General features: G+C 40.0%; 3 protein-coding genes and 1 long non-coding RNA gene across 6 annotated transcripts; 1 reads left to right on the plus strand and 3 right to left on the minus strand.

The window, feature by feature from the left end:
- Positions 1 to 1,356: 1,356 nt before the first annotated feature.
- Positions 1,357 to 13,196, minus strand: si:zfos-323e3.4 (volume-regulated anion channel subunit LRRC8C). The gene is made up of 3 exons (XM_061909941.1): positions 12,978 to 13,196; positions 7,613 to 7,771; positions 1,357 to 5,006 (listed from the first exon to the last, which is right to left on the minus strand). Exons 2-3 carry the CDS (start codon positions 7,751 to 7,753, stop codon positions 2,745 to 2,747), a joined length of 2,403 nt encoding a protein of 800 aa, XP_061765925.1. The 5' UTR covers positions 7,754 to 7,771; positions 12,978 to 13,196; the 3' UTR covers positions 1,357 to 2,744.
- Positions 13,197 to 16,164: 2,968 nt separating this feature from the next.
- Positions 16,165 to 44,488, minus strand: keap1b (kelch-like ECH-associated protein 1b). Of its 3 annotated transcripts, none has more exons than XM_061909945.1 (8): positions 44,384 to 44,488; positions 32,231 to 32,406; positions 31,500 to 32,094; positions 27,238 to 27,483; positions 22,552 to 23,228; positions 22,253 to 22,458; positions 22,007 to 22,183; positions 16,165 to 17,564 (listed from the first exon to the last, which is right to left on the minus strand). In XM_061909945.1, exons 3-8 carry the CDS (start codon positions 31,803 to 31,805, stop codon positions 17,350 to 17,352), a joined length of 1,827 nt encoding a protein of 608 aa, XP_061765929.1. In that variant the 5' UTR covers positions 31,806 to 32,094; positions 32,231 to 32,406; positions 44,384 to 44,488; the 3' UTR covers positions 16,165 to 17,349. The 3 variants fall into 3 exon arrangements, with proteins under 3 accessions (XP_061765929.1, XP_061765935.1, XP_061765939.1); XM_061909951.1 differs by having other exon boundaries at positions 44,380 to 44,459; XM_061909955.1 differs by having other exon boundaries at positions 31,500 to 32,406.
- A 4,911-nt stretch (positions 44,489 to 49,399) lies between these two features.
- On the minus strand, positions 49,400 to 53,303 carry s1pr5b (sphingosine-1-phosphate receptor 5b). Its single transcript, XM_061909957.1, has 2 exons — positions 53,146 to 53,303; positions 49,400 to 51,921 (listed from the first exon to the last, which is right to left on the minus strand). Exon 2 carries the CDS (start codon positions 51,795 to 51,797, stop codon positions 50,574 to 50,576), a length of 1,224 nt encoding a protein of 407 aa, XP_061765941.1. The 5' UTR covers positions 51,798 to 51,921; positions 53,146 to 53,303; the 3' UTR covers positions 49,400 to 50,573.
- A 62,586-nt stretch (positions 53,304 to 115,889) lies between these two features.
- Positions 115,890 to 118,133, plus strand: LOC133538671 (uncharacterized). The gene is made up of 3 exons (XR_009803081.1): positions 115,890 to 115,950; positions 116,966 to 117,165; positions 117,293 to 118,133. It is a non-coding gene; the product is annotated as an uncharacterized LOC133538671 (long non-coding RNA).
- The last annotated feature ends 26,046 nt before the right edge of the window (positions 118,134 to 144,179 follow it).

Genomic DNA, 144,179 nt, shown 5'->3' on the forward strand with positions numbered 1-144,179 from the left:
CTTAAAATGATGACAGAGGTCTGTAATTTCCATCATAGGTACACTTCAACTGTGAGAGACAGAATGTGAAAAAAAATCCAGGAATTCACAAAGTAGGAATTTTAAAGAATTTATTTGTAAATTATGGTGGAAAATAAGTATTTGCTCAACCATTTAAAGCTCTCACTGATCGAATGAGGTTTTGGCTCAAAATCTCACGATACATGGCCCCATTCATTCTTTCCTTAACACGGATCAATCGTCCTCTCCCCTTAGCAGAAAAAACAGCCCCAAAGCATGATGTTTCCACCTCCATGCTTCACAGTAGGTGTGGTGTTCCTGGGATGCAACTCAGTATTATTCTTCCTCCAAACACGACGAGTTGAGTTTATACCAAAATGGATACATGGATGATACAGCAGAGGATTGGGAGAATGTCATGTGGTCAGATGAAACCAAAATAGAACTTTTTGGTATAAACTCAACTCGTCGTGTTTGGAGGAAGAAGAATACAGAGTAGCATCCCAAGAACACCACACCTACTGTGAAGCATGAGGGTGGAAACATCATGCTTTGGGGCTGTTTTTCTGCTAAGGGGACAGGACGATTGATCCGTGTTAAGGAAAGAATGAATGGGGCCATGTATCATGAGATTTTGAGCCAAAACCTCCTTCCATCAATGACAGCTTTGAATGGTTGACCAAATACTGATTTTTCACCATAATTTAGAAATAAATTCTTTAAAATTCCTACAATGTGAATTCCTGGATTTTTGTTCACATTCTGTCTCTCACAGTTGAAGTGTACCTATGATGAAAATTACAGACCTCTGTCATCTTTTTAAGTGGGAGAACTTGCACAATCGGTGGCTGACTAAATACTTTTTTGCCCCACTGTACATTATATTGACTGAAACAAGCGAGGGCAGCCATATCTGGGTTGTGGCCCTCAATGAAAACAACTTTGACATTCCTGATACATAGTAAGCACAGGTTGTCGGTCCGTTTGGTTTTCAGGTTCCATTTTTCTTCTTAGTTTTTTTTGGTATGTAATGTTTTAATCTGTATTGTGTTTATTTGACCTTTAGAATTTGTTGTGGGACAATAAAAAAAAAGTTGTGGGTCCCAAATGGCCCCCAGGCCACAATTGGGACACCTCTGTATTACACCAAGGTGTTCATGTTATTGACTACTTCTCACCTCATGCCTAGTCCTGAACTTAAAACCTTAGACCCAACCGTGAATCCTAATCCAGCCATGAAGCCAGAATTTAACCCTTGAACCACAACCTGAAGCCAAAACCCGACCCTCCCGGCTAACCGCAGTACTCAGCAGTCCTAACCAGACTCAACAATGAATCATAGACAGCACAACCATGTTGCAGTAAATCCTTTTACGATTTATTCAATTTGTGCTCTTGAATTTGCAAAGATGTTGCTTCATAAAACAAACGGCAGGTTTGAACACCGTTGTAACACGCAGAAGAAGAACATCCCCTAACGAGGGAAACGTTTCAAATCAGTCTCTTCTTCCACCTCTGAATTGAACACTGGAATCCACGAGGAAAAGAAACATGTCTGAGAATTAAACATCAAACGTCTCAAGCTTTTTATTCATGCACAGACAAAGAAAGCGGCATGTTTAGGGCATTAGTGCAGGTGTGTTTCTGCACGGCCATGTTGAGGTATGTCTGGCAGGTCGGAACACGACTTGGCTGACAACCGCAGTCCCTCTCTGAGACCAAAACCTGCTCAGAAAGAGCAGGAAGCGATAAGCCGTCAACTTTTTTTTTTTTTTTAATTGCTAAATGTGCCTTTTCAAAATAAGACCAAGATACGTAAGGACAATGACTTCTTTGTTTGAGTGAACGCAGCTGAGGTAGTAACAGACCTAAGAAGAAGTCAGTAAGAGAAGTGTTCATGTGTGTGCCAATTCAGTCTTCTCTCAGTGGGACTGAGCATGTCCACTAAGGACATCATTTACTCTAGAACACACAAAAAAGCAAAAACTACTATCTGCTGCTGGATTAATGCCTTTGGTTTTTGCCCTCAAACTCCAGGGAATTATGCAGAGTATGTGTACATTAACAAAAACAACAAAAAAATAGTATGAGAAAATGAAAATATTGATCTGATTACTGGTACTACCCTTAATATTGTCAACACCAATTTATGGATTGTATATATGCATTTTATATATTATCCTCTGTAGTCTTGTTTTGATCTACATGGTAATATCCACTTACTTGATGTGGTTCCATCTACACTTCTTAAACTTTATTAAGCACTTATTTGTTTTGTTGTTTCAAGCTAGGTTAGCTTAACTATTAGCATGCCTGCTCCTGGCGTTCAGTCAGTGTGTAACATGTTTGGCATGTTTACTGAGCTATTAAGCAATGCAGTTTACTTGCCATAAAGGAAGGGATTACTATTCACTCCGGGGAGTGGCTCCACAATGTTTATCAAAAAAACCTAACAGAATTAGTTGCTAGCCACTTGCCAGCCAGAGGGGGTCAGAGGATTTTTGATCCACATTGAAAGCCATTAATCGGCAATGGCCGATCACATACTTTTCCCAAAATTGGTGGCTAATCGATTGGCACATCCCTAGTTAATTCGCTTCCTTTATACATTTATAGTTTGTGCATTATTTCCTATGGACAAAAACAGTTTGTATTGAATTGAGTTCCACTTTGCAAACTGTAGTTGTAAACAGACCAAAAATCAGGTCTAGACAAATCAATGAAGATTTTTAAAAGGGGCCAAGTCAGCTACTACTCAGACTTCTGTGCATCTCGACAGGCAACACCTGCAGCAGGTTGTCCTCCGCGACAATCCCATTAGAAGTCAACAAGGGGCAGTTTGCTATCTCCACAGGCAGAGCATCTAGGCGGTTTCCTTTAATCTCCAGTCGGACCAGTTGGAGCAGATTTGCGACCTTGGAGCTCAAGAAGAGCAGGGAGTTGTTCCCAAGAGCCAGAGTATGTAGTCTTTTACAAGAGTACAGCTCCTCAGGTAGCATCTCTATCGAGTTGAAAGCAGCAGAGAAGAACTGCAGGCCCTGCAGGATGCCCACCTCAAGCGGGATGGAGGTGATCTGGTTGTGGGAGACATCCAGGTGCCTGAGCTTGGTGCAGTAGAACAACCGGCTGGGGAGCCTTTTGAGTTTATTCCAACTGATGTCCAGAGTCTCCAAGGTGTTTAACTTACTGATGTGATCTGGAATGTAGGTGATCTTGTTGTGCCACAGCCTCAGCGTTACCAGTCGATGGCAGTGCTGCAGACTCAGAATCTCCTCTACTGTGGTCAGCTTGTTTTCTTTGAGGTCCAACTCCTGCAGATTGCTCAGGCTAAAGACGGCGCTTGGAATGCGCTCCAGCTCGCAGCCCACCAACTCCAGGGACACCAAGTTGGTGAGTTTCTTCAGGCTGCTGAAGGCTTGGAGTTTGTTCCCTTCATTGTGGATGCTCAAATGCTGCAGGTTCAGGGCGACATCATAAATGCTGGCTGGGATCTTTGTAAGATTGGAGTTCATGGTAAGGACACTCAGGGCCGTAAGATTTCGAAGGGAGTCCAGGGTGGCTACTGGGCCATTCAGATGCAACTCCTCAAGTCTTTGCAGATGGTACATCCACTCGGGTACCTCATCTAAACCTTCAAACCATAGTCGTAGGACCTTCAGTTGATCTTTGAGATGTTTCAAGGCGGGCAGCTGGAGCTTCGCCTGGCAGTAAACCAGCGACAAATCCCGAAGTTTCTCTAGTTTAGCCACATTGGGTGAGATCATAATGTTTTTAACTTGCTCCAATTTGAGAGACTGTATTTCCATGAGCTCGTAGACCGTGTCGGGAAGTCCCGGCAACATTAACAGGTGGAGCTCCAGATGGTCATTGGCGTTTTTAGCGAGACGGGCTCGTAGCTTTTTAGTGGTCCATTCATGGTTGAGGTTGAGCTGATGGAGGCGACTCTCACTGACCTCAGACAGAAAAAAAGCAAATCTTTTAGCATATAGGTCATCGTATTGGTCCACCAGGTGAAGAAGAAAGGCAAAGTCATTCTTTACATCCGGTATGTCGTTGATGCCCGTCTCTAGCCTGACATGTTCGAAGGAATACACCCTCAGGGGGCGGTGGAACTGCCAGTAGAGCGTATAGATGCACAAGATGCCATAGACGCACACAAAGCAGATGTAGCAATAGGCCAGTTTCGAGAAAAGATGAGCTTTGTTGTGGTTACAACAATAAATGTCAAAACCTGTCAGCTCAGGGGGAACCAAGCAGCGAACCACAATCTCAATGTTTGGAGACAGTGCTGCTGTGTAAATGATGATCAAAAGGAACTTGAAAACCTTGAGCGATGTTTGCAGCACATACATGATGTACAAGATGTCTGCCTCTTCCACATGAGTTCTAAGCTTTTTCACCTTCTCAAACAGAGCTTTGGCTTGCTCTCCTTCCTTCTTATCTAGCACCGATGGAGTAGATTGAGAATCCGGACTTTTTTTTTCTGGATTAGATTTGGAAGGGCCAACCAGAGGAAGCAAGGTGGTCTCCTCCTCGTCCGTCCGTTTGTCAGATGGATCTTTGGACATGGTCGTCCTCCTCAAAATTACCAGTTTTTCCTCGCCTCGTTCCTCGCAAACTTCGCTCAAGGCCCTTGTGGTCCAGGGGGAGTCGAAGCACTTACCCAGGATGGTGACAAAGAGGTCGAGTTTAGAGGAAGTCCCGGGAAACTTGAACCAAAAGCTGCTAGCTACCATGAACATCATTGTGTGGATCACCACCAGGTACGGGAAGTACTTTGCATACCAGTGCACAAACCTCTCGTAGCAATAGTGGTTGATGAAGACGTACTGGTGGATGTCCAGGTTGTTCTTGCGGCCAAGCACCTCCCGTATGACAGGATTGGTAGGTTTTAAACTCATCCACGTCTCATTGTCTGCGTAGTTCCGGATGTAGCTGCAGTCAATGGCACTGGGTGTTGGACTGGTGAAGGGACTTGGCAGGCAGGCAATCTTATCTTGGGTGAGCTGAGGAGAAAATAAGGAAGGATTATTGGGTGAAGAAGGAGAACCGACCTGTCATGGCCACCAAGTTGTGAAGAATCTTATATCCGGGTCAATACGCTCAATCATATAAAACTAGAAATGTCCGGATCCAGATTACGGGATTGGATTGGGGGTCGATATCTGCCTGTGTTAACTGATCCGATGGTGATCTTTACCGCAGCGGTGTTCCTGTGTTTACATGGTTAAAGATTGTACTCACGTGAACGATTCCTTCAAAATGGATGGCTGTTTAGGGATACATGACTACATTTCCGTATCACACATGCAGGAGTTGCATGAATACCACAAGGGGGTCGAGCCAAAACACCAGCTGGAACTTGAGAGTAAGCTGCAACGTGCAGAGCCGCTTCTAAGATACTAATTCTCACCACTTTGAATGGAAATTGATAGAATTTTTCCAGTTCCGATTCCACTTTTGATTCTGATTAACGATTCAGTTCCTTAACAATTTTCTCATCGAAAAAAAAAAAGTGTAGTAACATCAAGTTTGCTCAGTTTAGAGGTAACAGGGTCCTGTTCCATAGCCTACAGTGAGGTCTTAAGAGGCACATACATAGTAGAGGAAAAAAACATATTTTAAAAATAAATATAAGAAATTAATATTCTTTTGTAGAACTTAACAAAATACAAACCCTGTTTCCATATGAGTTGGGAAATTGTGTTAGATGTAAATATAAACAGAATACAATGATTTGCAAATCATTATCAACCCATATTCAGTTGAATATGCTACAAAGACAACATATCTAATGTTCACACTGATAAACCTTTTTTTTTTTTTTGCAAATAATTATTAACTTTAGAATTTGATGCCAGCAACACGTGACAACAAAGTTGGGAATGGTGGCAATAAATACTGATAAAGTTGAGGAATGCTCATCAAACACTTATTTGGAACATCCCACAGGTGTGCAAGCTAATTGGGAACAGGTGGGTGCCATGATTGGGTATGAAAACAGCTTCCCAAAAAATGCTTAGTCTTTCACAAGAAAGGATGGGGCGAGGTACACCCCCTTTGTCCACAACTGTGAGAGCAAATAGTCAAACAGTTTAAGAACAACGTTTCTCAAAGTGCAATTGAAAGAAATTTAGGGATTTCAACATCTAAAGTCCATAATATCATCATAAGATTCAGAGAATCTGGAGAAATCACTCCACGTAAGCGGCATGGCCGGAAACCAACATTGAATGACCGTGACCTTCGATCCCTCAGACAGCACTGTATCAAAAACCAACATCAATCTCTAAAGGATATCACCACATGGGCTCAGGAACACTTCAGAAAACCACTCTCACTAAATACAGTTCGTAGCTACATCTGTAAGTGCAAGTTAAAGCTCTACTATGCAAAGCGAAAGCCATTTATCAACAACATCCAGAAACGCTGCCTGTTTCTCTGGGCCCGAGATCATCTAAGATGGACTGATGCAGAGTGGAAAAGTGTTCTGTGGTCTGACGAGTCCACATTTCAAATTGTTTTTGGAAATATTCGACATCGTGTCATCCGGACCAAAGGGGAAGCGAACCATCCAGACTGTTATCGATGCAAAATTCAAAAGCCAGCATCTGTGATGGTATGGGGGTGCATTAGTGCCCAGGGCATCGGTAACTTGCACATTTGTGAAGGCACCATTAATGCTGAAAGGTACATACAGGTTTTGGAACAACATATGCCATCTAAGCGCCGTCTTTTTCATGGACACCCCTGCTTATTTCAGCAAGACAATGCCAAGCCACATTCAGCACGTGTTACAACAGCGTGGTTTTGTAAAAAAAGAGTGCGAGTACTTTCCTGGCCCGCCTGCAGTCCAGACCTGTCTCCCATCGAAAATGTGTGGCGCATTATGAAGCGTAAAATACGACAGCGGAGACCCCGGACTGTTGAACCACTGAAGCTCTACATAAAACAATAATTGGAAAGAATTCCACTTTCAAAGCTTCAACAATTAGTTTAATGAGTGTTGTTAAAAGAAAAGGTGATGTAACACAGTGGTGAACACGCTCTTTCCCAACTACTTTGGGACGTGTTGCAGCCATGAAGTTCTAAGTTAATTATTATTTGCAAAAAAAAAAAAGTTTATGAGTGAACATCAAATATCTTGTGTTTGTAGTGCATTCAATTGAATATGGGTTGAAAGGGATTTGCAAATCATTGTTTTACGTTTAAATTGACATCTAACACAATTTCCCAACTCATATCAAAACGGGGTTTGTATAACATAAGACAGTTTTGAAAGACTGATTGGTCTCATGGTTCAAAACAAAGGTAGAAAGTGTGCAACCATACTATCCATCCATCCATCTTCTACCCGCTTATCCGAGGTCGGGTCGCGGGGGCAGCAGCCTAAGCAGGGAAGCCCAGACTTCCCTCTCCCCAGCCACTCCGTCCAGCTCTTCCCGGGGGATCCCGAGGCGTTCCCAAGCCAGCCGGGAGACATAGTCTTCCCAACGTGTCCTGGGTCTTCCCCGTGGCCTCCTACCGGTTGGACGTGCCCTAAACACCTCCCTAGGGAGGCATTCGGGTGCAACCATACTATGGATAATATTCATTAATGATGTGTCCATACCTGCAAGGTGCACCCAAAGACGCCAATCATGAGCATGGCGACGCACAGGTACTCGGAGAAAACATCCCACCACGGTTTGAGCACCCGGTACTTGGAGTTCTGCTCGATGCCGATGTTCCGGAATTCTCCCACTGGGATCATCCTGGCTGCTGGTCCACACTGTGAGAGTAAATGTGAGTAAGACAAGGTGGTGTAACATCATGTTAGGTCGCAAATACAGATTATGTTTCTTTTTTGACTAAATGAGGGATAGGCGATACGGCTTTAATATATTTTGCAGCCTCTTGCGATAATATATAACATAGTATATTCATTGGTACATAAATGATAATAGAAGCATTTCAAAATGGGTTACAGTACAGAGACCCCTAATGTAGCTGGTGACATGTGGAGTAACATATTGTGTAATTTCTGGCTGTATTATTTTCTCAGAACTATTATTATGTGAAGTGAATTACATTTACAGTATATACTCAAAGCGCTCTACATATTGTAACCCATTATCTACATCTTTAAGTTACATTTCCACCAGTGTAGGTGGCACAGGGAGCAGGTGGGTAAAGTGTCTTGCCTGAGGACACAACGGCAGTGACTAGGATGGCAGAAGAGGGGATCGAACCTGGAACCCTCAAGTTGCTAGCACGGCAGCTCTACCCACCGGCCCTACTTGCTAATTTACTGTTAATACCTGGTTACTTTCTGTTGTAAGATGTTCTATGTGCACTTCTGATAAAATATAATAAACACTTATTCTTCTGTTGTTTGGATATTAGTTGTTTGGATAGTTACAGTTTCGCCAATACCAATGCTAATACTTCAAATGTTCAAGATCACTGAATGATAGAATGTTTAATCACAATTATAATTAGAAAAAACACAGGATGGTGGGGTGACAATTTCAATTAAATATCTAAATGATTTCCTTATTAGCAAAAACTACTACTGGCTCTGATTTACATCCTTTGTTTTTTGCCCTCAAGAGGCCTCCTGTGTCCAGGGACTTATTTCCTGAGAGTGTAATCAATAACTAAATTGACAAGAAACTAATTTGCGATAATAAAAAATATCGATCGAATCACTATAGTATTGCCCATATACTGATAATTTACCTGGCATCATTACTGTCGATATATGTAACTATCAGCCCACCCCTGTTTACATTCAAAATTGCTCGAATAGCAGTTAACTGTTTTTTTTTGTATTTTCCTATGGTGTGTAGTGTAGCAAAGTGATTCTCAAACTGTGGTACGTGTACCACTACTGGTATGGGGACTCCATGAAGTGGTACGCCAAACAATCACTTGATTAAAGTACAGTATTATATTTTCCTATATTCAAACAGTGTTACTGTTCCAACTATTTGTAATGTTACCACAGTTAAAACTGTTGTACTTGCTTAATGAAACCTCTACCTTGTTTTTAATGAATGCTTATCGCTACAACGCTACTGTATTTTAATGTTGGTTGTTATGGTGGTACTTGGCGAGCCAAATGTTTTCTAAGGTGGCACTTGGTGTAGCATGTTTAGCTATTCTTTGTCCTCCAATGATAAAATTACTTGGAAGAAACTTACTTTACTTGCTGCCATGGACGCAAGCATTAGTGACCTAGATACTTTTGAGTTCTGTGGCAGAACGATCGCCACCAGCTGGCTACACAGGACGCTAAATTGTGTTAAGGACGCGGTTGTTTGTGGGACAAAGGTAGAATGTGTCATCAACATGCATTATCATAATAAAACAATAACATTAGAAGCTTTATCGTCCGCCAAATTGATATCATTTAGATGAAGTGTCCTTGGATGCACCAAATATGTCTTGATCGGACGCCAAATGTCCCTCAAGTAATTTTCAAATTTGGCCTTGGTTTTCTAGCGCAATGGTTGTCAATGTTTTCGAGGCCAAAGACCCCCAAATTGATGAAGAGACCCCCTACTTATACATCCTGTACAAAGTTGTGATTGAGTTTTAAATTAAACTTGTCCGAAAAAGTATATTCAACTTCCTTAAATGCACAAACCATCAAAAGTAGTGTATTTAAATTAATAAATGGTATTGTACTATTCTATTATCTATTAGTATTTATGTTTAATCTATGTGTAATACTATGCTTGTTATGAAGAATGAATGTGTTAAATGTTACTCAAAATATTGCTTTAATGGTAATGTAGATAGATAGATGGATAGATAGATAGATAGATAGATAGATAGATAGATAGATAGATAGATAGATAGATAGATAGATAGATAGATAGATAGATAGATAGATAGACAGTACTTTATTGATTCCTTCAGGAGAGTTCCTTGAGGAGAATTAAGTAGGTTTTATGTAGGTTTTATGATGGTGACAAGTGAGAGTACAAATGCTTCGTTTTACTTCCTTTTCGGACATATTGAATGACTTATCTGTCAAACTGAAATGTAGTCCATTGTAACCCTTGATGCATTTTGTAAGTAAACTAATAAACCCTGGAACGGGGGGAAAAAAAACTCTGCAGAAATATGAACACATTGGAAGTTCTTCAATCTGGCTGGTCTATATGGTTATAGCAAAAATAACAGTAAAAAAAATAGTGGTAATTTTAGCGTTGTTATAAAAAGACTCATCTCCTACCGGGCTTAACTTATTTTTACACTTGTATGCAATGTAAAGAAGCTAAATTTACTTAAACTGGTGCCTGTCTAGGTAATAAATAACATCTAAATCAGTGGTTCTTAACCAGGGTTCGATCAAACCCTAGGGGTTCGGTGAGTCGGGCTCAGGAGTTCGGCGGAGGTCAAAGCACACCGACTCATCGTGTAAAAAAAAACTTCTCCAGATCGGCGTATTACGGATATGGCAACAGCAGAAGTCACACTGATTTGCAGGTGTGTCATTTGTTGTGGGTTTAGACACTGTGTTGGTTTTGTTCGTTGAACAAGGTGATGTTCATGCACGGTCCATTTTGTGCACCAGAAAAAAAACATGCTAACACTTTATACGGGGAACACATTCACCATTAATTTATTAATTGCTTATTAACATGCAAATGAGTAACATATTGGCTCTTAACTAGTAATTATTAAAGGCCTACTGAAATGAGATTTTCTTATTTAAACGGGGATAGCAGGTCCATTCTATGTGTCATACTTGATCATTTCGCGATATTGCCATATTTCTGCTGAAAGGATTTAGTAGAGAACATCCACGATAAAGTTTGCAACTTTCGGGGCTAAGACACAAGCCCTGACTCTACCGGAAGTCGCAGACGATGACGTCACAAGTGGGGGGGCTCCTCACATATTCACATAGTTTATAATGGGAGCCTCCAACAAAAAGTGCTATTCGGACCGAGAAAACGACAATTTCCCCATTAATTTAAGCGAGGATGAAAGATTCGTGGATGATGGTATTGATAGCGAAGGACGAGAAAATAATAATAATAATACAATAAAATAAAAAGCAACGGCTCCGGGCGGCGGCAGTGTGAGCGGTTCAGATGTAATTAGACACATTTACTAGGATAATTCTGGAAGATCCCTTATCTGCTTATTGTTTTAATAGTGTTTTAGTGAGATTGTAAAGTCATACCTCGAGGTCGGATGGCTGCGGTGAACACGCAGTGTCTCAGAGAGAAGCCAAGCTCACAGCTGCCTTTTAAACAGCTACTGCAGGAGGACGAATAATCCAATGATGTCTCCGGTAAGATATATATATCACAATTTTCCCATCCAAAAACATGCTGGTTGATGTAGAGAAACATGTTCGCTTGACCGTATTAAAAAGAAAGAAACACCGGCTGTGTCTCGGTGCTAAAGACAGCTGCAATCCACCGCTTTCCACCAATGGCATTGTTCTTTATAGTCTCCATTATTAATTGAACAAATTGCAAAAGATTCAGCAACACAGATGTCCAAATTACTGTGTAATTATGCGATGAAAAGAGACGACTTTTAGCCGTAAATGGTGCTGAGCTAATATTTCCTGACAGTCCGTGACGTCACGCGCACGCGTCATCATTCCGCGACGTTTTCAACAGGAAACTCCGCGGGAAATTTAAAATTGCAATTTAGTCAACTAAACCGGCCGTATTGGCATGTGTTGCAATGTTAATATTTCATTATTGATATATAAACTATCTGACTGCGTGGTGGGTAGTAGTGGGTTTCAGTAGGCCTTTAAGTACTTATTAAAGCCTTATTCGGCTTTGTATATTGTATATAACCCTGACCCTAACCCTAACCCTAACCAAATAACTCTAAATTAAGTCTTTGATACTTAGAAAATGTTCCCCTAGTGTCCAAAAACCTCTAAATTAAGTCTTTGTTACTTAGAATATGTTCCCCAAAACAAAGTGTTACCAAACACACATAACTTTGTCTTGAATTTGACAAAAAACAACATTTAATTTTTCACAAAAGAATGCTTTGGTGAATGCGCATAAGACACTGGTGGGGTTCGGTACCTTTAACAAGGTTAAGAACCACTGATCTAAATAATGTGGACAAAACCCAGATTTTTTTTTAATTTCACATGGGGAAAAAAAACATGTGAATGTTGTCTGTCTATCCGTGTTGGCCCTGCGATGAGATAGCGACTTGTCCAGGGTGTACCCCGCCTTCCGCCTGATTGTAGCTGAGATAGGCGCCAGCACCCCCTGTGACCCCAAAAGGAATAAGCGGTAGGAAATGGATGGATGGATGGATGGAAGGAAAAAAACCCATTCGAATTTACAAGTTGTTTTTTTTAAAAACAAACCTTTGCTATAATGTATTTTCTCACTTGCGACCCAAACTAACCTTTCCAAACTACAAATGTGTTGTTTTAATTCAACATTGAAATGTGGTGTGAATTGCACGTGTTTAGTTAGACATGAACACACACAACCGCCCACTGAGTGAGTGAGTGTGTGTGTGTGTGTGTGTGTGTGTGTGTGTGTGTGTGTGTGTGTGTGTGTGTTGCAGTATCAGGTGTGTTACAAGTGGGTGTATCCCAAGTGGATCAACAAGTTTGGCAACAATGTCGGCCACCGACTCAGTTCCACTCTCTTTATACACATCCATCACTTTAAAAACCCCCACAACTTGTGTTATTCCTGAAGTATTGACTTAAAACTTGTGGAACAACATTACTAAAGGCATTTCCGATACATCAACATAGCGATTAGGGGTCAAATTAAAAAGTGTTGAGTCATCATCGCAGGTGTCCGACTATACAAAGAAAATAAAACACCCCAAAAAATCATTTTGTGTTACATTTCCTTGACGTCTTTTAACTTGAAAGCTTCTAGGTTTTATGTACCAGGCGTCGAAACTATCACCGTTTAAAAAAAGAATACTGATAAATATGTATAAAAACAAGCTTTATCCATGAATATTTCACTTACCTGCTGCCGGCCGTGTCAGGTAGGTCTTGAGAGTCTGTTTTCATGCTTAAAAAAAAAACAGCGCACCGGTGTCAAGCACACTCAACAAAAAGCAGAGCACATCCGGAAAAGAACTTCAGAATAAGCCATGGGAGATAAAATAAATAGTCGAAAAACTGCACATCCGGCAAGAAACTTTTAAACTGCTCAGGAAGCAACTATAGACTTGAGTATGTTTGTCCATTTTTCAAACTGTAACGTTTAAATACTTGCATTGCTGTGGGATATTCAGAGGCGGTTCAGGTGAGAACCAGGCTCTCTTTAGCTCCCTCTAGTGTTAATTGTAAGCCAGTAATTCTATAACCCCAAAAAACATCACATTACTCCAGGAGTGTCCAAAGTGCGGCCCGGGGACCATTTGCGGCCTGCAGCGAATCGTTTACCAGCCCGCCACACATTCTGCAAAGATTGCAAAATTGATAGTATTGCAAACTTTAAAAAAAGTGGAATGAGGTGAAATCTAATGACAAAAAGTGGCAATGTTGACACAAAGCTGCCATGCAGGCAGTTTTTTGGTTCCTTTTGTCTTTATTTTTTCCATTGTTATAATGAATAGTTACTGAAAAATTATCACTTTAAAATGTTTTATGTGAAAACAATATTGCATATTTTGTGTGGTTGCCATATAAAAACATCAAAGTTTTGACAAAAGAGCATAAAACAAACAACATAATAGTTCAAACTTAAAATCAACAGATATATCGGAAGTTGGTCTTGATATTTAAGTGTTAAAAGTACCAAAAAAAACTAATAAAAATGTATCACTTTATGAGTGGGGAACCTTTCGGATCTCAAATATATTTAGTAGGATTTTATTTAACTTTTCACTGTGATTACTCAAAAATATTCAATAATTAAAATCAATGGTGTCCTGCATCTTTGAGGGCTTTAATTGCTAAATAAAGAAACTCTCCTGAAGGTATCAATAAAGTACTATCTAAATACTGCATATTTCAGTTCTACTATAAAAAACAAAGTTGTCTTTGACAGAAAAGGCATACAACCATATTTGTTTTACTTTATATCAACCTCAAGTTGATATAGAGATTTACTGTAAGCATTAAATTAAAAAAATAATAATAATTTGACATATTTTTAACATTTTAGTGACTGAGACCCTCTATGCTCCCGAGGAGCCCCAAGGATTAAAAAAAAAATCCATATATTTTGTTATGGTTTGAAAATGAAAAATATCAAAATGGCCCCCGCATGCTTAAATTTTTCCGTGTGCGGCCCTCTGTGGAAAAAGTTTGGACACCCCTGCATTAGGCACACTGACACCTTGTAACAACACTGAATAAATTGAAAACATAATAAATGCAATTAAAATGTTAAATACAGTACCTTCCAAATGAATAAAGGCTGCAAATTGCATAGCAACGCAGCCCATCTTAATATTGTATTGTATTTATTAATATTTAGGCTATGCCACATCATGCAGACATATTGCTAACTTTGCTCAATAGCTACATTAGCCTCGCTCGCATGCTTGCTGTTAGAGATTATTTTCATTTGGTTTATAGTCAGGGAAAGACAAATTCAATAACAATTAGGACTGTATGTACAGTATATAATAGTACTATCTTGCTAGGTTCTTGCATTAGCTGTTCTAAATATCACATTTAAACACTTTAACTCTTATTATTGATGCCAATGCTATTCTCATGTTGACACATGGGTTGCTGGAATGGTGGCATTTAGCGTAATAGCTGTTAACATCATTACATTTTATTGAGATGCTCGTAAACGTCCCTTTAGCAATTATGAGTTTATGTAAACTGGAAACTATGTAACTTTCTGCTAATAAAGCAAGATGTGCTCTCAGCGGTTAGCAACAGGTCGCAAGCCCATTTCAAATTTCCACAGTAATTCTTACAATTATATTTAAAAAGGAATAGTTTGTGTATACAGCTATAAAATTGAGTCTCATTAGGGTCCGAAAACACCACATAAATCCAGAAAGTATTCACAGCGCCTCACTTTTTTCCACATTTTGTAATTTTACAGCCTGATTCCATAATGGAATAAATACATTTTTGTCCACAAAATTCCATGGACAATACCCTGTAATGACAACATGGAATAGTAGTTTTGTTTGCAAATTTATTAAAACCAAAAAAATTAATAAATCACATGTCCATAAGTAGTCACAGCATTTACTCAATACTGTTGATGCACCTTTGGCAGCAATTACAGCCAAGTTTTGCACACCCATCTTTGAGAAGTTGAGCCCATTCCTCTTTGCAGCACCTCTCAAGCTCAATCGGGTTGGATGGGAAGCGTAGGTTTTCATCCAGCATGTCTCTGTACATTGCTGCTTTCATCTTTCCCTCTATCCTGACAAGTCTCCCAGTTACTGTGACTGAAAAACATCCCCACAGCATGATGATGCCATGACCATGCTTCACTGTAGGGATGGTCTTTGTTTTTTTTTATCCCTGAATAAATTAGCAATATGTATTAAAAAAAAAAAAACTCACATTGTCATTACGGGGTATGTATGTAGATTTCTGAGTACAAAAATAATTAATTTAGGTTTGGAATAAAGACTGTAACATAACAAAATGTGGGAAAAGTTAAAGCGCTGTGAATACTTTTCATCACCAAAATCAAATCACTTGTTCTATTTCTGAAATTTCCTGAAGGTTTACGCAAAATCCACCAATATTTTTTTTTGTTATGTTGCTAACTGCGCTTCACGGTGGAAGAGGGGTTAGTGCGTCTGCCTCACAATACGAAGTTCCTGCAGTCCTGGGTTCAAATCCAAGCTCGGGATCTTTCTGTGTGGAGTTTGCATGTTCTCCCCGTGAATGCGTGGGTTCCCTACGGGTACCCCGGCTTCCTCCCACTTCCAAAGACATGCACCTGGGGATAGGTTGATTGGCAAGTGAGTGTGAATGTTGTCTGTCTATCTGTGTTGGCCCTGTGATGAGGTGGCGACTTGTCCAGGGTGTACCCCGCCTTCCGCCCGATTGTAGCTGAGATAGGCCCCAGCACCCCCCGCGACCCCGAAAGGGAATCAGCGGTCGAAAATGGATGGATGGATGGATGGATGTTGCTAACTAACAGGCGGACAAACTCCAGCGAATACACAAGAGATAATTATGTGCAGGTTTTCGCACATTAAAACACAAAAGCAAAACACACATACAATAAACATATTTGTCTTTACTATCAATTATTGTACAGGATTTTGTTGGAAAAATGTACAAAGCCGATTTGAAATACTCTTAAATGCCCACCCCAACTATAGATGGCCAAGAAAAGAAAAGAAAAGAAAAAAAAAATCCCTTACAAAGTGAAACAAATTCTTTACAAACATGCATTCTTACCCAGCTAAAACACATGCTTGTTTTGGAAAAACAGAACAAAAAAAACCACAGAACACCAGAGTCCATTTCAATACAAAGCTTTTGTCAGTTAAGAGGAACAAGAATAAATTAAGAATTTAAATTTCTGTTTGAATATCAGTGTACAAAACATCACTTACAAACAATTGTAGCTTAAACGGCTGTTACAAATACGTCATTAGTGTTTAACAGATGAACACTTCAGACGAACATGGTCACTTTTTGAAGTTTGGTGGAAGAGAAAACCAGGTGAACTATCCAGATGTCTTTGATTTTTTTATAAAAAAGAAAATCCGCAAGAAACTACAGTATTATTTGTCACTCATTGAAGTCACCATCAGGATTCTTAGCGTTACATAAAAGACAGGTTTTACCTGTTGGACTGCTTCTCTTGCAAAAGAATGTCATTTTGAAGCCATGTGACATTAACCACTTGTTGAATATGCATTGTGGAAAGTAGAAGCATCAAAACTATGTTAAAACGGCAAAATGTATGAGTGATAATTAAATTAGGACTTGCAACCTAATAGAAGGATGTTTCCAAGGTGATTTTAGAGCTTCCAATCAAATTTAAGTGGGTTCGTGCTGGGATTTGGGATGAGAAAAGTGGATATGAGTGTGTGGAGATGCAGAGTGATGGCACTTAAAACACCCCAAAGTAACAACAAACAGCCACTTTTTACTAAACGAGATGATGTGCAAAATGTGTGTAATTTAAAATCAAGTGTATGCAGCCCTTTTTAGTCTAGGTCAAATCTGGGATGCGCAGTTCTGCTGGAGGACTCCAAATACCAGATGTAAGCACACAGACAGACTGAGGTTTGCCAGAAGACAGAGCTTGTTCAGGATTGATTATACCGACGCTGATCTTTTAATATAATACTGACTTGGTGTTCCGGAATCGATAAGGCAGCATTCAGATGTTTTAACTTCAGCTAAGTTGCGTGTGTGTGTGTGTGTGTGTGTAGGGAGCGATATGGGGTTTACAGTGTACTGTGTCGCTGTATGTGTTGCACGACTCCACCATTCTCACGCTCGGGTGTAGGACTTCGAGGTAGGACATTCTGGCACGGCTCCATGGTAACGGCCACGCCAACACCGCTACGTCCTGATGTCATGCACGTCACTTCTGTCCAAGTGTCCTCTTCGGGGTCGTAGCACTCCACGCTGTCCAAGAACGTGCTGCCGTCGTAACCGCCTGTCAACGCAAACAAGGTTTAGTATGTTAAGCGCTTGAACATAAAACAATATGTTGGGGTTTAGAAAAATCTATTATATTTGACTAGCCTGACCTGTATTGCTGTCTTGGGCTATGTTCGTCAGTTAAATTAACAATTATTAATGGGTGTTTGTATACAAAGACTGCACTAAAATGGCAAAACATTTTTAAATTAATAGTTCATCAACAGATTAAAAAGACAACTTAAATGTAGATATGTTTTATCTAGGGGTGTAACGGTACGTGTATTTGTATTGAACCGTTTCGGTATGGGGGTTTCGGTTCGGCACGCGGGCGTATCGAACGAGTTTGTAAGAATAAGTCTTCACAAGCTGCTCTGCTTTCTGCCTCTGTCTGAGCAGCAAGCATTGTCCCGCCCACACAACCATCTGATTGGTTACATACAAAGCCAATCAGCAGTGCGTATTCAGAGCGATGTAACAGCCGATCAGCAGTGCATATTCAGAGCGATGTAACAGCCAATCAGCAGGGCGTATTCAGAGCGATGTAACAGCCGATCAGCAGGGCGTATTCAGAGCGATGTAGTCAATGCTTCAGCATCGAGCGGATATCCGTTTAGCGGGGGAGAGCAGCGGACAGCGGACACCCCCAAATCATAAAAAACACTTCCCAGTCACAACTGTTACAAACATCACTATGAGCCTGTTGACCTTCTAGAAACTTAAACTGCAGCTCTGCTCGCCCGCAGTTCTGGCTTGAGGTGAAGGCTAATTGGCGTTTAGCGTAACGTTAACTCATTTTGCGGTGCGTGTGTGTGCGAGTGTGTGCGCGCGTGTGTGTGCAGCTCAGCTCGCTCGCAGTTCTGGCTTGAGGTGAAGGCTAATTGGCGTTTAGCGGAACGTTAACTCATTTTGCGGTGCGTGTGTGCGCGCGTGTGTGTGTTAGGGGCAGCAAAGCCCTGTCTGTTATTTCATTGAACTCCATTGTGTTGCTATATGACAATTTTTTCAGCTATAGTAACATGAATCATTAGTAATGTAGCAGCCCAGTTGTGAATGGCAGGGTCCCTGCTATCACATGTTGATACAAATATAACATTTACATAATAAAAGTAAACTACAGGCCTCCCAAATGCTGTAATAAATTAAGCATGATGAGTTGACTTGAAACTGTTTAATGTTGCACTTTTTACATGTAGAAGAAAGGTTTTGTCATTTTATTTAATCAAAGCAACAACTTGAGGCAGTTTAATGTGGATTAACGTGGGCAGAATTATTATAGTGTTCCCAATGTTAAAAGGATAAAGCCATTGTTTACAAATTTGGTAAATAAATAACCAAAAAATGTACATTTTGTTGTTTTCTTACTGTACCGAAAATGAACCGAACCGTGAACTCTAAACCGAGGTACGTACCGAACTGAAATTTTTGTATACCGTTACACCCCTAGTTTTATCCCAACAGTTTTCCTGTGTCTTTTAAAAAAAAAGGATCCTTCCAAAAAGAAGAACTGCAAGTTCCTTCCTATAGGATGTATTAATATTATCATTAATATTATTATTAATATTATGCACAGGGTACCAAGCATCTCTGGATATAAGGATATGAACATTTCCTGTCATTGTTAATGTGACCAAAACTATTACGTAGTTATTATTATTGCGATATTGTTGAATGTGTTCCAAAAATACTTACACCCACACTTTTTAAATACCTAAAATAAATAGAGCCACGTTTAGTTTTTTTTATGATTCACTGATATCTTAGTTGTTCTGACAGCAATGTCTTCGTATGAGTTTAGATTGGGCAAGAGGTTAATGTCTCTTGTAGGGCTGGGCGATATATCGATATATACGATATATCGCGGGTTTGTCTCTGTGCGATATAGAAAATGACCATATCGTAATATTCAAGTATATGTTCTCACGCAGTTGCTTTTAGCTGCGGGCACAACACTTCAGGCTCTTCTCACTCTTTCCTATCTTTCCTTCTCACAGACAAGCCGGCGCACATTCTTACATACGTCACGTACTGTCACGTCATACGTCACATATGTATACGCCCTCGCAGAGCAGAGAGGGAGCAGACTGAGCTACGTTAGCTGCTAACGTAGCTGTACGAGAGAAAGAAGGTGCTGATCTGGTAACAAATGAAGGAAGACTTAATTCCCAATAAAAACAGCAGGGTTTCCATTGTCTGGCGGTGGTTCGGCTTCAAGTGGGGATATGTCGAATAAACAACTCTAATTTGTCAAGTGTGGGGCATAAGTGTTGTTACCAAAAGTAGCATTACTGCTAATATGTAGCATCATTTGAAAAATCACTCGCTAGAGAATGAAGAGAATTTCATAACCGTAGTAACATACCACATAGTGTAGGACGAATACTATTTGATTTCCTATTATGCAGCTAATTTTTATTTGACACTTAAAATATCTCTGACAATCTTGCACTTTCTGTTTTGGAAATGACATGAATGTTTGTGCCATTGCTTAATAACTTTAATAAATACACTTTTGGTCAATTGACTTAGTTGTGATTTCCATCTCTGCATGGAAGTTTAAAAGAAGGATATATGAATGCAGTATGAAGAAGAATGTTTTAATGTATACACATATAATCATCATACTGCTGTGATTATATGCATTAAGTGTTCATTCAAGCCCAAGCTAAAATATCGTAATATAGATCGTATATCGCGATATGGCCTAAAAATATCGCGATATTAAAAAAAGGCAATATCGCCCAGCCCTAGTCTCTTGTATTCTTCTAAGCGTTTAAACTAGCGTCTGTGATTTTATCAAAAGTCAATCATGTTTTTCTGTTAATTTAAATTTATACCGGTAATACTAACAGTTCAGAGTTTTACCACGGTTATCATAATTATTATCTACCATCATTTCCAGACTACAAGCTGTTAATTTTTACCTCGCACTTTACACAGACCAATGAAATTGCTGAACAGGTCACGGTGGACCAATCAAATTGTTCAGTTTAAATCAAACATACAGTTATACAATCATTCAGTCATGGCTTTATGGACTCACCCTCATTATAGAGAAGAAACACCGAAATGCACACAACGCAGCCCCAAACCCGAAGACGATCGACCCGGCCATCAAAAAGGGAATCTGCCATCCCACAGAAAGTAAATCCACCAAGACTAACGGGCTGGGAAAGGCCGAAAAGCCGTGCGCTGAAGAAGACGAATTCAATGTTTTTTGCGTGCACGTGGAGAAAGACAAAGACCCTGCTCAATGACCTCTGCGGTGGGCTACTGTATGCCCTGTTACAGGCACAGTCTTTTGTTACATTTGTGAATCAGCACAAGCGCTTGTATAAATATTTCATGTTTCAATGCGGCTTGTAGAGTTCTGTGGCCAATATATGTGAAAAATAAATTTTGTCCAAAAATTAGCTTGGTGCACTTTTAGCCCAGAAATGTTAGTATTAGCGAAGAGCAACACATACAAGTTTAATATATCATGTATTTCTTTATCACTTTCTCCCAAAAAGATGAGGGTCCTTGCATACCTTTCTCATTAAATGCCTCTCTAAGCTAGTAGAAGACCGGATGTTTTGGGGTGGATATTACGGCGTTCACTGTGGCATTAGCTACACTTTTGCACAGCTTGGAGGCCTGTAACTTAAATTACGCTTGTAATTTAAAGCGTTACAAAAAACAGAGAAACACCTCATCTGTCAAAATACGCAAAAGTTAAGGAAGGTACTTGAACTGTAATTTGGGTTACCACTGTACCTCGCTACAAATTAGTAGGGCCAGAATGTTGACTGTAGAAGCTTCCTTTTACTCCAAACATTGAATCTGGAAAGTATTCACAGGGCTTCACTATTTCAAAATGTTCTTATGTTACAGCCTTATTTTAAAATGGAATACATCATTTTTTTCCCTCCAAATTATACACGCAATACTCCATAATGACAATGTGAAAACATTTTAATTTTTTTTAGAAATAATTGAAAATGTATTAAAAAAACAATTGCCATGAATCTCAAAAGGGAAATCAGGGGCATCTTTTTGTAAGAAATTAATTTACTCCATTTAAAAATTTGGCTCTAACATAACAAAATGTGGAAAAAGTGAAGCTCTTTGAATACTTTCCAGACGCACTGTACATGTCGGCCGTATTATTATGGTTTATATGTTATATTATTCTTCTTTATCAAGTATTTATGAATTATTACTGACTTAGGATGCATGATGTGTTTTTTATGTGAGAAAAAAAACTACCTATTTTCAGAGGAAAAAATATTTTGGCTAAAAATATTTTAATTTGCAGGGGGCACAAATGCGGAATTGTGATTATGTGAGGATCCACTGTGATTAAAATGAAGCCAAGAGTGCAACCCAGTTTCCCTCCTGGCGAGCCCAGGTCAAACTCATTTGATGAGCAAATAAATCCACAGGAGACAGTATGTACATGCTCACAGTTCTCCTCACCCAACACGAAGATGCGTCCATGTAACGCAGTGACTCCCAGAGCGCTGCGTTGGTGCCTCATAGAGGCAGCGCAGCTCCATGTATCCGTTTCTACATTGTAGCGTTCCACGGTGTTCAGCTGGTTAGTGCCATCGTAGCCACCCATCACGAAAATTTGATTCCCCAGCGCGCATACACCTACGGGCGAAATAAATGTCAATCAGTTCTTCTTTTAGAGAAACAATCAATGTTGTGTTTTGTGCTCACCCGCTCCAGAGCGTGTGGTGTTCATGGAGGCCATGGTCTTCCACTCGTCCTTCTCTGGGTTGTAGCACTCGCACGAGCTGAGTCGACTGACCCCGTCAAAGCCGCCCACAGCAAAGAGCAACCGGTTGATGACCGCCACGCCCACACCGATGCGCCGCGTCAACATAGGGGCTACCAGCTGCCATTGGTCCCTTTCTGGATCGTACCTTTTAGAGCAGCAACAAATGACCCTCTCAAGATAGCCGCCAGTCCAGAGTTGTAGATATCTAATTAGAATTATAGCCGTTGAAAGCACTTACCTCTCCACGCTATTATGGTGAATACACCCATGCGATCCGCCCACTGCATAAATCATGCAGTCGATGACACCTACTCCTATTCGGTTCCTGGGCACGCTCATGGGTGCACAGGGCAACCAGCAGTTGTTCATTGGGTTGTAGCAATCCAGCGCATTTGAGTCCATGTTGCCATCAGGGGCGTTGTTCCTCCCGCCCACAGCGTAAAAAAGCCCACTGATGACACAGGCGGCCAGGCCACTGCGAGGTACCTGCAGGTCAGCTAGCCTTAGCCAGTCCTGCGTACAAGGATTATACGCTTCTAGGTAGCTGAGGGACTGCTTGAAGTAGCCGCCGGCCGTGTAGATGAGTTGCGGCACCTTGGGGGTTCGGCAAGAATTGACCTTGGTGGGTTTGTGCAGGGTTAGGTCCTGGAAGATCTGGGCAAGGTAGTCTTTACACTGGGGGTCCCAGTCCAGAGACTGGAGCTGAGCTTGTAGGAAGTTGGGAGTCAAAGAATGGCAGCGGACAGCGTGGAGTAAGGCCTGGACGTATGGCCGCCGGTTCTCTCGATCGTAACGCACCCAGGCCTCACATGCCTGGAAGACTTCAGACTCACAGCGGACATTGAGCTCATCACGGCTAATGAGGGTCACGAGCTGGCAGTGAGTCAAGTTAAAGAACTCCTCCTGGGTCGCCACCTGGAAAACAAATGTTGGAGTAAAATAAGTGTCTCAATTGTATCTATTTACAACATTTGGCGACAACAGTCTGCTTCTTTATATACTTTACGTGACTATAAAAAGTAGGCAGGACAAGTTTATTTATAGAGCACAATTCATACACAAGGCAATTGAAAGTGCGGAGTACATTATAGAAATAGGTATTAAGACTGTCAAAAATAAACTTAGGCAACAATTTTTATTTTATATAATAATGTTACATTTTCGATGTCATTAACTCATACTATCGTGACAAGCTACATCTCTCAGTTATGGCCTAAAAGGAGGCATATACAAGTAATATGAGCCTGCTGGTTTTACGGATAGATTTTACTTTAAAAAGGACAATGATGGAAAAGGTAAACAAAAACTAATTTACAAAAAGTAATTGCATTTTCAGCTGTAGGTGCCATGCCAAAGAGTGTCAAAGTTTTTGTTTTCCCAGTATGTGATAAAGTCTTCACAGGTGTAGTCTAAAAAGAGTTGTTATTGCAACACAGGGTAAACTCAGTATGGGTAACAAGGTTTCAAAAGTAAAGAAGGGAGGTTGGCAAAGAAGCACAGTTAGTGCCTTGCGGAAATACGCCAAAGGAATGTGTACATTTGTACAATCGGGCGTCAAATGTATGGATATTCTCCTTCATCTCAGGGAATTCAATCGATCATAAAAGGACTGTTCAGTTTGCCTTAAGGCTGGTAAACACATGAAGATTTTCTTAATCTTAGGATATTCTATTTTATCTGGTACAGAATAGAGTCCACACAAAGACTAAAAATCCAGCAGTGAGCAGTTTTGATCTTTATATGCGTGTGGTGTACTACAATATCAACACAGACCATCACGCACATGACGATTCTGTCTCACCACAGACCAGACTTTAGTTCTCCAAGCCCGAAATCTGGCGTGAACAAACATTATCTAAAGAGGTGGGCGTATTGATCTACATATAAATAACATCGATACCAATGAGTCTATTGGTATTGGATCGATATTAGTGTTTTGAGCTCAAGGTCAAGGTTTTTTTATAGCATAATTTTAAAACAGTCATGACTGCCCTAATGTGTTGTACAGTTTAAAATCAGAAAGGTAAAATGTTTTTAAAATCCTAATAAGTACAGATTATCGTATATATAAAACACAGTTAAAAAAAAAAATCAATAAAATGTTAAAAAGGATACTTTCCTTATTGTGTCACAATTCACAGAGCAATGACTCAGTGTTCCTCACAGACATGAAGTAAAGATTGAACACTTTTATTACGAACGGTTATCGGACTTAACCTATTTGGTGCCAATTATTGGGACACATTCACTCTTAACACTGTTAAGACCACAAGACAATCTTATAAGTTATAAGCTAATCGGGCATTTGCCGTCTTTGGTCGGAAGGGAGAAAATCAGGACAATCTTCACTGACTGAGAAGATCTAGCCCGAGAGTTGGTGCCAAGGCCCAAACACTTATGCTCTAACAAATGCCCTGACTAAAATGGTTTCACTCTATTGTGGTGTAAAAAAACAGCTGTAAAGATGAAAAGGTGTGAATCCTCTGTCAATGCCAACAGCAGTCATTAGAATGGAATTCCCGCTCGTTACCGTTGAGGTATTGTGTGGCAAAACAATCGATAGAAAACAACCTTTACCAACACAAAATCAGTCTTTAGAATGGAATCACATGTTCAGTTGCAATATTGGCATAAAGGGAGCACCTAAATCCAGGTTTTGGGATGGTAGAAATTATTGTTTTGCCACACAATACTTAAACGGCAACAAGCGGGTATCCATTCTAATGACTGAGGTGTCGCGCCTTTATACCGTAGAGCGAAACCATTCTTAGCTGGGTGAGGAGGAGGGTTGGGCATCGTTTGAATTTGGACGCATTCGATTACGATTGCAGTTTCGCTTCTGATTCCAATCGAGTATCGATTCCAATTATTTTAAAAAGCTCGGTAAAAAAAATGTACTACTCTCAAGCGGCTATTTCTTATAAGTATATAAATATCTATCCTATGAACTTGAATATAAATGTACACTTTCACAAAACTTTCACTCTATCTTCGAAAACCCCAAAAAACAAAAAACAAACATTCTGTTGTTTATGTTCCGATCAGGGTTTTATGCTGCAGATTTCGACCACCCGTTTGTGTGCATTAACCGTAATTTTTAAAAATGTATTAACGGTGACTGCTACTGACAGTAAGGCTGGGCAATAAAACAATATTAATGTATACCACAATAGACACATAATATAAAACAAAGAGATATTTAGGTTGATACATATTTTTTATTTTATGTCGAAGAAACCGCAAGTTGCAAAGCAAGAATAAAGGCAGACCCCTCTCTCGTAATCCAACAACACAGGAAGTGATCACTGATTAGTGAGAGTGACACAGTAACAGCCAATTAGGTAACAGTATCAACTATTAAGTTTGGTTGTGCCACCTTGTTGTCTCGCGTTCGATTCTTTGCATGGAGTGAGAAGAGTGCTGCATAAAACGAAGAAATTGTCGATTAAACAAAAAAGTCACCTCTGCAGTATGTCAATTTTTTGGATTTAAAAAAAAAAAACAGACCATAGTCAGATCAATGTGGACCACCTTCGCTTCACTCACCCGAGCAGAGTCGTGACTCCCTGGCACCGAGTTTGGAAACAATTGTTCTTTTCAGGTTTCTCTATATTTAGATTTTTACACTTTGCACTATTTTGTAACACTTTATTAGACATTTCTTATATACTCCTTATTTTTGCAACTTAATTTAAAAGATTTTTAAGTCTTGAATGTGATTTTAGAATTTAGTTTACATTAATTGGTATTTTCCATGGTTGTGTTGACATTGTCGTTCCTAGCTAAGGAGATTATAATCAAAGGAAGGTTATATTTTAAATAAAAATGTTTACATTTAATATATTGTTCTACTGGTCCTTATTTTAAGTAAAAAAAAACATTAATAATTATTGATTTTGAAAGATATTAAACACTTATATTGTGATACAGTTTTCAGCCATATGCCCCGGCCTAATTGACAATGTAGCAATATCAACAGAATAGTATAACTAGCTCCTTATTTTATTTTATTACATACAATTGTTTGACCAAAATAAAGTCTATAGTACACATATAAACAAAACTAAAAAGTTATTTATATTACTCACTAAAATCATTTGGTTATTGTCCTCAAATTTCTCCTTTTTCTAGGGCCCTATTCCCAGAGTTTGTAAACATTAAAAAAAATAAAAATAACTAAATAAATAAGAGGGAAAATAAATTACATTACAATTAGTCTCCATCATATACTTATATAACCCTTGGTATCAATGCTGTTGATTTATGGATCAGTCAGTCTTCCTCCTATGTGGGTCGCAAAACAGCAACCAAACAGCCCAACAGTTGTTAATTTCCTGTTAATAACCTGCTCACTTTCTGCTGTAAAAGAGAGCACTTATTTTTTGTGCTTTTTCAAGCTAGTTTAGCAGATAGCTTAGCTATTACTGTACCTTTCCCTACTTGCTCTTCCACTGTGTGTACTATGTTCAGCCTATTCCTCCTTTCAGTGATAATAAAACTTAAGAACTGCAGTTTATTAGCTGAGATTGAGGAGTTTTGACTTGGAGGAGTGGCTTCATATGGATAGTTAGCTGCTTAGGAGTTGGCAATTCAAAAAAGTGGACGATTCCAGGAGATTTTAAATAGAAGACCCGGTTCCCACCGGTGCCTAAACTTTGTTAGGAGTATAAACTGCTTGAGCTTTGGCACCAGCTCTTAGACTAGACCTGACCAATCTTACTCTATGAGCAAGAACTGATGACGCCTGCTCAAGTGAGAGAGCAAAACATCTTCTAAGACAAACTGAACAATCCAGTTGTGATCGATTAAATGAGAATGTGGCAGCAAGCACGAAAAAAAACCCTACAAGGATGGAAAGGTTAGAGTCCGAACGATCCAAAATAGCAGCGATAACGTAATCCAAAACACAGAAAACTCATGTTACCTGGCTGAAGTTCATATAGATGTATTCCCGGGCCTTCTGGTGCAGCTCTAAGCAGCCAATTTGCTCTGCAAAACTGGCAATGCCAATGGCGTTGCTAGGGTCCAGCTGTTGGACCAGGAAGTCACAGCAGGCCTTCACAACGCTATCTATCTGGTACATGACGGCGCCGTTCATCACGTGGATCACGCACTTCTCTCCGACTGAAATGCTGGCTGTATAGGCAAACTCTATCAGTCGGTCCATGACCTGAATGGGTCAGAAGAGCAGAACGTGGGGTTAGGGTTAATCAGTGCATCGCTCTTTAGTTATTAGTTTAATGTGACTGTTGATGCAAGTTGTGTTTTACGTCAGCACAAACAAAAGCTTTTATCAAATACTTTACCTGTAGAACTATAATGATGACCAGTTTTGAGTGACAAAGAAGTATTTATTTAACAATATGTCCAAAGACATGCACCTGGGGATAGGTTGATTGGCAAATTGGCCCTAGTGTGTGAATGTGAGTGTTACATTTCCATCTGTGTTGGCCCTGCGATGAAGTGGCGACTTGTCCATGGTGTACCCCGCCTTCCGCCCGAATACAGCTGAGATAGGTTTCAGCACCCCCCGCCACCGCAAAAGGGGCAAGCGGTAGAAAATGGATGGATGGATGGATGTTTATTCCATCCATCCATCCATTTCTTACCGCTTGTCCCGTTCGGGGTCGCGGGTGGATGTTTATTAGTATTCCATATAAATATATATAGTGTACTATAGCGCAGAGGTCTTTAACAGGGGGTTCGTGATTCCCAGAGGGCCTGCGAAGGTACTGTTGTAAAATATCAAGTTGATTGGGTTGAGTTTTCTCCTGCCTTAATGTGGGAACTGAGCCGATGTTGTGGCTTGTGCAGCCCTTTGAGACATTTGTGATTAAGGGCTATATAAGTAAACTTTGATTGATTCATTGAACTTTTTCATATATTATTTTTCGACATATTAAAATGTTTTAAATACACATTAACATTGATCCAACATATTGTATTATTTATAAATGCCATTGGCATGGACATCCTACTCACTGTACTTTGCAGTTTTAAAATAAAAACATAAACCAACCATATAATTGTATTCATGTTAGCATTTAGGATGTCTAGCGATGAGCACTCTAGTTGCCAGCTAGCGATTTACAGACTAGTTGCCAGCTAGCGATTATCACTTTCGTTACAAGCAAGCGATTAGTGCTGTAGTTACCAGCTAGAGATTTGCGCACTAATTCCCAGCCATCATTAGCGGTCTAGTTGCTTGCTAGCAATTAGTGCACTAGCTGCAGCTAGCAATTAGTGCTCTAGTTGTTAGTTAGCAATTAGTGCACCAATTGCCAGCTAGCGATAAGTGTGCCAGTTGCCAGAGAGTGATCAGCACACTATTTCCCAGCTAGGTATTAGCTGCACTAGTGCTATCAAATGAACATTTTAATAATCGCAAAATAACAACGTATCTTTATGACCAGTTTAATATAAAACAATGTTTTTGCGAGATAGGCAGGGGGGTCTCCGGTTCATCAGTTTGGGGGTCTTTGGCCTGAAGACTTCTGCTAAAGCGATGTTTCTAATATATTAGAAACCGTCGTTTATGGACGAACTCATCAAGGCCGAGTCTATCGCGTTTTTCTTATTACTAGTGTCTGCTTAAGTCATGGTGCATGGTTGACTGCTTTTGTTGACAGAATTTAAAGCCACTGTGTTCATTTATATAAAAAATAGGTCTGTTTGTCAACATGTTTTGTAGTATTGTCAACTTTCTCACAATCACTAAGCAGCATCAAAAGGATCCCACAGTAACTTCCTGTTATGTGCGTGTACACTTCAAAACAAAAGTATTGCAGTATTTACCTGGATTCTGCCACACAATTTGAAAGGGATTTTGTTATTGTAGTCTAGAGACGGAACAAACTTACAGCAGCAGCTGTTAGATAAAATACAAGAAAGCTCAAGAATACAATTAAAAATATGAACAATGTGAGCAAACTGCTGTAGGATCAAAATGTGTCATCGCTCATTCTTCGTATTTCTCTGGTCAGTTACAATAAATGTGCCAGCAATGGTTAGTTTCTGTTTCGATTTAACATCAGCCAGCCAGTCGCGGTATTTATATAAAAGGACTCCATCCAGGAGGTTGCTTATTTTCATTTAACATTGTTACTTCACCTTTGAAATTATCAAACATTAAATTGAATAAATTGCAGAAGAGTATAAACGATCTACAATTTTGTTCAAAGAATAAGGTCAGCTTTCTAGACCATGTGCAGGGATGTGGGTACACTTTGAAGAAAAAAAAAAGGAAAATAGAGAGACAAAAACGAAGAACATTTCTATCAGCAGTAAGTGCTGACACGCAAAGCCCGAAAGAAAATTTTGAAAATCCAAACTTCATTTCCTGCAATTGGCTGCATTTCTAAACTACATTTAAAGGCCTACTGAAATGAGATTTTCTCATTTAAATGGGGATAGCAGGTCCATTCTATGTGTCATACTTGATCATTTCGTGATATTGCCATATTTTTGCTGAAAGGATTTAGTAGAAAACATCCACGATAAAGTTCGCAACTGGAGAAAAACCCTGCCTCTACCGGAAGTCGCAGAAGATGACGTCACATGTTGATGGCTCCGAGTCCTCATATATCCACATTGATTTTAATGGGAGCGTCCAACAAAAACAGCTATTCGGACCGAGAAAACGACAATTTCCCCATTAATTTGAGCGAAGATGAAAGATTCGTGTTTGAGGATATTGATAGCGACAGACTAGAAAAAAAAACACACCAAAAAACGCGATTGCAATCGCGTTGCATTGAGACTGATTCATATGTTTTTAGAGACATTTACTAGGATAATTCTGACAAATCCCTTATCTTTCTATTGTGTTGCTAGTGTTTTAGTGAGTTTAACAGAACCCGATAGTCGGAAGTGTACGTCCACGGCCGAGTGTACACGCGCAGTGTCTCGGGGAAGTCGACGGCAGCTGTACGGGAGGCGCAAGCTCTGCTGATATCCGGTAAGTGGCGACTTTTTAACCACAATTTTCTCACCGAAACCTGCTGGTTGACAAGTGGTCGGGATCCAAGTCCGCTCTGATCCATAGTAAAGTTTCAACTCCGTGAATTTTAAACAAGGAATGACAGTGTGTTTGTGTGGCTAAAGGCTAAAGCTTCCCAATTCCATTGTTCTACTTTGACTTCTCCAACATTAATTGAACAAATTGCAAAGGATTCAGCAACACAGATCTCCAAGATACTGTGTAATTATGCCGTTAAAGCAGACGACTTTAAGCTGTGTGTGTGCGCAGCGCTCATATTCATAACAGCCAGTGACGTCACGCGTACACGTCATCATTAAGCGACGTTTTCAAGAAAAAAGTCCCAGGAAATTTAAAATTGCAATTTAGTCAACTAAAAAGGCCGTATTGGCATGTGTTGCAATGTTAATATTTCATCATTGATATATAAACTATCAGACCTTTAACCTTTAGCTATATTCTCATCTACCTATCTATTTTGGCTCTCTTTTTGACACTTACATGTCCCATGTAATGTACCACAGAAATGTCTTTTTTTTCTAGTAGATAATTTACTAAAACTAACATCATTGAAAATGTAGGGTAAAATTATATAACATGCATGCAAAGAACTGAGAAAATGTTTACTATTTGGCAACTATACTGTAGCCACGCCTCTTCGGGTAATATACTTCTGATGTTGTGACATAAGTGTACATCCGTCACGTCAAAATACACCTTTTCGTTGGCTACTAATAAATATTCAAGAACTACAACTGGTTTGTAATTAATAGTGTTCAGATTGTAATTATCCAAATATGTTGAGCCAAGTGGACAGCCGTCAACGTTGTGGCTCGTAGAGCGAACGGATGCGACAAGTAAGCTGGCTAGATGTTAGCTAACTAGCGAGCTTGTTTTGGTGCTTCTGATAATCTCTCTTTCCTGCGGCGTTTAGGCAAGAGGAACAGCGAGTAGCTTCGGCTTATGCGAGCGTCCAACACGTTTTGTTTGATTATATTTTTATTGATATTTCATTTAAAAAAGCGAAAGTGATGTTTTGATGCGAAAGTGAATGTTTAAAAACGCGACTTTCCGCATTTTCACAGAAATTTCACATGCCTCTGCATATGATGGAAATTATACAATCCAATGACTGCAATGTCAAATGGTACATGGAATCTACTTCTTCATACCTGAAATTAATTAGTGGAGTTCAGGATGTGACTCACCCTTGGGTGGATGCCCTCGATGGGCACCTGCTCCATGCCGCACTCCTTTAGGCCGTTGGTGAACATGGCCCTGAAGACGGGCGACGACGAGGCGAGCACCACCTTGTGAGCCACAAAATCCACAGCCTCCAGATCCTTGTAGCGCACACGGAGCGTCACGTCGCAGAGCTGGCGATCCAGACGCAGCTCGTTCATGATGGCAAAGGCGGCGGCCGTGTGGCTCTTGAGCGTGTAGCTGAGGACGCGGTGGCCGTTGCGCGTGGATGGAGTTACCAGCGCTTTGCATTCTGTCAGGCACTCTGACATTTCCTACCTTAGCTCCACCTCCTTATTCTCTCGCACAGAAAGCGTTAGAGGGTACCATCGCACCGCAGGGAAGCATGGGTGAAATCAGGAACTTGGGGTTGGAGATGGATCCAGGTGTGTGGAGCTATGGACTGCTATCCAAATTCACGCACAAGCAAATGACTCCTTAGATGAGTTCAGTACCTGTGTCAAGCTGTGCGACTCATTATGGAGTTACTGGAGACCGCATGGCTGGATAGACTGTTCCATGACTTCGCACCGACATTGTAAATCTTGAACATTCCTCTGGCTACCAAGGAAAAAAGAAACAAAGAAAGAGAACCAATTCAGGCTATTTGTCCCATTCAAGGATCAGCCTTTAAAAACACGCTCCTTAAAAATGTAGTCCAACAAAAGTTCAGGAAAGAAGAGTAAAATAAACTCACAGCATCATTTGGATAGTCATGGAGGCGGGAAGTTTTTTTTTTTTAAACCTGGGAGTTGTGTGTCAAAAGTGTATTAAGAATAGCTTTCGAAAGGGAAGCCTGGGAGAAGGTTTTAGATAGCTTTCGTAGTAGACGCACCCTTACATTTACTAGGAAGCAGTCAGCTCATCAAACACCTAGAAAAAAAGAGAGAAAGTGACATCAGACACTAGATGCAATAAATAAGATGCCAAAACAAACAAGACTCAGCACCAGTGTATATACACCTGTTATTCGTACGGACTGATGTTGTCAACACTTCTTTCTAATCTTAGCACCATGCCGCTCTAACTCGTGTGTGACAATATGGGCTTTACAGACAACACGCTACTCCAGTTGAACTACTCCCATTAACTACATTGTTATGTTTGACTACAGCCAGTGCTCAATTTATAATGTGGTCCTTGGTTATGACACTTACCGAAACAGAACATGTTTGTAAACTAAGGGAAATCCTGTATATATATGGTGTTTCACTTCTTTTTACAGGGCTCAAATTTAACCACGGCAACCGAGGCAACTACCGCGACCACCCTCGTCATTTGCCGTAATGCCATAAAAAATTGACCAGCATCGGCGGCAATAATATGCTGTGACCATCCTTGACTTTTTATTTGTTAATGGACGAGGGATGTAACAGTAAACGGTATAATGATAATTTCCGATAAAATTCCAGACGGTTAGTCACACTGTCTAATTTTTTAATGACCAAAAATACACGAAGTCAGGCGCATGCGCACTAGCGTTGTTTGGCTTGATAATCATGGCAGACTAACGACATAGACTTTCATCCAGAGATTTCCCCTCGGAGTAAAATGAACCAGGCGCTTGGTTTAACGTCATTTTCCACCGATTCCTGCCGTGCGTTTAAGAGTCGACTGCTGTGTTTAGATAGAGACAGGTCTGGACAATATCGACAATATTGGAGAAAGGCGCACTTGTCCCCACACTAACGGTATATAGCGAAGGAGAAAACTATTTGATGTTGCTTTTATTTTCTCAATACAGCGTTCATCAGCTGCTGTGACTGAGAGTTAATGATGTGAGGAAACATGCAGCAGGTGATGTGTCGCAAAAGTTTTAACAAGTTGATTATAAAGTCTGTAGTTTGTTTGTTTAAGTAAAGCGCTTTGAGTACCTTGAAGGTAGAAAAGCGCTATACAAGTACAACCCATTTATTTATTATTTTATTTATTTGTTTACTGAGATGTTCACTCGTCCTTTATTTACCTGCAAACTGTATCGATGTGATGTGAGAGGTGTCACTCTTTGTTTTTGTTGACCAAACTGTTGTACTGATGGGAGGCGTTGGAGAACAATGAAGCTTGTTTATTTGATTTTATCTTAATTAGCCAAAGTGCTTTGTTTTATTTTGATATCAAAATGTAAACACCAGTTTTTTGTTTTTTTACATTACTTGTGTTTTTTTTTCATGTCACAAACATATTACTTCAAAAACCATCCATGTGATATAGCAAGCACGTTGTTAATGTGTTATTGTGTGTCGTTAATACCTATATGACATATTTCTGCTCAAATTCTTAATGGATCCGTCCCGATACAGCATCTACATATACATATAAATCTACATAATGTAAATAAACCCCGGCCCCCCCAAAAAAACCTCTCTCTATAAAAATGTAAAAATTGAGATAAAGGCATCATGTAATAACAAAAAGCTGACACTTTGATATTATTAAAGAATTTTTAAAAACTATTTGTCTTTAGATATATAGATAACGTTTATCTATAGTCTTTTTATTAGACATTACAAATGACATGATGGTATTACGTTCACACCCCAACACTGCTTCACCTAACAATCAGTAATCATGATTTCAATATGGATACAGATAATCTTAATCATTACTTTGGCCATAATTGGCAGCCCTAGATCTCATTCATGAAGACTATTTTTATCTATCCGGGCAAAAGTGCAGTTACGTCTTATGGCCATCATGCCTTGGTGCCCTCCTGTAAGGCAGCACTTGCCCTGACTTTAAAAAGTTAAAATTTGAGGCCTGTTTTTATACACAATTTGAGAATTTTGGTTTTGGGGACTTCATTGAAATAAAAAATCAGTTAGTGCTGTTTTCATCCCGAGCTGAACTTTAGTTGTTTTGCGCAGGATTTTTAGTGTTTTGTTTTGTAAAGACAATATCGCGTGTCTGTGATGTGTCAGTTTTCCTTTTCTGTGGATGCAGCAGCTACTCTCGCCCCTAAAAAGTAGTATTGCATGGTGTTTCTGGAAGCTCCATGTGAATTTATAAATTAGGGCTGCACAATTAATCAACATCAAATTGACAATGAGGCTTTATTTAGTGGCGCAATTGCAAGAGGCTGAGTTTTTTTTTTGTCTCCGCCGTCACCTGCATGTGGGTGACAGACCTTTCGCTGGTTCACTTCTGGGTGCCTTTTGGTCATTCCCGGGAGCCCCGGGGATCGTGCAGCTTGCTGCGGGACTTGTGTAACTCCATTCTGGGTATGATTTTTAACCAATTTTGGAGTTTTTCAGACTTTTCCTCAATTTGTACCCCACTTTCACTGGTTCACTCTTGGTAGCCTTTTTGGTCATTCCTGGGACCCCTGGCCTCGTGCAGCTAATCAGAATTGTTGAGAATAGCGTTTATTTCTCGCTTCAAACAGGAAGACGCCTCCCTCTGTGCATCGCTCTCAGCACATTTAACAGTAGAATTAAATTCAAAAAGTAGAAGGAATAAACATCTCAAATTAGAAAGAAAAGTATGAAGCCAGATGTCCAGTTTTGGGAATATTTCAGCTTCAAATTGGATGGGCAGTTAAGCCCATCAACGAACGAGCGAGAATGTAATGATCACGAGATGGCAACAACAACAAAAAAAAAAGACATTGTCCAACGTAGTTTTTCCAACTGGAAATGCACTATAAGATGTCTAATATTTAAAGGGGAACATTATTACCAGACCTATGTAAGCGTCAATATATATGATGGTGCAGAAAAAAGACCATATATTTTTTTAACCGATTTCCGAACTCTAAATGGGTGAATTTTGGCGAATTAAACGCTTTTCTGTTTAACGCCCTGGTGGCGATGACGTCAGAACGTGACGTCTCCGAGGTAATACAGCCGCCATTTTCATTTTCAACACAATGTTAAACATTGGGTCTCAGCTCTGTTATTTTCCGTTTTTTCGACTATTTTTTGGAACCTTGGAGACATCATGCATCGTCTGTGTGTTGTCGGAGGGTGTAACAACACTAACAGGGAGGGATTCAAGTTGCACCGAAGATGCGAAAGTGTCTGCCGCCAGACCCCCATTGAATGTACCGGAGTGTCTCCACATTTTACCGGCGATGCTAAGGCAGACATGGCACAGAGATGTATGGATAACCTGCAGATGCATTTGCAACGATTAAGTCAAAGAAATCACAAAGGTGAGTTTTGTTGATGTTGATTTATGTGCTAATCAGACATATTTGGTTGCGGCGTGACTGCCAGCTAATTGATGCTAACATGCTACGCTAATCGACGCTAACATGCTACGCTAATCGACGCTAACATGCTATTTACCGGCGGTGCTAAAGCAGACATGGCACAGAGATGAATGGATAACCTGCAGATGCATTTGCAACGATAAAGTCAACGAAATCACAAAGGTGAGTTTTGTTGATGTTGACTTATGTGCTAATCAGACATATTTGGTTGCGGCGTGACTGCCAGCTAATTGATGCTAACATGCTACGCTAATTGATGCTAACATGCTATTTACCAACGGTGCTAAAGCAGACATGGCACAGAGATGTATGGATAACCTGCAGATGCATTTGCAACTATATTACGTTTCCTTCCACCCACATTTAATGCGAAAAAAAACACTTACCGATCGACTGATTTAAGTTGCTCCAGTGTCACGAGATGCGAAAGTCCTGATCATTTGGTCCGCACATTTTACTGGCGATGCTAACGCAGCTATTCGGCCATGCTATGGCTATGAATAGCGTCACCAGCTATTCGCTCAATAGCTTCAGTTTCTTTTTCAATACTTTCATACTCCAATCATCTGTTTCAATACATGCGTAATCTGTTGAATCGCTTAAACCGATGAAATCAGAGTCTGAATCCGAGCTAATGTCGCTATATCTTGCTGTGGTATCCGCCATTGTTTGTTTACATTGGCAGCACTGTATGACGTCACAGGGAAATGGATAGTCGCATCACAAATAGCGAAAATCAAGCACTTTAAAGCTTTTTTTTAGGGATATTCCGGGACCGGTAACATTTTGAAAAAATTTTTAAAAAATACAACAAGCCACTGTGAACTGATTTTTATTGTTTTTAACCCTTTTGAAATTGTGATAATGTTCCCCTTTAATGAAGTAACATTTTTGCTTAGAGTTATTCACCTTCCAATTATTGTACAATGATAAACAACTGTCGGTAGTGAGAAATTAAAGTTTAGATCATTTTAAATGGTTACTTGGATGAATAATATATGATTACTTTACATAATAAATGTGTGTAGAGACAAAATGATTGCATATTATTAGAATGTGTGGCACCTTGAAACAAGAATATGTTGATTGACAGTGTAAAACTAACATAACGTCCTTTACTCGTTATTTTTTAAGTTTTATACATAATGTATAAAAAAAAATTGCAATTTGAAGAGAAAAATTGTAATCAGGTTTTTATCTCAAAATTGTGCAGACTTGTTATAAATGATTCCTGAAGTTGACTCACCGTTATTAAGTTACCCTTCCATTTCTTTGACAGTGGTATGGTAATATGTATCAGTTTACCACTTGTTTTGTAGTACAAAAAAAAAGAAAACCTTGTGTAATAATCAATTTTTTTTAGAGTTCGTGGTAGGGCAGGGCGATATTGCCTTTTTTTAACATCGCGATATACGATATATATTAAGATATTTTGCCTTGGCCTTGAATGAACACTTGATGCATATAATCACAACAGAATGATGATTATATGTGTATGCATTAAAACATTCTTCTTCATACTGCATTCATATATGCTACTTTTAAACCTTCATGCAGAGAGGGAAATCACAACTAAGTCAATTGACTAAAAGTATATTTATTAAAGTCATTAAGCAATGGCACAAACATTCAAGTCATTTCCAAAACATAAAGTGCAAGATTGTCAGAGACATTTTAAGTGTCAAATAAAACTGAACTGCAAAATAGAAAATCAAATAATATTCGTCCTTCACTATGTGGTATGTTACTACACTAAGGTTATGAAATTCTCTTCATTCTCTAACCAGTGACTTTTCAAATGATGCTACATATTAGCAGTAATGCTACTTTTTATAGCAACGCTTTTGCCCCACACTTGACAAATTACGGTTGTCTGATGGAAACCCTGCTGTTTTTATTGGGAATTAAGTCTTCCTTCATTTGTTACCAGATCCGCACCTTCTTTTTCTTGTACGGCTATGTTAGCAGCTAACATTAGCCACGTCGCTACCTCTCTGCTGGGCGAGGGCGTGTATGTGACGTATGAGGTGACAGTTGTGACGTATGTAAGAATGTGCGCCAGCTTGTCTGTGAGGAGAGACAGGAAAGAGTGAGAAGAGCCTGAATGCCCGCAGCTAAAAGCAACTGCCTGAGAACGTATACTCGAATATTACGATACAGTCATTTTCTATATTGCACAGAGACAAATCCGCGATATATCGTATATATCGCCCAGCCCTAGTTGGTAGGTTTTATTCTTCAGTAAGAATTTATAAGTAAATTGGTAATCAATCAAGGATTAAAGTTGACTTTAATACAGTTCAGTAAAAGTACAGAATGTATGATAGTAGTACGTAATTAAATAAATCAAGAGTGACATTCTCTGATGAATAGATTTAGCATAAATATTGTGTAGGCGCCAGCGCCCCCCGCGACCCCGAAAGGGAATAAGCGGTAGAAAATGGATTGTGTAATAAACAGATAAATGTATCAGATCATGAGTTATCAAATAATAAATTTTAGAATAATGATATTAGACAGTGTGGTTCAGCTTTATGCTGAATAAACACAGTAGTGTTTATTCAACCGGCTTATGATGTACATGGAGCGAGTAGAATTCAATCAGCCCCATATTCTAATTCCACATAAACATTTGTAGTGTTGTGCGTGCAAACAAATGTTTTAAATAAATTATTCCGCCCCAAGGTTGTATGTTGTATTTAGACGGGAACTGCACAAAACTCAATTTACATTTCGTGACTTGAATGTTAATCAAGTATTAGTGATATTGTTATTATAAAATTAACATCAAATCAAAACCACACAAATATAAAACATTATCATCAGCAGGTCATTACTGTATAAATGAATATACTGTAAATAGATCATAATATTTGCGCACTATTGCTGAAAAAAGACTTTAATAACCAAAAACAGTGCTGCTGAAACCAGATGTTATGACGTAACTAAGACGCACGCAATTGTTAGTAGCGTAATCAGCATGTCGCCGATGTGGACGTAACTTTATTATAGCCCAAATATACCCGAGGACAGCATGCTATAAAATGTGCAAAAATTAAGAGGACAGTGGCAGCTTTTAAGGAGAGAAAGTCCAATTGGAGCAGCAGCACAAAGCAAGTGTCGCAGGCATCGAGGGAAAATAGAAGAGTTTCTAAACACCAGTACATTCCATAATAACAGCAGAAAAAGATTCTAGATTTGTTGCTAGCTGTTTATGACAAAGAAAAAGTCACTCAGTCTCTTGACACTTAAATAATTCTCAAAAGTATATTGAAAATACAGTATATCAAAACAATATACAAATATTTGTTAATACCAATAATTAATAACACACATTTGTTTTTAAATATATACTATATTGCTAATTCTTGGTTAATATTCAGGTCTCGAAATGTATGTGGAACATTGTTGGCACTTTTGGGGTGATTATTTATTGGGTTTTATGGTGGGAATAAACGCCATGATGTCATGGCTACCATTGGCTCCACAGGGCTCGAAAGGGCACACGATGTTGTATTACATTGTGGGTGCTGGGGAGCATTTTTTTCTGGGCGTAGGTATTGTTTACATGGCTGTACTTTATCCGCGTTAACAAAATGGACTAAAATGGATCGTACAAAATAAAACAAGCAAGAGACCACAACTGCACCAAGACAAACTGTACCCTATTCCAAAAGCTTGTTGCTTGGGAAAAAAATCTTAAATTGGTGGAATTGATACGTATGAGCACTTACAATAGACAAGGCTATTGTCGAAGTCAAACTTGTATAATTTTTGTCAAGTCAGATTTTATACTGGTAAAAATGTTCAGAATGCAACGACGAGTTGAGTTTATACCAAAATGGATACATGGATGATACAGTAGAGGATTGGAAGAATGTCATGTGGTCAGAGGAAACCAAAATAGAACTTTTTGGTATAAAATCAACTCGTCGTGTTTGGAGGAAGAAGAATACTGAGTTGCATCCCAAGAACACCATACCTACTGTGAAGCATGGGGGTGGAAACATCATGCTTTGGGGCTGTTTTTCTGCTAAGGGGACAGGACATTTGATCCGTCTTAAGGAAAGAATGAATGGGGCCATGTGTCGTGAGATTTTGAGCCAAAACCCCCTTCCATCAGTGAGAGCTTTGAATGGTTGACCAAATACTAATTTTCCACCATAATTTACAAATACGAGGGCTTCACGGTGGCAGAGGGGTTAGTGCGTCCTGCAGTCCTGGGTTCAAATCCAGGCTCGGGATCTTTCTGTGTGGAGTTTGCATGTTCTCCCCGTGAATGCGTGGGTTCCCTCCGGGTACTCCGGCTTCCTCCCACTTCCAAAGACATGCACCTGGGGATAGGTTGATTGGCAACACTAAATTGGCCCTAGTGTGTGAATGTGAGTGTGAATGTTGTCTGTCTATCTGTGTTGGCCCTGCGATGAGGTGGCGACTTGTCCAGGGTGTACCCTGCCTTCCGCCCGATTGTAGCTGAGATAGGCGCCAGTGCCCCCCACGACCTCAAAAGGGAATAGGCGGTAGAAAATGGATGGATGGATGGAATTTACAAATACATTCTTTAAAATTCCTACAATGTGAATTCCTGGATTTTTTTTTCCACATTTTGTCTCTCACAGTTGAAGTGTACCTATGATGAAAATTACAGACCTCTGTCATCATTGTAAGTGGGAGAACTTGCACAGTCTGTGGCTGACTAAATACTTTTTCGCCCCACTGTATATATCGTATATCGCGATATGGCCTAAAAATATTGAGATATTAAAAAAAGGCCTAACTCGAATATCACGATATAGTCATTTTTTACATTGCACAGAGACAAACCCGCGATATATTGTGTATATCGATATATTGCCCAGCCCTAGGCCTAACCACGGCCCATCAGGAAGGAGCAAGGGTGAAGTGTCTTGCTCAGGGACACAACGGACGTGACGTGGTTGGCAGAAGGTGGGGATCGAACCAGGAACCCTCAGGTTGCTGACACGGCCACGCCATCCCCAATACGCTATACACTTGCAAGTCCAGAAAGACCCGCAATGCAACGAGTTTGCATGTCACATAGGGCTGGAGGATATATCGATATACGATATAAATCACGGGTTTGTCTCTGTGCGATATAGAAAATGATTCTATCGTAATATTCGAGTAGACGTTCTCATGCAGTAGTTTTAAGCTGCAAGCATTACACTACAGGCTCTCCTCGCTCTTTCCTGTGTCTCCTTCTCACAGACAAGCAGGCGCACATTCTTACATACGTCACATACTGTCACGTCATACGTCACATTCGTACACGCTCTCGCCCAGCAGAGAGGTAGTGGCGTGGCTAATGTTAGCTGTGATGCTAGCGGGTTGTTGCGAGAGAAAGAAAAACAGCATGGGGCCCATTGTCTGGCAGTGGTTTGGCTTCAAGAGGGAATATGTTGAATAGACAACTTTAATTTGTCAAGTGTGGGCACAAGCGTTGCTACCGAACGTAGCATTACTGCTAATATGTAGCATCATTTGAAAAGTCACCTGCTAAAAACTTTAATAAATATAGTTTTGGTCAATTGACTTAGTTGTGATTTCCTTCTCTGCATGATAAAAGTAGCATATATTAGTGCAGTATGAACAAGAATGTTTTAATGTAGACACATAGAATCACCATACTGCTGTGATTATATGTATCCAGTGTTCGGCGGCGGCGATGACCAAGAAGAACGCCGAGTTGGAATATAATTACAACACTTTATGTACATATTTATATAATATTTACATATTTATATAAAATGTAACTACAAGCTCCATTCACAGACAGAGTCCCATTGTTTTTATGAGCGGTCGAGCGAGTTCAAAGCCAGAAAAAAAAATAAAAAATTGTTTTTAAATTATTTATTTGTGGCGGCCGTAATTCTTTCGTGGCGGGCCGCCACAAATAAATGAATGTGTGGGAAACCCTGATGTCTGATAGGGCTGCGAATCTTTGGGTGTCCCACGATTCGATTCAATATCGATTTTTGGGGTCGCGATTAGATTATATATCGATTTTTTCGATTCGACGCGATTCTCGATTCAAAAACGATATTTTTCGGATTACAAAACCATTCTGTACTCATTCAATACATAGGATTTCAGCAGGATCTACCCCAGTCTGCTGACATGCTAGCAGAGTAGTAGATTTAAAAAAAAAAAACCTTTTATAATTTTAAAGGACAATGTTTTATCAACTGATTGCAATAATTTAAATTTGTTTTAACTATTAAACGAACCAAAAATATGACTTATTTTATCTTTGTGAAAATATTGGACACAGTGGGTTGTCAAGCTTATGAGATGCGATGCAAGTGTAAGCCACTGTGACACTATTGTTATTTTATTTTTATAAATGTCTAATGATAATGTCAGTGAGGGATTTTTAATCACTGCAATGCTGAAATTACAACTAATATTGATACTGTTGTTGATAATCATTTTTGTTTCACTACTTTTGGTTTATTCTGTGTCGTGTTTGTGTCTCAATTGCTCTGTTTATTGCAGTTCTGAGTGTTGCTGGGTAGGTTTGGTTTTGGAATTGGATTGAATTGTTATGTTATTGCTGTGCATTGGTTTGTTGGATTGATAAAAAAAAATAAAAATAATAACCCACCCCAAAAATTCGATAAAAAAAAAAAAAAAGAGAATCGCTTCTGAATCGCACAACGTGGGAATCGCGATTCGTATTCGAATCGACTTTTTCCCATCCCCCTGTCTGATCACTGACATTTTTTTGCAAAGAAGTTAGTCAGTGACTCATCATGAACTCTCTCCACAGTGGAACTGAATGTACCACAACACGACCCAGCAGCGGTGAAGCCCGTCCTTACATAATACATTTAATCATCAACACCAATACACACGCACACACGCACCATTCAGAGCTTTTCTTCCCACAAAAACAGTCTCACACGCTGTGCCGCTGGCCGCTTGTTTTGATCATAAACATCACAGGTGGCACTGCAAATAAAAGCTTTGACACCGATATGACGTACACATGACTGTGTGGAGCCACAAAATACTTTGACGCGTCTCTAACTAGTACTAATACTACTACAGTACTATGATCAATACCCATGCTTAGAACTAATACTACTGCAGTACTATGATTAATACTCATGCTTAGTACTAATGCTACTACATTACTATGATTAATACTCATGCTTAGTACTAATACTACTACAGTACTATGATTAATACTCATGCTTAGTACTAATGCTACCACAGTACTATGACTAATACTCATGCTTAGATCTAATAATACTACAGTACTATGATTAATACTCATGCTTAGTACTAATACTACTAAAGTACTATGATTAATATTCCTGCTTAGTACTAATACTACTAAACTACTATGATTAATACTCATGCTTGGTACTAATACTACTGCAGTGCTATGATTAATACTCATGCTTAGGACTAATACTACTGCAGTGCTATGATTAATACTCATGCTTAGTACTAATACTACAATACTATGATTAATACTCTTGCTTAGTACTAATACTACAGCAGTGCTATGATTAATACTCATGCTTAGCACCAATACCACTACTACTACTACAGTATTATGATTAATACCCATGCTTAGTACTAATAGTACCGAAGTACTATGATTAATACTCATGCTTAGAACTAATATCACAGCAGTACTATGATTAATACTCATGCTTAGTACTAATACTACTAAAGTGCTATGATTAATACTCATGCTTAGTACTAATACCACTAAAGTACTTTGATTAATACTCATGCTTAGTAATACTACTACAGTCCTATGATCAATACTCATCCTTAGTACTAATACTACTACAGCACTATGATTAATACTCAGGCTTAGTACTAATACCACTACAGCACTATGATTGATACCCTTGCTTAGTACTAATACTACAATAGTACTATGAGTAATACTCATGCTTAGCACTAGTACTACTACAGTAGTATGATTAATACTCATGCTTAGTACTAACACCACTACAGTACTATGATTGATACCCTTGCTTAGTACTAATACTACGATGGTATTATGAGTAATACTCATACTTAGCACTAAAACTACTACAGTACTATGATTAATACTCATGCTTAGTGCTAATACTACTTCAGTACTATGATTAGTACTCATGCTTAGTACTAATACTAGTACGGTACTATGATTAGTACTCATGCTTAGTACTAATACAAGTACAGTACTATGATTAGTGCTCATGCTTAGTACTAATACTACTACAGTACTTTGATTAATACTCATGCTTAGTAATACTACTACAGTCCTATGATCAATACTCATCCTTAGTACTAATACTTCTACAGTACTATGATTAATACTCATGCTTAGTACCAATACTACTACAGTACTATGATTAATACTCATGCTTAGTACTAATACTACTGCAGTACTATGATTAATACTCACGCTAGTCCTGATAATAACAGACGCTAGAAGCTAGCTGCACTAAATCGCTCCCAACACAAACACGCAAAAAAAAAAAAGGCGGTTTTAGTAGAGTCACAGTTGTCAGACACCATCCGCGTTCCACCCCACCCCCCAAAAAATGTGACCCTTAAACCCCAACACACGGCGGCAATTGCGAGCTGGAATGTTTAATGAAACATACTCACGTCGTGGAGCTGCCTTCGACCATGGCAATGAAAGTGTGCGCCAGGCAAGAGCAGCGAGGGGGGGTGGAGGGCGGGGGAAGCGGTAACTCACCATGACTAAGCAGCATTGTACCCGGCCTTCTCTCGCCTTCACAATAAGAGTCTCCCCACCATGGCCTCAGCCCGACCTCTGTTGACAAGTCACGGTAGTAAACGCCGCTCCAAGCCACGAGGCTTTTATTGAGAAGGAGGTTTGAGAGCAAAAGTAAAGCGTTGCTTGGGTGACTGCCAGCGGAGTCAGAATCTTGTTACATACTGTACATGAGGAACACTCAAATGTGACAAACAGGTTTTATAAATACATTTGATTAAATAGGAGTTATTCTTGGTAATGGTTAAAATAGTGAATTTGTCGCTGATCAAACAGAGTGATAATGCACTGTCAATCAAAACATTTGAAAAGTTCACCGAATTTAATTTGAAATGAAATGCAATTTGGAATGCTTTACTTGTATTACCAATTTTATTCAGGGAGCAGTTGGCATACTTGGGGTTCAAGCTTATGCACAGCCTGCTATTTCACTTGCAGCCACTAGGGGGCTACCGAAGCCCATAAACCAGGGGTCGGGGAACTTTTTTACTGAGAGGCATACAAGCCAAATATTTTAAAAAGTATTTCCGGGAGAGCCATATAATGTTTTTTTTTAAGACTGAATACAACTAAATGCGCGCATTCTTAATAAAGACCAACATCTTTTTTACATATAATAAGTATCCTATTCTTTTTAATAACATTGTTATTAGGGCGGGCTTCACGGTGGTAGAGATGGCGACTTGTCCAGGGTGTACGCCACCTTCCGCCCGATTGTACCTGAGATAGGCGCCAGCGCCCCCCGCGACCCAAAAAGGGAATAAGCGGTAGAAAATGGATGGATGGATGTTATCAGGGCTTCACCGTGGCTCTTTTGATGACAGGCTTCTGGCTCTCAGATAAATCTTAGCTGACATTGCTTAACACGATAAGTAATGAATAATTCCGCTGGTAATCACAGTGTCAAAAATAAGGTTCAAAATATAATACAATCTCATGCATTTTAATCCATCCATCCGGTTTGTAGCGCACCTGTTCAAGAAGTCTCATCAATGGTAAGAAGTATTTTATTTATTGTTGGTCACCTTCAGAATAACAATGTTCCCATCCATTTTCTACTGCTCATTCCCTTTGGGTTGGCGGGGGGCGCTGGTGCCTATCTCAGCTACAATCGGGAGGAATGCGGGGTACACCCTGGACAAGTCGCCACTTCATCGCAGGGCCAACACAGATAGACAGACAACATTCAAACTCACATTCACACACTAGGGCCAATTTAGTGTTGCAAATCAACATGTCCCCAGGTGCATGTCTTTTGAGGTGGGAGGAAGCCGGAGTACCCGGAGGGAACCCACGCATTCACGGGGAGGAAATGCAAACTCCACACAGAAAGATCCCGAGCTCGGGATTGAACCCAGGACTACTCAGGCCTTCGTATTGTGAGGCAGACACACTAACCCCTCTTCCACCGTGAAACCCTATATGTATGTATATAGTATAATATTTATTTGCTGTAAACAACACATTCTGAACATTCGTTCTCAGGATTGGACTGTGCACCATTCTTCCTTTTGCACAATTTTTTTTCTTTTCTTCCTATGTTTTGCATATTTGTAGACTGTCACATTGATACTAGAGTTGCTTTTAATCTCATTGAACCTGTGTATAGTGACAATAAAAGGCATTCATTCAATATTCAACGATGTCTTTGGAGGGTCAAACTCGTCAACTGACCAAAACTGTTTTTATCATCTCAGAAATATTTCTAAAGTGAGAAATTTGTTGTCAAAATTGGATCCGGAAATGATCATTTACACGTTCATTTCGTCTTGTGTTGATTATTGCAATTCTCTTTTCACGCCCTTCAACAAGTCAACGCTAAAGAGATTTCAGACTGTTCAAAATGCAGCTGCCAGACTTTTGACCAGTGCACCCAGAACAGCCCATATCAGCCCCGTTTTATCCAGTCTTCATTGGCTTCCAAATAAATTCCGCATTGAGTTTAAGACTTTAGTCCTGACATTCCGTGCATTGCATGGTGGGGCCCCACAGTACATCACTGACTTGTTATGCCCCCACTCTTCATGGCGCAGCCTCCGGTCTTCAGGCCAGGGTCTTCTAAAGATCCCAAAAAGTTGTTTTAAAACCCGTGGCATTCCATAATATAGCTCCCAGACTCTGGAACATTTTGAACTAGTCCCTCCGTGATCTTGACTGTGTTGAAACTTTTAAGAAACATTTGAAAAGTTCTCTTTTTAGTCAAGCTTTAAGTTATTGCACCTTTTGACTATCATTTTTAATCCACTTTGTATCCTTTTTATGATGTTGCCCCTGTTGTTTTAAATTGTGATTTTGTGATTTTATCAGTGAAAAGTGCTTTATGAACTAAATGTACTTGTTTACTATGTTTAGTATATTTGGCTAGTGTAACAATACACAGTTTGAACAGTAACACTGTGTTTGAATATTTAATTAGGTGATTCTTTGGCATACCACTAGATCAGGGGTAGGCAACCTTTGGCTCTAGAGCCAGATGTGGCTCTTTTGATGACTGCATCTGGCTCTCAGATAAATCTTAGCTGGCATTGCTTAACATGATAAGTAATGAATAATTCCGCTGATAATCACAGTGTTAAAAATAACGTTCAAAAGATAAGACATTCTCATGCATTTTAATCCAACCATCCATTTTTTATCGCACCTGTTCAAGAAGTCGCATTAATGGTGAGAAGCATTATATTTATTATTGGTTAGCTTTAGAATAAGTGAATTATATTGTGAAGTGAATTATATTTATATAGCGTTTTTTCTCTAGTGACTCAAAGCGCTTTACATTGTGAAACCCAATATCTAAGTTACATTTAAACCAGTGCGGGTGGCACTGGGAGCAGGTGGGTAAAGTGTCTTGCCCAAGGACACAACGGCAGTGACTAGGATGGCGGAAGCGGGGATTGAACCTGGAACCCTCAAGTTGTTGGCACGGCCACTCTACCATCCGAGATGTACCACCCCAATAACAACGTTATTAAAAAGAATAAGAGACTTGTTATTCTCTAAAAATGTTGGTCTTACTTAAAAATGCACGCATTTAATTGTATTCAGTGTTAGAAATATTATATGGCTCTCACGGAAATACATTTTAAAATATTTGGCTTTCATGGCTCTCTCGGCCAAAAATGTTCCCGACCCCTGCAGTAGATGAAGGCCGCATACCCACAGTTTGAGAATCACTGCTCTTTATGAATGAATAATAATAATAAGTAGTCATTTAAACAAATCCAAATTGAGTCATGCACAGACTCGGAGCAAGGTCTTGTTATTGTATCTTGCAAATCTGTTTTAGCCTCACTGCTGATGAAAGGAGTCACTTACAAAGCAAGGATTATTATGAATTAATTAATCAAATCAATATGACCTAACAGGACTTAAATATCCCTTTCCTTTAAACCCCTTAGCTGTGTCAAGCAGTGTTCAGTTTCGTTCAGATGTTTAGGTTGAGGCTAGGTTCACCCAGATGCACTATTAGTTTATTATATAAATTTAAAGCCCACATATAGGATTACTTGAGTGACATGTTTTATGTTGGTAGGAATAAATGCAACAGGTGAGGAAAGTAAAATAGAAGGTCAGGTAAAAGATCCCCTGTACCTCCTTGCAACAAAAGAACCATGTGGGATAATTTTTTGTAGTTTGTTTTAGACAGGTCACTGAAGGACACACGGCTTAACCAGGTATCGCTGCCAAATATGCAATTCTAATTTTAACATTGCGCACAATCATGCTGTTATGAAAAACAGGTTTTATGTGAAACATTCAAGAATGTTTTTTTATGATTCTAAACATATCAGTAATTCCATAAGTGGCAAAGGTAATGACAGGTTTTTAAAATGTTCATTTCAGATGTGGCTTATAATAAAAGTATTACCCCCAAAAAGTCCCGAAAAGACAGGTTTATCTTGTATTTTTTTGTGAAATCAAAAAGCGTCCCAAACGTTGTTAGCAGGCTAGCAACAGAGGCGTTCAAATGCTCCTTTTAAGATAATTGTCGAGCAGCTGTAAAGTATGATCTGCTAGTGATATTGAAAATAAGATTTCATGGAAATTATTTTCTCAGGGCATTTAATTGATGGCAAATGGACAGTTCAGTGTGTCTTTAAAGACAAGCAGGCTCCATCAGTTCTTGCTCATAGACTTAGATGTTAGATCTAGTCCATCAATTCCGCTTATGACCAATGAATCTAAAACAGACAAAGCCTGATCGTCTTTTAAGACAAACTCAACTGTCCAGGTGCGATCAACTGAATGCCCTGAGAAGAAAAAAATAATTGAAAAATAAAAAAAACATTTCTCTAAAATCCTCCTTTCAATTTCAGTGAAATGGCAAGTACTGTAGAAGATCATATTTTGTACCTGCTCGAAGATTATCTTAAAATTAGCATCATAAACTGATGAGAAGTGAAACATATACTCAGACAAACTGAACAGTCCAGATACGATCGATTGAAGGCTCTGAGAATCAAATGTCCTGGATGAATAAAAAACATCCAAAGACAAATTCACGTTGTCTCAAATGTATTTGTCTATAAATTGTAGAAGGAGGCGTTGTTTTATATTTGGGGTCGTTTAAAACGCACTTAGGTTTGGTGTTGGTGAGGTACAACCCTTGTTTCACCCAGTGTAAAGGTCAGACGTCGGTGAAGCACTATTTACCTTTCCCACTAGAGGGCAGAATAACGGAAAAAGATCGAAAATGTTCAGTCATGGAATAAGAGCTGCATTATGTGGTACTTCGATGACGTATACAGGCCAATGCCTTAACCAAAAGTGAGACGAGAGGGCGTAATTTCCTGTCGCGCTTCTTTCCGTACTTCTAAAGAAAAAAGAAAAAATAAAATCAAGTCATGCGCTCTTTTAGGCGTAAGTCTAAAATAAATCCAACTCCCAAAAACTTTTTCTGTCCTTTATATAAAAAAACAGGTTAAGATCACAGACATTGTTACAAAATGTATATAATTTACTATACAGGTTTTATGACACATTTACAAAATTAATTAAAGTACAAAAAAAGGCAACAAACATTTGTACAAGAGTGTGACAGCAAACATGAGATAATAGGAATGGAATCAATTAACAACATTGTGCTTCTGCTGCTGAGAAGACTGGTATTCAACACTGATGCATTTTCCACTGCGCACGCGATAACTGTCAACTTTGGTTTTGCGTCTACCCCCTACTGAAGGTTGCTGTGCCACAGTATGTACCACAGCTCTTTCCTGTTGACTATCTCCTTTCCTGCATCGCCGTCAAGTAGACTATATGGGCCTTCGATCCAGCGAAATGCATGTGTTTGTAGATTAACAAGTGTGTGCATTTTAATTTTGTTAAAGATGAAACCACACAAATTGCGTGAATCTGAATGTGGTGTCTACACTTGCTGCTCATTCATTTTTAATCAATCCAGGCTTGGGTATAAACCATAGAACCACAGGAGTGCATTTCAGTGCAAATCAGTTGACAAGAGTTGGCTGGTTGACATTTAACAAGTAGCCTTTTTGTCCTGGGTTGTTACCAATTATCCTCGGGGCAATGACATAATCACAACTTTACGATAAGGTAGTCTTGTAAGACAATTTGAACAGTCTTCTTGCGATGGATTCGATGCCCTTAGAATACCTAATGTAATAGGAATATTTACAGTCACTGCATAAAGAAACCTTTATACTAAAGCTAACTGTAGCTTTGTGTGTGGGATGCTTCTTGACCCAATGTGGCTGTTCTTGTTCCTGGTTTTAAGTCCTAATTAATCATTTTCCAAAGCACAGTACATATTGCAAAAACCCATGCCACCTTGAACACATCAGTCAGAAAGAGCCACGCTAACAACAATTGCGAGTAACAGAGGTTTCCTGAGTGTACCTCTGAAGGGACTGAGAGGATGGTGGAGTACAATGCTGAAACACTCAGCAACGGGGTAAGCTAATGTCTGCATTTCCTTCTTGGTTTAGGGACTAGGGGATTGTTTTTGCCAGTAAAAAAAAGCATAAACAGTGAGTAGATCCCAGTTGTCCTCAAGAGGTGTGCTATATATTCTCAGTTAAGTGCGACCCAAGTCGATAGTTCTTAGGGCCTAAAGAGTTTAGGATAAAGGGCCTTGATGGGAGATTGGGTTGTGGCGCCATTCCCAGAAGAGATTGTCGTCTCCACCCCTCCCTCCAACTTCTGCGAGGCCACCTCTGTCTTGCTGAAGCTGCACTCCAGGAACGGCATGCCGATCTTCTTCACCTGGCCATCTCTGGTCATGAGACACGGCCGGCAGAGCAATCTCAGAATGGCTCTCCGCATGTCCTTGCTGGTCAGGGTGTAGATGATGGGGTTGAGAAGCGAGTTGACCATGGCCACCCCCAGGAAGTAGTCTGCCTTGAAGAGGAGGTGGCAACTGTGCGTTGGGCAGAAGAAATCCAGGAGAAGGAGGAGGAAGAGGGGGAGCCAACAGGCGATGAAGACACCCAGAACGATGGTGACCGTCTTGAGGAGGGCGATGTACTTCTGGGATTTCCTCGCTAAGCCTTTTCTCATGCTGCTGGACAAGCCCAGCCGCTGACGTTGCGTATTTATGCGGACGATGCGGAAAACCCGGGCGTAAAGGACCACGATGGCGAGGAGAACGGCGCTGAACACAGACACACAGCACAGGATGTAGCTCTTGGCGTAGAGTGGAAGCACGGTGGAGCACTGGTCAAGCCTGTGGATGCAGTTCCATCCCAGGATTGGGAGAACGCCCAAAAAGCCAGCGAGAGCCCAACTTGCACAGATCAACGCCAACATCCGTCCCCGCTTTGCACTGTGGTATGGCCTCATAGTCACCATGGTCACATGCCGTTCGATGGCAATAGCCAAGAGACTGATGATAGAGGCAGCCAGAGTGATGAAAACTCCTCCCTCTCGGAGGAACCACAGCAGAGGCGTCAGCTGCAAAGTCTTTGGCCCGGACATGACAATGTTTGCCATGTATGTAATCCCTGCTAGGAGATCAGAGAGAGTCAGGTTTCCTAGGAGATAATACATGGGCAAATGGAACTTCTTGTTCCGCCAGATAGCAAGGAGAACCACAGCGTTCTCCAGGACGATGAGCAGACACACTACCAGGAAGGCGATGCCTTCGGGTCGGAGGCCGTCACGGTAGCGGTCCCGCTGCAGCTTGCCGGTGTAGTTGTAATGCTCCACGATGACTGCATTGTCTTGGTACCGCCAGAAGAACTGAAGATAGCCATAAGAGGATAGTGGTGTCGAGGAGGGGTGCATAGTGGACGTAGTCCAAACGTGAGCAGAACTTGAAGCCTCCATGCTCGACGGTACTTTAATGGCTATATAGTCATTTTAGTTGAAGCGTGGAAACATATATGATAAGATCAACGAGATCCAATTGTCACCAGAAGAGGGGGATCTTGAGCTCTGTGTGCTTTTGCCACTGCAGGGGACAAAAAGGGTAAACATTGTCACTGTGTGGGCAATTTTCAATAAACTACTAAATTAAACAAATTAGGAACACATACATATTGTAATATAAGATATTCAAGATATCTAGAAATAATTTCAGAAAACAGAGGCAAAAAAAACCTACAAAAGTTTTCCAAGGCTGAAATATGTACAATAGACTTAGACTTAGACACAACTTTGTTGAGCCACAAGGGAGATTGTTCCACACAGTAGCTCAGTTTCAAAGGATGGAAAGGATAATGCAGGTATTAAGTAGACTGAAATGTACCACATGAGTATGTTTGCTTTATACTTCTTATATGGTTATTATTTTTGTTTGTGTTTCCAGGTTAAAGTGTCAGCTCCCAGGATCACGCTGATGTCGAACTGATATTTGTGTCTAAAACGTACATAATTTTAGACGACATGTGCAGCCCATTTGGAAGAAATACAGCTGACTTTGCCGCCATTACTGCGGCGGATGAGAGGTGTGTTTGAAGTAACACACACACTGTAAATGTGCTTCAACCATCAATGTTAACCACCATATGCAAACCATTAAGTTGAGGATTGGGCTTCAATTGTGAAAGCAGTTAAAGTCAAGTCATTCAGAGGTTAATTAGAGCTGCATTCCTCCAATATTTCCCTTTGTGGCATTTTCTTGAAGGCATATGTTAACATTTCCTGTGTGGGAATGTATTTAACACACTGAATGTATAGTATAAAGAGAAATTTGGACTTTAATGGACTTAACCTGCTCATTGTAAAGTTTTTTTTCCAAACGACACCAACAGTGATAATTATCAGTTGTCGTTGATATTGCACAAACAGTTTTTGTTCTTTCTTTTACAGAATAAAAAAAGTTTTTTTTTTTAATTACACAAAACATAACACAGTTTCTTTTCATGTCTTTTAGTAGAAGTTAATTTGAACGAAAACAATCAATGGTTTCTATGAATGTACATGGTGCACAAAATTCATAACATGAAGTTCTTGTGAATTGATATTGCACATACAGTTTTTGTGGTTTCTTTTACTGTAAAAAATAAGTTATTTTTTGAATTACACAAAACATAACACGGTTTCTTTGCATGTCTTTTAGTAGAAGTTAATTAGAACGAAAACAATCAATGGTTTCTATGAATGTTCATAGTGCACAAAATTCATAACATGCAGTTCTTGTGAGTATAAAAAAATTATAGAAAATGATAATTACCTTTTGCCCCTATCTGGAACTTTAGCAGTCTTCCCGAGAGTAGAATCCAGACATGAGCAGCCAGTGACTGAGTCAAACTGACAAGGCTCTATGATGGAAAGAAGGACCTGAGTTGAAACATGCAGCAGGCTGGAGGGGCTGGTCTGGAGCTCTCTCTCGTACCACCCCCAACCTAACCTCTCTCTCTCTCTCTCTCTCTCTCTCTCTCTCTCTCTCTCTCTCTCTCTCTCTCTCTCTCTCTCTCTCTCTCTCTCTCTCTCTCTCTCTATCAGATTATGAGGAACAGATACAAACATGATCAAAAACCTGGTAAAACTGACATGAGTCATTCCATCCTCGACGTCTGTCAAGGTAACGCTATTTGGATAGAGTTTATTTATCCCACAATGGCGAACTTATGTGGCTGCAGTCCTGCATCAAAATCATGAGGGAAACGTCAAAGAGCACACATCTGCTGCAACCAACTGCCACTGCAGCGGTGCCATTTTTACATACAGCCACAAAAAGTATTATTTTAACTTAATAGAATATCTTGCTGGTTGATCTCACGAGATCAGTGAGCTTTTAAAAGATTAACTTCCGGTGTGTTTTGAGGGTTTTCTATGAGGGGCCGTTAGGGACATTATTCAGAATGACCTCTTACATACACTACTGAAATGCTCTCACATAAACAACTGAAATGTTTTTCTCTCACACACACCACTGAAACACTCTTATACACACTACTGAAATACTCTCACATAAATAACTGAAATGTTTTTCTCTCACACACTATACTAAAACACTCTTATACGGCCCCTCATAGTTTTCTGTCCTGACTGCTCACAACAAATTGGCTTATTATAGTGAATTTTTTTTTATGTAGACTAGGGTTATTCCAATACCAATATATTGGTGCCGGTACCAGTTCCAACATGTTTTTCAATAATTTCCATATCAAAGGGCACCAACGAAAATATTTACTATTAAACATATGTTTCTTATTGCAATACAATTTTGGCATTCAATAAACATAGTAAGTCAGCAAATGGATTTCAAAAACTCCTAATTTGGCTGCTGACGTGTGCCATTTCCTATGGTGTTGTTTTGTCAAAATTATGGAGGGTAAAAAAATGGATGGATGGGTCGATTATTAATCTACTTGTTCATTTATTGTTGATATCTGGCAACTTTGTGTTTTATGTGTTATATTTACACTTCTGTTAAAATGTAATTATCACTTATTCTTCTGTTGTTTGGAAGTTTTGGCTGATACCATAAACTTACAATGAATGGATTTACGTTACCATGAATTGATTTACGTGGACCCCGACTTAAAAAATTTGAAAAACTTATTCGGGTGTTACCGTTTAGTGGTCAATTGTACGGAATATGTACTGAACTGTGCAATCTAATTAATAAAAGTTTCAATCAATCAATCAAAAAGGGTACCAAGTTGTGGCTGGTCCAGAGACAAGGAATTTTGTGAAAATAAAAAAATAGACGTGATTACTGTGGTATTTACTAGAAACGGCTCTTGTACTTGGTATTGTTACAGTAGATATTCATATAGATCCACTCATTTGTTTACATTCAGGAGCGATAACTATTGTACCTGTCCTATGGTGTGTAGTGAAGCATGTTTAGCTATTCCTCGTCCTGCAGGGATGCTACTTTGTAAGAATCATGATTATTTATTGCCATGGATGTGAGGATTAGTGATTTGGAACAAGCCAAAACACTACGGAGAGATGTTAGCCGCTACCATGAATTTATTAATGTGGACCCCGATTTAAACAATTTGAAAAACTTATTCGGGTGTTACCATTTAGTGGTCAATTGTACGGAATATGTACTGAACTGTGCAATCTACTAATACATTTTCAATCAATCAATTAATCAATAGCTAGCAAGGTTTTTCTGTGTTTAAAAAGCACCACCTTTATCATTCATTTTAAAGCCAAAATACATCCATTTTCGCTCTTCTGTCTTCACACTGTTTCGGTTTGCAAGTGTTGTGTGTGCGTGTGTGTTGAGTAACATGAGCAAGCAATGTCACCACGGTGCGGCATTTTGTCGCTTAAAAACAAAACGTACCGGTACTTTTCACACGCAGTATAGTACCTTTTTTAATACATTAGTACCGCAATACCAGATACCGTACAACCCTATTACGCTCTAGAGATGTCTTCTTCTCAGGATTTTCATAGTCAAATCGGATTTGTTAGATTTTGCCTATAGTCTATTATCACAAACTTATTTTAAGAGCTAACCACACTGATAAACAGATCCAATTTGTGACTTTTCACCAAAGAATAATTCTAAAACACTCAGATAAACCCCCCAAAAAACACGGCTGATATTAAATAGTATATTTAGGTTCTCATTGAGTAAACTTTGTAACAAACAGAAGTAAACATCAGTGACAAACACAAAACCTACTTGGTGGAGGTACAATAACTATCGACGGACAGCAGCTCTGCTTTGATTAGTGAGACACAACAAATCAATTTGCGTGTCAAAGTTCTCATTATGTCACCACACGTTGGCGAGGTGATAGCAATAAGTAAGTTGAAACTGCACTAATCCATACAACACAAAAGGATGTGAGGTCGTGCAACGTTTGCAAACACCCTGGAAAAATCTGAGATATCGTTTGAAAACAATTAAAACAATTACAAAGCAAAAAAAATGATTGTGAACGATTGGTAAAATTCCCCAAAAAGTGCAGTTTACCTTTAATTCCAAAATTGTTCTTCGATTGCAATGAGAAATGTTTGATGTATGATCATTTTTATTGTTAAAATAAAACCAACAATGACAATTACGGAAACTTAACGAGAGTATCGCAAGGTATCGAAAAAACATTTTAGACTGAGACTTAGACATCCTTTTATTGTCATTCAAATTTGAACTTTACAGTACAGATAAGAACAACATTTCGTTGCATTAGCTCGTTGTAGTGCTGGGTTGAAAGGGCAATATAGTGCAGATACAAATAAATAGATTACTGTACAGATAAATTATGTTGCACTTTTTCATATGCATCCACGTTTATGGATGTATGTTATATTGTTTTAATATTCCAGTGAGTTAATCCGTTTTTGGGGGGGAATTGAGGGGATTATTGTGATGCGTTCAAGAGTCTTATGGCCAGAAGGAAGAAACTGTTACAGAACCTGGAGTTTCTGCTACAGAGGCTGCAGAACCTCTTTCTAGAGTCCATCCATCCATCCATTTTCTACCGCTTATTCCCTTTTGGGGTCGCGGGGGGCGCTGGCGCCTATCTCAGCTACAATCGGGCGGAAGGCGGGGTACACCCTGGACAAGTCGCCACCTCATCGCAGGGCCAACACAGATAGACAGACAACATTCACACTTACATTCACACACTAGGGCCAATTTAGTGTTGCCAATCAACCTATCCCCAGGTGCATGTCTTTGGAAGTGGGAGGAAGCCGGAGTACCCGGAGGGAACCCACGCATTCACGGGGAGAACATGCAAACTCCACACAGAAAGATCCCGAGCCTGGATTTGAACCCAGGACTGCAGGACCTTCGTATTGTGAGGCAGACGCACTAACCCCTCTGCCACCAGCAGTGAAAATAGTCCTCGGTGGGGGTGGGAGGAGTCTCTGCAGATTTTTTGCGCCCTGGTCAGGCAGCGGCTTTTTGCGATTTATTTTTGGTATCGGTATAATATTGGTATCGGGACTAAACTAATATTACATATTTTAGAAAATAAAACTTCCGCCTGTGATACCATGCTTGATACAGTTCTGAAAGCATCTTAATTCCTAGAGCAGGGGTCGGGAACCTTTTTGGCTGAGAGAGCCATACAAGTCAAATATTTTAAAAAGTATTTCCGTGAGAGCCATACAACTTTTTTTTTTTAACACTGAATACAACTATATGCGTACATTTTAAGAAAGACCAACATTTTTAGAGTATCATAAGTCTCTTATTCTTTTTAATAACATTGTTATTCTGAGGCTAGCCAAAAATAAATAAAATACTTCTTACCATTATTGCGACTTCTTGAACAGGTGCGGTAGAAACCGGATGGATGGATGAAAATGCATGAGAATGTTTTATATTTTGAACGGTATTTTTGATACTGTGATTACCAGCGGATTTATTCATTACTTATCGTGTTAAGCAATGTCAGCTAAAATTTATCTGAGAGCCAGGTGCAGTCATCAAAAGAGCCACATCTGGCTCTAGAGCCATAGGTTCCCTATCCCTGTCCTAGAGTCTAATGGCAGGACTTGATCGTGTCTTAACACGCTCCTGCAGTTGCTTGGGGGATTGTCCCCTGCAGGGCCTGCGCAATGTTAGGATCTGTTAAAAGCCACAAATAAAGCTTTTATTCGTTTGTGTACATTTCAAAGAGCAGGCATTGTGCACTGTACGGACATACCTACAGTGGGAACATTTAAATCACCGTTAATGCATCCATTACTTAAGTATGTGCAAGTTCCTCTGCTTTCCCACCCTCAGTGTTTTGACAGTAGGAGATCCTGCTCTTTATCCTCTCAAACGCTCCATCGAGTCGGACTAATCAAACAAGAAGAGTCCTGCCAATAAACTTTTAGTGCGTGTGTTTTAGGGTCACCTGTCTGAACAATAACAATGCTTCCTGTCATCATATTTATTTCTACTGTCGCACGTGTTTTTCATCCAGGTTAAGAGTGTGTATACGTGTAAGTGTGTGTGTGTGTGTGTGTGTGTGTGTGTGAGACAGGGGAGACAGGGGAGGGCCGACATTTCATGCTCTTGATAGTGTCAGATGAGTGGGTTTGTTGACATACTCAGTCGCTGAATCAACAGACGTAAACGTCACTCAGCACAGACAACTAAGGGAAAATGTCAGGAGGCCCTGCTTTTTTTTGTATAGTAACACATTGGCATGACTTCTAGGGTTTTTGGTGGAACAAAAAAAAAAAAGGAATACGCAGAAGGCTGCTCTACTGATGAGGTTGGTGAAGCTCAACGATCTATGGCTGGGATGTCAAACATGCGACCCGCGGGCCGTATCAGGCCCACGAACAGGTTCAATCCGGCCGGCGAAATGAGTTTGCTAACTGTAAAATTGAGCTGCATTTTTAAAGTAAAGGCCTACTGAAACCCACTACTACCGACCACACAGTCTGATAGTTTATATATCAATGATAAAATCTTAACATTGCAACACATGCCAATACGGCCGGTTTAGTTTACTAAATTGCAATTTAAAAAAATTTGCGCGGAGCGGAAGTATCCTGTTAAAACATCGCGGTATGATGGCGCGTGCGCTTGACGTCTCGCATTGTAGAGGACATTTTGTTCCAGCACCGTTCACAGCTATAAGTCGTCTCTTTCATCGCATAATTCCACAGTATTATGGACATCTGTGTTGCTGAATCATTTGCAATTAGTTCAATTAATAATGGAGACGTCAAAGAAGAAAGATGTAGGTGGGAAGCGGTGTATTGCGGCCACCTTTAGCAACACAAATACAGCCGGTGTTTCCTTGATTACATTCCTGAAAGATGACGGTGAAGCTTTACTATGGAACAGAGCGGTCAAGCGAACATGTCAACCGGCAGGTTTCGGTGAGAAAATGGTGGTATTAAGTTGGCTCTTACCGTAGACATGAGCGGAAAGCTTGCGTCGTTCCTCCTGCGCCTGTCAAAGAGGCAGCTGCGGACTCTCTTGCCTCCTCCCACCGGCCGCCCCCGACCGTCCGATGCTTCCCCCGTGGAGGAGGAAAAAAAAACTGTCCGCCTTCGCCTCGTCGAGAAGCATGGCTTCCCTCGGAGACACTGGCGGTCACCACACCCGTGGCCACACCCCTCGGACTTACAGGTTGTACAGGTACGTCCACATTATCTCACTAAAACACTAGTAACATAATAAGCAGATAAGGGATTTTCCAGAATTATCCTAGTAAATTTGTCTCATAACATCTGAATTGCTCTGCCGTCTATTTTTTTTCTTGTCCTTCACACTCATTTTCGTCATTCACAAATCTTTCATCCTCGCTCAAATTAATGGGGAAATCGTCGCTTTCTTGGTCCGAATCGCTCTCGCTGCTGGTGGCCATGATTGTAAGCAATGTGAGGATGTAAGGAGCCCTACAACCGGTGACGACACGCGCACACCATCTGCTACTTCCGGTACAGGCAAGGCTTTTTTATTAGTGACCAAAAGTTGCGAACTTTATCGTCGATGTTCTCTACTAAATCCTTTCAGCAAAAATATGGCAATATCGCGAAATGATCAAGTATGACACATAGAATGGACCTGCTATCCCCGTTTAAATGAGAAAATCTCATTTCAGTAGGCCTTTAAAGAAACTGCTGTTCTAAAAGTGTCCATTGGATGTCACGATAGCAATTCTGTTAGTCAAGCAAATAGTTTATGACGGGGCGAGCAGGTATAGCAAGCAAGAGGTAAAACAAACAGGAGTCAATCAGTCAATCAATCATCCATCTATCCATCCATTTTCTACCGCTTATTCCCTTTTGGGGTCGCGGGGGGCGCTGGCGCCTATCTCAGCTAAAATCAGGCGGAAGGCAGTGTACACCTTGGACAAGTCGCCACCTCATCGCAGGTCAATCAATCATTCAATGTTTATTTATATAGCCCTAAATCAAAAGTGTCTCAAAGGGCTGCACAAGCCACAACGACATCCTCGGTTCCTTGCCCACATAAGGGCAAGGAAAAACTCAACCCAGTGAAATGACAATGAGAAACCTTGGAAAGGACCGCAGATGTAAAGGGGCCTTTTTTCCGGGGAATGATAAGCACATGGACTTCTTGTAAAAAATAATGTCAGGACCACAAAACTTCCGTCCAAAGGCAAAACCCAGTAACTCAATTTCGGTCAAAACTGAGCTGATAATAATTTTGGAGTTCCTAGGATATATGCTTTACATTAATGTATGCGATATTGTAATTTGTTCCGTAACCAAGCTGTTACGCGCATGGCAGGACCTATCAACTACCACATAACCGCGTAGATACAACAGAAAAACCTAGTATCTCAAGGGACCAATCGGAGCTTCTTTGTCAGTCGCCTTATTGTCTTTAATGAGACATTTGCACGAATGGGGGCCGACGGTCAACCTGATTATGTGATATTATGGCACGAGGGGATATTTGGAAGATTGGCCCAGGACGTTGCAAGCACCTTCATTAAATGTATTGTGCTTGATTCTTCCCCTTGCATACTCTTTTGGGCAGATAACTTTGGAGGTCGAAATAAAAACTGGACGCTGTACACGGCTCTTGCCGAATGTGCAAGTGCAGAATGGGGCCCACACGAGATTGTGATAAAATGTCTGGAGAAAGGGCACACGTTCATGAGAGCAGATTCAATCCATGGCTCCATCGGCAAGAAAATGAAAGCTCAAGAAAACATCTATACGTTTGATGACTTTGTAAATCTTTGTAAGCACCTTCATTAAATGTATTGTTCTTGATTCTTCCCCTTGCATACTCTTTTGGGCAGATAACTGTGGAGGTCGAAATAAAAACTGGACGCTGTACACGGCTCTTGCCCAATGTGCAAGCGCAGAATGGGGCCCACCCGAGATTGTGATAAAATATCTGGAGAAAGGGCACACGTTCATGAGAGCAAATTCAATCCATGGCTCCATCGGCAAGAAAATGAAAGCTCAAGAAAACATCTATACGTTTGATGACTTTGTAAATCTTTGTAAGACAGCATCAAGATAGATTGGTTTTCCTTTGTTTTCTCAAAATCAGCTAGAAGTGAGTTACTATTGTCATCCTCGTAATAAGAACACTTTATTAACGTTTATTAGAGCATAATTTGTACAAACAAAAAGTAAGTCAGTACCTCCCCACCTACGAACTTCACTTTAAAGGCAAACATACCTCAAAACTTTTGTCAAATTGCAACTGTTTGACCTTTGGAAAGTTTAGATTGTTAGGCTGTGTTTGCATGCCATTGTATCCAGTCAAAAAAACTTGAGGTTTTTTGACGTTAAACATCTCCCAACACGCCTCGCTGTCTGCAGGACCTGCTGCAGGAGGGGAGGAGGCCCGTCAGGAGGTCCTTAGAGAGTAATATCCTGTCGGGAGCGAACTCCGAGTCCTCACATCAAAGAGGTCCGTCTGGCACATCAGTAGGAGTAGTCTGAGAACCAGAACTGTATATAACCCTGCACAGCAAGGACACTCTGCCCTCTTTTATCACATCATGTTCATTCTTTGTTTTGTTTTTTTACATCAATTACTTACAAAATTAATACACAAATCAAAATATTTTAGCATATCCAAGCATTTTTTTCGTCTTCCCTAATGAGAGAAAAGTCTAGTTTGACTTAAATTTTTTACCAAATATTGCATAAACATAATAGAAAAAATTCTGGTATGGATTTAACAGTTAAGTACAACTTTACACTCCTATTTGGTGTTATTGGTTATATTTTAATGTGTTTGAATGACATAGCAGGTGCTCAGCCTTCTGGGTAATATCGTTGGTCAGTGGGTACATAAACAATGACCAACAAAACAGCGTCCTGATTTCCTAGTTTACATGTTCTTAAATACTTATTGATCCTTTCTTTATGCAGGGCAGGGCAACTATGAACAGATTTGCATTTGCAGAATAGCAGAGAGTCATGTAAGAGATGTTGAAGTGTGACGATAATCTTTCAACGTCTCTCATTTACCAACAAAAATGAATGCAAAAGATCACTCTCGACAGTTCACAAATACTCTGTACATGCCGGCAATAACGGGTTGGAACATTTTTTTTTTTTTGTGTGTCCTGTCCAGCTTATCAGGCAAATCATATAGTTGATGTAGATGCTCATATCGGCTGTTTAGATTTACTTTACAAAAGAGAAGTGTGGGATACTTCTCTTGTTGCCTTATTAGTATTTGACTTTATTAAATGTATTTATATTATCATTTGGTACAGCCGGGCCAGAGCAGGAGGGGATGGAAAGAGAAAAAAAGGAAGGCAGGGGGGGGGAATTGTGGGGACAGGAAGGGGATTAGATAGAGAGACAACAACAACAACAACAATAGAACAACATCAGCACAGACGATATGTACAAATATGATGGAAAAAGTGATAGCAAAGAAGTAGTTAGCGAAATAAATAATAATACAGAAATGACAATGAACAATATTACAATACAAATGGAGCATTACAAATACCAATAGAAATAGCGCTATTCATAATGAACAATACCAATAGTTTACCTCTATTATCAACAATAAAGTTGTTCAAATGCAACAATACATATACGTAATGATAACGACAGATAAAAAATGAATACAGAAAAATGGAGGGGAAGAAAAAGAAGCAACCTATAGTAACCTTATAGATTGTTATAGTAACAATAGGTTAAGCTTTGTCAGTGTGCTATGTGTTATCCAAGTTACCCTAGGCCTAAGGCAACAACGTTAATATATGTTTGATGAAACGTGATTATGTGCATGAGTGTATGTATGTCTATGTACTTGTATTTGTACAGAATGTGTATGTATGTTTGTTCAGTGAATGTATATGTACAGTATGTGTATATGTATGTTTGTACAGTGAATATGCGTGTGGATGTACGAACTTTGTATGTGGGAGTGTAGATACGTATGTATGTATGTATGTATGTATGTATGTATGTATGTATGACTAAACGTGTTAGAAAATAAATTAATGTTTAAGATAAACAAATACGTACACGGTCAATGTCTGCACAGTGGACAATAAGAAAGCTTTGGTGGGGTTTATTTTGGTAATATTCATTTTATATTATTGGTTAGCATGAATTAAAACAGCACAGTAATTTGACAATAAGGTCTGAGTATGTGTTTTAATGCCATAATACAGTCTGTGAGGTATAAAATGAGTAAAACATCAACACAGTATTTGTTTTACAATTTATGTTGGAATTATGTGCTTTTTAAGGCCAATGTTACTATTGGAACACTAAAAGTTAAAAGTTAAAGGACCAATGATTGTCTCACACACACACACACACACACACACACACACACACACACACACACACACACACACTAGGTGTGGCATAATTATTATCTGCGTTTGATCCATCACCCATGATCACCCCCTGGGAGGTGAGGGGAGTAGTGAGCAGCAGTGGTGGCCACACCCGGGAATCATTGTTGGTGATATAACCCCCAATCCCAACCCTTGATGCTAAGTGTCAAGCAGGGAGATAATGGGTACGATTTTTATAGTCTTTGGTATGACTCAGCCGGAATTGGAACTCACGACCTACCGATTTCAGAGCGGACACGCTAACCACTAGGCCACTGAGTAGGTGAAAACTCTGATAGCAAATTCATAAAATCACAAGTTGATTCAAATGTGAAATACTGTGGGCCTGAAAACTGCCACTTTTGCTGTGACTTTCTGAAAAAGGTTTCTTGTATTAAGGGATTTTAGGCTGCAACAATCACTAAAAACAGCCCGTGAAATCCTGGAGGGACTGGTTAGTCCCTTAAAAAGGTGGACACAATTTAGTAGTGGGTCGGCAATAAACACCCTAAAGCAGTGGTTCTCAAACTGTCAACCTCTAGTGGTATGCAAGCACCATCTAGTGGTATGCCAAAGTACAGTGTTTTATTTTCCTATATTCAAACACAGTGTTACTGTTCAAACTGTGTGTAATCTTACAGTGGCCAAACATATCAAATACACTTTTAAATAAAACGGTTTTGTTTTTAATGAATACTTGGGTCTACCACGCTACTGTATTTAAACGTTGGTCATTATGGTGGTACTTGGAGAGCCAAGTGTTTTCTGAGGCGGTAGTCTGTGAAAAAAGTTTGAGAACCGCTGCTGTAGAGTAACAGTGAGTGATTTGTAACGGGGAATGAGCTGTATGAGACATTTCACGACAATCCAACACGTAATTCAGGGCTATTCAACGAGCGGCAACAACATACTGGCACCCGAGTTCAGTTCAAAACATTGTTGCAGCTAATTCCTAAAAACACCAGAACACTGTGGTTGTTTAAAGGAACTTGGACAACTCTAAACACATTGGCAGATCCTTGTATTGACGTTGTAGGCCAGCTACGTCTAGCTAGCCAAAATAGAACATTGGGGTGCAATCTTGTGATTTACATAACAGAGGTGTTCATCAAGACACTCCTTTAGAGGGGAACTAAGCTTTTGGGGGAATTTTGCTTATCGTTCACAATCATTATGAAAGACATGACGACGGATTGACTTTTTCAATGCATTGTAAATAATAAATAAATGCAATCTAAAGTCAGCTTACAATGGAGCCTATAGAATCCCTTCTATTCTGCCTATAAAGCCCCTAAAAAATACAAACATCTCCATTGAGGTTTTATAAACATGGTGTAAGTATATATGTAATGTAGTAACAGGCACATTTTTAATAACATTTAATATTTACGTATTTTGATTATTTGAAAGCTTACGCAGCGAATTAATTAAAAAAACGCATCACAACGTTGCTTTTTTTTTCATCATCACTGGTTACTGCTCACTGCCGACTTCAACAAACACAATTAAACATCACTTACTGTACAATGTCTGCTGTCATTAGGATGCCTTTGTGCCTACTTGTCTGCTTTGATATTCATATATCCCCATTTAGGTGAAGAATGCCTCATAATCCGCACAAAGAAACTGTCTTTCTCGCCAGTTCCACATCCTAAATGGCTGCCAACTTGTCAGATTACCTACAAAAACCTCTTCTGTGCAGGTGAGATGCATGGATTATGATTAATCAATCAATCAATGTTTATTTATACAGCCCTAAATCACAAATGTCTCAAAGGACTGTACAAACCACTACGACTACGACATCCTTGGAAGAACCCACATAAGGGGAAGGAAAACTCACACCCATTGGGTAAGGAGAACTCACACCCAGTGGGACGCCAGTGACAATGATGACTATGAGAACCTTGGAAAGCAATGGATGTCGAGCGGGTCTAACATGATACTGTGAAAGTTCAATCCATAGTGGCTCCAACACAGCCGTGAGAGTTCAGTTCAAAGCGGATCCAAGACAGCAGCGAGAGTCCCGTCCACAGGAAACCATCCCAAGCGGAGTCGGATTAGCAACGTAGAGATGTCCCCAACCGATACACAGGCGAGCGGTCCATCCTGGATCCCGACGAGCGGTCCATCCTGGGTCCCGACTCTGGACAGCAAATACTTAATCAATGGCCATCGGACCGGACCCCCTCCACAAGGGAGGAGGGGACAGAGGACAAAAAGAAAAGAAGCGGCAGATCAACTGGTCTAAAAAGTAGGTCTATTTAAAGGCTAAAGTATACAAATGAGTTTTAAGGTGACACTTAAATGCTTCTACTGAGGTAGCATCTCCAACTGTTACCGGGAGGGCATTCCAGAGTACGGGAGCCCGAAAGGAAAATGCTCTATAGCACGCCGACTTTTTTTGGGCATTAGGAGTCACTAATAAGCCGGAGTCCTTTGAACGCAGATTTCTTGCCGGGACATATGGTACAATACAATCGGCAAGATAGGATGATCTACAAAAAATTTACAGGCAGCAAGAAATCGAGGAAGCAGAAGACCACTCAATGATGTAAACATAGAGACACACATGGCGCCGCTATAAATAGTTTGTCTACGTATAATAGCAATACTTTCCAACCCTCCCGATTTTCCCGGGAGACTCCTAAATTTCAATTCCACTCCCGAAAATCTCCCGGGGCAACCATTCTCCCGAATTTCTCCGGATTTCCACCCGGACAACAATATTGGGGGCGTGCCTTAAAGGTACTGCCTCAAGCGTCCTCTACAACCTGTCACCACGTCCGCTTTTCCTACGTACAAATAGCGTGCCGGCCCAGTCACATAAAATATAAGAGGCTTTCACACACACACATAAGTGAATGCAAGGCATACTTGATCAACAGCCATACAGGTCGCACTGAGGGTGGCCGTATAAACAACTTTAACACTGTTTCAAATATGCGCCACACTGTGAACCCACATCAAACAAGAATGACAAACACATTTCGGGAGAACATCCACACCGTAACACAACATAAACACAACAGATAAAATACCCAGAACCCCTCGCAGCACTAACTCTTCCGGGATGCTACAATATACACACCCGTTACCACCAAACACCGCCCCCCTACATCAATCCCCCCATCTCCCGAATCAGGAGGTCCCAAGGTTGGCATGTATGACAGGTGGCCCGTGTTTTCAGTTCAAAAAACTTGCGAGAGACTCACATTGCTTTAGAAAAATCTTTATAAACAGCAGATTGCTCCTGTAACACTGAGAAAAATAAATCGACTGAAATAAAATGTCTGTTGTAAAGGACACTGGTTCTACGGAATATACAAAATAAGACTTATAGTGAATGGGGATGTCCGGACCCCAGGGTCCTTAGCTTTCCGGAAATGTGGCCCCCAAAACAATCTAGTTGAATATCCCTGACGTACTGTAATGTCAAAACATAGGGGTTTAATAACATCGCCATCATGATGTATATTTGTCCGAAAAAAAACCCCAGCCGAGTCTAGGGGTGCATGTTTTGACAAATTTTCATCCTTTTAAGTGCGGAGATTCAGGAGTAGAATTTTTATCTTACACAGATGACGTTTTTATTTGTATTTGTTGTAGTTGGCACTGTACTTGCCAACCTTGAGACCTCCGATTTCGGGAGCTGGGGGGTGGGGGGCGTGGTCGGCGGCGGGGGGCGTCGTTAAGAGGGGAGGAGTATATTTGCAGATGTTGTGTGCGCAGTTGTGCACTGCACTTTCTAAAAGCAGTAGATGTTATTTTCACATATGCATGATTGATTGATTGATTGAAACTTTTATTAGTAGATTGCACGGTACAGTACATATTCCGTGCAATTGACCACTAAATGGTAACACCGCAATAAGTTTTTCAACTTGTTTAAGTCGGGGTCCACGTTAATCAATTCATGGTACAAATATATACTATCAGCATAGTACAGTCATCACACAAATTAATCATCATAGTATATACATGGAAATATTTACATTATTTACAATCCGGGGGGTGGGATGTGGAGCTTTCAATCAATCAATCAATGTTTACTTATATAGCCTTAAATCACTAGTGTCTCAAAGGGCTGCACAAACCACAACACAAACCACTACGATATCCTCGGTAGGCCCACATAAGGGCAAGGAAAACTCACACCCAGTGGGACATCGGTGACAATAATGACCCAGTGGGACGTCGGTGACAATGATGACTATGAGAACCTTGGAGAGGAGGAAAGCAATGGATGTCGAGCGGGTCTAACATGATACTGTGAAAGTTCAATCCATAATGGATCCAACACAGTCGCGAGAGTCCAGTCCAAAGCGGATCCAACACAGCAGCGAGAGTCCCGTTCACAGCGGAGCCAGCAGGAAAACATCCCAAGCGGAGGCGGATCAGCAGCGCAGAGATGTCCCCAGCCGATACACAGGCAAACAGTACATGGCCACTGGATCGGACCGGACCCACTCCACAAGGGAGAGTGGGACATAGGAGAAAAAGAAAAGAAACGGCAGATCAACTGGTCTAAAAAGGGAGTCTATTTAAAGGCTAGAGTATACAAATGAGTTTTAAGGTGAGACTTAAATGCTTCTACTGAGGTGCCATCTCGAACTTTTACCGGGAGGGCATTCCAGAGTACTGGAGCCCGAAATGAAAACGCTCTATAGCCCGCAGACTTTTTTTGGGCTTTGGGAATCACTAATAAGCCGGAGTCCTTTGAACGCAGATTTCTTGCCGGGACATATGGTACAATACAATCGGCAAGACAGGATGGAGCTAGACCGTGTAGTATTTTATACGTAAGTAGTAAAACCTTAAAGTCACATCTTAAGTGCACAGGAAGCCAGTGCAGGTGAGCCAGTACAGGCGTAATGTGATCAAACTTTCTTGTTCTTATCAAAAGTCTAGCAGCCGCATTTTGTACCAACTGTAATCTTTTAATGCTAGACATGGGGAGACCCGAAAATAATACGTTACAGTAGTCGAGGCGAGACGTAACAAACGCATGGATAATGATCTCAGCGTCTTTAGTGGACAGAATGGAGCGAATTTTAGCGATATTACGGAGATGAAAGAAGGCCGTTTTAGTAACGCTTTTAATGTGTCCCTCAAAGGAGAGAGTTGGGTCAAAGATAACACCCAGATTCTTTACCGAGTCGCCTTGTTTAATTGTTTGGTTGTCAAATGTTAGAGTTGTATTATTAAATAGAGGTCGGTGTCTAGCAGGACCGATAATCAGCATTTCCGTTTTTTTGGCGTTGAGTTGCAAAAAGTTAGCGGACATCCATTGTTTAATTTCATTGAGACACGCCTCCAGCTGACTACAATCCGGCGTGTTGGTCAGCTTTAGGGGCATGTAGAGTTGGGTGTCATCAGCATAACAGTGAAAGCTAACACCGTATTTGCGTATGATGTCACCTAGCGGCAGCATGTAGATGCTGAAGAGTGCAGGGCCAAGGACCGAACCCTGGGGAAGTCCACACGTTACCTTAACGTAGTCCGAGGTCACATAGTTATGGAGACGCACTGCATCCTATCAGTAAGATAAGAGTTAAACCAAGACAGGGCTAAGTCTGACATGCCAATTCGTATTTTGATACGTTCTAATAAAATATTATGATCGACAGTATCGAAAGCAGCGCTAAGATCGAGGAGCAGCAACATAGATGACGCATCAGAATCCATCGTTAGCAATAGATCATTAGTCATTTTTGCGAGGGCTGTTTCCGTGGAGTGATTTGCCTTGAAACCGGATTGAAAGGTTTCACACAGATTGTTAGACGCTAAGTGTTCATTTAACTGTTCCGCAACAATTTTTTTGAGCTTTGGTTGATATCAGTACTTCAGTCATCAACAATTGCACCAACAGAGAAATGGACATTGAAACAGTGTAGGTCTTACTTAGTAGGATATGTACAGCAAACAGAGAACATAGTGAGTTCAGATAGTACAAGAACAAGTATATACATTAGAAATACATTCGATTATTTACATTAGGTTATTTACAATCCGGGGAGATGGGATGTGAATGGAGGAAGATTAGTAAAGGGTTGAAGTTGCCTGGAGATGTTGTGGTGCATGTACAGCAGATGGCAGTATTGTCCTGTTTAAGAGTGTCACATGCTGTTTACGGCAGACCAACTGCCTTACGGTAGACGTAAACGGGACTGCTGTTGTTGTGTGTTGTTACTGCGCTTGGAGGACGTTAATGAAACTGCCTAACAATAAACCCACATAAGAAACCAAGAACTCGCCCTCGATCATTCTACAGTTATAACGTCATTGGGCAGACACGCTCTTTATACACGTCACTCAGGTCCGTATGGAGCTGGAGGGGGGGTGGCCTCCAGCTCCGCCTGAATTTCGAGAGATTTTCGAGAGAAAATTTGTCCCTGGAGGTTTTCGGGAGAGGCGCTGAATTTCGGGAGTCTCCCGGAAAATCCGGGAGGGTTGGCAAGTATGGTTGGCACCCACTTTATACTGTGCATTACTGCCACCTACAGGATAGGAGCAGTACAGTATTGTCCAGAAGGTCATGATCCTTGAGTGGAAATGAGTCAAATGGACATGTGGACAATTATTTGGCCTTGGGGCAGGTCTGCAGTAATGTTCACGTTGCTCTAAAATTCCCATTTTTCTCACCCTCTTCCCTCATTAAACCTCATGTTTATGTCTTTTCATGCTCTACTTTCTGTATGGAAACACGCCACATCTTGTTTTTGGCCACACACACACACACACACACACACACACACACACACACACACACACACACACACACACACTCATGACGATGACGTGTGGACGTAATGTTGACCTCGATGGACCAGCCATGAGTCCAACAGGAACCGTTTATTGGGTTTAAGGGTGTATATTTTTACTCCACACCACAGCCTCTATGCAGGATTTTAGCCCTTGTGTTAATATTTCCCTGATATTTGTCAGTGGTGTGTGTGGTGAGGAACGGATGTCAGGAGAACGTATATGCGGAGACCACCTACTGAGGCCAGCTTGGAAATATAGCATGTGTTATTTCACAGCTTGGCCTGTTGCTTTTCAGACCTGCCCCACTAAGTACTAGTCAAAAATACACTGTATGGCATATATACTGGAGGAAGTGAAATTGTAACAATTTATGGCAGCTACTTGTTACAAGATGTCGAAGTGTGTCTACTGGACTTTTTTAAGCCAAATGTGCTAAATCTCCCCAAAGAAGGGTTGCATGATATCGACAATGTACAATATGAATTATATCTATTTAAGTCTCACCTTAAAACTCATTTGTATACTCTAGCCTTTAAATAGACCTCCTTTTTAGACCAGTTGATCTGCCGCTTCTTTTCTTTTTCTCCTCTGTCCCCCCCTCCCTTGTGGAGGGGGTCCGGTCCGATGATTATGGATGAAGTACTGGCTGTCTAGAGTCGGGACCCAGGATGGACCGCTCGCATGTGTATCGGTTGGGGACATCTCTACGATACTGATCCGGCTCCGCTTGGGATGGTTTCCTGTGGACGGGACTCTCGCTGCTTTCTTGGATTTGCTTTGAACTGAACTCTCGCGGCTGTGTTGGAGCCACTATGGATTGTTAGACCCGCTCGACATCCATTGCTTTCGGTCCCCTAGAGGGGGGTGGGGGGGGGGGGGGGGTTGCCCACATTTGAGGTCCTCTCCATAGTTCTCATAGTCATCATTGTCACCAACGTCCCACTGGGTGTGAATTCTCCTTGCCCACTGGGTGTGAGTTTTCCTTGCCCTTATGTGGGTTCTTCCGAGGATGTCGTAGTCGTAGTGGTTTCTACAGTCCTTTGAGACATTTGTGATTTAGGGCTATATAAATAAACTTTGATTGATTGATTGATTGATTGATCAATTTAGAAGATAGAGCTTACCTGTTATATCGTAGGAATGTAGCGGTTTTAAAATCTCACGGTATGATATTATCATGGTATTAAATGCCTACTGAAACCCACTACTACCGACCACGCAGTCTGATAGTTTATATATCAATGATGAAATATTAACATTGCAACACATGCCAATACGGCCGGTTTGGTTTACTAAATTACAATTTTAAATTTCCCGTGGAGTGTCCTGTTAAAAACGTCGCGGAATGATGACGCGTATGTTGGCGCGTGTTTGTGACGTTATTGTTTGGAGCGGACATTTTATCCCAGCACCACTCAGGGCTAAAAGTCGTCCGATTTAATTGCATAATTACACAGTATTTTGGACATTTGTGTTGCTGAACATTTTGCAATTTGTTCAATTAATAATGGAGACTACAAAGAAGAATGCTGTTGGTGGAAAGCGGTGGATTGCAGCTTCCTTTAGCAACCAAAACACAGCCGGTGTTTCTTTGTTTGTTGTGAAGCTTTAATATGGAACAGAGCGGTCAAGGGAACACGTTTCTCTACCACATGTCAACCAGCAGGTTTCGGTGATAAAATTGTGGTAATAAGTCTGCTCTTACCGGAGACATGAGCAGAGCTTGCGTCCTCCTGCAGCTGTCAAAGAGGCAGCTGCGACTTTCTTGGCTCCTCCATGGCTTCCATCAGAGACACTGGCGGTTAACACACCCCTCCGACTTTCAGGTATGACTATTTTAATCTCACTAAAATACTAGTACCACAATAAGCAAACAAGGGATTTTCCAGAATTATCCGAGTAAATGTGTCTAATAACATCTGAATCGCTCCCACTGCCGTCGCCTTTTTTTATTTTTTATAGTGCTTCACTCTAACTTTCCTCATCCACAAATCTTTCATCCTCGCTCAAATTAATGGGGAAATCGTCGCTTTCTTGGTCCGAATCGCTAATGCTGCTGGGGGCTATGATTATAAACAATGTGAGGTTTTGAGGAGCCCTACAACCCGGGACGTCACGCGCACATCGTCTGCTACTTCGGGTACAGGCAAGGCTTTTTTATTAGCAACCAAAAGTTGCAAACTTTATCGTCGATGTTCTGTATTAAATCCTTTCAGTAAAAATATGGCAATATCGCAAAATGATCAAGTATGACACATAGAATGGACCTGCTATCCCCGTTTAAATAAGAACATCTAATTTCAGTAGGCCTTTAAATCTACCTGCAAAAAGCAGATACAAGCAAAAAAAACATTGCAATGGAATAGATTCCTATACTTTATCAAAAAAGATTTGTTGAGTGATATCAACAATTATCAGAGGTGGGTAGTAACGCGCTACATTTACTCCGTTACATCTACTTGAGTAACTTTTGGGATAAATTGTACTTTTAAGAGTAGTTTTTATGCAACATACTTTTACTTTTACTTGAGTATATTTATAGAGAAGGAACGCTACTTTTACTCCGCTCCATTCAGCTCGCTACTCGCTACTTTTTTTAATCGATCTATTAATGTTTGTTTTGGTTTTTCAACATAGGATCTACGCATGCCTGCGTTTCACCAATCACATGCAGTCACTGGTGACGTTGGACCAATCAAACAGAGCCTGGCAGTCACATGACCGTCACACGTGAAACACGACTTAAGCAAGTTGAAAAACGTATTGGGGTGTTACCATTTAGTGGTCAATTGTACAGAATATGTACTGTACTGTGCAATCTACTAATAAAAGTTTCAATCAATCAATCAAGAGTGCAAATGAAAAAATACACTCTTTTATTTCAACCGTACTTCCCGTCAAAAGCCTAAAGACTGATCGCACAGTTCCTGTCTTCACAATAAAAGTGCCGCTCCATCGCGCCTGCGCTAAGAAAATAAGAGTCTCCGAAAGCCAGTGCAAATAAGCCAGCAAACTACGAAATTTGCCGGCAATGTATTCTTGTAAAGTGTATAAAAACGAATATGGAAGCTGGACAAATAAGATGCCAAAAACCAACGACTTTCATGTGGTAATAGACGGAAAGGAGGAACTTTTTTTTCTCCTCCATTTGAAAACGTGGACGTTATCAAAACTACAATGCAAGTCATCAGAATCAGGTAATACACACACTTATATTCTTGTCTTCATGAAAGATAGGAATCTATATGTTAAACATGCATGTATATTCATTAAAACACCTTTAACATGTCAACAAAAACGGCAAAATAAATAAATATAAATTATATACTGTATATATATATGTATGTATATATATATATATATATATATATATATATATATATATATATATATATATATATATATATATATATATATATATATATATATATATATATATATATATATATATATATATATATATATATATATATATATATATATATATATATGTATGTATATATACATATATATATATATATATATATATACATATATATATATATATATATATATATATATATATATATATATATGATATGTGTGTGTATATATATGCATATATGAGGTAGATCACCTCGACTTGGTCATTTATTAAGTAATTGATTAACGTTGAAAAACTTATTGGGGTGTTACCAATTAGTGGTCAATTGTACGAAATATGTACTGTACTGTGCAATCTACTAATAAAAGTTTCAATCAATCAATCAATCATTAAATGCCTACTGAGCCTATGGTGCTGTTAAGTTATTGTGGCTCAATGTGCCTTAATTTTTTTATTTTAATGTACTATTATTTAATATATATTATTGTTTTAGTTGCTTAAGAGATATTCCTGGCTCTGAATTTGCTCATTGCTATTTTTATGTTTTTGTGCATTATTTGTTGCCGTAATCATTAAACAAACAGGTTACTCATCAGTTACTCAGTACATGAGTAGTTTTTTCACAACGTACTTTTTACTTTTACTCAAGTAAATATTTGGGTGACTACTCCTTACTTTTACTTGAGTAATAAATCTCTAAAGTAACAGTACTCTTACTTGAGTACAATTTCTGGCTACTCTACCCACCTCTGACAATTATACGTCGTCGCGTTCCCAGACACATCGAATTATTGTACTCCAGATGCCATTTTCCACGACAAAACAGATGGAAACTTGGAAAAGCATGGAGGTCTATAACTTCTTTGTGTGTTGCTGGGTCAAGGAAATTGGTATCAAGACACTCCCGGATAAATAGGAATCATTTTTGTTCTGGGAAGGTTGCATTTAATGACTTAACTTTGCATCTACAGCCATGTTTGTTGCTGTTGCAGGCGCCGTTTACGAGTAGTGGGCTTTTCCCCGTCTTTATGAAACTATAACGATGGATATAAACATTGTGTATGTGCTGAACGCTTCTTTTATTATTGTTGCCTTTGGTAAAAGCATAGCCCTTTTATGTTTTGCTCACATTTGCTTGAATTTATTTTGACACGCCGAGTTGGGGCTTTTCGAAACACTCTCGAAAAAATACACAAAAAATAAAGATAATACTTCATGGGAAGAATAACCATTAAAAATATATCAAACAATCCTTTTAAGTAAGTAATCACTGCAAACTCATGCATTTTTCAACTCTGCTCCCTTGTACTGGAGTGTGAGCTGCATGATTTTCTCATCGTCGATTCCACAAATCCAGCGCTTTTCCGCCCTAATTAACCTCTCGAGGAATTCTGAAGAAATGTTTATCCTTTCCGCGATTTGGACGGTTCGTACAACCGAAAACAACACAAGCACGGGGCATTTTGTCTTCGTGAAAGGCAAAATGGCGCCTCGTAACCATTGTAAAAAGAGCTAGCTTGACCACCACCAGTATTCATTGGGCAGGACGTGAACAGGACGTGATGTCACTGATATCCCTCACCCCACACACACAAAAAAAAACTTAAAAATGTTGTGAAATGGTGATAATAGGCCCTGTGATGAGGTACCCCGCCTTCCGCCCGCATGCAGCTAAGATAGGCTCGAGTGACCCCGAAAGGGACAAGCGGTAGAAAATGGATGGATGGAAGGATGGTGAACATGGTAGATGGTGAAATCCCGAAATTCCTTGCAATAGCTTGTTGAGAAATGTTGTTCTTAAACTGTTTGACAATTTGCTCACGCATTTGTTCACAAAGTGGTGACCCTCCCCCCCATCCTTGTTTGTGAATGACTGAGCATTTCATGGAAGCTGCTTTTATACCCAATCATGGCACCCACCTGTTCCCAATTAGCCTGCACACCTGTGGGATGTTCCAAATACGTGTTTGATGAGCATTCCTCAACTTTCTCTGTCTTTTTTGCCTGTGTGCCAGCTTTTTTGAAGCATGTTGCAGGCATCAGATTCCAAATGAGCAAATTTTTGCAAAAAATAACAACGTTTTCGAGTTCGAACGTTAAATATCTAGTCTTTGCAGTGTAGTCAATTGAATACAGGTTGAAAAGGATTTTCAAATCATTGTATTTTGTTTTCATTTACAATTTACACAATGTGCCAACTTCCCTGTTTTTGGGGTTTGTAAATGGACTTTAATAAAATATTTAGGAAATGTCTGAAAAAAACAACTCTTTCTCGGTCCTTTACGACCTTCCACCTAGGGAATTTTGGGAGATGTAGTTTACTTTTTAGACCGGCCAATTTAAAAGTGCCAGAAAAAAACTACACTAGCTGAGTTTTAACCTTATATTTATAGTTTATATTCTATTTCACACCTTATTATAGCATTATTGTGATGATTTTGATACCACGCGCTAAAATAAATGAAGTAACTTACAATATCGATACACCCGTATTATATCGTGGTAATGCATGTTGATGACATTATAGCTGTGTCCCGCAAATTTAGCAGCGACAAGAGAACAAACTCCTCTTCAAAACACAGTAGAGTCCTCACTAGCGGCTGATGTCCCTCCTCAGAGAAAATAAACCGTTTATTACAAGTATCGGTATTACCAGAGGATGGGGAACAGCTAAAGATGCTACATTACACACAGTAGAATTTACAATATTCCATGAAAATTACTCTGCTTGAGGTGGGCGGATCAATACAAATATCAAAAATAACGATACTAAGTGTAGTATCAGTGTATGGTCAATTCCATAGTGATTAGATTGCTATTTCTTACCATCACAAAGTTGTCACGTCCATGAGATCATGTTTCGTTTTTGTCATGTTTGGTTATTTTTTGGACACTTGTTTCTCGCTTTTGCACTTCCTTGTTTCTCTTATCTCCATAGCAACTCATTAGTTTCCACCTTGTCTTCAAGTCACACCCCAGTCCTCAGTTCTCACACCTGTTAATCATTATCATAGCTATTATTTAAGCCACAGTTACCCGGTAGTCAGCCTGGCGCCTTTGTATACCTCAACCCCTTCATGCCATACCATGCTGTTCATTCATTTTGTCCATGCCACGTGAGTTTTTGTTATTTATGCCACAGTGCAAGTTTTTGTTTCATGTCTACAGTTTGTAGCCTTTGTGCTAGTCTTTTGTTTTTTCATTAGTCAAGTTTGTTCTCCGCCATTGTGCGCGCCATTCATTTCCCCTTTTGTTAGTTATACTGTTTAATAAATAAAAATGTACTCACATTCACGTCTGGCTCGTGCCAATTTTCCTTTGCGTCGAGGAAACAATCCACGTCCAAGTCCAAGTCTTGACAACATTTTTATTTTTATTTACAAACTCAGGACATTAGTCCCTGGATACAAAAAAAAATTATTTAAATTAGAGCCAATAGAATTAAAAAAATATATATAATAATATTTTTTTTTTGTCTAGCTATAATAGTGATCAAAAATGTAATAATTTAATGAACTCAAATATTTTAAGTATCAACATTGGTATGAACAATTCTGTCCCTGTAACTACTTGGTATTAGAACGATACCACACTTGTATCGCCCAAAACTAATGTAAAGTATCCAAACAACAGGAAAATAAGTAATTATTACATTTAAACAGAAGTGTCGATAGATTCACGTTACATCAGAAAGTAAACAGATATTAACGGTAAATTAGCAAGTTGAATAATAATAGTTTTGAGGAAAACATACAACTGGAAATGAAAGAATATGTTACCGCATACATCAGCAGCTAAATTATTATAAATAAATGGGTTGTACTTGTATAGCGCTTTTCTACCTTCAAGGTACTCAAAGCGCTTTGACACTACTTCCACATTTACCCATTCACACACACATTCACACACTGATGGAGGGAGCTACCATGCAAGGCGCCAACCAGCACCCATCAGGAGCAAGGGTGAAGTGTCTTGCTCAGGACACAACGGACGTGATGAGGTTGGTTCTAGGTGGGATTTGAACCAGTGACCCTCGGGTTGCGCACGGCCACTCTCCCACTGCGCCACGCCGTCCCTTATTAACATGTATCCTTCATATAATGTCTGAGTGTGGTAATTAAAGTGAGGTCTGCCAGCTGCGGTCTCTCTCGTCCTTTTCCTCATAACGCAAACACTTGAGGCCCACCCGAGGTCCTTTCCAAGCTATCGCACTTTTCCCGCCCTCCCCCCTGGAATCTATCAGCACTCAATTGTCTGTCCATGACCCCTGATAAGACCCTATCATCAGGGTGGCCAGCCCGGACTAAAGTCTGAGGCGATAAGACAACATTCTTCTACATTTTCACTTGCAGAGCTTCGTCTTTTAGGTGTGCGGTTACCCCGAGTTAGTTATGATTGCTTACTGGTGTCCAGGGGTCTTCTGTCAGCGCAATAAACGCAGCTTTGGTTAGCTGCTCCACCTTCGTTACTTTTTCATTTCCAGAGTTTGTTAATTCTTGTGACGTTAGCAGATATCTCCATACATTGTAAATGTACTCCGGCTGACACTTGCACGAGTCCTGTGGAGTTCTATGCAGTGGGGCTTACAACAAGTTTACCCGGAAGCAGTTTTCCTGGACTGTAAAAACACGGTAGAAGAAGAAAGGGGCACCGATGGCATCTAAATCAAGTTGGAAAGTTATGAGATCTTTGTGTTAACCTAGCCATACTTTGAGGATGAAGTATAAGCGGTACATCATTTCCATCCATCCATTCATCTTCTTTCGCTTATCCGAGGTCGGGTCGCGGGGGCAGCAGCCTAAGTAGGGAAGCCCAGACTTCCCTCTCCCTAGCCCAGGGGAGTCAAACTCATTTTAGATCGGGGGCCACATGGAGAAAAATCTACTCCCAAGTGGGCGGGACTGGTAAAATCCCTGGACGATAACTTAAAAATAAAGACACCTTCAGATTGTTTTTTGTGTTTAAAAATAGAAGAAGCACATTCTGAAAATGTATAAATCATAATGTTGTTGTTGTTTTACACTTACATGTCGCGGTTAATAGTAATATCTTTGTCATTATTTGTATTTTCTGAATGAATGATGTGATAATGTTCATCATTCAACTCAATGGTGTTAAGATCCGTACGCGGATTTTCTCATATTATTGTTGTTTCTGTTCCAGTTTCATGTGACTGCTGTTTAACATGCTTATTTCCTGTTTTTGTTCATTACCATGGTTACTCATCAGTTCACCTGCTACTCACTGCCCTGCACACCTGTTACAGATAATCACCGTCACTTTATAAGCCGTCCTCTTTTGTTTGTTCAGCCTGGGTTCATAATTTGCTTTTCACGCAACGAGTTACGCCTGCAATACTTTCATGTATGTATATTATCGCTAAGCTTTTCACGCTAGCCATTGTTCATTCCAGTTCTCATGCTGAATGTTTTGTTTTTTCTTTTGTGCCTACGGGTCAGTTTAGTTTGCATTTTGTATCACTTAGTTCTCATACTAGCGTCTTTGGTTTCCTTTTGTTAGCTCCAGTGTTTTGTTTCATAGATCCTTTTTGTTCAAAAAATTGTTTATATCTTACCTTTGCTTTGTTCATTTGTTGACGCATCCACGAGGGAATCAAACCTGGCACTACGATGCCAAACAGGCGTAATAAATGGTGTTCATTTTCAATCTATCAAGATAAAACTATTGCACAATCAAATTACAGTATGCCATGTATGTAGTTTGATAATTTTCCTCGATTGATGTACTAACATAATGTGGTTTATTTTGTACATATGCACCATCATCCAGAGATACAAAGAACTGCTATTGCAACATCCAGAAGACACATGTAGAAGAGCTGTTTCTTTCATTAAAACATTTTAGGTTAATTTGTATACTTAGCAAACTCATCCCGCGGGTCGAATAAAACCTGTTTGCGGGTCTGATTCGGTCCTGCGGGTCGTACGTTTGACACCCCTGCCCTAGCCACTACGTCCAGCTCTTCCCAGGGAATCCCAAGGTGTTCCCAGGCCAGCCGGGAGACATAGTCTTCCCAACGTGTCCTGGGTCTTCCCCCTGGCCTCCTACCGGTCGGACGTGCCTGAAACACCTCCCTAGGGAGGTGTTCGGGTGGCATCTTGACCAGATGCCCGAACCACCTCATCTGGCTCCTCTCGCAGCGGCTATTCTTTGAGATCCTCCCATATGGCAGAGCTTCTCACCCTATCTCGAAGGGAGAGCCCCGCCACCCGGCGGAGGAAACTAATTTCGGCCGCTTGTACCTGATCTTGTCCTTTCGGTCATAACCCAAAGCTCACGACCATAGGTGAGGATGGGAACGTAGCTCGACCGGTAAATTGAGAGCTCTGCCTTCCGGCTCAGCTCCTTCGTCACCACAATGGATCGGTACAACGTGCGCATTACTGAAGACGCCGCACCGATCCGCCTGTCGTCATGATCCACTCTTCCTTCACTCGTGAACAAGACTCCGAGGCACTTGAACTCCTCCACTTGGGGCAAGATCTTCTCCCCCTTTTTTCGGCAAGAACCATGGACTAGGACTTGGAGGGGCAGATTCCCTTCCCAGTCGCTCACACTCGGCTGCGAAACGATCCAGTGAGAGCTGAAGATCCCGGCCAGATGAAGCCTTCATGACCACATCAGATGCAAAAAGCAGAGACCAATCCCGCAGCCACCAAAACGGATCCCCTCAAAGCCCGGACTGCGCCTAGAAATCCTGTATATAAAAGTTATGAACAAAATCAGAGACAAAAGACAGCCTTGGCGGGGTCCAACTCTCACTAGAAGCGAGTCCAACTTACTGCCGGCAATGTGGACCAAGCTCTGACACTGGTTATACGGGGGGCTGACAATCAGAAAGTCCGATACTCCATACTCTCTGAGCACTCCCCATAGGAATATCCTGGGGTACTCGGTTGAATTCCTTCTCCAAGTCCACAAAGCACATAAACTTTTTGGGCAAACTCTATACAGAAATTGATTATGTATTTTTTAATTGTCCATGTCTGTCTCGATTATTGCTGGGATATTTGGCGAAGCTCTGTATGGAACAATACTTTTTTACATTTCCATGCGCAGAGAAAAGAGCAACTTTAAAATGGAAATGTAATGGTCCCGAGTGGTAAAAATATTAAAATATAATACAGTTGTTGCTTAAAACCAATAAAAATTGTTAATGTAAATAGGAACCCAATGTAGTGAGAGCAGCTGTCCAAAATAAGGAAAGATGATTAACCGGTTCACAATTTATTAAAATACAATTAAAAAAAAACGAGTCACGGTGTTGATACTAAAATACCAGATGGTACAAATGTGATGGGCGAGGGGCCAACAGGCGTGTGGGTATCTTGGCTGCGCCCCCTTCCACGGCGTCCTCCTGCACAAAAATTAAAAAGGGAGGCAGGCCACGGAGGTAAAATCTACAACTACGGAGACGCTATCCGGGCTGACGTCACACTTACACATAAGGCAGGGTTTCCCCTGCCTTTGCTGTAGTTCCACGTCCAAGTGTTGGGGCACACCCACTCTCCTCGCGAGTCTCCGGTCACTCGCGGGACCCACGTTGCCGTACCCGTCCCGCTCCGCCTCCTGGTCGCTCCGGGGGTCTCCGCAGGTCTCTGGGTCCAAATCGCCCCCCTGTCCACAGAACCACACAACCAGCGTACGACGCACGAGCCCGCAAGCCCACAGCCAAAGGCAGTTGGGTGTCCCCACAGATCTACAACGCACGGCACTTACTTGGGCGGCAGAGTTTCCTCTACCCCTGCCTGTTGTGGACGTCTTGGGGTTCGTTCCGGTAGCCTGCGGAGGTCTACTGCGTGGTCCGGGGGTTCCTTTCCAGCCTGCGTGCGTCTACCCTGTCGCTCTCGGCCAAGCCGCAGATTCTTCCCCAGAACCTGCCGAATCCTGACGTCCCCTCTCTCCTGTCGTCAAAGCCTGTCGTTTCCCTCTGTCGATCGTTTCCCTCTGTCGATCCTTCCCCCCCCCCCCGTCTTCCTCATCTTGCTGCTCCTTTTAAATATGCAGTCCTAATGCTCCACAGGTGTGTCCAATTTCCTGTGCCGTTGGATGGGGCACTTTGGTTGTTAGGGGCAACCAGCTAAAAGGGCCTTGTCTTAAAATACCAGCAAAGTCCACAAGGAGTAAAAACATGCAATAAAAAAAGACATTCAAATTCTATCATGTAAAAACGTGCAATTCAAAATACAATCAAATTATAATATACAAAAACATGCAATTCAAAATATAATCAAATCCTAAAATATAAAAACATGCAATTCAAAATCCACAGCAATAAAACACTATAAAACTTGCATGGCAATGAAACAAACAAAAGATAAAATCCCCTGCTTGTGTCCCATCACATAAATGTAGCTGTATGTATTCATTTAAAACAGGGGTCTCACACTCAATTTACCTGGGGGCCACTGGATGCAGAAAATGTGTGAAGCTGGGCGACAAGAAATGATTTCTTAAAAAAAATCCAACATGCATTTTTCAACTAATTCACCTTCTACAGTTAAGGTAGCACAATTAGCCCGGAACGGGCTAACATTACGACTAACGTGTTACACGTCTGATTCGCCCGGCGATTCTCTGTCGAAGTATCGCCGCGGGGGCCAGTGCACCACAGTTTTGTATTGTCGCTCGGTCCTTTGGCGGAGTGCTTCGGAAGCTTCTGGACCGCTCGTCTCCCCGGCCCGGACTGTTTACAGCGGCGCCGGGCGAAGGAGGGAGGGAGCGAGAAGGAGAGAGAGAGAAAGAACCAGAGAGAGAGAGAGAGAAAGAGAGAGCGAGCGAGCAGGCGGGCGAGCGAGGGAGTAAGGGAGGGAGGAAGAGCGTGTGCGGGTCTAGTGGAAAAGCAGCAAAGGCTTCTCTGCTTGAATTGCGCAAGTGACTTCAATGTTCGGCCCTCGAGAGCCACATACCACACCGTGATTGGTAGATTCCTTCAGCTCCGCACACAACGCAGTCAAGCGGCATTCACATAAAACTGGCGAGCCGCACTAACATTAAACTTTCATATTAAGGTGGGGGCCGCAAAATTACGTCCCGCGGGCCGCAATTGGCCCGCGGGCAACGTGTCTGAGACCCCTGATTTAAAACATTTAACAACAGACATGTAAAGCTTGGTGTGACATGAGCGTTAAAATACAAAACTTCCACAATCGGAATGTTGAGCGAATGTTTATCCTCTTGCTCCCCGGGAAGGGAGCCTCAAATCCAGGCTGTGGAGATAATTGTATGCATGGAACTTCTTTCAGCATTTGGAAGTAAAAGCTTACATTTGATCTATCTTTTTCTTTCTATGTTTACACCTAAATAAGTGGACTCATGTCTTATTGTATGGCCACTGTGTTGCCTGTTTTGTCTTTTGTTTGCAGTTGCCCTTATTTGGAGTTCCTGGACAGAGCCACTGCAACACCCAATTACATTCCAATTAGGCCAGCTCTTAAATTCTGGAGTAAGCCATGCCTGACGTCAGATGATCCTCCTTGCCTTCCCCTGCGTCGTGCATGTGTCCTCGTCTCTGCAGCCTTCTTATTAGCTCGTATTCTCCCAGCTACTTCTTGTTGTACTTTAACCAGTAAGTTTGGCCTTTTATTTGCACTTTGTTTCCTTTGCTAACTTTTGTCACCGGTAACTTTCAGTCGTACTGTAGTGCGCTTTTTGTTCCATCCATCCATCCATTTTCTACCGCTTATTCCCTTTCGGGGTCGCGGGGGGCGCTGGCGCCTATCTCAGCTACAATCGAGCGGAAGGCAGGGTACACCCTGGACAAGTCGCCACCTCATCGCAGGGCCAACACAGATAGACAGACAACATTCACACTCACATTCACACACTAATTGTTTGTGATTCATCCCGTCTACTGTGTCTTTGCTTTTGGGTTCCAACTTCTGGCTTACCGCCAATCACAACAGTATTATTTTGGCTTGTTTATATTAAACAATGTGGTGAAACTACCGCTATTGTAAATCATTTCCTGCCTGAATTGCAAATAATACAAACTCGGGGGATACATTCAGGATATCCTAAATGATATTCCACATATTTACATGTACATTTTGAAAGTAGAGCCTACAAAATATTTTTAAAAAATCAACTGAGGCATTATTTAAAATACTGCTATGATCCGCTGCCCGGATCATAGTCTGTTTACGTTTTCGAGTCACTTGTGTTTTCAGCTCCTTTTGAGTGTCATGTTGTGTGGTCACGTTCTGTTTGGTTTTGGACTCACTGTGCACTCTTGTTTGTTTTTGTCACCATGACAACTCATTAGTTTTCACCTGTCATGTCACGCACCTGATTCACTTGGACTCATGCACCTGTTAATCACCACAGCCCTATTTAAGCCTGTATTTGCCAGGCATTAAGCCTGGCGACATCACCCTCTACGCACCCTTGTTATCCATGCCGATGATCCATGCCTCTTTCTCATTCCAAGTAAGTTTTCAATATTTATGCCTTAGTTTGCAAGTTTTTCTTATGTCCATAGTTTACGTTGTAGTAATAGTTTTGTTTTCATAGCCAAGTTTTGTACCTCCGCTGAGAGCGCCTTTCGTTTGTTCCTGCGTTAAGTTTGTTCCCCGCCTTATGTGCGCCCTTTTGTTTGGTACTTTTTGAGTGATTAATTAAAAGATGTCAGTACCTTCACGCCATGTCCGGTCCAGTCAATTTGCACCTCGGGAAAACAGACCAAACCAAAGTCCTAGTCATGATATTGAGTTTGTGTGTTTCAGTTGCCATGACGACAGATTGCACTCACCGGCCTCTGGTTAGTGTTCAGGACGCTCATCTGTTGCCCGGGCACTAACCAGAGAGCTATTTAGTCTATGCCCTGGCCTCACTCGGTCAGGCTTCTTAATTTTCCTTATGAAACAGCTGACGACAGTATTGATTCCTGCTTTTTATACTAGCTTCCACGCTAGGTAATTTTGTTCCCTAGCTCCCACGCTAGCCCCCCTTAGTTTTTGCCTTCCGTGCTATGAGAACGTTTTTGTTTGTTCCCGCCTGATTTTTTTCCAAAATCTATTGTTTCCTACCTGCACACTGTGTCCAAAGTCTGTCTGCATCCTGGGAGAACAAATCATGCATCATCATGCAGTAGGAAGCCAGACTGAGTGAGGCCAGGGAATAGACTAAATAGGTCTCTCATTAGTGCCTGGGCAACAGGTGAGCCTCCCGAAGACTATTTAGAGGCGGGTGGGTGTAATCTGCCGTCATGGCAACTGAAAAAACACAAACTCAAAAAGAATCGTAAAAACATAAACGGACTATGATCCGGCCAGCGGATCATAACAAATACATAAAAAAAAAATAGGATAGACTTTAAGAGGAGATATTTCTATTAACAATTACATTAAAAGATCTTTAAAATTAGTATCTCAGTAGCACTTTGTAATGTTGCTGTATAAAATTAATCAAGAAAGACAAAGATCTCCCTTTGTGGGACATCTGGATTTCCTTCACAGGCATGTTCCCGAGAGGACATCAAACTACAGAACATGCCTTGTTACATTTTATTTGAAAAATTAAACAATCATAATAAATCCTCTATAAACTGTATCATAACTAATGCATATTAATAACTGCTTTAGTTTGTATTTGCTTTGTAAAGATAATTTAGTCATAGTAATAAATCAAACATTTAATAAATAATCAATCAGTCAATCATCAATCAAAGTTTATTTATACAGGCCTAAATCACAAAATTCTCAAAGGCCAGCACAAGCCACAACTTATAACAGAAATATAATATGATAACCACTTGGTGCTGAAATTAACTGCATACATAAAACTGATTGTGAAAGTAACAAGATTGACCAGAGTGCTTTACGAAGTAGACAGAGTAATACAAGTAAGTCACTGTATTATGTTTACAAATACAAGATTTCTAAGAAAACTACTTTTTTACAACTCTTCCAATGGCATGGCGCCGTTGGGGGGGTGGCTGTGCCATCAACCTGAGGGTTCCTTGTTCAATCCCCACCTTCTACCATCCTAGTCACGTCCGTTGTGTCCTTGAGCAAGACACTTCACCCTTGCTCCTGATGGGTGGTGGTTAGTGCCTTGCATTGCAGCTCCCGCCATCAGTGTGTGAATGTGTGTGTGAATGGGTGAATGTGAAAATAGTGTCAAAGCGCTTTGAGTTCCTTAAGAAAAAAAAGGTAGAAAAGCATTATACAAGTGCCACCAATTTTCCCTCCAATTTTTCATATGTGTGAGCAAACGCCAAAATTCCTTGAGCATTCAGTGGCGCACATGTGAGCGACGGCAGACGTGCACACTGTTATGCGCTTATCTTTTTATTAGATTTTGTGTGCGGCCTAGATTTGCCGTGCGCAGTGTGCAATTGCACAGGCGCAGACCTTAGAGGGAACGTTGAGTACCACCCATTTACCATTTACTTTTTTGCTTGATAACTTCATATTTTTTAGAATTAATTTAGATGCCCTTAGTCCAGTGTTTTTCAACCACTTTGCCGTGAGATACAGTCTGGTGTGCCGTGGGAGATTATCTAGTTTCACCTATTTGGGTTTCAAATATTTTTTGCAAACCAGTAATTGTATGCAAATGATGTGTTGTTGTTGAGTGTCTGTACTGTCTAGAACTTGGCAGAGTAACCGTGTAATACTCTTCCATACCAGTAGGTGGCAGCCGGTAGCTAATAGCTTTGTAGATGTCGGAAACAGCGGGAGGCAGCGTGCAGGTAAAAAGGTGTCTAATGCTTAAAACAAAAATAAACACAAGGTGAGTACCCATAAGAAAAGGCATTGAAGCTTAGGGATGGCTATGCAGAACAACACTAAAACTGAACTGGCTACAAAGTAAACAAAAACAGATTGCTGGACGACAGCAAAGACTTACTGTGGAGCAAAGATGGCGTCCACAATGTACATCCGAACATGCCAATCAACAATGTCCCCACAAAGAAGGATAAAAACAAAAGAAAAATGTTTGACTGCGAAAACAAAGTAGATGCGGGAAATATCGCTCAAAGGACGACATGAAACTACTACAGGAAAATACCCCAAAACAGGAAAAGCCACCAAAATAGGAGTGCAAGACAAGAACTAAAACACTGCACACAGGAAAACAGCAAAAAAGTTCAAATAAGTCAAGGTGTGATGTGACAGGTGGTGACAGTACACCTACTTTGAGACAAAAGCTATATTGATGTATGCTGGGTTATGGTTTAAAGTCATATCCAACATTTGCGACAACGACTTTTTACTGTCAACTGAGTTTTCTTTTTTAAGGATTTCTGTTGGTGGTGGGCCTCCGCATTTTTTCAAAGCAAAAAATGTGTCTTGGCTCAAAAAAGGTTGAAAAACACTGCCTTAGTCCTCCTTTCTTCTTCTACAATGTTTTACTTGCATGTCCAAGTCTAGCAAAATTGCTTCCCGGCAAACTTGTCATAAGCCCCGCCCACAGGCACCCGCCCCCTTATGCTGAAACACATAATTATATTGTTATTTGTTTCATAATATTAAAGTTATTTCCTGGCGACATGTCATAGTTCGAGGACCTGAACCAATCCCAAAGCAATCCATAACTTCTTGTGACAAAATATAGCCAACTTGGATGGCACCAAAATGGGCTGGCTCAGGGTGGAGGACAGAGTAAAACAACTTGCACTGAGCCTAGTCTATAAAATCCGCTACACCTCCCTGATACCGAAGTACATGTCCAACTACTTCCTTAACGTAAATGACCGCCATAACCACAATACCAGGGGGAGCTCCACAAACCACGTTAAACCCAGATTTCGATCTAACAAAGGTCTTGACTCATTCTCTTTCTATGCCACATCAATGTGGAATGCACTCCCAACAGGTATAAAAGTAAGTGCATCTCTATATTCCTTCAAAACCGCTCTAAAACAACACCTCCAGGCAACTTCAACACTTTACTAATACCCTCCTCCATTCACATCCCATCTCCCCGGATTATAAACAACTCAAATGTACTTCTAATATATATACTTGTTCTTATGCTATGTGAACTCACTATGTTCTCTGCTGGCTGTACATATCCTACTAAATAAGACCTACACTGTTTCAATGTCCACATTTCTCTGTTGATGCAATTGTTGATGACTGAAGTTCTGATATCAACCAAAGCTCCTCATCCCACCCCCCGGATTGTAAATAATGTAAATAATTCAATGTACATACTATGATGATTAACTTGTGTGATGACTGTATTATGTTGATAGTATATATTTGTACCATGAATTGATTAACGTGGACCCCGACTTAAACAAGTTGAAAAACTTATTCGGGTGTTACCATTTAGTGGTCAATTGTACAGAATATGTACTGTACTGTGCAAACTACTAATAAAAGTATCAATCAATCAATCAACCGCGCAATGTAAACCAATCAGAAACAAAGTAAGTCGGGTCATGGCGACTCTCTTCTTAGTGACTTTCTTTCTCAATAGTGACTCGCAAAAAATCTAGCGACTTTTTCTGGATTTTGGTGACATTAAGCACGCATCACTCTAATGTCCGCAACGTACAAGCGGCATCTCAACCTTTCTTCACGGTCTACTGACTGTCCAGTGAATATCTCCTGGTAGACAGCTTGTACTGAAAACACATTTTGTTGTGTTTTTAAGTGCAATGACAGTATAGTTCCATTCCAGTCAGAGCCGCTGTTTCTGCCTTGGTTTAACAAGTGAGATTAATGTAAATGTTTCATCACAATCAAGCTTCAAATAAAAACCAATTATCGTTCATGTTAATGAGCCAGTCAATAGATTTGGTTCGTTTGCGAATATGAAAACCTTTCAGTCTTTTGATCAAATTTGATACTCTAACGATGTAGAGCAGGGGTTGGCAACCCAAAATGTTGAAAGAGCCATATTGGACAAAAAAAAAAAAAAAAAAAAAAATCCTTTTGGAGCCGCAAAAAATTAAAAGTCTTATGATGAAGACAATAAATGGTTGTTTATATTAACTATTAACTATGTTTCGCAGTCTGATCCAAATCTTTGTTGATTGAAATGTTGAAATTTAATATTTATTCTACCAATTTTTGTAATATTGGAAAACATTAGTAAAGTGGAGGCTTCTCAGAGGGTGAGATAACTCCTGGAAATTACTGGCTAAGAATGGCCAAAGGCATAGATGTGTGTGTGTCCAAGTTAAGGGAAACGGCAGGCTGTCTTTTTCTAATGGCTTTATTACAATCTTTGGCAAGCTGGGTAATGTTTGCTTTGGTCTATGACCACACAAACAACGTTCAGAAATGCAGCCAATATTACATACAGATAACGTGTCATGAGTCATGCAAATATAAATTAAATACAGCTTGGACATAAGTGAAGGAAATTAAATGAGCTCAAATATAGCTACAAATGAGGCATGATGATGCAATATGTACATATAGATAGCCTAAATAGCATGTTAGCATGGATTAGCTTGCAGTCATGCAGTGACCAAATATGCCTGATTAGCACTCCACACAAGTCAATAACATCAACAAAGCGTACTTTTGTGCATTCACGCACAGCATGGTATGCTGGACAAAATGAGACAAAGAAGGAGTGGCATAAAACATGTCTTTCTGTGGCAGCGTTTGAGAAAGTTGTACATGTAAACAAATTACGTTGCGTTCAAGGACCGCCAAAATTAGTAGGAGAAAACAGCGCTCACCAAATCCTCTCATCAGTGAAGCTTGTTTAATACAAATAGTGGGATTTCCAACAATTAGGAAGGTTTGTGTCATGTTTGCTCTCTTACAGAAACAATATTAAAACAAAAATTCTATATTTTTTCCATCATCTTTTCCATTTTCATAATGTGGAAGACTCTCTCATGTGTACATACTGGTGTTGTCCCGATACCAATATTTTGGTACCGGTACCAAAATTAATTCGATACTTTTGGTACATTTCTAAACAAAGGGGATCACAAAAAAATTGCATTATTTGCTTTATTTTAACAAAAAAAAATAATCTTGCAGTACATTAAACATATGTTTCTTATTGCAAGTTTGTTCTTAAATAAAATAGTGAACACACAAGACAACTAGTCTTTTAGCAGTAAGTAAACAAACAAAGGCTCCTAATTTAGTCTGCTGACGTATGCAGTAACATATTGTGTCATTTATCATGGTACAATTTTTTCAAAACTATTAAGGACAAGTGGTAGAAAATAAATAGCGGATCGGAACTTTTCAGAGGTGGTATAGTACCGAATGTGATTCATTAGTATCGCCGTACTATACTAATACCGGTATACCGTACAACCCTAATAGATACACAAACACACGCACAATGTTGCTGTATTAACCGTAATAAATATTGTACAAACCCTATTTCTATAGGAGTTGGGAATTTGTGTTAGATGTAAATAAAAAACGGAATACAATGAATTTGCAAATCATTTTCAACCCATATTCAGTTGAATATGCTACAAGACAACATATTTGATGTTCAAACTGATAAACATTTTTTTTTGTGCAAATAATCTTTAAATTTAGAATTTGATGCCAGCAACACGTGACAAAGAAGTTGGGAAAGGTGGCAATAAATACTGATAAAGTTGAGGAGTGCTCATCAAACACTTATTTGGAACTTCTCACAGGTGTGCAGGCTAATTGGGAAGAGGTGGGTGCCCTGATTGGATATAAAAACAGCTTCCCAAAAAATGCTCAGTCTTTCACATGAAAGGTTGGGGCGGGGTACACCCCTTTGTCCACATAGGCAAACAGTTTAAGAACAACGTTTCTCAAAGTGCAATTTGCAAGAAATTTTGGGATTTCAACATCTACGGTCCATAAGACCATCAAAAGGTTCAGAGAATCTGGAGAAATCACTCCATGTGAGCGGCATGGCCGGAAACCAACATTGAATGACCGTGACCTTCAATCCCTCAGACAGCACTGTATCAAAAACCAACATCAATCTCTAAAGGATATCACCACATGGGCTCAGGAACACTTCAGAAAACCACTGTCACTAAATACAGTTCGTCGCTACATCTGTAAGTGCAAGTTTAAGCTCTACTATGCAAAGCGAAAGCCATTTATCAACAACATCCAGAAACGCCGCCGGCTTCTCTGGGCCCAAAATCATCTAATATGGACTGATGCAAAGTGGAAAAGTGTTCTGTGGTCTGACGAGTCCACAATTCAAATTGTTTTTGGAAGTATTCGACAATGTGTCATCCGGACCAAAGGGGAGCGGAACTATCCTGACTGTTATCGACGCAAAGTTCAAAAGCCACCATCTGTGATGGTATGGGGTGCATTAGTGCCCAAGTCATGGGTAACTTACACATCTGTGAAGGCACCATTAATGTTGAAAGGTACATACAGGTTTTGGAACAACATATGCTGCCATCTAAGCGCTGTCTTTTTCTGCTTATTTCAGCAAGACAATGCCAAGCCACATTCAGCACGCGTTACAAAAGCGGGGCTTTGTAAAAAAAAGAGTGTGGGTACTTTCCTGGCACGCCTGCAGTTCAGACCTGTCTCCCATCGAAAATGTGTGGCTCATTATAAAGTGTAAAATACGACAACGGAGGCCCCGGACTGTTGAACGACTGAAGCTCTACATAAAACAAGAATGGGAAAGAATTCCACTTTCAAAGCTTCAACAATTAGTTTCCTCAGTTCCCAAACGTTTATTGAGTGTTGTTAAAAGAAAAGATGATGTAACACAGTGGTGAACATGCCCTTTCCCAACTACTTTGGCATGTGTTGCAGCCATGAAATTCTAAGTTATTATTTGTAAAAAAAAAAAAAAAAGTTTATAAGTTTGAACATCGAATATCTTGTCTTTGTAGTGCATTCAATTGCATATGGGTTGAAAAGGATTTGCAAATCATTGTATTCCGTTTATATTTACATCTAACACAATTTCCAAACACATATGGAAACAGGGTTTATAAAATATTGTTATTTTGTTACTTTAAATGTCACTATTTGTTTTATTGCTATTCTTCGCTTAGTTTGATAATGGACACCAATAAAAAAACCAACAACAACACAGCAAGTACTGCAGTACCCTACTACTATGACTCGTACCCTATCAAAGGGGTACTAAACAGTGGGACCCTTAAATATTTGGGGACCATTAACAATGAAAATACTAAAAGCCTGCTACGTACGACATTATTATCCCCCTACTTCTTACAAGTGAGATCCTTCCTTCAGGAAGCACCCTCATATTTTGGAAAGGAAAAGTTGTGGTTGAGGCTGTTTTGTTGTCTCTGCACAGAGAGGAGTGATGACTCATCATCTAATCTCAATTAGGATTCTTTTCCCACAGGAAATGACCCCGATTGCTGCAATTAGGGTGATAGCAGTCAATCACACCTTTGATAAAAAGCAAAACCTGTGTGTGTGTGTGTGTGTGTGTGTGTGTGTGTGTGTTCTGCGCACACATCTGGTTCTCTGTGTTATTTTACCCGGTACAGACAACAGACATCCGAACCAGCCTGTGGATCTTTGGGGTTTTCATTCTCTGTGGTCATTGAACACGCTATTGGTGATGTGGTCTGTTTCTCTTTGCTTGGCTTTGGTTCAGTGATGGAGCTTTTGTGGCCACGGGGAGGCCGCGGCGGGGCGTATGAGTAGGGGGTGAAGTCTGGACGTGTTGAGTCCAGCGCAGGCAGACTACAACCCTAATTAGATCCAGATTGGACTAAATTGTTTCCAATGTGATAGTGAAACCAGTCCGTGAGATGGTGAGTAAATTTCTGACCTGCCACCATCAACACACAATGCCAGAAAATGTACATTCCTCTCTATGTCCTCTATTTTTTTATTATTATTAATTTTTGCAGAAAAACGATGCCTATATTGTGGATATAAACCATGGTGTGATGTAAAACTAGGTTTGCAAAATACTGACTGTTGGAATTCAATGGGAATTAAAGTCAGAAAACTGGAAATATTCCTAACCACAGGTGTCAAACGTAAGGCCCGCGGGCCGGATTAGGCCCGGGAAAGAGGTTTTATCCGGCCCGCGGGATGAGTTTGCTAAGTATAAAAATGACCCGAAGTTTCTTGAATGAAACAAACTGCTGTTCCAAATGTGTCCACCAGATGTCGCAATAGCAATTCTTTGTATCCATGTAGATTATGCTACATATGTAAAAAAATAAAAATAAACCACATGATGTTAGTTCATCAGTTGAGGAAAATGAGTAAAAATACATAAATAACATCTTGTAATTTGATTTTTATATTATTATTTTTTTATCTTGCTACATTGAAAATTAACACCAATGAGTTGACTGATGAACACTATCACATAATTTATTCAATCCACTTTATTTATACAGCACATTTAAACAACAAAATGTTTCCAAAGTGCTGCACAACAATATTAAAAACAACATTCAAATACTATCCTGAGCTCCACCAATGACTGAGTAAAAACAAAAAATTAAAATAAATACATATAAATTATATATGACATATTCAGACAGTATAAGTAACTACAAATAAAGTTATCATACTATTAACCATAACATGTAAGTGTAATAAAACAACAACATTGTGATTTGTACATTTTTCAGAATGCGCTTCTTCTATTTTTTAACAAAGAAAACAACCTGAAGTTGCCTTTATTTTTAAGTTATTGTGCCGGGATTTTACCAGTCCGGCCCACTTGAGAATAGATTTTTCTCCATGTGGCCCTTGATCTAAAATGAGTTTGACACCCCTGTTCTAAACTATAGCTTATCCCATAACAGTGCACTTGCAAACATATTTCAGGATAGTCTGAATTGAAAGAAATCAGACAAATATTTGAAAACCGGCATTAGTTTGCATGTTGTTACACCCAACATGACACATAACCTGCCCCAATGTTTTGCTAAACAAAAAAGAAGCCAACCACAAAAATGTTGGAATATTAATAAAAACATGTTATTTTCAGAGGGTTTTCTCGATTTAAAAAATGATTACTCATATCCATGATTCTGTCCAACAATTTAGAATAATATTTTCCACTATCCTAAGAAATCCCATTACCTTCCGTAAAAAAGATTCTGATGAACTACAACTTTGTTGTACTGGGTGTGCATGTATTGATAATTTTACACACAAACTATTGTATAAATGTAACAAAAAATGATAAAAAAGCTAAAAAAAATTAAATATCTATTACAACTTGACTGTCTTTTGCCACATTCTTGTGTTATTTCCAACTAAACCCCATTTAAAAAAGTACAAATAACTCAAAATGTAGTCAGAGCATTAATAATGTTGGGTTTAACTGTCGGATAAAATTTGTGTTTGCCAAGATTCCTGTACATTTCTGTTGCGATCCGCTGCTCGGATCGTTCGTTGTTTAGATTTTTGAGTTTGTTTGCACACTTCCTGATTGGTTTCTGTTGCCATGGTTGCATATTTGTTTCACCTGTTCCTTGTTTCTGGACTCTCACCTGCTTGTTGATTACCATCCTTATTTAAGCCTGCATTTTCTATTACTCGCTGTCTGATCCTAGCCTTGTTTCCCACAACAGTGACGATCGCTATCTCCTGACTCTGGTAATCCCGTTTTATACCGATTAGCTTCCACGCTATCCCTGTTTAGTTCCCTAGCCTCCTTGCTAGCGCTTTAGGTTTGTCTTATCTACCTAGCACCAGTGTTTTTGTTCTTTGCGTGTTTTTAGTTAATAAACCTACATTTCTTACCTTTACGCTGTGTCCGTGCCTGAACTGCATCTTGGAAGAAGCACCTTTAACCACCATGCTTAGCGAACGTCACACATTTCCATATCGGTGCTGTCCAATAAAAAGCATGCATCTCCAATAAGATCTATTACAGTTTTCACATACTGGACTTAAGAGAGCATTTGACAAAGTATATTTTGATTCAATGTCCTGTTTGATTTATTTGTGCAAATATTTTTGTTTTATTTCTACAGTATTTTTAAACTAATCTACCTGTAAATTGCTTTTTAATATTCGTATTTGGATGAGAGACTTTCTAATTGATCCGATTTCCTGATTTTGTTGAATGTGCATACAGAATTTGCCATTGACACATTTGCAAAAAGTGAATAAAAAATATTAATAAAAACTAAACAAAATTTAGAGCGCACTTAAATGTAGGCCACACACCCTTCATTTTTGGACAAATGTCATCTTATGAATACTTACGTTGCAATCGCCCACAGGTTGTAAGACATGAAATATTTACACAGGTGCTTGTGTTCATTCACAGATTTAACAGGAGACAGTGCCCGTAACACAGCATCCCGCAAAAGCCATCAAAATGGCTTATTCCGACATTTTCTCAGCCTCGTTTTCATTTTCACTTTCGCTTTTCGGTGAATTAGCCTCTGAGCTTGTGTCGTCTTCGTCACACGAACAAGTCCAGCCTTTCGAAACCCGTTAGTGTTTGTGGATTTATGTTCCAAGCAGCAGCTCAGTTTCCCTTTTCAATAGCCAGATCGAGTACCTTCAATTTTGAATCTGCATTTTATGCATTTCGTCATGTTTTTGCGAGGTGAAGCTAAGTCCATAACATGCTAAATGGCTGACTGAATGATTGTGTGAGTCCGTTTGATTTGATGTCAACAATTTCATTGGTCCACACAGTGACCCATTTGGCAATTTCAAAGGTCTGCTGGGACTAGGCTGAATCTATTCACGGCATGTGAAGCTTGTGAACTTGGAAAAACCCATAAATTAGCTGAAGTATTGCATAGAGCACACGGTTCAAAATGCGGGGGGAAAATTGCAGCTTATAAACTATATTAAAACTACAAAATTGTTTTTTTAATGTCACAAGTCACCGCCGCCTGCAAGTTATGTGTTGTGTAGGAGTTCTGTTACTCCTGCGTGTCTGTAAGGCCGAGAATGTGATAGGCTTAGTCAGACAGTTGATTTTGCTGATGTTGTTTTGGCTTGGTTGTGGCCTGATCTCAAATGACACTTTGAACTTACTGGTTTCCTGAGTTTCTATATTTTTTCCTGTCTAGTCCTTTTATTTTGGTTTTACACTTCCTGTTTTCTTCCACTATTAGTCCGAGCACTGGTTCCCTCACCTGTTCCTTATTGGCAATCAAGGCAGGCCTGTCCGTGGTTGACAATTAACATGCTTTTTATGCAGATCCAAATCTGGATCGTTATATTGTGGACCTCCAACGTGTTGCTTTGCGTCTCGTGCTTCCTTTGCCTGTTTAAGCTTTGTGCACTACCTTCTGCACGTCTTTGTTTTTGTCATTAAATACATTTTCACCTGCGCTACGCCTGTCGTCTTTGCATTTCGGGGTTTCAGACATACAGAAACATATCAGACAGTACAGTAGCCTGGTTTGTTTTCGCAGGCTTTCATTTCAGAGTCTCCAAAATTCTTCACCTTTTTGTTCATGATTATCTGGAGGGATTTGATAACCTGCTAAAAGTTGCAACAACATTTGTTTAAAAGTTAAAATACCACACATTAAGTTTGGTGAAATCATCTCCTGTATTTGACCCATCACCCTTGATCACCCCCTGGGAGGTGAGAGGAGCAGTGAGCAGTAGAAGTGGCCGCGCCCGGGAATCTTTTTGGTGATTTAACCCCCAATTCCAACCCTTGGTGCTGAGTGTCAAGCAGGGAGGTAATGGGTCCCATTTTTATAGTCTTTAGTATGACTCGGCCGGGGCTTGAACTCCTGACCTACCGATGTCAGGGCAGACACTCTAACCACAAGGCCACTGAGCAGGTTGTCAAAATGGTGACATTCATAATCTCTTGTACTCTGTCAAACTCATGCTTCACGTATGCACATTTCTACAGTGTGGATACAAGGACACAACATTAACTTTTTAGCCACTGCTTTTAATGCTTCATAGTCACATTAATATTTGTGAGGACTTCTATTATTAAATGTAGGCGATCATTTTGCCACCTTTTGCTGTCACAATGAGTTCCTGTGACTGCAGCACAGCTTGGCCGCCGAGGAATGGCCCGACATGGCTTATAACGCAAGTAGGTCTCCTGAGTTGTAAAAAAAATGGAGTAATCAATATTAAAGTCAAAGTCTTTCGTATCCTTTGTGATATGCAGGCATGTTTAAATTTAAAACATTGCAGAGTAAATATTATATTATTTTTAAATGAAACTGTAATCTGGCTGTGAGCAGGCTACTGTTTGAACATGAACATTTTGTTGGACGTTACACAAATTATATTTATATAATCATATGATTCCAAAGGTTTACGTAACATTGCAGCGACTATCTTTTCAAATGGGGTGAGCACAGCTCCCTGGTCCCCTCGCCTGTTTTGACCATGCATATCAATCTTTTTCTTCAACTTCTTCCCGATGTTCGACCATTTCTTTTTTATTCTAGTCTGTGTGCGGTTCTCAAAGTCCACAGCATTGACTGGCTCACACACTTCATCCCATCTTAAAACTCATTTGTACACGCTAGCCTTTAAATAGAACCCCCCTTTTAGACAAGTTGATCTGCCGTCTCTTTTCTGCTCTGCCCCCTTCTCCTGCGTGGAGAGGTTATTAGGTGACCACAGATAATGCGGTAGCTGTTCAAAGTCGGGATCCGGGTGGACCACTCATCTGTGCATCAGTTGATGACGTCTCTGCGCTGCTGACTTGTCTCCACTCAAGATGATCCCCTGCCGGCCCCACTATGGACTGGACTCTCACACTATTAATTAGATCCGCTCGACGTTCATTGCACCGGTCGCCCAGGAGGGGGAGGTCCCCACATCTGCGGTCCCGCCAGGGTTTCTCATTGTATCCCATTGGGTTGCGTTTTTTCTTGCCCTCATGTGGGATCTGAGGCAAGAATGTCGTTGTGGTTTGTGCAGCCCTTTGAGACACTTGTGATTAAGGGCTATACAAATAACTTTGATCGATTGATTGATTGATTAATCGCACTCAACAGTCTTTAGTTCGCTCGAAACGCCAGAAAGAAGCACCGCGTACTGCTTGGCGGTGATTTCTTATTGGTCAGAGTGTGGAATGTCAGGCACATTGATTGCGTAATTATAAGAAGGCAATTCCACGTTGATTGGGATGAAAAAAAAAAGTGCTCGGATTACTGTAATACTTCTGAAATTTTTGCATATGCCTTTCCTGCATGTGAGCATAAGCCATTTTTTAGTAGCAAATCCCTGTAACTTTTAATACATGAGGCCCCAGGTGCGTCACGATTTGTTTATGAAAGAGGGCGATCATCCCATATCTAAATCCTATTCCGACCAACTGGTCCAAAGAAAGCCATGAAAAAAAATACCACAGCATGGTAGCAATCATACTTAAACATATGTTCCATCTGATTAACATTAGCACACATTAGCCTGCCACGGTTGGTTGGGGTCACATTTCGTAAACAGGTGCCTTATCCGACTATTTTAGGAAAAACTTCAACTATGCATGATGTAACCCAGTTTAGCCACTTTACTTATGCATGCATGCAGATGTAATGGCACGTGATAAAATGAAGACAGGGGTCTGCAAACCAAAACGTTGAAAGAGCCATATTGGACAAAAAAATACAAAAAATAATCTGTCAGGAGCCACAAAAAATGAAAAGCCGTATATAATTGTTATACTAAAGGCAATACATGACGTAAGTGTCTATATTAGCTATAATAGCCTACTATCAAAATGACTATGTGTCGCAGGCGGAAGCAAATCTTTGATGACAGAAATGTTGAAATTTAATATTTATTCTACATATTTTTACAACATTAGCAACCATTAGTACATCAGAAGCTACTCAGAATCTGAGATAACCCCTGGAAATTATTGGCTTTTAATAGCCAAAGGTATAGACGTGTGTGTATAAGTTAAAGGAATCGACAGGCTGTCTTCATCTAATAGATTTATAACACTGTTTGACAAGCTAGGTAATGTTTGCTGTGGTCTGGAACAACATGGCATACAAACAAATATCAGAAATGCAGCCAATATTACATACGGATAATGTGTCATGAGACATGCAAAACTAAATGGTATACAAAGAGGATAAAAGTAAAGGATATTAAATAAGCTCAAATATACCTACAAATGAGGCATAATGATGCAGTATGTACATACAGCTAGCCTAAATAGTATGTTAGCATTAATTAGCTTGTAGTCATGCACTGACCAAATATCAATGATTAGCACTCCAACAAGTCAATAACATCAAAAAAGCACACTGTCGTGCATTCACGCACAGCATAAAACTTTTGGTGGACAAAATGAGACAAAGGAGTGGAAGATTTTACATGTAAACAATCTGTTGCGTCACAGTCCACACTATGGTGAGTTGAAGAACTGACGAAGTTAGTAGGACAAAACAATGTTCACCAAATACTCTCATCAGTGAAGCATACACACACACATATTTAACAGTGGACTTTCTAACAATTGGGAAGGTTTGTGTCATTTTTGTCCTCAACAAAGAAAAATACTAGATCAAAAACACTATTTCCCCCCATCTTTTTCAATTCTAATTATATTTTAAAAATGCTCCAGATAGCTCCTAGGGCGGCACTAAAGAGGGTTACTGGCCCCCCGAATTAAGAGATATCACACCACCAGTCTGAAAGTACTAACATGCATTCTTCGTAGCAAATGTCAATGATCAAATAAATGCCTTTTAGATAAAATCCCATGAAAGATCGACGCAGCCTTACATGTTCACTTCCATGCACATTAACAACACATTCTGCCTGCATAAAGGTAATCAGAGGAGATGGGCACACTAAAGACATTTCAACCACTCAGCAACCATAGCAATCCCAGTGGGACGCTCTGTCCTGTGTGAACGATTCCTGCTCTGTTTCTTTTTGGCCCCTTGAAATTCCATCTCTCTAGTTCCTAAAGTGAAAAAAAACAAAAAAAAAACGCCAGGCAGTAAAGAATGTAAATGAATGCCAGATCTCTCAGGAACTCTCTCCGCATCCCAGAATCATTTGTAACACTGAGACGACATTAAGGTGCGAGTGAGGAAGAATTCCACCAGACAAGCACTGGCTTGAAAACACTTTTTCTTATTCGTAATTGCAGTATTAAGTTCCTTTCATTTTTGACTCTTTTTTAACCTCTAACTTCCACGCCACGTTTTTCTTCTTTATTCTTAAACTGTGTGGAGAACAAGAAATACAAATAATTACAATTCTAAAAGCAAGGATCATTCACAATCCTTATGTGAGACCGGAACACACGTTTTTCCCTTTTCTGTGCGTTCTAAATACAGTGGAACCTCAATGGCTGAAGGCAGTGGTTCTCAACCTTTTTTCAGTGAAGTACCTCCTGTGAACATTTTTTTTAATTCAAGTACCCCCTAATCAGAGCAATGCGTTTTTGGTTGAAAAAAAGAGATAAAGAAGTAAAATACAGCACTATTTCATCAGTTTCTGGTTGATTAAATTGTATAACAGTGCAAAATATTGCTCATTTGTAGTGGTCTTTCTTGAACTATTTGAAAAAAAAAAAGATGTAAAAATAACTAAAAACTTGTTGAAAAATAAACAAGTTATTCAATTATAAATAAAGATTTCTATACATAGAAGTAATCATCAACTTAAAGTGGATTGTAATAGAGATCCACCTGGATTCATGAACTTAATTCTAAACATTTCTTCACAAAAAAAGAAAAATTTAACATCAATATTTATGGAACATGTCCACAAAAAATCTAGCTGTCAACACTGAATATTGCATTGTTGCATTTCTTTTCACAGTTTATGAACTTACATTCATATTTTGTTGAAGTATTATTCAATAAATATACTAATAAAGTATTTTTGAATTGTTGCTATTTTTAAAATATTAAAAAAAAAATTCACGTACCCCTTAGCATACCTTCAAGTACCCCCAGGGGTATGCGTACCCCCATTTGAGAACCACTGGCTTAAGGAACATCAGAAGTGTGAACCCTAGAACTGGGTGTAGAATAGACAAATGGGGCCAATTATTTTCAAAGTCTTTTTATTTTTTTACTTGTCATAATCCTTTTGTATGTGTTTTACACTTTTCTCGTTTTTTTTAAAAGCCTAACCAGGGACAAGGGTTGCAAATTAGCCTGTGGCTTTAAGTCTTATGTACTTTGACTTCGGTTATCCATGGGTAGCAATGTTTAATTTTACTGTCCCTGTCAAATAAATACATGATAAATGAATGAATGAATGAATTTACAAACCTTATTGATTCTTTCGCCAACCAAACAGTTTGTATAGTGAAGCAGAATTTCCCATTAGAATCAACGCAAACATGAATAATTGGTTCTAGCCTTGACAAAAGTCAATTTTCTATTAAAAAAAAAAAATAACTGGACACTTTGAAGACACTACTATATACACTGTATTGCCAAAAGTATTTGGCCACCTGCTTTGACTCACATCTGAACTTTGACGTCCCATCCCATTCCTAACCCACTTTAGCACATAGCACTTTAGAACTAAACACTTTAGCACACAGCACTTTATCCATGAGCTCTAATGCAACTGGTACTTTATCTTTATCTCCATACTGTAGATTTTATGCCTACATCAAAGTGCCACCCATGTCTATCAAGCTCCATGATCTGATGTTTAAATGTTAGTTGTCTGGTTGTGGTTGTGTCTGTGCTTGTGTTTTTGTTCTGTTGTTTTTGTGTATGTTAAGAAAGCAATGATGCACTGTGTCCAAAACAAATTTCCCCGTGGGGACAATAAAGTTGAACCTTGAACCTTGAACCATAGCGTTCAATATGATGTCGGTCCACCTTTTGCAGCTATTACTGCTTCAACTCCTCTGGGAAGGCTGTCCACAAGGTTGCAGAGTGTGTTTATAAGAATTTTCCACCATTCTTCAAAAAGCGCATTAGTGAGGTCACACACTGATGTTGGTCGAGGAGGCGTGGCTCTCAATCTCCGTTCTAATTCATCCCAAAGGTGTTATATCGGGCTCAGGTCAGGACTCTGTGCAGGCCAGTCAAGTTCATCCACACCAGACTCTGTCATCCATGTCTTTATCGACCTTGTCATGTTGGAAGAGGAAGGGGCCCGCTCCAAACTGTTCCCATAAGGTTGGGAGCATGGAATTGTTCAAAATGTTTTGGTATCCAGGAGCATTCAATGTTCCTTTCACTGGAATTAAATGGTCAGGCTCAACTGCTGAAAAACAACGCCACACCATAATTCCTCCCCTACTACCTGGTGGCGGAGATGCTGTTGTTCCCAAACTCTTCCATTTTCTTATAATAAAGCCGACAGTTGACTTTGGAATATTCAAGAGCGAGGAAATTTCACTACTGGATTTGTTGCACGGGTGGCTTCCAATGAAAGTTCCACGCTGGAAAATCAATGAGCACCTGAGAGCGGCCCATTCTTTCACAAATGTTTGTAGAAACTGTCTCCATGCCAAAGTGCACTGCAAAAGGTCAGTGTTCAAAAATAAGAAAGAAAATTATAAAAATGAGGGGTATTTTATTTGAACTAATCAAAATTATCTGCCAATAGAACAAGAACATTTGGCTTGTCGAGACTTTACAAAACAAGTAGAATTAGCTAACCTCAGTGAACCCAAAAATACCTTAAAATAAGTATTTTCTCACTAATAACAAGTGCACTACTATACGAGTACACATTTTCTATGGTTTCATTGAAAATAAAACATTTGGCGTTTTAATTATGAGACACAATTGTGTCAAAGTCATGATATTTTTTTCATGCTTGAAATAAGAAATTATTACTTTAAAAAAGTAGTTTTAGACTTGTGAGTGTTGATGACACTTGATATTCTAGTTTCAAGCATCTTTTACTCAATATAGGTCATAACATCCCAGCGACAAGCTGTAATATCTTACTGAGATCATTTAGGACCAAAACCCTTAAAGGCCTACTGAAACCCACTACTACCGACCACGCAGTCTGATAGTTTATATATCAATGATGAAATATTAACATTGCAACACATGCCAATACGGCCTTTTTAGTTTACTAAATTGCAAACTTTCCCTATTGAAAACGTCGAGGAATGATGACGCGTATGATGACGCTTGCGTTTGATGTCTCGGTTTTTAGCGGACATTTTTTTCCAGCCCGATCCAAGCTATAAGTAGTCTGCTTTAATCGCATAATTACACAGTATTCTGGACATCTGTGTTGCTGAATCTTTTGCAATTTGTTCAGTTAATAATGGAGAAGTCAAAGTAGAAAGATGGAGTTGGGAAGCTTTTAGCCTTTAGCCACACAAACACAGCCGGCGTTTCCTTGTTTAAAATTCCCGGAGGTTAAGATTTACTATGGAACAGAGTGGTCTAGCCAACATGGTTCCCGACCACATGTCAACGGCAGTTTTCGGTGAAAAAATTGAGGTAATAGGTCGGTTCTTACCATAGACATGAGCGGAGCTTGCGTCCTCCTGCAGCTGCGGACTCTCTTGCCACAACCCTCCGACTTTCAGGTACCATATAATCTCAGTAAAACACTTGTAACACAATAAGCAGATAAGGGATTTTCCAGAATTATCCGAGTAAATGTGTCTAACAACATCTGAATCGCTCCCACTGTCCTGGCCTTTTTTTTTTTTTTACTTTTTATTTATTAATTTTTTTCTTCCTAGTCCTTCACTCTCGATATCCTCATCCGCGAATCTTTCATCCTCGCTCAAATTAATGGGGAAATTGTCGCTTTCTCGGTCCGAATTGCTCTAGCTGCTGGTGGCCATGATTGTAAACAATGTTCAGATGTGAGGAGCCCTACAACTCGTGACGTCACGCGCACATCGTCTGCTACTTCTGGTACAGGCAAGGCTTTTTCATTAACGACCAAAAAGTTGCAAAATTTGTCGTCGATGTTCTCTACTAAATCTTTTCAGCAAAAATATGGCAATATCGCGAAATGATCAAGTATAACACATAGAATGGACCTGCTATCCCCGTTTAAATAAGAAAATCTCATTTCAGTAGGCCTTTAAAACAAGTAAAACACTCTAACATAAAATCTGCTTAGTGAGAAGAATTATCTTATCAGACAGAAAATAAACAAATATCACCCTTATTTGAGTTATTTAATCTTACTTAGATTTCAGTTTTTGCAGTGTGCTTGATTGTATACACCTGTGGCCGGCCCATGTGATTAGGACACCTGATTCTGATCATTTGGATGGATGGCCCAATACATTTGGCAATATAGTGTATCAAAAATGTCTTGTTTATCCAAACAACACAACATTACAGCAAGCCTAAATGTCAACACACACTCACGCCAAAGCATCTCGCAACTACCATGTCGCTTGAATAAAAAAACAAAAAGGACACACATTTTTACCAATTTACAAATTCTTGAACTAAAGAAGCTACAAGCCGGAGGCAAACCAGCTAGAAGGCTTTGATTGATTGATTGAAACTTTTATTAGTAGATTGCAGAGTACAGTACATATTCTGTACATTCGACCACTAAATGGTAACACCCGAATAAGTATTTCAACTTGTTTAAATCGGGGTCCACGTTCATCAATTCATGGTAAACTCTAAACTCTATGGCTAACTCACAGTAGTTGCCTATCAACACATTTAAAGCCTTTCTGATCAAACAAAATGATCTCTAAGAAAGGCTGACACAGTTCTGACCGGCGCCAGGTACGATAATTGCGGTAATAATCAATCAATCAATCAATCAATCAATGTTTATTTATATAGCCCTAAATCACAAGTGCCTCAAAGGGCTGCACAAACCACAACGACATCCTCGATAGGGCCCACTTAAGGGCAAGAAAAAACTCACCCCAGTGGGACGTCGACCATGATGACTATGAGAAACCTTGGAGAGGACCACATATGGAGACTAAAAGCAATGGATGTCTAACGAATCTAACATGACATTGTGAAAGTCCAATCCATAGTGGATCTAACGTAACCGTGAGAATCAAGTCCAAAGTGGATACAATATAGTAGCGAGAGTCCCATCCAAAGTGGAGCCAGCAGGGAACCATCCCAAGCGGAGGCGGATCAGCAGCGCAGAGATGTCCTCCCCAACCGATGCATAGGCGAGCGGTTCATCTTGGGTCCCGACTCTGGACGAGTGGTCCATCCTGGGTCAAGATTTTGGACAGCCAGTACTTCATCCATGGGCACCAGATCGGACCCCCTCCACAAGGGAGGGGGGGACATAGGAGAAAAAAGAAAAGAAACGGCAGATCAACTGGTCTAAAAAGGGGTTTTATTTAAAGGCTAGAATATACAAATACGTTTTAAGATGAGACTTAAATGCTTCTACTGAGGTAGCATCTCGAACTGTTACCGGGAGGGCATTCCAGAGTACTGGAGCCCGAACAGAAAACGCTCTATAGCCCGCAGACTTTTTTTTGGGCTCTGGGAATCATTAAAATAAACAACATTTGGAAGCTCTTCCAAATGGCCATGCCTGCATGAACAGGAAGTGATGTCATCAAAACGGCAGGCTGTCTTCTTCAACACATAATCATTTTGATAGAATAGAATAGAATAGAATAGAATAGAATGTACTTTATTGATCCCTGGGGGAAATTCAGCACCACAGTTTGCTCACAATAAACAATGATAATTATAAATAATATAATATATATAATATATTATATATAATATATGAATAATATAAATATATTCTACATATATTCTACATTTAAGTGCAGTCAAGGAACATATGCATTATACAGTCTGAAGGCTGTTGGTATGAAGGACCTCCTGTGTCGTTCCGTGTTGCATTTTGGGAGTCTGAGCCTTCCACTGAACGTGCTCATTCTCTCCGCAAGGTCTGAGTGTAGTGGGTGGGAGGTGTGGTCCATAAGGAGTTTTTCTAGACTTCTCCTCTCTGATACCGCAGCCAGGGAGTCCAGCTCCACTCCCACCACGTTACTGGCCTTCTCTACCAGCTTGTCCAGTCTGTATGGGTCCCTCACTCTCAGCCCGCTGCCCCAGCAAGCCACGGCGTACAAGAAGGCGCCCGCCACCACCGACTCGTAGAACATCTTCAACATCTTTGTACAGACGTTGAAGGATCCTAGCCTCCTGAAGAAGTAGAAGCGGCTCTGTCCCTTCTTGTAGAGGGCCTCAGCGTGTTTTGACCCATTCAGCTTGTTGTCGATGTGTACTCCGAGGTATTTATAATCCTCAACCATCGACCCCCCTGATGGAAACAGGGGTCGCCGGAGTACTCCTCCTCTTTCCCAGGTCCACAACCAGCTCCTTGGTCTTCGTCACATTGAGCTGGAGGTGGTTCTTTCCACACCATGTGACAAAGTCCTCCACCAGTGCCCTGTATTCCTCATCATCACCATCCTCCATACACCCCACTATCGCAGAGTCATCAGAAAACTTCTGAAAGTGGCAGGACTCTGACTGATAGTGGAAATCGGTGGTGTAAATGGTGAAGAGGAAGGAGGAGAGGACTGTGCCCCGCGGGGCCCCGTTGTTGCTGACCAGCCTGTCAGACACACAGTCCTGCAGTCGAACGTACTGTGGTCTGTCAGTCAGGTAATCTACAACCCAGGACACCAAGGGGGCCTCCACCTGCATCTTCTCCAACTTCACACCCAGTATTGAAAGTACTGGAGAAGTAAAAAAACATGACCCTCACACTGCTCGAAGGCTTGTCCAGGTGGGTGTGGGCTCGGTTCACCAGGTAGATGATTGCGTCCTCCACTCCCAGTTTTGGCTGGTAGGCAAATTGGAGTGTGATAGTAGGCTAATATATAGACACTTACGTCATGTTTTGCCTTCATTATAGGACTTACTAGGTTTTTAATTTTTGGCGGCTCCAGACAGATATAAAAAAAATATTTTTGGTCCAATATGGCTCTTTCAATGTTTTGGATTGCCAACCCCTGCCCTTGACGGATCATTTTCAAGATTTTATTAACATGATTGGAAAATTAGTTTACTTTGATGAAATGTTTTTTTTAAACATAATGCTTTGTTAAACAGCTCAACACAAAATGGACATAAATGTCAAGGACTCGCATAGCTGCAGTAATTGTGACCCCAAGATGCAGGAGACAGGATGACGACGTACGGGTAAGAGTCTTTTAATGTCTACAAAATGGCACGAAGTCTAGCGGGGAAGTGCAGGAAAACTAAAAACAGCATGTATGGAGAGCCAGACTGTATTTGACATTTAACACAAAATAATCCTCGAGCCTGGACAAAAGGGTGAAGCAGGCATTTATAAAATCCAGCTAATTCACAACCACTGCCAGGTGTGGCCAGGCTGCTGTCACGCCAAATTCCCCCCCCCCCCCCCCCCCCACAAAAACCTTACCCCCGGAAGAAATTTGGCATGACAGCCCCTCCAATGCCAGAAGGAGCCCAATGAGGGCGTGACAATACCAAGTTATAAGACTCTTAAGGGTTACAGCTGCAAAATTAGCAAAGCAAAAATAGCTTGAAAGGTTAGCATGCTGGAATGCAAATATTTTTTCCTCACCGTTAAGGGTTACAGCTGCAAAATTAGCGAAACAAAAATAGCTTGAAAGGTTAACATGCTGGAATGCTAATATTTTTTCCTCACCGTTATTTTTCACCTATGACAATCAGCCAATTATAATGCTTTTAAAACAGGCAGCTGTGTGGGTTGCTTTAAGGTCCTTCCACCCTTATTGGGGTCCTTCAAGTAGTTTCTTCCGGGGGAAGGTTTTTGTAGGGGGGAAGAAATTTGGCGTGACACTGCCAATCAATGCCAGGTGAGGGGGAAAAGCGGTCAGGGAGACATGCAGGAAAATGAACCAAAAATAAGAGCGCTACACAGGAAATAAACGTGATGTGACAGATTGCCACAATAAACATGTTTTTAATGGCATTAAACAAAAAAAAATACCTGCAGTGTGTTGGTGTCTTTTGTATTTTATAGAATTGTATTCCATCTGTAGGAGCGCTTGCATTCAGAGGAGGAGCTACACCATGTTTAAATAGCAGTTTTAATAACAGAAAATGTGGATTGTTACGATCAAGGTTTGATTGTCAAAGATGTTTGATAATATAATCTGCGATATTTCTGCAGAACAAAGCCCACACAAGGGCAAGGAAAAACTCAGCCCAGTGGGACGTCGATGTGAATGACTATGAGAAACCTTAGAGAGCACCGCATATGTGGGCACCCCCCTACCATAATATTGTGAAAGTCCAGTCCATAGTGGATCTAACATAATAGTGAGAGTCCAGTCCATAGTGGGGCCAGCTGGAGACCATCCCAAGCGAAGACGGGTCTGCAAAGCAGAGATGTCCCCAACCGATGTACAGGCGAGCGGTCCAACCCGGGTCCCGACTCTGGACAGCCAGCACTTCATCCATGGCCACTGGACCTGTGCCCCCCCCCCCCCCCCCAACAAGGGAGGGGGGTGGGGGGGGGGGGGGGCAAAGAAAAGAAAAGAAACGGCAGATCAACTGGTCTAAAAAGGGGGTCTATTTAAAGGCTAGAGTACACAAATGAGTTTTAAAATGGGACTTGAATGCTTCTAAGCTTTGAGCCCTGCGGCTTATAAAACGGTGCGGCTAATTCATGGATTTTTATTTTTTGACCACCATAATGTAAGTAATTAAAATAAATCAAAAACAAGCAAACACACGGAATAGGTGTTTTATTGTTTGTGCTGTGGCATCATCTTTTAGACAAGTTTGCTGACTGTGGGTGCTGCATAGTCCTTTTATTTAGACTGAAATATGAACCGAAAGTACAATTTCCGTTCCTTCTTCTAATTGTCCATAGCGTTTTTACTCGTATGAATTCTTCATTTATCACTTCAAGCTACATTTGTAAGTTTTACAGTATAACTAAAACGGTTTATGCTTACTAAACCGTCCCGTGTGGGATGTCTGTAGGAGTGTTTGCGGTCATGACCCTCTTTGATTTATGTTGAGAAGCTTTTTTCCTATGTTTAAGTCTGTTTCTGTTCTCAACGCTCTTTCCTTTTGTTTACTTTTGATCGGCGGGGATACTAAATGATGACACCTGTTTTCCATTTAGTGATTAGTGTTCTCACCCTGTTTCTGCACCAAAGTTACTCCCTTTATATTTTGGTGTGTCCCAGCCTAGAGACGCAGGATCAATGTACAGGTTTTTGATTGATTGATTGATACTTTTATTAGTAGATTGCACAGTACAGTACATATTCCGTACAATTGACCACTAAATGGTAACACCCCAATAAGTTTTTCAACTTGTTTAAGTCGGGGTCCACGTTAATCAATTCATGGTACTATGTGTCAGGTACGTTCGCTCTTGCGATGATATCTTATCTTTTTGCTTACCGTTGTGTGCTCCAGCTTATGTTTTTTCACCTTTCCGCGTTGAACTAAGTTTTCGCTTTATGGATCCCTGTGCGCCTCCGAGCGACACGCTTTTCATGTTATTGCCTTTTATGTGGAAGAAAAGTCATCTTACTTGCACGCTGCTCTTGCTGCTTCCTGTCCTAGTACGCATCGTAAGAACACCACCATTGCAAGAAATGTGACCCAAACGTAACAGTTCTATATAGGGCTGGGCGATATATCGATATACTCGATATATCCCCGGTTTTTCTCTGTGTAATATAGGAAATGACTATATCGGGATATTGGAGTATACATTCTCACGCAGTTGGTTTTAGCTGCGGGCATTAAACTGCATGTGTTTCCCACTCTTTCTTGTCTGTTTCACACAGAGACATAAACCAAGTGCACCTTTTTACACACGTCACATGTGTAATGTCACGGAGCAGAGAGGTAGCGACATGGTAAGGTTAGCTGTGATGCTAGCGGAGTGGTGCGAGTGGTATTACGAGAGAGAGAGAAGGTGCAAATCTGACAACAAATGAAGAAAGAATTCATTCCCAAGAAAAACAGCACGGGATCCATCGTCCGGCGGTGGTTTGGCTTCAAGCGGGAATACCGTATTTCCTTGAATTGCCGCCTAATTAATTTAAAACCTCTTCTTACTCCTGCGCTTACCAAAGGTATGCGGTAAAAGTAAGCATGCGCTAATTATTTTAAAACCTCTTCTCATTCCGGCACTTACCAAAGGTATGCAGTAAAAATTTGAGTGTGATGTAAGCTTGGACCTTAAATCCTACTGAATAGCTCTTAATCTTCCTCCCTTTATGCGATTTCAAATTACCGGTATTGAAATCAGCCTCCTCCATTTTGAAAATGATGACAGGGGAAGTGTCACGAGTTTGACCAGGCGGTATTACTAAGCATGCGCTAATTATTTTGGGAAGCGAGTTTGACCCGGCAGTAATTCAAGGCAGGCGCATACTATATGCCCTGCGGCAATTCAAGAAATTACGGTATGTTCAATATTTAGGCGGCAAAAGCATTGCTACAAAAAGTAGCAGCACTGCTAATGTAACATCATTTGAAAAGTCATCCGCTAGAGAACGAGGAGTGCTTGAAACTCCGCATGTCAACATCTCCGGTCGGTGCCATACCAACAAAATGCCCTAGCAACTATTTCCAGATCAACAAGGTATGAAAAAAAAAGTCAACAACTGAAGGAGATAACGTCCGCGGGAACTTATTATGCATCTTATTTTTTTGGGACAGTTATTGAAATATCTTGTGTGACATCATGCACAAAAGTGCACTTTATTTGTTTTAAACTATTGTAGTTGCGTTCAGTACAAAAAGTACACTTTAATTTAGTGTTGTTTTGATATGTCATCTTAGTGACATCATGCACAAAAGTGCACTAATAGCTTGTTTTAAAATGTCTCTGAAAATCTTGCATTTTCTGTTTTGGAAATGACATGAATGTCTGTGCCACTGCTTAATAACTGTTTAATAAATACAATTTGGGTCAATTGACTTAGTTGTGATTTCCCTCTCTGCATGAAAGTTTAAAATGAGCATATGTTAATGCAGTATGAACAAGAATGTTTTAATGAAGACACATAGAATCATCATACTGCTGTGATTATATGTATCAAGTGTTCATTCAAGACTAAGGCAAAATATCTATATTGATATATCGTGTATCGTGACATGGCCTAAAAATATAGAGATATTAATAAAAGGCAATATGGTCCAGCCCTAGTTGTATGCATTCTGTATCTGTACCTGCTATCGTAATGTAATGAAGCTAGGGTTGTTAGCATCAGCTAATATGCTAACACATTTACGAGTGTCTTTGTTGGTATTATTAAATTACAATAATATTATTTTTATATATTGTTTCAGTTTTGTGAAATCACTAAAACACACTGTGGACTTATTGAGTCCATCCATCCATCCATTTTCAACCGCTTATTCCTGTTCAGCTAATTGGTCCATGACTAGTGGGTCCATGACCATGACTTCGTTTTTTTTTGTGAGCAAGGCGCTCTGCCACTGCGCCAGAAAAGTAGTTCCTCTGTGTTATCTCCTACAAAACCACTAGAGATTGGTTAATATGCAGGTCATGGCATGTAAACAGTGTTGTTGGCGGTTTTTTCAATGTTTTTTGAGGGGTTTATAGGCTAAATAAATTAATCCGTATGTGGAGGGGGGCGTGGTCAGCGCTCCTGCGGGAAGGGAGTGTGTATGGCCCAGCTTCGAAGCCCAGCTGGCAGGTAAGTAGATTGCCCAGCTGGGAGCAGTAATCTAATCTCTTGTCACCTTTATCAGCAGCGTCCGAGGCCATGAGGGGAGGCGCTTATGAGAGTAGACGTCAAGCACACGAGAGACTCGGGAGAGGAAGCACAGACCCCGCTGGCAACACCGTGATGAACACTGAGGTGTATAAACAATAACATGTTGTGGTTTATTAAGTAGAGGTGACGGCAAACGGCAAATGTAATCATCAAGCACTATAAAATAAACTAAGGAAATGGAGTGTGGACGAGATCCAAAAGTGTATGTGGTGTGAGGCTATGTGTGTGATTAGCTGAGGTGTGTCCGACCAAAGTGTTGACGAAAGCGAAGGAACTCGGAAGTCCCTAGGGCAGGAGCGAAGAGACAAGTTCTGTGTACAAGCGGTCAAGGATTCAAAGGGGCAGTCCGGGAGGCAAGGGGGAACAACTGGGGATCACAGGAGAACATGGGAAGCATCAGGTACAGAAGACTATAATACGGCGAGTGATGGCAGGTTGTCCAAGCCTATGAAGGCAGCTCGGTCATTACCGTCAGATGTGACGATTGCGCGGCTCGTTCCTGGACGCGTCCCGAGGTGCGCACAGACGGATGAGCGGCGCTGGCAGGAGTCTGAACCGTAACATAAAAGACTTGATCAAACCTTTATTCCGTGCTCGAGAAGTTCTGTCGGTCCCAGGAGAACCCACCTGGCAAGGAGTCGTTCACACCGTATTAACTACTTTATTCGCTGCCTCTTGCTTGCAGTTTTTCATTATTTATTAGACAGAAAATAGAGTGACATGAGGATTATAGATGATTCCAAAAAAGTGCTGTTTTTATTTCAAATTGTTGAAAAATAGTATGACGTCTTTACAGAGCACACCTGCAATATGAATATCGTACCTAATAGTAGGTTTTCTTTTGAAAAACACCCCAAACCTTTGAGCAGGTCTATTAGCGTAGTTTAGCGTTCGGATGTCACTGAAGTTCTGCAAGAGGTTCCAGAAAGCGTCACAATTAATCCATTTAACGTTCTTGTCACTTTCTACGTTCAGCACCAAAACCACCTCAGCATCACAAACCGCATTTCCACTGCAAACGAGGAGGTATCAGGTCACATATGCTTCAGCAGCTGGGTCCAGTTCATCCGTGCTTGCACAGACGAGACGTTAAATGGGGTACTTTGAGTGCACCGGCAGATACAAACCAGCTGGCCAGTGCTCTGCTTTTATATTCCACAATGCAAAGTGAAAGGAATTTTGATTCGCCCTGTTAAGCCGTTTCAATATCAACGTCAACTTTTCCCACTTTCGCCTTGAGTGATTGCAGTGGCAGCCTGATTATATTAGCTTACACTTTTACTTGTTAAGACACGCACACACACAGGCACGTACACACATGGTATACACACACACATTCCTCCGAAGCCATTTTTTGACTTCTCAATCTTGCCTGAGTAGATCATAAATACACTCAGCTGGCACCCAGAGGGGAAAACGCCAAATCTACAGAGTCACAAAGTTCCCAGAGAATCATGTGTTGAAAATCCGAGCTTTTGCTCATATATTCCTTTAAAAACAGTATGCCAATAACCTTTGTTTGAAAGACAAAAAAAAAAAACCCCGATCAAAAGTTGTAAAATAAAAAATGTTTTAAATAATTTTTATAATAATATCAATTGATGTAATATTTGTACTTTTAGAATTCACAATTTGTATAATTCCATCCTTCAAACCTTTTTTTTTAATATCGCTTGCTGGAGCCTATCTCAGCTTTATTCTTGCGGAAGGCAGTGTACACCCTGGACAAGTGTAATATAATTTAGAATTGTTTTTAAAAAAAGCAACTTTTGTAAAAAAACCAAACTAAACATTTCTATTAAAATGGCTTGTCCTCATAATTGGTCCACTTAACTCCAATATTTTTAAAAGGTTAATATTATCCTTTCAGGCTTGCCTCTGACAGTTAGACTATGTTTTTGTTTTTTCCTCTGCATTTGTTTTCGTTTCCTCTGTGTGTGTAGTGTTTCCTGTCAGCGCTCTTATTTTGTTGGTTTCCTGTCTTTCTCCCTGAGTGCTGTGTTGCCCCTCAGATGCGGCTGAGTGGCACCTGGCCACACCTAGCGTCAATCAGTCCGCTCCTATTTAGACCTGTCTTCCCATCCAGTCACTGCTGGATTATTGTATTGTCATGTCAATGTCACTCTTGTCGTTGCTACCTGTCGTGTTGTGTTTTGTCAATGTAGCGTTGCGGTAAGCTTTATTTGATTGCGGTTTTTAGCTTACTGCCTTTTGTTCTCTGCTTCCAAGTTTGTTTTTGTATTACATGAACGACTTCTGTTTCCTGCTCGATTCTTGCTAGCTTCCATGCTAAGTTCCTTTTTGTTTTCTAGCTCCCATGCTAGCTCCCTTAGTTTGTTATGTTGTTGTGTTATATATATATATATATATATATATATATATATATATATATATATATATATATATATATATATATGTAGGTGTGGGAAAAAATCACAAGACTTTTCCCACACCTACATATTGCGCTCTACCACGGTATCGAGCACTATTCTCTGGATAATCCAATCAAGACATATATATATATATATATATATATATATATATATAATTTTTTTTTTTCTTTCTCATATTACAACTTTGGCCTAAAAAAATACTTACTTTTCTTGTGATTCTAAGACTATACTTTTTCTTGTAACAGTAAAACCTAACAATTTAAAAATAACAACTTTTGTATTTTCATAAAAACGTTTTTATTTATTCAAATGACTTGAAGTTATTGTTTTGCAATAATGCAATTTATTCTCCTAACAACTTTGTTATGTGACACTATGACTTTAATCTTGTAAAATGACATATTTTTCCTCATAATATCACAACTTTATCACTATCATTTAAAAAAAAAAGATGCTAACTAACATAATTTTTTATGTTTTTTCTTGTTACACTGAAATTTTGCCTTTTCTTAAAATCCCTTTTTTTATTTGGATGACTTTGTTTGCTCACAATATGACCACTATACTCTCAGAAAAATAAGTCATTGTGTCGTCATTGTTTTCCTCATAATATTACAACTTTATCATTTTAAAAGTAAATATTTTTCCTTGCGCTTCAGATACTTTAACCACATCAATCGTATGTGTTTCTTCTTATTAAACAGCAACTTTATATGCACAACTTGGTTTTATGATATTACCACATCTTTAGTCTCAAAAAATGTACACTTTTTTCTTTTTCCTCATTACACATTCACTGTAAGAAAATTTAGATTTGTTTTCTTCTGATTCTGCAGTGGTATTATCCTATTATTACAACTGAATTCTTAAAAAAGAAAAAAAAAAATATATATATATATATATATATATATATATGATTGTAGCTGAGATAGGCGCCAGCGCCCCCGCGACCCCAAAAGGGAATAAGCGGTAGAAAATGGATGGATGGATATATATATATATATATATATATATATATATATATATATATATATATATATATATATATAGTAACATTATAACGAATCTTGTAAAATGGTGTCTTTTTTCCTTAAAAGGGAATTGCTTTTTTTTCTGTTTGCATCCATTATGGGAGACAAGAAGACAAAAGGTTTTGGGGTTTTTTGAATTATAAATTATAAAAATCGGTTCGTTCTACAGTAGGTGGCTAGCAATGCAGCCAATGGGGGCAATACAGTTTGCCTGTAAATCACTTTAAAATGCATTCAAAACCCGCCAACAATACTTTTTATATGACATGATTGGGTATCAAAGCAGCTTCCATGAAATTCTCAGTCATTCACAAACATGGATGGGAAGAGGGTTACCACTTTGTGAACAAATGCGTGAGCAAATTGTCAAAGAGTTTAAGACCAACATTTCTCAACGAGCTTTTGAAAGCAATTTAGGGATTTCACCATCTACGGTCCGTATTATCATCAAAAGGTTCAGAGAATCTGGAGAATAATTACTGCATGTAACGGGCAAGGCCGAACACCAACATTGAATGCCCGTGACTTTCGATCCCTCAGGCATAAAAAAAAAAACATCAGTGTGTAAACGATATCACCACATGGGCTCAGGAACACTTCATAAAAGCACTGTCAGTAATTACAGTTTGTTGCTACATCTGTAAGTGCAAATTAAAACTCATCTATGCAAAGCGATAGCCATTTATCAACAACACCCAGAAACGCCGCCGGCTTCGCTGGGCCTGAGCAAAGTGGAAAAGTGTTCTGTGGTCTGATGAGTGCACATTTCAAATTGTTTTTGGAAACTGTGGATATCTTTGGTCCTCCGGACCAAAGAGAAAAAAATAATATCCGGATTGTTATAAGCGCAAAGTTCAAAAGCCAGCATCTGTGATGGTATGGGGGTGCATTAGTGGGTAACTTACACATCTGCGAAGGCACATTAATGCTGAAAGGTACATACAGGTTTTGGAGCAACATATGTTGCCTTCCAAGCAACATATTTTTCATGCTTATTTCAGCAAGACAATGCCAAGCCACATTCTGCGCATGTTCCAACAGCGTAAGAGTGTGGGTACTAGACTGGCCTGCCTGTAGTCTAGACCTGTCTTCCATTGAAAATGTGTGGCGCATTATGATGCCTAAAATACCACAACAAAGATCCGGTACTGTTGAACAACTTGAGCTGTACATCAAACAATAATGGAAACGAATTCCACCTGAAAAGCTTCAAAGATTGGTCTCCTGAGTTCCCAAACGTTAACTGAGTATTGTTAAAAGAAAAGGTCATGTAACACAGTGGTGAAAATGCCCCTGTGCAAACTTTTTTGCAATGTGTGGCTGCCATTAAATTCTAAGTTAATGATTATTTGCAAAAAAACAACAACATGAAATATCTTGTCTTTGCAGTCTATTCAATTCAATCAATCAATCAACGTTTACTTATATAATTGAATATAAGTGTCACGCCTGTTTTGGTCAGGTTATGTTTAGTTTTTTGGACATTTAAGTTCTGTCTTGGCACTTCCTGGTTTGTTTTCGTCTCCATGCCAACTCATTCCTTTTCACCTGTCATGTCACGTCCCTGTTCTCAGCCTCACCTGTTTTCACTAATCATCATAACTACTTAAGTCACTCTTTTTCTTGTCTGCTTTCTGGGATCTTCACACACGCACACATGCTACCCTTGCTGCACCTCCTTCATGCCCTCGTCCTGTTCCATGCCTTGTAAGTTTGTGTATTTATGCTATTGTGATAGTTTTGTTTATAGTCATTATCATTCATGCCAATCGAGCAAGTGTTTTTGTTTCATCTTTATAGTTTGCAGCATTTATGCTAGTCTTTTGTTTCACAGCCTAGTTTTGTACATCCGCCACAGAGCGCGTCCTTGGTTTGCCTTTTTGTAGTTTGTTTGTTTATTTAATAAATATCATGTACTCACGTCCACGCCTCGCTCGTGCTGATTCTCATCTGCGTCGAAGAAACAATCCACGTCCAAGCCTTGTTGTGACAATAAGTTGAAAAGGATTTGCAAAGTATTGTATTCTGTTTTTATTTACGATTTACACAAAGTGCCAACTTCGCTGGTTTTGGGTTTTGTACATTATTGATGTCTTTACGCTCATAAAATCATGATTTTTCTTTTTGCAATATTTAGACCTTACTTTCTCTTTATGTATGAATATCCATTTCTACCGCTTGTCCCTTTTTGGTTTGCGGGGGGTTCTGGAGTCTATCCCAGCTGCAGTCGGGTGAAAGGCGGGGTACACCCTGGACAAGTCGCCAACTCATCACAGGGCCAACACAGATAGACAGAGACAACATTCACACTCACATTCACACACTAGGGCCAATTAAGTGTTTCCAATCAACCTATCCCCAGGTGCATGTCTTTGGAGGTGGGAGAAGGCCGGAGTACCCGGAGGGAACCCACAAATTCACAGGGAGAACATGCAAACTCCACACAGAAAGATCCCGAGCCCGGGATCAAACCCAGAACTTAGTATTGTGAGGCACACGTACTAACCCCTCCTCCACCGTGCTGCCCTATGTAGGAGTACATCATATTTATTCTACTTTATCATATAATTCTATGAAGTCATTTATGCATTGTATATTTGAGCTCTGATTAAACCATTCCAACAATAATTGTGATTTGCAACTGCTTAAAAGATCATATTACTCAAAGTTATCCGTCCTAACCAATAAATCTCACAGTTGTTAGTTGTTTTTTGTCTCGCAGTAAAATGCAGCTGCAACCGAAGACGTCCTCGGAACTCAGCTGAGACGCCTCCAATCAGGCAAGCTACGGCCCCCGAGGCTCGCTGGGGTTAACAAAACATACCGACACTGATGAGATTACACGTCATTCCCACAAAGCCTTTGCCAAGTCTGGCACGGTTTGCTCCAAACCACCGAGTTTCAAGATTCAACTCCAACAAGGTGCCAAAAATGCAAACAAAGTGTCAATATTTGTCAACAAACGGCATTGCGTTTTCCTCAAAATGTGAATCTTACCTCTGTGTTGTGTAGGAATTCCTTTGAATTGAAGTGTTTTATCTTTCCTCAGCACCACCAGACTTCCTTGTTGACGGAAGCTGACTTATATGAGTGACCGGGCTGCCAAATGTGTCCCTAATGGCAAACAAACGGCTGGAGTTTTTTTTGCCGCAATGTTTTTACTTCCACACTGCAGCCACTGTGCCCGTCCTTTGTTTGCGAGCTCTTGCATGTTTAACTGCCGCACTGAAAGTGACCGAGAGAGGCGGGGGTATTTTTACACGAGAGACTGAAAAAGAGCCATTGGCAGAACATTTCACAAGCTTTCCGATGTACCTCTGACAGTCCCACTGGGACATGTCTTCCAGGACCTTTACCCCCTCTGAATGAAGAGATTGCCAGAAGCAATTTGGGCTGTTGGACACGAAGAACCGAGGCGGAAAATGACTGAGATAGTTGCACAGGGAAAAGGACAAATAAGTGCATACCTCCATCAAGGCAAGGTGGTTAAATTCACCTGGCCTGACAATGAAATAGTAATGAAGATGAAATCATAATGTCTATTTTGGAAGAGCGCTACTTAGGATCAATCCATCAATCCATTTTCTATCGCTTGTCCCATTCGGAGTCGCGGGGGGTGCTGGAGCCTATATCAGCTGCATTTGGGCGGAAGGCGGTGTACACCCTGGACAACACAGATAGACAGACAACTTTCACACACTAGGGACAATTTACAGTTGTGATCAAAATTATTCAACCCCCACACAATTTTGGTGTTTTAGCAAGTTGGACATTTATTCCGTATTTTGTTTAAAGTCATATCAAATAAAGATGCGTCAAATAGACAAATGCAGCTTGAATTACAACATTATATTTTGTAACATACCAAACAGTGTCATTTCTCTTAATATCTCATTGACAAAATGATTCAACCCCTTGAAGATCATAACTCTTAAGAACAGAATTTGAATAACAATGAGCAACAATTAAACTGATTGAAAAAGACTGTGACGCTCAGCTTCTTGTAGATGGTCAATGGTGTATTTGCAACATGGTGAAGTCCAGGGAGTGGTCAAAGAAGTCAAGAAAGGAGGTAATTTCTCTTCTTAAGAAAGGATATGGATGTAAGAAAATAGGAAAGACATTACACATTCCAAGAGACACAGTTGGGAGCATAATTCGCAAGTTTAAAGCTAAAGGCACAGTGGAAACACTACCTGGGCGTGGTAGAAAGAGGATGCCGTGTGCAACTGCTGTCTGGTATTTGAAGCGTACAGTGGTGAAAACCCCCCGGGTAACAGCTGAGGAACTACAACAGGACATTGCAGAGGGGGGAACGCAGGTTTCGTCCCAGACAATAAGGCGCGCACTACGAGATGAAGGCCTCCATGCCAGAACTCCCAGGCACACCCCACTTCTGACTACCAGGTACAAGAAAAATAGACTATCCATCCATCCATTTTCTACCGCTTATTCCCTGTTGGGGTCGCGGGGGGCGCTGGCGCCTATCTCAGCTACTAATGTATGCCAAAAATCATCTGGACAAACCCAAAAGGATTTGGGAAACTGTTCTATGGAGTGATGAGACAAAAGTGGAATTCTTTGGGCCTATGAATCAACGTTATGTCTGGAGGAGAAAAAATTAAGCTTACAAAGAGAATAACACCTCACCTACTGTTAAGCATGGTGGGGAGTCAATCATGCTCTGGGGCTGTTTCTCAGCCCCAGGTACCGGGAATCTCCAGCGGGTTCAAGGCATTATGAATTATATTTCGTACCAGGATATATTAGCTGCAAATGTCATGAAGTCAGTGACGAAGCTGAGGCTTGGGTGACGTTGGACCTTCCAACAGGACAACGATTCCAAGCATACCTCCAAATCAACATCAGAGTGGTTGCAGAAGAAGGGCTGGAAGACTCTGGAGTGGCCTTCACAGTCGCCAGACCTAAATCCTATACTTCACTCTAATCGTCCTCATCCTCGAATCTTTCATCCTCGCTCAAATTAATGGGGAAATTGCCGCTTTGTCCGTCCGAATAGCTCTTGCTGCTGGTGGCTATGATTATAAACAATGTTCAGATGTGAGGAGCCCTACAACCCGTGACGTCACGCGCACATCGTCTGCTACTTCCGGTAGAGGCAATGCTTTTTTATTAGCGACCAAAAGTTGCGAACTTTAACGTCGATGTTCTCTACTAAATCTTTTCAGCAAAAATATGGCAATATCGCGTAATGACCAAGTATGACACATAGAATGGACCTGCTATCCCCGTTTAAATAAGAAAATCTCATTTCAGTAGGGCTTTAAATCCCATCTTAAAACTCATTTGTATACTCTAGCCTTTAAATAGACCCCCTTTTTAGACTAGTTGTTCTGCCGTTTCTTTTCTTCTCTGCCCCCCTCTCCCTTGTGGAAAGGGGGTGGGGGGGGGCACAGGTCCGGTGGCCATGGATGAAGTGCTGGCTTTCCGGAGACGGGATCCAGGTTGGACCGCTCGCCTGTGCATCAGTTGGGGACATTTCTGCGCTGCTGACCCGTCTCCGCTTCGGATGGTCTCTTGCTGGGTCCATTATGGACTGGACTCTTACTATTATGTTAGATCCACTATGGACTGGACTTTCACAATATTATGCTTGACCCACTCGACATCCATTGCATCCGGTCTCCCCAAGGTTTCTCACAGTCATTCATATTGACATCCCACTGAGGTGTGAGTTTTCCCTTGCCCTTATGTGGGCTTTGAACCGAGGATGTCGTTGTGGCTTGTGCAGCCCTTTGAGACAATTGTGATTTAGGGCTATACAAACAAACATTGATTGATTGATGAAGTCTTGTCTTGGGCACCACAAGCTGGAGCTGGCTGTCGGACCTCAGAGCAAGCACCGGAGTGTACATTTGGATGAGGTCTGGGATATAATGAGGTGTCAGTCCATGCAAAGCTTTAAAACCAAACAGCAACATTTTTAAATTAATTCTAATATAGACTGGGGGCCAGGGAATAGTCTCAAGAATTGGGGTTATAAGATGGCGTTTCCTGGCCCCTGTTAAAAGTCGTCCTGCCGCGTTCTGGACTAACTGCAACCGGGAAAGACCGTTTTGGCTAATGCCAGCATGAAGTGTATTGCAGTAGTCCAGGCGACTTGAAATAAAAGCATGCACGACTTGTTCAAAAAGATTAAAAAAAAGACGAAGATGATAGAAACACAATTTTAAAACGCCGTTGACTTGTTTGAAATCACTGTCTATAGTGACGCCAAGGCTGGTGACTTTGGGACCAAAGTCAATGAGGGCTGAACCCAAAACTAAAATTTTTGTTTTTTCCTCATTCATTATTAAAAACATTTTGGCTAACCAAGCCTTGACGTCGCATAGACAGTGGAGAAGGGGCGTCAGGGGGCCGTGGCCTTTTGCAATCGGCACATAAATTTGGCAGTCGTCTGCATAAACATGACAAGAAACTCCATGCCTCTTAAAAATCTCTCCAACAGGGAAGAGATAAAGAGCAAACAGGATGGGGCCCAGAATAGATCCAAGGGGGACACCACAGTAAAGCTGAGCAGAAGAGTGATGCAGTACGTATCAGTGGCGACTGTTAGAAAGAAAAGTGAACTGATACTAGTGAAGAGAAGACTTATAAAATACTAATAAAAAGATATTTCTGAGGTCCATCCATCCATCCATTTCCTACCGCTTGTCCCTTTTGGGGTCGCGGGGGGTAGTGGAGCCTATCTTAGCTGCATTTGGGGGGGTAGGCAGGGTACACCCTGGACAACACAGATAGACAGACAACATTCACACATTAGGGCCAATTTAGTGTTGCCAATCAACCTATCCCCAGGTGCATGTCTTTGGAAGTGGGAGGAAGCCGGAGTACCCGGATGGTACCCCCCCAGTCACGGGGAGAACATGCAAACTCCACTTAGAAAGATCCTGAGCCCGGGATTGAAATCAGGACTACTGAGGACCTTTGTATTGTGAGGTACATAAACCAACCCCTGTGCCATTGTGCTGCCCTATTTCTGAGGTATTAAATACAAATGTTCATGATCTTTAATGAGAATGATCATTTCTGGTATTTTTTTCAAATTTCCCCATTTACCTCTTTTTGATGCCAATACTTCTGTCTGAGCGCTGACTCCCTCACCTCTCCCTGATTGGCAATCATGACACACCTGTTCCAGTTCAAGATGGCTTCATTATGCCAGCCATGTCTTCAGGACATTCCATCCATGGAATGTCTCTACATGCTAGGGTCCGGTCCAACGACGATCAACACTCAAACATATCATAAAGGGGGTCATGTTATCATTTCTAATCTACCTTTAAAACACTTGCGCTACTTTACCGCTGCTTTACAAAGGTCACAAATGGCCATACTTTTATCAAACTGACCATTCTTTGAAATCAAATAACGTTCACCACACTTTGGATTTACGATTGAGGGTGCATTGTTTGTAAACTCTTTCTGTCAGGTTCAAACACTAATGACACCTATTAAACAAGACAAGAAGCAAGGAATCAAACAGAGACAGAAGTAAATTTGGCTCAATGAGAACTTTTTTTTCTCTTTACCTTTTTCCTTTCTTTTAATGTAACTGTACCTGTGTATATTCTGTAACTGTTATTTTATTTAATTATTGAGATTTATTTTTTCTTTTCCTTTTTCCTTTCTTTTATTTGTAATTGGATTTGTGTATGTTTTGTAACTAGATCTGCGTATTATTATTTTATTTTGAACTGTTGAAAAGGACCCCAGGAAGACTAGCCTGGCGTTTGTTCGTCGACTAATGGGGATCCTCAATAAACAATAAACAATATACCACTGTGGAAGTTGCTTCCTAGAAAAGTTGAATTTGCATAAGATTACCCCCTTTAAAAGGAGAAAACAACCTGGGACAAATAAAAACAAAAAATTATTTATGAATAAATAAACATAAAAGGAAATATAAGAAAAATATAAAAAAGAAAATGCTGAAAAAAAGTAGATATGAATTGAAAAACCTTTAAATATATCAAGAAGAAGCCTGTAGTAAATAAACTAATAATAATATTATTGCATCAAATAAAACTAATACATTAAATACAGAATACGTGACAAACAGCCTGCATAAGAAAAAAATAAGTAGTTAACATTCATAATTTTCCATTTCAGTCATGTAAGTATGGAATGCCCAATCAGACAAATATCAATAAATACATACATCTTTTAATAATTACTTAAATGTGTCATTAATTATTTAGAATTGTAAATAAAATATATACACATGACATTTATTAGATAATTAATCCATATGACGTAAAATTTTAATTCCTATTTAATTAAATATTAATTAAATAGTTTAATGACTTAACTAATTATTTCATGATTTTATTAGTTAATTATTTATTTAGATATTATTTATTTAAAATATTATGTATTTAGATATTTAATGATTAAGTAGTTGAAATTTATAATTTTTTATAATATTTGATGTTCAAACTGATAAACATTTTTTTTTGCAAATAATCATTAACTTTAGAATTTGATGCCAGCAACACGTGACAAAGAAGTTGGGAAATGTGGCAATAAATACTGATAAAGTTGAGAAATGCTCATCAAACACTTTTTTTGAACATTCCACTTGTGTGCAGGTTAATTGGGAACAGGTGGGTGACATGATTGGGTTACGGTATAAAAGCCACTTCCATGAAATGCTAATTAATTCACAAACAAGGATGGGGCGAGGGTCACCAATTTGTAAGCAAATTGTCGAACAGTTTTAGAACAACATTTCTCAACGAGCTATTGCAAGGAATTTAGGGATTTTACCATCTACGGACCGTAAAATCATCAAAAGGTACAGAGAATCTGGAGAAATCACTGCACGTAAGCGATGATATTACGGACCTTGGATCCCTCAGGCGGTACTGCATCAAGAACCGACATCAGTGTGTAAAGGATATCACCACATGGGCTCAGGAACACTTCATAAAACCACTGTCAGTAACTACAGTTGGTTGCTACATCTGTAAGTGCAAGTTAAAACTCTTCTATGCAAAGCAAAACCCATTTATCAACAACACCAAGGAACGCTGCTGGCTTCACTGGACCCAAGCTCATCTAAGATGAACTGATGCAAAGCGGAAAAGTGTTCTGTGGTCTGACAAGTCCACATTTCAAAGTATATTTGGAAAACTGTGAACGTGGTGTCCTCCGGAAAAAAGAGGAAAATAACCATCCGGGTTGTTATAGGCGCAAAGTTCAAAAGTCAGCATCTGTGATGGTATGGGGATGTATTTGTGCCCAAGGCATGGGTAACTTACACATCTGTGAAGGCACCATTAATGCTGAGTGGTCCATACAGGTTTTGGAGCAAGATATGTTGTCATCCAAGCAACGTTATCATGGACGCCCCTGCTTATTTCAGCCAGACAATGCCTAGCCACGTGTTACAACAGCGTGATTTCGTAAAAAAAGAGTGCGGGTACTTTCCTGGCCTACTGCGGTCCAGACCTGTCTCCCATCGAAAATGTGTGGCGCATTATGAAGCGTAAAATACGACAGCGGAGACCCCGGACTGTTGAACGACTGAAGCTCTACATAAAACAAGAATGAGAAAGAATTCCGTTTTAAAAGCTTCAACAATTAGTTTCCTCAGTTCCCAAACGTGTATTGAGTTTTGTTAAAAAAAAAGGTGATGTAACACACTGGTGAACATGCCCTTTCCCACCTACTTTGGCACATGTTGCAGTCACAAAATTGTAAGTTAATTATTATTTGCAAAAAAAAATAAAGTTTATGAGTTTGAACATCAAATATCTTGTCTTTGTAGCATATTCAATTGAATATGGTTTGAAAAGGATTTGCAAATCATTGTATTTCGTTTATATTTACATCTAACACAATTTCCCAACTCATATGGAAACAGGGTTTGTAGGTATGGAGAGACCAATGGGCCATAATCAAATAAAGAAATCTTTAAATAATAAATTAAATGTGTCATTAATTATTTGGAATTGGAATTAAATACACGCAGTAAATCAAATATGTCATTAATCTAAACAATGTAAAATTAAATGTAAACATTATATCACTAAATTATTGATTTGACACATTAAGGTAATCATGTAAAGATGTATTTGTTTATTTAATTTTGACCTAATTTGCCTTTGTCAACACATCATGAGTTTAATCAATACATTTAAAAACATACTTATGAATTTAATTCTATTTATGAATGAGTTATGGCCTATTTCAGTAAATATTCAAAGATGTATTTGTATATTTGTGTTCAATTTGGCCCATCGTGGTACATTCAATATAAAATGTGGAATATTGCCTTACTAGGAATGACACTTTAAACTTTTATGTTGTTTACGCTGAAGAGATAAAACTGGTCTCGCTTTCATCTCCCGTCTTTTCTTCTTCTTTCTTGCAAACTGTCTTCACTCTCTAAATCCTGCCCGTGACTCCCCACATTAGACTTTGGACATGTAACATCTGCTCGTGCACATCTGCTCCCATCTGTTTGGACAGGAAAATGTGAAATCCCGTGAAAGCGCGTCGGTGCATCTTTGACAACGATGTGTTTAATGACCGGGGGAAGACAGCAGCATCATATCAGTCCCTGGCTGAGGGTTGAGGAGTTTGAGGCACGACAATAAATCAGCAGGTTCTTGTCGGCCTTTGCAGCTGGCTTGGTATGTGCGTGTTCCCGATGCTTATCAGCTGAGGGAGGCCGAGTGGCTTTAGAGTTGGCTGGAAATGTGTTTGAAATAGGAATTTTTCAATGTGAATTAGGCCTCGTTAGTTTTGCCTGTTTATTGACTTTACTTCCATTCTCACTCTTTCCTCTCCCATTTATAAAACCTCCCACCCCACATTCTGTCTGGCTCACTTGTTTATTTTCTTACTTCCCTCATTGTATCAATTTGTTTATAATGTATTCATTTTTTTTAAAGTTATTACAGTGAAATCTTGATTTACAAACTTAATTGGTTTTTAAAAACAGGGTTCGTATATAGAAAAGTTTGTATATTGAAGCGAATTTCTCCATAAGAAACAGGCTCGACAAAAGTCCATATTTTAGTAATGGTTGTGCATGATATAAAGTGCTTTTCAGTGCTCTATATCAAATAAACACAACAAATTCTGTCTTTATTACGGTAACTTTTTTTTTTTTTACATTAAATTTATGTAATTGAATTTTTTGCATTTGAATTCTGTGAACTGATTTTTTTTACATCAAATTATACTGAAAATTTCACTGAAAAAAAACCTATATTTTAAAATTCATTATTTAAAATTTCAGTGTAGGCCCTGCGATGAGGTGGCAACTTGTCCAGGGTGTACCCCGCCTTCCGCCCGATTGTAGCTGAGATAGGCGCCAGCGCCCCCCGCAACCCCAAAAGGGAATAAGCGGTAGAAAATGGATGGATGGATGGAATTTCAGTGTAAAAAAAATTCTGCGTATAAAAAAAAACAGTGTGTACAAATTCAGTGTATAAAAATTCAGTGTAAAAAAAAAAAATGCTGAAAAATTCAGTGTCGAAAAATTTGCTGCTTCTAAAAGCAACTCTCACTACCAGTACCAAGCTGTGCCCCCGACTCCTGAAGACCTGTGCTGCAGAACTGGGTGAACCACTTCAAAGGATCTTTAACCTCAGCCTGCAGCTGGGAAGAGTGCCCACCCTCTGGAAAACGTCATGCATTGTTCCAGTTTCCAAAAAAAACGACTACAGACCAGTGGCGCTCACCTCTCATCTAATGAAGACATTGGAGCGGCTCTTTCTCAGCCTCCTCAGACCACAGGTGCAACATGCCCAGGACAGCCTGCAGTTTGCGTCCCAGGCAGGCGTTGGTGTGGAGGATGCTATCCTTTATCTGCTGCATCGAGCCCACTCACACCTGGATAAGGGAAATGGCACTGTGAGGATCCTGTTCCTGGACTTCTCGAGTGCCTTTAATACCATCCAGCCCCGCCTCCTTCAGGACAAGCTCTACAAAATGCAAGTGGACCCCTGCCTGGTTGCCTGGATTTCGAACTACCTCACCGACAGGCCACAGTACATCACACTGAAGGACATCACGTCTGACACTGTGATCAGCAGCACCGGAGCACCGCAGGGAACGGTGCTGGCCCCTCTTCTCTTCACCCTGTACACCGCTGGCTTCTGCTACAACTCAGAGCTGTGTCACATCCAGAAGTACGCGGATGACACAGCCATCGTCGGGTGCATCAGGGACGGCAGAGAGGAGGAGTTTCGGAATCTGTTGAGGGACTTTGTTGTCTGGTGCCACACGAACCTCTTGCAGCTCAATCCATCAAAGACCAAGGAGCTGGTCACTGACTTTGGGAGGTCGAGTCAACGGTCACAACCTATTGTGATCGAGGGAGTTGAGGTACAGACTGTGGACTCATTCAAGTACCTCAGGGTTTGGGTGGACAATAAGCTGGACTGGACTGTCAACTCGGACCACAGTACAAGAAAGGACAGAGCAGGCTGTACTTCCTCAGGAGACTGCACTCCTTCAACATTTGTAGAAAACTCCTGTGGATGTACTACCAGTCTGTGGTTGCCAGTGTTCTGTTCTACATGGTAATGTGCTGGGGGGGGGAATACATCTAAGAAGGACAGCTCCAGACTTGAGAAACTGATCAGGCTGGCCGGTTCCACAATCGGAATGAAACTGGACTCACTGGTGACGGTGGCAGAGAAGAGGACTGTTGACAAACTAGTGAGCATCCTGGCATACAGTTATCAGTAGCCAGAGGAGCCTGTTCAGTGCTAGACTGCTTCATCCCAAGTGCAGGACTAATAGACTCAAAAACTCCTTTGTCCCACATGCCACTAGACTGTACAACTCCTCTCTGGGGCAGGGGGCGGGGGGGGTACTAGGATGACAGGGGATGCAAAACAACAGTGCAATACGTTTTCATAACATGGTCACTACTGCCTACTTTGTCTTGTTATATTCTTATTTTACTGTTATATTTTTATTCCAATTGTTGCTTTTTATTTTTTATTCTTATTGTAATATTTCTCTATTTTGTTTCCATTTAAACCCCCATTATTTACTTTTTACTTTTATTTAAATTGATCTCAACTCTGTACACTGCTGCTGGAATTTTAATTTTCCTGAAGGAACTCTCCTGAAGGAATCAATAAAGTTCTATCAATCTATCTATCCATCTATCTATCTATCTATCTATCCATCTATCTATCTATCTATCTATCTATCTATCTATCTATCTATCTATCTATCTATCTATCTATCTATCTATCTATCTATCTATCTATCTATCTATCTATCTATCTATCTATCTATCTATCTATCTATCTATCTATCTATCTATCTATCTATCTATCTATATATCTATCTATCTATCTATCTACCAGTAGGTAGATAGGTCTTAAATACCATTGCACAAGTAAAACAAAACTTTGTTTTTAGCACAAACCTGTTCAAGATTAGACAGACAGTGTACAAGGTTACAGAACAGGAACGCTGATGGGTTGCCACAAGGCGCCTCGTAAAAGATGGGGAAATGGTAAACGCTGGGGGAGGATGAGTAAAAATATACAATCCAGACTCCTAAGGGGGCCCAGTTTGAAGTGGGAAAAAAAACGCACATATACATATTACAACATGCATCTCGAGACTTGATTTTGATTTCGATTTTTATTAAGGATCCCAATTAGCTGGTTGCCACAACAACCCACTAGTCTTCCTGGGGTTCACAAACGCAATACAATTACAAGTAAAAGCATATAATTATAACTGTCTTGACGAGGGGGTTTTCGCAACTTACTGCAAGGATTGTTCTCCCGGGATGCAAACGGACTTCTCCGGACAAAGTAAGACAATATTTATTATTAATCTGACTCAAGATATCTTGGCAGGGCATGAGGTAAACAAACATAAACTATGGAATGGAACAAACACAAAACTTGTGGGATGAAACAAAAAGCATAAACTATGGCTTGGAAGAAACAAAACTTACTTGAACACGGTATGAAGTGAACAACATGAACTATGGTATCGCGTGAAAACATGCAATGACGCCAGGACGACTAACTGGCAAAGACAGGCTTAAATAATGTTCTCTTGATGATAGCAAGTGCGTGTCCCGAACACCAGCAGCAGGTGAAACTAATAAGTCATCATATAAACTAAAACAAACAAAGGCGCACAAAAACAGGAGCTAATGGAGTCTTAAAACTAACAGAAAATAACAAAAACATGATCCAGACCACAGATCATGACAATAACTACACATTACAGAAACAAATAAAAGCATCAATAAAACAACAAGCAAACAATTTACAGTCACAGAATGATAATTAGCCAATAAATATAACGACACAAAACCAAACTAAACAAAAATCATCATAAGTAAACTAACTTACAGACTCAGATAAAATATTACTTTCCTTTTAAAAACCTGTTTACGTTCGATGCCGGTGAGAATTGAGACTTGCATGGGAGTGGGGCCTACTGTGGCGGGCTGCAGTTTTCCAGGTGCTGCCCAGCCATCCATCACCCCTAAGGGATTCTGTCAAGAGCGTTGGATGGGGGGTGGGGTATGTGTGTGTGGTGTATATTTTTTGTGAATGCATATGTGTGTGTGTTCCGGTAATTTAAGACTGAATCAATTGCTCCTGTCTCACAACCAGCCAACAAGGTGTCAAGTTTGAACTCACTTGACACAAGTCTTGCAAAACAGCATTAAAAGAGCACTTAAGTGGGCTACCTTGTCATAATACAACATAGTTAAAAAAATATCCTAATGGATATTTTGAAACTATAGAATTGATCTCAATTGTTAGAATCTACACTTTTGAGTGACGTAGGGTTTCCAGGCGTCATGGTATGCAGCCAAGCTGACTGTGATATACTTTTTTCAGCAATTTGAAATAAGTCCCAGATGTCCCACAGTTGCATATTGAAAGTGTGTCTATAATGTAGCCCGGATGTTGGAATTTAGACAATGTAAGTGATTCTAGTTAGCCCACAAGCTAACAAGCTATGTTGTGTGCCTGTACTATTAATGCTAATGAGCTATATTTGTCGGTAGCTGTGGAGAGGGAGGTATGGGCGTCTCTGCTTAGGCTGCTGCCCCCACGACCCGACTTCGAATAAGCGGAAGAAGATGGATGGATGGATGGATTAAATTGCATGTTTTTGTCTCTGCGGCCAATGATTACTTCAAAACGGATATGGTTAATATTATTAGACAAAATGAAATATAAAATAATCCACATTTCCTGACTTTCCTGTTCTTCTATCTCTTGTTCCATAAACACCAGAGCCTGTATTCCCTCATGCTCTTATAGCATTTCCTCAAGCATCTTGAGGAAAACATCAGTCGAAAAGGACGCAAAATAGAATACTTACCACATTTTTGTAGTCTATAATGTGCACTTAAAATCCTTTTTTTTCATCAAAACTCGACAGTGCTTCTTTTAACCAAGTGCGCCTAATGTACGGAGTAATTCTGGTTTTGCTTACCAACCTTGAAGCCATTTTATTTGGTACATGGTGAAATTATAAGTGTGACCAGTAGATGGCAGTCAAACATAAGAGATACGTGTAGACTGCAATATGGTGGCAGTCACACACAAAAAAATACATGTAGACTGCAATCAAAATAACCCAGCATTTTTTTGTGTGCGACAAGAGGACACAAATGTTAGCAACACTAGCATAGCTATGTTAGCTACAGGCTCGCCTATTTGCTGAAAAAAAACAAAATGATCAAACTTAGCTCCATTTTATGATGTGTAGTGAAGCCTGTTTTTTGATTTGCTTTGACAAGTGTTTACGTCTTCAGGCTTTAGCGCACTCGTAAACGTGAGGACAAAGCCATTAGATTAGTGTCGTGTCAACAGTCCTGCAAAAAGATTCGTTTGTTCAGGTCTAAATTTGTGAGGAGAGTTTCTTATGACACTCTGGTAGTCCAAGATTTCGTTGGTATTCTCTCTGATGTTTGTGTTATATTTCAAGGCTAACTGCTGGAAAACAGTCCAACATCAACAGAGGATGCAGTTCCTATTCAGGAGCTGCAGCCACATAAATGATGAAAGGAAATACTCCATCAATCTTGCATCTCATTTATCTTGCATGAGAAGGAAGAATAATATTTTAGGATCTGGTCAGCTTTCCCGGACAAGAAAGTTGACGCTTGGATAAAATATAAGATTTGGAGATTATGAAGACACTCTGCAAATTTTCCTTTACACTCAAATTCTACATTGAAAATCCATCATCCAAAATCCATTCATTTACCATGAATTGATTAACGTGGACTCCGACTTAAACCAGTTGAAAAACTTATTCGGGTGTTACCATTTAGTGGTGTACTGTACTGTGCAATCTACTAATAAAAGTTTCAATCAATCAATCAATCAATCAATCAATCAATCAATCAATCAATCAATCAATCAATCAATCAATCAATCAATCAATCAATCAATCAATCAATCAATCAATCAATTTATCAATCAATCAGAGGCCGTACCCAAATAGTATTTACTACACTGGAAAAACTCACTATCTCACAAATTATATATTTCTAATTTCTAGTACAAATGCCTAAACAAACTTAATACAAGTCCCAATCACCTGAATAGTATTTTTTCAGTGAGCCATAAGAACTTGTTTTTAGGCAATACATTAGGGCTGCGAATCTTTGGGTGTCCCACGATTCGATTCAATATCGATTCTTGGGGTCACAATTCGATTATGTATCGATTTTTTTCGATTCAACGCGATTCTCGATTCAAAAACGATATTTTTCCGAATCAAAACGATTCTGTATTCATTCAATACATAGGATTTCAGCAGGATCTACCCCAGTCTGCTGACATGCTAGCAGAGTAGTAGATTTAAAAAAAAAAAAAAAGCTTTTATTATTGTAAAGGACAAGGTTTTATCAACTGATTGCATTAATGTAAATTTGTTTTAACTATTAAACAAACTAAAATTATGACTTATTTTATCTTAGTGAAAATATCGGACACAGTGTGTTGTCAAGCTTATGAGATGCGATGCAAGTGTAAGCCACTGTGACACTATTATTCTTTTATTTTTATAAATGTCTAATGATAATGTCAATGAGGGATTTCTAATCACTTCTATGCTGAAATTATAACTAATATTCATACTTTTGTTGATAATATTAATTTTTGTTTCACAACTTTTGGTTTGTTTTGTGTCGTGTTTGTGTCTCCTCTCAATTGCTCTGTTTATTGCAGTTCTGAGTGTTGCTGGGTCAGGTTTGGTTTTGGAATTGGATTGCAATGTTATGGTATTGCTGTGTATTGTTTTGTTGGATGGATTAAAAAAAAAAAAAAAAAAAGAATCGATTCTGAATCGCACAACGTGAGAGTCGCGATTGGTGTTCAAATCGATTTTTTCCCACACCCCTAAAATATATCTTCTAATGGAAAAAATACTAGTTTTGAGCATCACAAGTTAGTTATAAGACTGACAACTTCTCAATGCAAGTATAGCAAGTAACGAGTTTTCTTTTTTTAATCCTGCACTACCATGAGTTTATGTAACGAAATTTCGTTCTTATGTGTGCTGTAAAGTTCAAATTTGAATGACAATAAAAAGGAAGTCTAAGTCTAAGTCTACTTGCTAATTTCAAGATCACTTTTAACTTTTTAAAGCTCAAATACAATGTCTTATTTCAACAAATCTTACCAAGCACATTTGACTTGTTCATTGGCAGATTTCATTACGTGCAAAAATAAATTTTTTTTACTCTTTTTAAGAGGGGCATTTTACCAGCTTACACACACACACACACACTCGGTACTGTTTACATGCACCAAAACGAATCATTATTTGGCTAAAACCAGCTTTTTAAAACAAATGTCAAAAAAACCTTCATTAGGATCTTGTCATGTCTTTTTGATCATGTCTTGTTTGGTTGGCTATGTTCTGTTGACCTTTGCACTCTGTCAGTTCCTGTTTTTTCACTCCCTGTTTTGTCACCATGACTACCAATCAGTTCACCTGTCCTCACAACTAACCCACCTGTTTTCAATCATCACATCAGTATTTAAGCTTGTCATTTTCATGCTCTGTCCATGCTATTATTTTCATGCCAAAGACCATGCTGCTATAATGCTATTGTCAAGCCACAGTAAGTGTTTTTTGTTTTATGTCCAAAGTTTAGTCTTAGTGTTAGTTTTGGTTTCCTTCGTCAAGTTATGCTTTCGCCTTGTGCGCCTTTTTGTTTGTACCTTTTTTTAGTTCAAATTAAATCATGTTTTTTACCTGAACGCCATGTTTTGAGTAGACGTCTGCCACCCTGGGAGAACGACCCCGCAACAAGCTGCGACGCCCCCCATCGTGGCAGATTTTGACTTTTTAAAGGTGGGATTAACATGTCGAGAATTTATCTAGATATACCCCCCTGAATAATTTAGTTTTGTAAAAAAATAAAAAATAAAAAAATTTTTTTTTGCTAGTTTTTACAAAGAATTGCCAATGAATACATTCAGGGTTTTTGTGTGGTAGTTTTTACAAATAATTGCCAATAAATAAATTAAGTTTTTTTTTTGCAGTTTTTACAAATAATTGTCAATACATAAATTAAGTTTTTTTTTTTGGTAGTTTTTACAAATAATTGCCATTAAATTAATTATAAAATGGCCAGACTATCAATTTATATAACTTGTCCTTTTTCACGTAAATATAGTTATAAATCGGTCACGTTTTACCTTAGATTGTAAAGTAGACATTCGCTGATACACATAATTATATCAAAGTTTATCAATTAAAGTTTATTGATATAGCCCTCAAGCCCTTTATTGCCTTAAATCTAAGGTAGGGGTGTCAAGCTCGTTTTTATTGAGGGCCACCTAAAAGAAATAGTGAATATTTACAAATTTATAGATTACCTCATGATATTGTTTTTGATGCAGCATCTGCAGTGATGCAGACCCTGTATTGGTCTGTCGATGTGAAGATGTCAGGGTTATTTGTTGACGAACCCCATGATGCAGAGAAGGAGGCAGGCATTGAATGGGAAAACATGATTTAATTTAAATAATAGAACAAGAACAAACAAAAAGCACGCACGTGGGCAGAATAACAAACTAAGGGAGCTAGCACTGGAAGCTAGAAAACAAAAAGGAACTTTAGCATGGAAGCTAGAGGATAGCAAACAGAAAAACTGGAAATAACTAATGGCTAACAAAAACAGCTTACCGCTACGATGACTAGGACAAGATGTAGCACGACAGGTAATAGCTGAAATTATGCCAGACACGACAGGTAGCAAAGACACAAGAGTGACATGAGGCAACAACAATACAATACAATGATCCAGCAACTGAAACAAGACAAAGGAGGTACAAATAGGAGCCGGCTGATTGGCAAGAGGTGTGGCCAGATGCCAATCAGCTGCAGCTGAGGGGGAATAGAGCACTTAGGGAAAAAGACAGGAAACTGACAAAATAAGAGCACTAGACAGGAAATACTAAACACACTGAGGAGGAACACAGCACTCAGGGAACAAGACAGGAAGCTGACAAATTAAGAGCACTTGACAGGAACTAAAAGACAGGAAATACTAAACACAGGAAACAGACAAATGCAGAGGAAAAAACTAAAAAATAGACAAACTGTCAGGGGCAAGCCTGACGGAAGAACGCTCTGAGCCGGAAGGCAAAGTTCTCAATTTACAGGTCGAACTATGTTCCCATCCTCACCTATGGTCATGAGCTTTGGGTCATGACCAAAAGAACAAGATCACGGGTACAAAGGGCCGAAATTAGTTTCCTCTGTTGGGTGGCGGGGCTCTCCCTTAGAGATAGGGTGAGAAGCTCTGTAATCAAGGAGAGGTCAGGCTAAATGCTCCTTCTACACTATCCAGGGTAAATCCCACCAAACCTTATATTTGTCAACATTCACACAATGGTCGTTTAAGACGCCCTTCGCCCCCTCTGTCCGCCGGCGCAACGCCACCTAGTATGTGCGCGCACGTCATAGTCACCTCCAGTGTTGCTTTGTGTGCAAGTTCTTAAATTTAATGTAACTTATCTGAACAATAACCAGTGTTGTGGTATTTCAATTAGCTGAACTCCAGTGTGCTGTGGGGCCCTATTGTAGTGAATCACACCTGAGCCACCATAAATTAATTAAATCTTCAATGGACAGGTGAAAGTAAACATTTTGATCAAACTAGGGATTTAGATATCTGGTCAGGACACTCCTCACTCTTTTGCCTTCACCTTCATTGTACATTCTTTTTGGTGACTTTATATAATAATAATAATAATGGATTAGATTCACATAGCGCTTTCTTAGACACTCAAAGTGCTTCACAGAGAAGGGAGAACCCATCAATCATTCAGAATTGCTGGTGGTAAGCTACTTTCATAGTCCCAGCTGCCCTGGGGTAGACTGACGGAAGCGTGGCTGCCAGTTTGTTTCATTCACCAGTATGAGCAGCACTGGGGTCAAGGGTGAAGTGTCCTGCCCAAGGACATAATGGCAGCGATTTGGATGTCAAGAGGCGGGGAGCGAACTTGCAAACCTCAGGTTTCTGGCACGGCCGCTCAACCCACTACGCCATGGGTGTCAAACTCTGGCCCGCGGGCCAAATTTGCAGGCCATACAATTTCATTTGGCCCTTGAGGCAATATCAAATTAATATTAGAGCTGGCCCACCGGTATTATACAGTGGCAGAGCCGCTGTAACAGTGCATTCGCCGCTAATACTCATACTTGCCAACACTCCGGATTTTCCAACCATTCTCCCGAATTTCTCCAGATTTCCACCGGGACAACAATATTGGGGGCATGCTTAAAAGGCACTGCCTTTAGCGTTGTCTACCATATGTTGTCACGTCCGCTTTTCCTCAATACAAACAGCGCACCGGACAAGTCATATAAAATATGCGACTTATACACACACTTAAGTGAATGCCGTGCATACTTGCTCAACAGCCAGACAGGTCAGACTGAGCGTGGCAGTATAAACACCTTTAAAACTGTTAAAAATATGCACCACACTGTGAACCCACACCAAACAAGAATGACAAACACATGTCGGGATAACATCCGCACCGTAACACAACATAGACACAACAGGAAAAAATACCCACAACCCCTTGCAGCACTAACTCTTCCGGGACAGTACAATATGCACCCCCCGCTACTACCTAACCCCACCCCACACCCCCAACCCCACCCATTGCATTGTTATTTTATTTTAAGATTTATTAGCCTGTGGAAAAATGTAATGTTGAAATTTGCCTCCAAAGGCTACAAATAGAAAAGAGGCATTAAATGTTTTATTAAAATTGTATTTATTTTACCATTGATGTTTTTTTGTTCGTTTTTTGAAAGTTGATTTTGCACTATTAAGTTATATAAGTATTGCTTGTTCCATATTCAGTGGTAAAGTAAATCAGTGTAGCAAACTGAGCAATAATTAACCATTTATTCATGCACTTTCTCTTGCTACTTCAAGACTTGAATGTTTGATTCATTTATTATTGTTATTTTATTTTCAAATGTATTATTAGCCTGTGGAAAAAGTTGATTTTGATATTTACCTCAGAAGGCTGCAAATAGAAAAGAAGCATTCAATTTTTATTTAAATTTTATTTGATATGCCATTGATATTTTCTAATTATTATTATTATTATTATTATTATTTGAAACTTGATTTTACATGTCACTATAAAGTTATATAAGCCTTGCTTGTTCAATATTCAACGCAACACTTGTTTGGATCCCTATTAAAAGGTTTGTTTGTTCAACCTTTGGCCCGCGGCTTCGTTCAGTTTAAAATTTCGGCCCTCTCTGTATTTGAGTTCGACACCCCTGCACTACGCCATGCCGTCCCAAACATATACAATCTGGACCTCAACGTTGATTCCGCCACATACATGGCGGACAATAACTGATAGTCTGCATTGCCAGTCCAAATGCATTCGCTGTTTTCCGGAATCTTCCCTCGACGGCCAGGTATTACAAAGTACACGTTACCTTTTTTATCACATCCACGGGAGCCCGCATTCTCGTTGCCTCTCCTTCGACAAATGGACTTAGTTTTTCGGTGAGCAGAATCACAGCTGACCTGGACATTCGAAAGTTCTCTTGCCGTCTGAGAAGTGTTGTATCTGAAATATCTGCAATCACGCGTTTTATTCGTTTAAGGTATTCATGTGTGATTTCCACAAGCGTCTGCACAGACGGAAGGAGAAACACGGGCATGTCTGGATGACTCGCCTCCATATTTCCAGTGGTTATTGAGTTACGAAACCGCTTTATTATGAAGCTGGCTATGGCGCGTTCTTTCTGATGTCCCTTTCTGTGTGGGGGTCGCATTTTTCTGGCGTCACGTCCTCTCCGAACTCAGTTTGTAAACGATCAATGAGTCCATAGAAAGCTAAGAGCCGGAGATTCAAGAAATAGACGGCGCACTTACCCGTGTAAAAAAAATATCCAAGGAGAGGAACCTTAAACAATAAATTAGTGTGGCTGAAATGGGGCTTAGGGGTTATCCGGCTTAGTGGGGCAGTATAGCTCAGTTGGTAAAGTGGCCGTGCCAGCAACTTGAGGGTTCCAGGTTCGATTCCCGCTTCCGCCATCCTAGTCACTGCTGTTGTGTCCTTGGGCAAGACACTTTACCCACCTGCTCCCAGTGGCAACTACAATGGTTTAAATGTAACTTAGATATTGGGTTTTACTATGTAAAGCACTTTGAGTAACTAGAGAAAAGCGCTTTACAAATATAATTCACTTCACTTCACTGGTGTAGACATAGCCCGAAGCCGCTGCTCCTCCACATCAAAATGAGATGGTTTGGCCATCTGGTCGGAATGCCTCCCGAACGCCTCCCTGGGGAAGTGTTTCAACGCATTCGACCAGTAGGAGATTACGGGGAAGACCCAGGGCACAGTGGCGAGACTAGGTCTCCCAGCTAGCCTAGAAACGCCTCGGGATCCCGTAGGAAAAGCCGGACGTAGTACAAACCCCGTTTCCATATGAGTTGGGAAATTGTGTTAGATGTAAATATAAAAGGAATACAATTATTTGCAAATCAGTTTCAACCCATATTCAGTTGAATATGCTACAAAGACAACATATTTGATGTTAAAAATGATAAACACTTTTTTTTTTTGCAAATAATCATTTACTTTAGAATTTGATGCCGGCAACACGTGACAAAGAAGTTGGGAAAGGTGGCAATAAATACTGATAAAGTTGAGGAATGCCCATCAAACACTTATATGGAACATCCCACAAGTGTGCAGGCTAATTGGGAACAGGTGGGTGCCATGATTGGATATAAAAGCAGATTCCATGAAATGCTAAGTAATTCACAAACAAGGATGGGGTGAGGGTCACCACTTTGTAAGCAAATTGTTGAACCGTTTTAGAACAACATTTCTTAACGAACTGTTGCGAAGGAATTTAGGGATTTTACCATCTACGGTTCATAAAATCATCAAAAAGTTCAAAGAATCTGGAGAAATCACTGCACGTAAGCGATGATATTACGGACTTTTGATCCCTGAGGCGGTACTGCATCAAAAACCGACATCAGTGTGTAAAGGATATCACTACATGGGCTCAGGAACACTTCATAAAACCACTGTCAGTAACTACAGTTGGTCGCTACATCTGTAAGTGCAAGATAAAACTCTACTATGCAAAGCCAAACCCATTTATCAACAATATCCTGAAACGCCGCCGGCTTCTCTGGGCCCGAGCTCACCTAAGATGGATTGATGCAAAGTGGAAAGGTGTTCTGTGGTCTGAAGAGTCCACATTTCAAATTATATTTGGAAACAGAGGACGGGGTATAACCATTCGGATTTTTATAGGCGCAAAGTTCAAAAGCCAGCATCCGTGATGGTATGGGGGTGTATTAGTGCCCAAGGCATGGGTAACTTACACATATGTGAAGGCACCGTTAATGCTGAAAGGTCCATACAGGTTTTGGAGCAACATATGTTGTCATCCAAGCAACGTTATCATGGACGCCCCTGCTTATTTCAGCAAGACAAGTGTTACAACAGCGTGGCTTCGTAAAAAAAAGAGTGCGGGTACTTTCCTGGCCCACCTGCAGTCCAGACCTGTCTGATATCGAAAATGTGTGGCACATTATGAAGCGTAAAACACGACAGCGGAGACCCCGGACTGTTGAACGACTGAAGCTCTACATAAAACAAGAGTGGGAAAGAATTCCACTTTCAAAGCTTCAACAATTAGTTTCCTCAGTTCCCAAATGTTTATTGAGTGTTAAAAGAAAAGGTGATGTAGCACAGTAGTGAACATGTCCTTTCCCAACTACTTTGGCACGTGTTGCAGCCATGAAATTCAAAGTTAATTATTATTTCCCTAAAAAAATAAAGTTTGTGAATTTGAACATCAAATATGTTGTATTTGTAGTGCATTCAACCGAATATGGGTTGAAAATGATTTGCAAAGCATTGAATTCCGTTTATATTTACATCTAACACAATTTCCCAACTCATGTGTATTATTGATGGCGTGGGGCAGTGGGAGAGTAGCCGTGCGCAACCCGAGGGTCCCTGGTTCAATCCCCACCTAGTACCAATCAGAGTGTGCATGTGTGTGTGAATGGGTAAATGTGGAAGTAGTGTCAAAGCGCTTTGAGTACCTTGAAGGTAGAAAAGCGCTATACAAGTACAACCCATTTATCATTTATTTATCATATGGAAACAGGGTTTGTAGATGGGGAGCGGGAAGTCTGGGTTTCTCTGCTTAGGCTGCTGCCCCCGCGACCCAAATTCGGGTAAGCGGTAGAATATAGATAGATGAATGGCTGATTGATTGATTGATTGTGTAATGATATAATGGAGGACATCTTTATTTTGTCTCAGAAGGTATAATAAAAATAGCTTCGGGCCACACTTTGGACCCAGCTGGGTCAGGGTTTTGGTACAACATCCCCACTTACCACTCCACTTCCAACAGGACATGGAAGACCAATTACGGGTGTGTATTATTTTAAATGAATGGTTTATTTTTCCTGCTTTTTCCTAATTGCCCCGATATCTCTTAAGTGAGAGATACCCGCTAACCGTGTTTCTACAGGAAACAGCAAAGGTTTTTTGTTTCCCACCTTTGGCTCACTTACATGCATGAGTATTTGCATAAGTTTAGGTATGTTTTAACCAGGCGGCACCGCCGCCCCAGGCCAGAAAAGAAATATTCCCAGGAAACAAAGTATCTGTTAAGCTTTGACCTTTAGCTCCTCGTGCTGATTCCTGCCAGTTTGCTTTCATTCCTTGCATATCCACCCCCACAACTTTCACTTTAGAGTGCCTCACTTACGCCAGAGTTATGGCTCTGGGAGTCAAATGTTCTTGTTTTCGCATGTGACCCCGTTGTTTTGCTCCGTGGCAATCGCCGCCTGGTCTCCGGAGTATCCCGTTAACGTCAATATACACAGTGAAATCAGAATGCGTGAAGCGGTGGCACGTTGGTGCTCTCCTGCCAAAGACGTGCAACCGAGCCAATAGCAGCTGCCGCTTAGAACGCGTTCACATGTTCCGCTAGGAGCCAGCGGTGGATTGACTGGCTCCAGATGTGCGGCGTGGCAGTCAAAAAGCCCTCACAGGATACAACGGAAGAGATGAGGAGATGTGTTTTGTGTCTCCAGAGAAGCATGAGAGACACCATTGGTGATTTCATAGACCTTAGGAGGAAGTCTGTTTGCAACAGCTCTAATCAGACCTTCCCCTCATAGACGTGTCCTATAAAGGGTCCAGATGGACACACTTCATTGACTGTGGCTGGGAATACAGTACATCGCTACCGGGATGGACGGATGTAAACAGTCTGTAATGGTCGAGGCCTGTTTGTCTAGTGGACAAGCTGTTGTCTCACTACTGTGTCCAGAGAGGAATTGATCTGTGTTGATGAAGCGTAAATATTTCCATTGTTTGTACAGCAATGGTTTGCCTCCATAGAAACGCTGGCCGATTCCTGCTTTGCTGTCGAGACAAAATGACTGTCATCACTAAGCATTGCTTTGTTTTCATTTTTTTTCCCCGTCCTGTCCAGTTTCTCGGGCAAATCATATAGTTGATGTAGATGCCCATATCGGCTGTTCCGATTTACTTTACAAAAGAGAAGTGTAGGATACTTCTCTTGTTGCCTTTTTTGAATTTGCCTTTATTAAATGGATTTATATTATCATTTGGTGCAGCCGGGCCGGATTAGGGGGATTAGACAGAGAGACAAAAACAACAACAGCAAACACAACAATAACAACAGTAGAACAACACCAGCACATACGATATGTACATCCATCCATCCATCCATCTTCTTCCGCTTATCCGAGGTCAGGTCATGGGGACAGCAGCCTAAGCAGGGAAGCCCAGACTTCCCTCTCCCCAGCCACTTTGTCCAGCTCTTCCCGGGGGATCCCGAGGCATTGCCAGGCCAGCCGGGAGACATAGTCTTCCCAACGTGTCCTGGGTCTTCCCCGTGGCTTCCTACCGGTCGGACGTGCCCGAAACACCTGTCTAGGGAGGCGTTCGCGTGGCATCCTCACCAGATGCCCGAACCACCTCATCTGGCTCTTCTCGATGTGAAGGAGCAGCGGCTTTACTTTGAGCTCCTCCCGGATGACAGAGCTTCTCACCCTATCTCTAAGGGAGAGCCTCGCCACCCGGTGGAGGAAGCTCATTTCGGCCGCTTGTACCCGTGATCTTGTCCTTTCCGTCATACCCAAAGCTCATGACCATAGGCGAGGATGGGAACGTATATCGACCGGTACATTGAGAGCTTTGCCTTCCGGCTCAGCTCCTTCTTCACCACAACGGATCGGTCCAGCGTCCGCATTACTGAAAACGCTGCCCCGATCCGCCTGTTGACTTCTCGATCGATATGGACATGTGTCAAGACAGGTGGAGCCATGGTGTTATTGCGTTTATTCCGACCATAAAACCCAATAAATATCCATCCAAAAAGCACCACAGTACCTCTCTCTCAGATCTCTCTCAGATAAATCTTAGCTGACATTGCTTAACACGATAAGTAATGAATAATTCCGCTGGTAATCACATTGTCAAAAATAACGTTCAAAATATAAAACATTCTCATGCATTTTTATCTATCCATCCATCCGGTTTCTACGTTTCTACGGCACCTGTTCAAGAAGTCGCATTAATGGTAAGAAGTATTTTATTTATTTTTGGTTAGACTCAGAATAACAATGTTATTAAAAAGAATAAGAGACTTAATATACTCTAAAAATGATGGTCTTTCTTAAAAATGCACGCATACAGTTGTATTCAGTGTTAAAAAAACAAACATTATATGGCTTTCACGGAAATACTTTAATAAATATTTGGCTTGTATGGCTCGCTCAGCCAAAAAGGTTCCCAACCACTGCAATAGATAGTAAAAAATGTGCTGCTGCAGTGTTTATAAATTTAACAAAAGCATTTGACACAATTAATCACAGCGTCTTAATAAACAAATTGGAATGGTATGGCATCAGAGGGTTGGTCTTGAACTGGGTAAGAAGCTACTTAACCAACAGGAAGCAATACGTGAAGATAGGCGAACACACTTCCATAGAGCCAAATATATCTTGTGGTGTACCTCAGGGATCAATACTCAGACAAAAATTGTTTAATCTCTATATCAGGCCTGGGCAATTATTTTGACTCTGGGGCCAAAATTAGAGAAACAAATATACCTGCGGGCCGGTATATCTGATTTTTAGGAACACTAATACAAAATCTCACAATAATGTCTGATTGAGCGCTAAAAACGTTAAAAAGGGAGTAAAATTTATTTTTTTTACTGAATGAGACACCCAAAATGTACAGAATGTGGCATTTACAATATTATGTATGAACGATAAAACACTGAACATTGACAACATAGGGTCTTCTAAAGATCCCAAAAACTCGTTTTAAAAACCGTGTAGATCTGACATTCCAGGCTATAGGTCCCAGACTCTGGAACAATTTGCACCAGTCCCTCTGTGATCTTGACTGTGTTGACATTTTCCTTTGAAACCTTCTCTTTTTAGTAAAAGTTTTAGTTAATGCATCTTTTAACTGTCATTTTCAATCCACTTTATATCCTTGTTATGATGTTGACCCTGTTGTTTTAAATGTAATAGTTTTTTTACTTTACCTATGTTTTGTACAGCGCTTTGTGATTGTATCTTTGAAAAGCGCTTTATAAATAACATTTACCTACTTATTACTTACTTACTTACTAAAAAAATATCCCTGCTGTGACATAGATTACCATAGTAACTAATTAGATCACCATAGTAAGTAGTATGTCATGCACAAGCGCAAATTCCAACCATTGAAATAATTTGTATAGTTCAAGACTTACAGTCATTTGAAAACATCACTACACATCATAATGGCAGCTACACTTTTGATCTTAAAGATCTAAAAAAAAATATTTGGGAATGTCCGGCGGGCCAGATCGAAAAGCTTAATGGGCCGCATGTGGCCCCCAGGCCTTAATTTGCCCAGGCCTGCTCTATATGAATTTCATTTTTAAAGTTACAAAGGATTTAAAGTTAGTATTATTTGCAGATGATGCAATTGCATTTTGTTCAGGAGAGAACACACAGAAGTTTGTACAAATAATAACAGAAGAAATTAACAAATTAAATAATGGTTGGACAAAAACAGACTATCTTTGAATCTCAGTAAGACTAAAATAATGTTATTTGGTAACAGTAGAAGAGAAAGTCAAACACAAATACAGATAGACGGAGTAAATATTGAAAAGGTAAAAGAAAACACATATTTGAGTGTAATAATAGATGATAAAATGATAAAATGAATTGGAAATCTCATGTAAAAAATAAGCATTAAGTAGCAAGAAACACATCAATAATGTATAAATCAAAAATATGTTTTAGACTAAAAATCACTTCATATTCTCTACTGCTCACTAATCCAATCCAATCCACTTTATTTATATAGCACATTTAAACAATAACGTTTCCAAAGTGCTGCACAGTCATGTTAAAAACAATACTAAAAAAAACAATATTATGCTCCACCAATGACTGAATAAAAACAAAACATAAATAAATATAAAACCAATATAAAAAAAACAATATAAAAACAAATATGATTAAAAACAATTTTAAAATGTAAAATCAATTAAAACAGTAAAATAGAAATCAAAGCGTATAAAAAACACAGAGGACCACACAACTCACGTCGTGTTAAAAGCCAAAGAATAAAAGTGGGTCTTAAGACAAGACTTAAAACACTCCACTGTGGAAGCAGTTTGAACATGGAGGGGCAGAGTGTTCCAGAGCTTAGGGCCGACCACAGAGAAGGCCCTGTCTCCCCTGGTCTTAAGTCTGGTCTTGGGCACCACAAGCTGGAACTGGCTCTCGGACCTCAGAGCGCGCCCACTAGTGTTACCATATCTGATTTATTGTGGAGAAATATGGAGAAATAACAACACATGTGTGCTTCATTCACTAATGATGTTTCAAAAAAGATAGATTAGAATAATACATAATGTTGGATATAGAGAACATATGTTGTTTATTAAATCACAATTATTGAAATTCAAAGATTTGGTGCAATTGCAAACAGCTAAAATGATGTACAAAGCAAACTATAACCTGCTAACCAAGAATGTACAACAATTCTTCTCAACAAAAGAGGAGAAATATAACCTTAGAGGAAAATATAATTTAAAACATTTGTATGCTCGTACAACACTTAAGACCTTCAGTATATCAGTATGTGGAATTAAATATTGGAATGGATTAAGCAAAGAAATCAAACAAAGCACTAACATGAATCAGTTTAAGAGACTGTTCAAACTACGAGTGTTCACAAAGTACACAGAACAAGAATTATGATGAACATCTTGAACCCTTTTTTTTATTGAGAAAATGATTATTTATGTATTTAATATTGGTTTGCTTACTGTGGTATATTATTGATTAATTATTTATT

The sequence above is a fragment of the Nerophis ophidion genome, linkage group LG01, assembly GCF_033978795.1.
Source record: "Nerophis ophidion isolate RoL-2023_Sa linkage group LG01, RoL_Noph_v1.0, whole genome shotgun sequence".
Taxonomy (NCBI): domain Eukaryota; kingdom Metazoa; phylum Chordata; class Actinopteri; order Syngnathiformes; family Syngnathidae; genus Nerophis; species Nerophis ophidion.

Excerpts from the sequence above, each read along its gene's own strand:
- si:zfos-323e3.4 (XM_061909941.1), bottom strand. The coding sequence starts at position 7,753 with ATGATCCCAGTGGGAGAATTCCGGAACATCGGCATCGAGCAGAACTCC. Across the intron at positions 5,007-7,612 it reads TCTTTGGGTGCACCTTGCAG|CTCACCCAAGATAAGATTGC; the intron begins GTATGGACACAT and ends TTTTCTCCTCAG.
- keap1b (XM_061909945.1), bottom strand. The coding sequence starts at position 31,805 with ATGTCAGAGTGCCTGACAGAATGCAAAGCGCTGGTAACTCCATCCACG. Across the intron at positions 23,229-27,237 it reads TCTATATGAACTTCAGCCAG|GTGGCGACCCAGGAGGAGTT; the intron begins GTAACATGAGTT and ends TTTGTTTTCCAG. Across the intron at positions 22,459-22,551 it reads CACCATAATAGCGTGGAGAG|GTACGATCCAGAAAGGGACC; the intron begins GTAAGTGCTTTC and ends CTGCTCTAAAAG.
- s1pr5b (XM_061909957.1), bottom strand. The coding sequence starts at position 51,797 with ATGGAGGCTTCAAGTTCTGCTCACGTTTGGACTACGTCCACTATGCAC.